This window comes from Brachyistius frenatus, unplaced genomic scaffold (genome assembly GCF_029030835.1).
Source record: "Brachyistius frenatus isolate BFR_SWC_R1_liver_20210118 unplaced genomic scaffold, ASM2903083v1 Contig_73, whole genome shotgun sequence".
NCBI lineage: Eukaryota > Metazoa > Chordata > Actinopteri > Embiotocidae > Brachyistius > Brachyistius frenatus.
The window spans coordinates 21,990-165,269 of record NW_027210672.1 but is presented as its reverse complement, the minus strand read 5'-3'; the positions used below and the strand labels follow the sequence as shown (position 1 = coordinate 165,269).

The 143,280-nt window shown below is 42.2% G+C and overlaps 6 protein-coding genes across 10 annotated transcripts in view; 4 read left to right on the top strand and 2 right to left on the bottom strand.

Moving 5' to 3' along the window:
* Positions 1 to 31,279: 31,279 nt before the first annotated feature.
* Positions 31,280 to 78,704, bottom strand: LOC138626370 (polycomb group RING finger protein 3). The gene is made up of 10 exons (XM_069707965.1): positions 78,598 to 78,704; positions 55,875 to 55,985; positions 53,691 to 53,808; positions 50,067 to 50,163; positions 46,816 to 46,871; positions 46,470 to 46,577; positions 39,947 to 40,035; positions 36,413 to 36,550; positions 34,115 to 34,195; positions 31,280 to 33,853 (listed from the first exon to the last, which is right to left on the bottom strand). The coding sequence occupies exons 2-10, from the start codon at positions 55,887 to 55,889 to the stop codon at positions 33,806 to 33,808; spliced, it is 750 nt and encodes a 249-aa protein (XP_069564066.1). The 5' UTR covers positions 55,890 to 55,985; positions 78,598 to 78,704; the 3' UTR covers positions 31,280 to 33,805.
* A 4,162-nt stretch (positions 78,705 to 82,866) lies between these two features.
* Positions 82,867 to 91,104, top strand: slc49a3 (solute carrier family 49 member 3). The gene is made up of 10 exons (XM_069707952.1): positions 82,867 to 83,227; positions 85,691 to 85,849; positions 85,959 to 86,175; positions 87,116 to 87,192; positions 87,568 to 87,705; positions 88,578 to 88,694; positions 88,803 to 88,955; positions 89,381 to 89,538; positions 89,990 to 90,093; positions 90,220 to 91,104. The coding sequence occupies exons 1-10, from the start codon at positions 83,078 to 83,080 to the stop codon at positions 90,375 to 90,377; spliced, it is 1,431 nt and encodes a 476-aa protein (XP_069564053.1). The 5' UTR covers positions 82,867 to 83,077; the 3' UTR covers positions 90,378 to 91,104.
* A 1,166-nt stretch (positions 91,105 to 92,270) lies between these two features.
* Positions 92,271 to 100,062, bottom strand: LOC138626361 (nuclear cap-binding protein subunit 1). 2 transcript variants are annotated; one of them, XM_069707945.1, is made up of 23 exons: positions 99,876 to 100,062; positions 98,986 to 99,074; positions 98,752 to 98,852; positions 98,467 to 98,623; positions 98,255 to 98,362; positions 97,744 to 97,865; positions 97,548 to 97,617; positions 97,231 to 97,446; positions 97,006 to 97,103; positions 96,857 to 96,920; positions 96,648 to 96,758; positions 96,381 to 96,445; positions 96,208 to 96,270; positions 96,041 to 96,115; positions 95,727 to 95,830; positions 95,487 to 95,609; positions 95,202 to 95,304; positions 94,771 to 94,864; positions 94,519 to 94,622; positions 94,310 to 94,427; positions 94,050 to 94,196; positions 93,848 to 93,961; positions 92,271 to 92,842 (listed from the first exon to the last, which is right to left on the bottom strand). In XM_069707945.1, exons 1-23 carry the CDS (start codon positions 99,907 to 99,909, stop codon positions 92,729 to 92,731), a joined length of 2,394 nt encoding a protein of 797 aa, XP_069564046.1. In that variant the 5' UTR covers positions 99,910 to 100,062; the 3' UTR covers positions 92,271 to 92,728. The 2 variants fall into 2 exon arrangements, with proteins under 2 accessions (XP_069564046.1, XP_069564047.1); XM_069707946.1 differs by having other exon boundaries at positions 94,050 to 94,193.
* Positions 100,063 to 100,530: 468 nt separating this feature from the next.
* LOC138626348 (thiosulfate sulfurtransferase/rhodanese-like domain-containing protein 2) lies at positions 100,531 to 104,364 on the top strand. 4 transcript variants are annotated; one of them, XM_069707925.1, is made up of 10 exons: positions 100,531 to 100,547; positions 100,795 to 100,916; positions 101,425 to 101,714; positions 101,810 to 101,918; positions 102,047 to 102,166; positions 102,381 to 102,486; positions 102,825 to 102,940; positions 103,239 to 103,397; positions 103,637 to 103,775; positions 103,857 to 104,364. In XM_069707925.1, exons 2-10 carry the CDS (start codon positions 100,806 to 100,808, stop codon positions 104,075 to 104,077), a joined length of 1,371 nt encoding a protein of 456 aa, XP_069564026.1. In that variant the 5' UTR covers positions 100,531 to 100,547; positions 100,795 to 100,805; the 3' UTR covers positions 104,078 to 104,364. The 4 variants fall into 4 exon arrangements, with proteins under 4 accessions (XP_069564026.1, XP_069564024.1, XP_069564023.1 ...); XM_069707923.1 differs by having other exon boundaries at positions 100,535 to 100,685; XM_069707922.1 differs by lacking the exon at positions 100,531 to 100,547 and adding an exon at positions 100,552 to 100,592.
* A 2,498-nt stretch (positions 104,365 to 106,862) lies between these two features.
* Positions 106,863 to 129,044, top strand: sec24b (SEC24 homolog B, COPII coat complex component). The gene is made up of 24 exons (XM_069707973.1): positions 106,863 to 107,183; positions 107,829 to 108,641; positions 110,004 to 110,138; positions 111,457 to 111,591; positions 115,044 to 115,127; positions 115,668 to 115,834; positions 116,373 to 116,557; positions 116,707 to 116,809; positions 118,480 to 118,606; positions 118,764 to 118,873; positions 119,071 to 119,183; positions 119,319 to 119,437; positions 119,657 to 119,712; positions 119,984 to 120,190; positions 120,863 to 120,986; positions 121,792 to 121,950; positions 122,063 to 122,236; positions 122,947 to 123,057; positions 123,479 to 123,654; positions 124,562 to 124,699; positions 125,072 to 125,176; positions 125,575 to 125,667; positions 126,340 to 126,443; positions 127,993 to 129,044. The coding sequence occupies exons 1-24, from the start codon at positions 107,102 to 107,104 to the stop codon at positions 128,105 to 128,107; spliced, it is 3,735 nt and encodes a 1,244-aa protein (XP_069564074.1). The 5' UTR covers positions 106,863 to 107,101; the 3' UTR covers positions 128,108 to 129,044.
* A 10,820-nt stretch (positions 129,045 to 139,864) lies between these two features.
* The window catches only part of hopx (HOP homeobox), a 5,565-nt gene continuing 2,149 nt past the window's right edge, over positions 139,865 to 143,280 (top strand). Inside the window, exon 1 of the mRNA XM_069707921.1 lies at positions 139,865 to 140,225. Coding sequence (XP_069564022.1) covers positions 140,076 to 140,225 — 150 coding nt within the window. The 5' untranslated portion in view covers positions 139,865 to 140,075. The remainder of the gene's footprint in view (positions 140,226 to 143,280) is intronic.

The following is a 143,280-nucleotide window of genomic DNA, read 5'->3' as shown; positions in this document are numbered from 1 at the left end:
CGCTTGAAGATGTTTCCTTTTATTTATTTTTTTCAGACCGCACAGCTTGTAAATCAAAACTCTTTGCACAGTTGTGCCGGAGACGGCTTCTGAGAGAAGGCAGGGAACAAAAGAGGGGGGGGGTATACTCTAAAAGATAATAGTTGAATAAATAACTGCCATCCTGCCACCTATAAATTATGTTTATTTACTGCTAATATAGTTTCCTTTCGAGTGTAGTGTGGTTTCCTCAATAATTATCGATTGGATGGACACAAAAGTGTTCATGTTCCCCTGTAAATGAAGTGAAAACATTCCCATCATCCTCAGCTGCACTTTTGTGTTCAACAAATGTTGCCGTCGAACACTAAACTTAGATGATGAACTTGTAAAACACTGCTTGAAGCTGGGGTAGACACTTTTCTTTTTTAATTGGGCAATGATATTGTATTTCAAGCGGCCTGACTACACTTCTGCACCTCCTTTTGGCCTTTAATTCAGACTTCAGAAAATCTAGTCTACTAGAGACTTGAGGCCAATCGTGAGTCATTCCAGAGAGAGCGTTCCTATTGGCTGTTCTGTAGATTAATAAACCTGATTATTAAACCTGATTCAATGTCAGAAAATCCTGGAGAAAAAGGTAACAATCAAATACAATTCAAACTAACTCTAAAAAAAAAAAAAAGGAAAACCTGATGATGAAAAGAAAGCAATCAGAGGTGTACTCAAAGAAATTCAGTCCTGGGATTATTCGCTGGGACCGGACCCCCTGCAGCTCGCTCTTATGTGAGAAGCCAGTAAAGAAATGTGCAGAACCGGTAAAAATGTAATGGATTTTAAGACAGTCTAACAACCCATTGGGATTTGTCCCGGTTATCCTGATGACCAGTATACCACTTAACTCAAGCATACGCCTACGATCGTTTTTATGCAAAAATAAACCCAGGTTTAAAGCAACGCTGCCAGACGTCTCCGCTCGAATGAAAAAACACTGAACTTCAGTAAGCCTTGGAACTACAGGTGAACCCTTTCTTAACTCGGAGCACTCCCCAGATGCGTGTGGGAATTTTTGGCCACGGGTACGATCGCTTTCATTTGAAGCGCAATACTCTTCCAACAGAAAAATATTCTAACCTTGTACTCTCTGGAATTTAAAAATCTCAGCGCAGCAACGAACGCAGCCGTTTGTGTTGTGGGGATTTCCTCAGTTGGAAAAAACAAAGACTATTTACAAAGCCTTGAAAAGGTAAATATAGCTGTTGCTTATTAGTGCACACATAAACTGTCGAGACGTATCTTATCGTCGCCGTTTCATTTGAGCGTTTGATAGTCGGTCTTTCAAGCACCAACTCCAAAACTGGCTCCCAAAATATCACGTATGTGTCTCCATTGGACAGATAGAGTCCCTGGAGGACGCCGAGGTTCAAAGCCATCTGGACCTTTTGGAAAAGGTCCTCTACAACAAGTACACAGATCTTTCATATACAGCAAAAAAACAACAACAACAAAAAAATCATCTTTCAGTTTCTATAGAGACATTTTGATCCCCGCTTGCTCTTACTATATATTTGGTACCTGTTTATTGGTTTCCTGTGAAAATTTACAGCTCTCATGAAGACCCGGGAGTGAAACGTAGGAGTGTAAACGCGCCAACGCAGCAGCTCCAAATAGCCCACATCGGATTCCCATGGGCTCCCCTGCCATCTGCAACTCAACACCCACCAGCAGCCAATACACTTGCTAATGGGGGTGGGGGGTTAATTAATGGAGCCCTCGCTCAGAAACAGCGAGCATACGAATTCATCATCTCATCTATGCTTAATATTCCGTTGTTTTGCTCATCCCTGATGCGGCTCGATGAAATTGGGTTTCGTCGCTACCCAAGAACTTCGACTATTCTGGAGGAGTAAAACCCTGATTGCTGTTGATCATCCTCCTCCTTCCCTTTCCAGTGATGCAGTAACAGCGACCACATGGATACACAGATGTGTCTCTCTGCTGTGGTTAGCCAAGTTGGCAGCCGGTAAAGGCCCCTCATTTCCTGTCAGCTCATCCTCCATCTTTCCCTCTGATTTTTTTTGGATGACCTGATCCAGAGACAGATGGATCAGACCGGGCGCCCTCGTTCCCTCCCCGGAGTTCGGACGACCAGCCAAATCCGCCACGAAGTCACTCTGAACTTGATCGCGGCCCTTTATTGCAGGGGTCGCTGTCAGCGCACAATCTGCTGACTCACTCATCGAGCCATATTGTCTGCTGCTACTCTTTAAAACAAAAGTGTTTGCTCAGTTAAGATCCTCACTGAGAAACTGCTGCTTGATGAGTTCTATCGTAGTTTGCGGTGATGCTCAGTAGTTTGGGATTTCGCTGTCTCGTTGCTCGTTTTCCTTCTGAGGGATTACTTTTCAATCAGACAGCTTTGGCGGCACACAGGCTACACAGCCGCACAAACTTTTGAAAAAAAGATTTAATCCTTAGACGATGGGTGAGATAAAAAATCTTTTGTGACAAAAATAGATCCTATTTCACAATCCTTTTACTTAAAAAACTAATATTAGATTTCCCCTGTTGATTTTTTTGTTTTACTTCTCTGTCCTTTAACCAACACTCATGTTAATCCAAATAATTTACAGCACACACCGACCCCGGTGAGGAAAGCAAAAGTTTGTTATTTTTTTGTTGTTTCCTGGTAAAGTTTCACGGATATGAGTTTTAAAGAAATCTCCCACCTCTGAACCGAGATGCCTTCACACTCTTTTGTTGTTTATCATCTCCTCGCACAAAGCTGACGACTTGTTAATTATAGATTCGGCTCATACAGGTGCGTTACATTTCATAGCTAAAAGGTCACAGCTGCTTCACACAAGCCTGTCTTTTTCTTGTCACATTATCGTCTCAGTGCTTCTCATGGCAACGTAACCGCCGTCGTTCCACCTCAGCGGCTGTGAATGTGAAAGGCTGCGTGATGTGCGACTGCTAAACTTGGCGACCTCACAGATCAGTGCAGGTTGTGCGAAGTCGCAAAAATATAATTGCACATGCACCTCATATCATTGTGCTCTTTATTGAGATGTAATTGCTGCCTGAGCATAAAGATTGGCTGCCGGAGCACAATAATTGTTCTCGGTAACATTGCAGGGCGAACCAGGGAAGCAGATATACCATTTTAAGATGCGAACATTAAAAAATGACATCCTTGATTTAATTTAGATGCAGCACAAACTTTAAGAGAAGGAATAAGAAATGAACCCAGTCTCACACCGTACGTTTCTACAAAACTTATGAGAAAGGGGGATTTATGAGCGGTTTTGCATCCTGGTATTTCCTCTGGCTCGCTAATCCAACATATTTAATTGAAATGTAGTGCCAGTGCTCGTTAAAAAGTTGAGCAAGACTATTAAGACAGAAGTAACACAAGAAGGAATCAGGAATGAAAAGTTACGGCCATGCCAGTGCATGTAATTAGGCTGGTTGGTGCTTTGAGTTAACGGTAGCATGCTTACATCTAAGTTAACACGTTAACTGAAGACAATTGGCCAATAGAGGGCGCTAAGCCACTTCCCAGGTCAAAAGTAGTGCTTATCTTAACAATAATTTACTTTTTGTTGCAACATACTCAATATCATAAGTAGTGTATGAAATATATATGATTATTCAGCTTTCCATAAATAGGCTGCATGTATTTAATACCTTCTGTTATGTAATTTTGGGATATTTACTGAGCGTAGGTGGATGTGACTCCAGCTACCACTGATGCTGCTGTTATGTTATACTCTGCCAATTATTGTTTATCAAAATGGGATTTTTTTTTTCAGGCATATTTTTGTTGTCAATAATAATGTAGCCTGGAAAAAGATTCCATAATTTATGATAAGCATAGATATTAAAAAATAACTGGCAACAAGATCCCAGGGGTCTTACAGTTTCACAAGCAGGACCTAATGGGTTTAAATGTTTTCTTTGCAGGGAAACACTCCCAGTAAAGGACTTCTTGTTATGTTTCCTGTCAAAGAGAAAACAGCAAGAGGATTTAGAGATTATTTCCAGTACATGTGGTGACACTAGTCCTTTACGTTGGGGGAAATGCATCACATTTTGTCATAATTGCCAGGAAATTCAATGCACCACATGCGAGACCCCATATTAGGAAAACACCATTAATTTACTGTGCTCGCTCCCGAGGATTTCCTGGTGGTGAGCAGAGTGCAGACAAATGAGACAAGAGGGCGAGCTGATCACAACTTGATGATTCACTGCTGCTCTGTTACACATTCTTGGGTTTGTACATGGTGCCTTTATGCTTTAAGAGTGGGGCGCTTAGGTTTTATACTATTTTAAATGTGCAGTTGGTGTCTCCTTAGTTTAATAGGCAGTTATAGTTCGATTTTCATTATTTTACATTTTGTTCACAACAAGATGTGACGGATGAGGTTTTATCATCCCCTTCATTTCAATCAAATAGCCCTGACTGTGATTGGGAACCCGAGGACATTGGGCCACGCCCACCGGTAGCGGAAATCTGACTGCACCACAGGCCTGTCAATCAAACAGACATACCCCTTGACGTACCTATTTAATTAACGACGGGATTATTTTCAGATGGACCACCAGAAAACGAATAAGAAAGCGAGACTTTAGAAATTGACACCATATTGACCCGTGGAAAAAATTTGACTTTGTATTTCATAAGAGGAAGTTGAATGGGAGTCTATGGAGTCAGAGGCTTTTTGGAGGCGACCTCTGGTGGTCCTCAGTGGTATTGCACTTTTTGCCACTTCCTCATCGGCCTCGCTGTTGAAGCTACGTCCGCTTTTATACACAGTCTATGATTTTAATGCTAAAAAAAATGCAATAACATCCAAGTATTGCCTTTTTTTTATTGTAATTTTATTATTGTGTTCTGGTCTATTATGTTAACATGTGCTGCACTAAAAATGTTAAGCTGATGGTTATACAAATACCATAAAATCATAACATAAAATATCTAAGAGCCTGAGGAACCCATGTGTATAAGTATGTAATGATACAAAATCATTGCCTGGAAGAAACGTCTGTCCTTTCATACTAACACATAAATGTCAGAACTGTACAATGGAGCAATTGAATAATATGATGTCATGGTGGTACTTAAACATCATTTCTAGCAGATAGACGCTGTGTCTGCATATACATATAAATATATTACGACAAAGACGAGTAAATCTTTGTCCCCGTATGGACATTATTCCTCCGTTCACTTCTGAAACTACCCTCATATATTATATTGCAACCCTTGAACAGTAATGTGCTCACAGACAGAAGTCATAAAAGGCCCATAATGTTTTCTACACAAACCCACGCACACGATGAGGTTGGTGATTCGGATATGTAGCGTCATTCATCAGCCTGCTCTCTGCGCTCCGTCCAAGTATTACTCATTAAAGTCAAACGAACCACATGCATTTCCTGCCTTAACAAACACTCTGCAGAGGAGAAAAGGCACTTTGGTTTAATATGCCTTTGCTCCTGCTAGTTAGTGGGCAGAAGTGAAAGAAAGAAATAAGGTGTAACCAGGAGTGTGGTTCGGTCCGCTGTGGTCCAACTGATGCCATATATAGAGATGTAACCAGGAAATACAGTACAGAATAGCAGCTGTTGCTGCGTCCCATTAGGTATCAGACTCCTTAAACAACAAATTAAAACTGCTATAAAATTGTAGCTTTTCATTAAAACGTCCAGGTTTTAAAATGTCACGTTTAAGTTCCCATGTGGCCCATCAACCTGTAACTTCATTAAAATATCATTAGGGTGTCGCCGGCTGAGACGATGTGTCCCCAGTGCTTCTGTCCAAAATGTCTCGCTGCAGTACAGAAATACTTACGCAATTAAGAGGTTCTCGGCGGTGAACACGGCCAAGAGGGGCGAGGAAGTGTGTCTTATCCACTTCAGAGAACCACTTTTGGTTTTGACAGGAGTACACCTGTGGAACAGACATGGAAACGGCAGTGAGCATGTCGCTCCGGTCTGGCATTCGTGAATTTCCCCAGGAGATGGTCGCAATGTGCTCAGCTCATTCGCAGCTATATATATATATATATATATATATATATAAGATATTTCTCTCTGGTGGATTATCAGATCAGAAATTCAACCAAATGGAGATTCAAGTAAAAAAATATGAGAATGGAATCCGTGAAGAGCCTTTCATCCAAAATACCAATGCAGCTGCAGTAAAGTGTTGCCTGGTTGCCTGGAGTTGTGGTATTTCTATAATTTAGTCCTTCATAGGATTAAAAAAAAAAAAACACGCATGTAGTTTCAGGTATATTTTCATATTAATTAAACAGTGTGGACCTAATAAAATACCTCTTCGTTTGTCAACTTTAGTTTTGTACAGCTTTGGTGTCAGTTTCATTGTTTCATTGTTTTATTTTGAATACAAAAATGTCTGACTGACGGACCGAGTTACAGTCGGCGAGCGTGTGGGTGTGTGAAAGCAGAAGCAGTGAAGTGTATCCCTGCGTTGTTTCACGGCGAAGAGGTGAGATGACCTTCTGAGAGCTAATTAGGGTTTACAAGAGAGGAGACAATGAGAGGGAAGCGCAGCACATGTGGTAAACTACATGACTCTCCCATTTACGGACAAATTAGCAGCCGAGATGGTGTGTAACTCCAAACAACAACCGATAAAGGTCGAAAAGGGACCACAGCTACACTGATATCCTCAGGTTTTCCACCACTGCCTGCTTTCTCCTAACATACCTGATAATTCCTTTACCTGTGGGGCCTAATTAGTCATCAGTCAGGAGGAAAGGAAAGGGTCGGGGGGGGGGGACACAGACCTAGATGTTTTTACTCCTCTGCAACCTCCCCCGGAGCTGGATGATAACATCGTCACCAGTAGCCGGCACTCATTACAGGCCCGGGCTGTGCTCCAGGACAAGAGCGGCGCCAGGACTCGCACCCTCCAGAGGTGAGGAAGAAGAAAGAGCTCACAGTCATTTATTTATATCACAAAAGTCATTATCGTCGGCCTGTGCAGCCTTCCTCGGTTCCAGTCTGAAGTCGGAGAGACCGCGGAGGACGTGTTCTTGATGGAAAGCGGGGAGCTGAAATAAAAGAACATTCACTGAAGGTGTGAAGAGTTCATTCCCGAACAAGACATCTTCCCTTTTGAAATTGTATTTCTGAGTGCAAAAGGGATTTAATAACTCATGGAGGACCTCCTTTTAAATTGATTAAAAAGTTAATGATCTCTCATGGTGAAGCAATTGGAGCTGACATCAATGATACATCAAATTAAAAAATGTTTATAAACTGCAGGCAAACTTTCTTGCTTGCCACAAAATTTTAGGTGAAATCTTCTGTCTGTTTTCACTGTACAGTAATCTGCTATCATTCCTGTAGTGTATTAAAAATATGTTCAGATCATCGACTATCTAAAAGTGGACGTAGCTTCCGGGCCTGAAAAATGGAGGCCAATGCGGAAGTGCCTTAAACTGCAATACCACCGATGACCACAAGGGGGCTGTCTCCAAAAAGCCTCCGACTCCGTAGACGACCATTCAACTTCTCTCAAGTCAATACACGTAGTGTCCTCGGGTTCCCAAACAGATCGAGTCGAATCCGTTTGACTCGCCACGTCACTACTCAGAGTCTTGAGGTGTTTTGCTTTAACAGCTGCTCTTCTTACTGCATTACGTATCTCTGTGCTGAGCTCTCTCAGAAGGGAAATTCTCTCTTTTGTCATAAGATTATACTCCGTTCCAGTGATTACTCAGAGTTCAACAGTAAACCTACAGGTGAGAATTACGCCTCTGCATATCTTTGCATATTTAAGCCTGAATATTTAAATGTGGGGACGTTCTAATCACTGAATATTTCCATGTCCTTGATGTTGATACTGTGCCATAATGTTCGTGGTGCTGCCTCGCTCGTGGTTTTGTGAGAACGTAACAGAGGAAAATGTTGTTCCTGGGAACGCATCAAGTGGCTTAACATGTGCACACACACACACACACACACACACACACACAAACACGTTTGCCTATCTATGTGAGGACACTTAACGCTTAAACTAATTCTATCCTGAAGACTAAAACTTTAACCCCCAAACTGCCCTTCAAATTGGTAAGGATGAGTCTAAATGCCCTCACTACAATAACTTCGAAGCAAAACTTTAAAATAAATTTCTTTAAAAGAATTTGTTAAAACGGCTAAGTACTGTACTTTTTCCACCGATTAATAAATAATTCAATCGCTAAAGGAAGAGCAAGTTTATTTATAAATCACCATTCAGGATCAATGAAATTCAAAGTGCTTTACAGAGGCATAAAAAAAAAAAAAAAAACATTCAAACAAGACATTAAAGTTGCATTTAAAAAACAATATCAACATCATATCTGTAAATTAATCATAATGGTATTAATAAATAAAAAAATTCTCTTTGATAAGAAGGAGGGCTTGAGCAATCAGCGTTTTCTTTTATAACATGACGAGCCTCTCAGAAGTCTGTTTTGACAGTCATCCTCACGAACTCTTTTGCATACTGAATATCAACGACCTGAGAAGAGCAACGGGGGCTTCTTATATATCATATGCCACCAAGGAGTTGAATAACCTATTTAAAATGCAGAGGGGCTGTTTGAAAAACCTCACCGCTAACGGCTCTCACCACAGGCCCCGATGCAAAGTGACGATTCGCAAGCTGCTAATCAGCCATGCCAGAGCAAAGTCAGTGACTAAGCCAAGATCGGGGCTCCGCACATCCGTCCACTTCCACTCTGAACGTTAACCGAGCAGCGCCGAGTCAGCCTCCGCCCCCCCCCTGCTGCGGAAACAAGAAGTCCAGAAGTAGCACAACCCCCCTCCCCATCCCACCGATTCTTTTCAAAGCCGGGCCGACCCAGGAGCACCTGGTGAATATTCTCTTTGATCTGGCCGGCCTGGCACAGGTTGACTAAGATCCAAGCAGGCATTAGACGACAAAGGGATCTGAGTGAGGACAAGCCACATCAAGCCACATTCATGCCGAGCTCCGAGGAGGGCCAGCTGATCGCACCATCTGGCCCTCCGAGACGAAAACGACACTCGACTGTTCTGCAAAGGAGAAGTGAGACTTTGACACGTGTCGATACCTGCTGCTCAGGTGTGGACGTGGGACAGAAACCTGCGACTTTGTGTGGGCGTTGTACACCGTTTGGCTTGCTGTCGGCATCTGATACTGTGATCTACCTACGAGGGATTGTGCCGAAGTCCTATAAGGTCGGTCCAGGATGGAGATCCCTAATGCAATAAGCAAATTGGCCACTCTAGATGGGCAATCTTTGTGTTTACTTTTGTTCAGACTAGAAAACAAATATTTAAACGGGTTTTTTTTTTTGCAAAGCTGCAGAAAACTTTGTTTTGTGCGACTCCTCATTTCCCTGAATCTCTACATCCAATGTAGATATCCTAAAGAAAGACAGATATCGGATGTGGCCAGATATAAAGGGTATAAAAATGTCTGACAAAATCGAGCTCTGATATGAAGTAATAACCCTAAAATCTCCCACCTTCCATGTCATCGCTTACTTCTTAAGGACGTACAGCCCCAGCATCAGCACTGTTTGATGTATTGGAGGGTTGTTTTTCTTCTATTTTCTTTATACTGCAAGTGAGCTTTCCAAGCGTGGGCGTCTGCTAGAGGCGGAGTAATCCTTCTTGGTCTCGCAATCCAAACAGACCCTACATGAAAGGAAAGTGCAATTACCCAGCCTTATTTCAGATCAATTGGATGCCACCACCAATAAATGAAAAGTTTTTCCTCCACGCTCTGACTCTGTTGTCTCTTCTGTGTGTTTCTGGGACGCTGTGAGAGATCCAGGTGTGCACACCAGGGAGGCGTTGATACGTCTTGCCTGATTTTAATGCACGGTGCATCTCTGTTACTGCTGAACTGGTGAATGGACTCTAATTCATAAATGAAATTCATAGCCCGAGACATTGAGCTACATTGATTCCAGCATAAAAAAAACAGTGCTTCTTGTCCGGACGAGGGTGGGTACAAAACGTCATACTCTAATTGCACCAACCAAATTGCTTCAATATCAGAAATATGCCTTGCCATTCAGCACCAAATTTCTGCGCTACCATTGCTAACACGTTTCATTTAACACCAACTTTTTACAGTGTATAGTATGCCATATCGAATTGATATGTTTCAGTGTTGCAATTACAGCTTGTTTCTTCGGCCTCAAATGGTCAAAACAATCAGTTGCTGGAGGTTTTAAGTGTACGTGAACACTGATATATATGATGATATATATAACCATGGTTCTCTGACTAAAGATACTCTCACAGCTCCATTTACAAAAAGTCCCGTTGAAAATAAAAATGTCTTTCGCAAGACCACCCTAACCAGACAGGCGGCAGCACCGTTAACAGGTTTCCAGACGGGGTTATAGACATTCATAGAAAATTTTTTTACAATGAATTACAGAATCACCACTTAGGGTTAAATTTGAGACCTCATCTCACATTGCTGGGCGTTAAATTACCATTTTAAATTTAAAACCTATCAGGCCGGCATGACAGGGACAGCTCATTCATTCGGGGCTGTCACCTTTTTGCTAAATATAGTACAGATCTGTGCCCCGAGGTAGCAGTCTGACAGGTGATGAAGGCATAGTCTCTGCCACTCAATCAAAGAGACATCCAGTGGGAGAACATCCTTTCATACCGCACAATAGCTGCTTTCCACGAGATATGTATTTTTATTCTTTTTAGCTCCAGAGAGAGATGAGCTGTTCTATATGCACATTGAAATTAAACCACCTCAAGGTTAACCACACATTTCCATAAACATGCAACAAGAAAAACTCAAGGTTTCTGCAGAATTATTATTTCCCTTTTACAACAAGTGGAATCTCAAGTTTTTTTCCCCAGTCTAGAACAAACCCACTAGATATTCTCCTCTCACGTCTCCTGCATGCAGATCCTCAAAGACATAATCCGCCTACACTGCGCTCAGTTTATGACCAATCATCCCGATGCATGGCAAATTCTACCATCCTGAGAGGCCCCCAGAGGGCTGTGGGCTATGTCCTCTACCTCTAAAAATGTCCTACTTTAGCTCTCACGACACGGTGAATTCACCGTTTCATTATGGATGGTGCTGGATCGGATCTGCCGGGGGGGACCACGAACTGTATGCTGCTGTGATTGTTTGCTCAGTCTATAACCTTAAAAACTAAGACGGTGGTTTCCTCTCAAGAAGTCAGGATTCATGAACGATGTAAAAATGTATGTGCGCTAGTCACAAGTGCAACTTCTTTATCGAACTTCATTGAAACCGTTCTCAGTGAGGGAGTGGAGATATTAGGCACTTTTTTTTGTGCCTTAAAAACAATTGAAACTTTTCAGATTTGGGACTTTGGGCCTGTATTTTAGCTTGAACAGGAAATCTGGACCCGATACTGGTCCTCTACGGTAAAATACATGAAGGATGTCCTAACCTGTGACCTGAAGCTGCAAGTAACACGGGGAGCACTTTTCTAAAGGGCCCCTTTCCCAGAGCCATAATACCCTGTTGTCTGCCCGGACAGGATTAATGGTGCAACGAGGCTTTAGCCTCTCTGTTGTTTGTTATCTGGCTTATTTTGGTGGATTGGACACACATCAAACAGCCCCTTTGTGAAGATGACGGTAGAACTGATGGAAAAGCAGAGCAAGATATTTCGTTTTCGAATTTCTCGACCGATATATTATCTGACATATTAAAGTTTGTCATAGAAAATGATGTTGCAGTTAATGCGATTGTTTTTCAGTGCTTTCTAGATGATCACGACAGTATTTGCAACAATCAGTCTGACTACTCCGGAGGCTAAATTATTCATTATTGTTCACTGCAGACAATAATTTGATCTATTCTCAGCCTGTGTAAATGTTATTCTAAAATAGTCAACAACATCTGTGCTGAAAAAAAATGTTCTTTTTTTTTTTAAGCAATCCTGCAACATAACATGTGAGCACATATAATTATCATGCAAGCAGAGATTTACTGTGGGAGGGGACAGCTGCAACATCAAAGGCTTAAAGCATGCAAGCAACCGTTTCGATCCTCTATCTTATGCAAATCATCACGCAGGGTTTTCACATTTCCAACGAGACACACAGAGAAAAATCACAAGAACACACGGGAGAAGATGTGAGGCCACAATCGTGGAGCGGTTTTGGAAAGGCACGGCCGTGTTTTTCTGGCTGGTTCTCTCGAACGTGCAGAACAGTGTTTCCTAAGGTCAACAAAGCGAACGTTTCAGATATCGAGAGGAGCGACCTGGTTTATTTAAAAATCGAGGTAGCTGCTTTGATCAAAGATTGACACTCGAAGAGACAGTTTTCAGGCCACGCTGGCACTTGAGGGAAGTGATGCAATGATAATGACTTATTGAAGCCGCGCCTCATGTGCTATCGACTTCTGAAGAACCTACCATGAAATCATCGCTCCCTCGGGCTTTTGTCATTTGCTCATCATGGTGAAATATTTTCAGGATGGATTTTGAAAGTGTTTTATGTGATATGCTCTATTCTGCCTGGCAATTCAGATGTGCCATGCAACTCATAAAGGGATGTTATTATCTTTTGAACGCTGCAGAATCACATTTCCCGCTTGTATTTTTCTGTTATTTATTTTTCTCACTAGTAATGTTTTGCCGTCAGGAAAACACTCAGTGAATATCCTTTGTCTGCCCGTTTTATGAAAAACAAAAATCCCTCTGTGATAAAAGTACAATTTGCAAGACAGAATGACAAACGATCGGCTAACATGAGGTGGAAGCATGACTGAAGAGCTGAATACTCTCCGGGAGAATTCGTTTCAAAATTGGTCGCCAATTACCTTTTCTGGCCTCCGGTGTTCAGATTCTACTCAACATGCATTGTGTTGGTTCATTGGAATTGGGAGAATCTCAAGAAGTGATTTAATAGAAGTGCTTCTGCCTAATGAGCAGGTAATAATGTTGCTCTGCTTTGTGTGCACTGTCATCTACTGATGATAGTTCACTGTTGCTGAATGGAGTGTAATTTCAGGTGGATCTCGAATTTATTTCCAATTGGACGTTTCATGGTTTTGCGTTCGAAAGCTCATTTTTGCAGCCTTTGAGTTTACTTTATTTTCATCTATTGGTACATCTTTCATTTTCGACAGTGGGTGTCACGGGGTCACAAAAGGAGGATCCAAAACACATGAAACTGGAGGCCGGTTGAAGAAGCAAAAAATAATAATAATAAAGTTTTGATAGCAGAAAGGTTTTAAAAACAGTCGGGCAAACCAGACACATGAAGCAGGTTCAGGCGTAGAAAAGTGGACATAACTTCCAGGTATGAAAACTGAGATTGATGCTGAAGTGCCATAAAGTGCAATCCTACCAAGTGCTACTAGACGTTGGCTCCATAGACTCCCATTGAACTTGTCTCATCAAATACAAAGCCAAAAATGTTTTTCCTCAAGTTGTCACCCCACCCACCCCCATCCCCCCCACAACTCAAATTATGGTTTTCCATTAACTGAGCTTGTCTCTGTAAGATAGGCTGGTTATATTGGGGTATGAAAACTTCATTAGGTTGGGAATGACTGGCCACTTAAGTGTCCGCTGGAGGGGATATTATAGAGCGGCACAAGTATTTTATAACATGCAAAAGACATTCTTTCACTCTTTAATATTAAATATTCCTTAATGGGGAAAATAGTTGTTGTTTTGTTGTGTTGTCTCATGGAAAATGTACTACCAATAAAACGCCACCTGTGATAATACATGTTCATAATATAACTCGGGTGGTATAGCTTCTTTTTTTGTTGTTGTTGTTGTTGTTTTTTTAAACCCAGTGGTGCCTTTTCAATACCGACTCCAAAAGCAGACGTATCATTCAGAACATGGGAGCGTGAAAACTAAAAAGGTCTCGTGGTACAGAAGTTGCACCCAGAAGTCCCTCTTCCGTCTTGCCAACGGTTTAAACGTCTGTTATGTTTGTGTTACGGGATATAAGGGAGTGCGCCAGCTCTACGTGTCGCTTTAGATGAAACCGAGCAGTGACCCGTTCGGAGAGGAGAAGGGGACGAGATAATTACAGTAATACGTTACATGAAACCAGTCAAATGGAAAATCCTGGGTGTGTTTTTAGCTACCTCTCCGCCTCGGCAGGTCAAACTCATTCAGCTCGAATAAAAGAGGTTTGACGGTGATATGCAGGAACAGACCTCCGCCTAGAGCTTCACATTAACATGTCTGCCGCGCATATTAGTGTAATACACTTCCTGTCATCCTGCTATTATTGAGGGCAAAATTCAAGAGGATTTTTTAATTGCATCTTCATGGCTGCGCTCACTTCGCTCTATCCCCTTTCTTTGCTGCTTTCAATTGTTGCTGTCATTACTGAGACAGCCTTCTTTTTGGCCATAACTTTGCAGCCAGTATATTGTGGAGAAATGTTTTAACCTCAAGACCAGGTACTTCAAAGTGTAGATGGTTAGGTTTAATACTTACTTTAGAGAGCTGAAGAAGAAACAAGATCCCATAGGTGGAAATAGTGTCGTCCTTGCACATTTTTGCATCAAATATTGAAAGTGATATCGAAATGTTTTTTGATTTCTGTAATAATTCTTGATGGAGAATTTATTTTTTTTTTTTTTAAAAAGCACAAAATTATGATTTTTCAATTCAAATGCTTAACTTCAAAACTCACCAGCGCCTTTCTCTCAACTTGTGTTACCGCTCATCTGTTTTTTTTTAACACTCACTTCTTACTGTTTATCATTTATTTCCCCCTCTTTTCCACACTTCTCTGATTACCTGACATGCAGCATCCCAGCAAACGGCTTCCGATGTTCTTTTTTTTTTTTTCCAAACTCGTCACAGAAACCAGCGGAATTGTGGGAGTCGGCGCTGGCTGGTTGGAGGCGCGCGCTGCACAGGTCAACTTATTTTCTATTTGATTTCAAGCGGTTGCTACGCAACTACACGATCGGGCGCCTGGAGACCCAAAAGTAAACAGGCTTTATTCTGTCTTTGCGATTATAAGTCTGAAATGACACGCGGAGTCAAAAGCAGCCGAAAAGCCTCATTCAGTCCCGGAGCTTCAAATGCTGTGTCACCTCCTGCTCATTTGCTGGAGGGTCTACGGTGAACATGTCTGGCTAAAAGCTCCAAGTCTGTCAGAATTCAACGATGCTTTCAGAGTGAAATTTAAAAAAAAAAAAAAAAAAAAAAACACCTTTACAGAACTTATTCCTGTAAAAACTTGTGAACATAAAACCACCGTAGGCCAAATTTCAAGCAGCTCAAGCGTGAGAGGGAAATTCATACGATGACAGATGACATTCACATCAGCACTCCACGAAAGAATCTGGAAACTTATCTGCATATAATTACATTAAGGCTCGTGGAGGAGGCGGCTTTCCAGCCTTCAAATAAATCAAATTGGACGTTTTAATGGAATTTCCCCTTAACTCCCATCCGTCTCTCAACGTTTCTTTTAATCGTTGTTTCCACAAGCCACCACCCGCCTGCCTTTCGGCAACATAAAAACACAAAACTGCAATCGATCATCAAATCAAAATCTGCAAAACTCTTCCTGCGGTATGTGTGTGGGTGTGACAATAGAAATGTCTGTGGTGCACCGAAGGGTTTATGACATACAGCAGCCGGTGCTAATAAAAGCACTCCATCGATAACAACAACAATTATTTCCTTTGACGTATCCGGCGCGTCTCCGTTCACAACCTATTTCCTGTCTTTGTTGTTTTCATGTAAAGGCACAGGGTGTTGAATAATTCACTGTGTGCTTTAAAAGGGTTCTTTACATTATTGTAAAAAAAAAACAACCACACAAATGGAGCATATTTATGAATTTGGAGTGATAAAGCCTGAAGATGAGAAAAGCTTTCGTAGAGATGAAAGTATTGGAAATCAAATTATAAAAATGAACTGCATTTCTGCTTTAGATAAGTTGCAGTTTGCTGACATCGAGCACCATATATGCAATATATGGTGCTCGATGCTGATTGGTTAAAGCTGCTCCAATAGTTTCAAGACCAAACAGTCAATGGTAGCTATACTGAAAGACCTGCAGGTGTATATACACATCATCTATCCAACGGCATATCATGATCAGGTGTGTGTGTATAAACTCAGTGTACATTCCCCAGAATGAAGATATTTGAATTTCCCACTGTAGAAGCTCTGAATGCCCACAGGTGCAGATCAATGGCTCTCGGTTGCCGACAGCAGGGCTGACATTTCTTGTAATTAGTTAAAGGTCAGTCTTCTTTAAAATACCGCTGTCACTTAATCAGTATCGTAAAAACCAACTAAGTTATTGAACACCTTAAGCTCTTTGAACAAAGTGCCGGCTGCAGATGTGGACAACAAGAAACTGCAGAGACGTTGACAGAGGATCAGATAACGGTCCCGGCACAGAAACCCAACATTTGTTAGTCCGATAAAGGTGTTTAGGCTCTTTAAGCCTGAGTGGGTTAAAGGAGGAGTTGGACTTGACGCCATGTTTTTAGTCACGTTTGCTTCCAGGAATGTGTTCTGGAAAATTTTGAAAGTTTGGGTGAATGATCGTCAGTGTGCAGATGGATTTTGAATTTGTCTGAGATTATTGTTGAATAATAGAAATAATACCCTGCGGAGAGTCTGCTTAGAATAACGAGGCAGAAAGAGCACACAAGGTTTTTTCAAATTAATATAGGAAAATATGTAAATGCAGAAGAGGATTTTCAGAAGAATATTGCTGAAATATTTTATGTTGGGTGATAAACATATTTCTTATTAATGATTTTCTTATCATTTAGAATAAATGATTCAGTATGACAGTAAAGGAAACAGTTATTGCCTCATCTCCCTCTGCCTCATGAAGGTGATGTATCAAAAATATTGGGTGATAAAAGTGTGGTGGGAGTTTCAAAACAAACCATAAATTGATCTTTGACATCAAATTACATAAATTAACATTTCAATTCAACTAAAACTAAGAGTTATCCTCCATTAAAGGCCGTGCACATCCGTTGCACACCAGCGTTATTTCACCAACGTCGTCTTATTTCTGAAGCCATGTGTTTTTTGCAACCAAACCTCAGGAACAGCACTCAGCTGTGAGATGAATTTGACACTTAATAAATTTCTCTGGGCGTCACACACTGAAATGGCTCTTTGTATTTTCTCACTTTGATCCATTAGTTGCAATAAAACGTTGAGAACTCTTTCAGTTTATGCCGTTCATGTGTGCGGAGGGTCAGCTGGAAGCCAGTCAGGACTCCAGGGCCTGAAAAAGCCGTAATTCTCTCCACCTGCTGCTCCTAGCTGAGCTGAGCTCTAATCAACCACAGCTGAAAACAATTGTATTGGTACGACTAACACCTGAAGTCCCCTCCAAAAATATGAACGTATTGACTATTTTCTTTCCCATTTTGCATGTCATTTTTTTTTTCTTTAATTTTCAGGTAGAAGATCGAAGAAATATTCTCCTGAAAAACTAAAAACATTATATTAAACAGGGGTTTGTTAACATTGTAAAACCTTGACGTGGCTCCAGTGTGGCAGGTAGATAAATCTTTGTTCTCTCAACAAAATGGAAACACTTGTTTTGCTCCCTTTTTTTTTTTTTTTTTTTTTTTTAGTTGATCCAAAAGATGTGAAATGTATTTATTGTAAATGTATTTATTTCTCTTTTGGGTTCACAACTTTGTTCAAATCCACCTGACAGGTGTGGAGCGTCAAGAGGCTGATTAAACAGCATGATGATGTCACAGATTAGAGTTAAGATTAGGGGTTAGGGGTTAGGGTTACGCTAACCCTTGAAAGAGAGCTGGTCTTCAATATTAAACTGCACCATTTTAGAGCGGTGTTTTTGAGAGAAAGAAACCTTTGTGTGCATAAAAGAAGATCTTTTACTTAAATTTATGAAAGGTGGACAGAAAAGAAAGTGTTTATATTTTGTTTGAGTGTAAAAGGATTTGTGGAACTAAATTTTGTGGGTTCAGAGTCTTAGAAACTTTTTTTTTTTCTAATTTATTTTTGCGGAAACCAAACTGGTTGCCTTTATGCCTCCAAAAAGCAGAACCAAAGAGCTTGAGGCTTTGTAGCCTCCTAGCTCAATGAATATCTATTTATTTCAAGCACAGCGAGACTTGCATCAAATTATATTTAAGTAAAATAGCTGCATAGTTTCCAGTTTCCTGCTGAAGGCATTCTGTAACAAAAAAAACAAACAAAAATGTTCATGCCATTCAGCTGCATTAAACAACACAAAATAGACTTTAGAAGAATTTAATGTAGCGTCAATGAAAAGATATGAATAAAGGCAGGAGGGCAAAATTATGAAAGCTTTTAACTGGAGCGAAACATTGTGGTTATGTGCGCGTTGTGTTTTATGAGGTTCTTATTCCATAAATAGAGTGTAAAGTAAAAATGAGAAAGTCTAGAGGAAAATACAAGAAACTACTCAAATCTGTCAAAACTTTTCCTAACAAAAAGTATGTTTTGTGTTTTATCTGAACACAGTTATACTGAGTTAGATAGAAAAAGATGAAGCCGTTTTCTCGGTCTGACTGTGCATTAATCAGCAGGAGTGACTCCACCTGTGTTGATTGGGCTCATTGGCTGCAGCTGTGCTCTGCCTTTAAAATCAATCTGTCTCACACTGTTGGACCATTTCTACACTCAGAGGTGCAGCAGGAAGTTGTTACTTTCTGAATTAGTTAACACAAGAATAGTCAGAAGCTTTGATATTTCTACAGAGCAAGGAGGGGTTTTTCTTCTGGTTTTTACACCTGGGGCCTCATTTATAAAAAGCTCTAATCAAGTTGATTTACTTCTACCCAGATATTTCTTAAAACTTGGTTTGAACTTAACTCAACTTTATCCTACTTATCCCTCACCCCCATTCCCCCACAACTCAAATTATGGCATTAACTGAGCTTGTCTCTGTAAGATAGGCTGGTTATGTTGGGATATGAAAAATTCATTAGGTTGGGAATGACTGGCTACTGAAGTGTCCGCTGGAGGGGATATTATAGAGCGGCACAAGTATTTTATCATATGCTGAATTCTTGCATCGGGCTGCATATCTTTTGCCATGACATAAACACCCCCAGTGCTTTAGTTGGGGAAGTGCCTTAAATTTCCGTATCACTGAGGGCCACTAGAGGTCGGCTCCAAAAAGCTTCCGTCTCCATAGACTCCCATTCGACTACTTTCATAATGATTCTCAGTCAATAAAATTTCTCCATGAGTTATCTCTGTTTTGCTCGCTAAAATCACTCCTTGTTAGTTTTCTGGCGGTCCATCTGAAAATAATCACGTCATTTATTTAAAAAAAATAAGCCTCAAAAAGTGTGTTTTGGGGGCGTGTCTGTTTTGATTGACAGGCCTGTGGTGTGCCATCAGGTTACGGCTATCGGTGGGCGGGACGTAGTATCGCCCGGTTTCCAATTGAAACGAGTCAGATCCCCCAGCTCGCCCTAATATGGTCACTCGAGGCTTCATTACGGCCGTTCGCAAACCCCAACGGGTGATGTCACTGCTGGCTGCCGCTTGGCCTGAACCAACAAGCCCATAAATCCTATGCGTTTGACCTACTTGTGAGGTCAATAAGATTAAAAACGGTGATATAGAAGAGCTCCACTAAGAGTTGAGAGTCCCCTGCTCCACACATTAAACTCCACGGGACCGAGCACTCAACTCTGAGGGGCTCTGACTTCTTTTTTTTTTTTTTGCTTCCGCTGGGAGTCCCAAAAGGCCACCGCTTCACTTCGCTCTGCACCTGGATGATTAAACAGCGGCCTTAATGCCGCCTCGGGTGACCTTTTTAAAGTCAGACTTTGGGAGGGAGCCGTTACAGACTCTTGCTCTGCAGCAGAAGAGAATATTTCTCCAGCTTTCTCTGCGCCAACTAGAAATCACAGCGAGAACGAGACTTCTTTGTTTCTCTTCTCTCCACTTCAGCCCCGATTTTTGTTTGTGCATCTCGCTCTCTCTCAAATTGTAGTGTGGAGAAAATTGCCTCAACTGCTTTCCGAGGAAACCATTTCATCAAAAAAAACTTGCCTCGATGTGCCACAAAGGCCACAGCGGAGAGAACAATAAGACGCGAGCGTGCGGCTGGATGCGTTAATCCACCAGCATTCGATGATTACTTTTCCCGTATTTGAATTTCTCAGCACTTAGCTTGCCGAGTTCATTCTTTACAGACACTCAACACAACCAGTCCTCCTCCTCCTGCTCATTATGGGAGGAAGAGGAGCATAAATACCCAACTGTAGATGTTTTCCAGGGATTTTTAAAACCGCATAAAAAAACCAATAGTTTTTTTTTTTTTTGTTTGTTTAAGTTTATGAACTGACTGGCCAAGAAAGCTGAATCAAGCATCGGAAAAATACATCCACCCTTGAGCCTTAAGCCTGTAGGGATCAGCATTTAGAGCAAAATCACTAGCAGCTACTTGATTAAAAATTCAACTTGTTTGTTTTCCCTGCATGTCCAACATGAAACTCACTTCATCTTTCCATTGATTATTGATGAGTGGATGGACCGTCTGCTCAGTGCCTCCCTCAGATGTTTGGCGCTTAGCTGTGGTAGACTCGTATGCCAGCTTTACCTGCAGTTTATTTCTTTTTTTTGATGGCTGTAAATCATCTTTGCATGTTTCTGCTCTTCGCCCACGTGACGTCTAATCTCCTTGCAACATAGTTTTACCTGGTAGTAACGTGCTCCTCTTCTCGTGTTTGTTAGCTGCTGGCAAACAGCTTTCAGGTGCATTACCGCCACCCTGTGACAAGAGTAACGCATTACAACCAAAGACTGGCAAATTTAATGATCAAATGTGTCTGCGGAATTACAAAGACGTGAATTTATCCATTCGATAACTTTCAGTCAGTCTGGAGGAAATAAATGTGTAAGATTGCAGCTGTTGGTGGTGAGTCACGTCATGAGTTGTAATCTCAGTTCAGACTTGTGGAGAGACAAAGAAATACCTTCTTTCTTTTTTCTTTTTTTATGTAAAAAGCCTTTATAAATGGAGCCTGAGCAGAAAACTTTGAGAAGGTGAAACCTGTGAGCTTAATTGGTTTAAGGCGGAGGTCAGTGAGAGGCAGATCGATGAGGAGCTGTTGAGCTCGCAGTCAATAAAGGAGGAAGAGGAGCTCGTTCTTTGCATTGATGTCGTTAACTTCGTGTGAACTACCTGAAGAAGAGGAGGAATGGGGGGAGGAGGTGGAGCTGAGAGGAAGATGGCTGTGTTCTTTGGTGGGAAACGGAGAATCTCTCTCCTCCCAAGAAACTGCAGAAAGGTTTTTGGTTTTAATGGACAATACAGATATTGTTTTCTTTTTTTTTTCTCCTTCAGATCTTTTTCGCTCCATTACAGACATCGCATTCAAAGCAACGTTGTACTTTTGTTAATCTACAGTAATTGAAAAGCAACTGGATTTTTTTTAATTTTTGGAGAATCTTGAAGACATTTCAGGTTCAGTTTACCTTATTTTAAACCCGGAGGTAGATTTTGTTTTGAAGGCATCCATCTTGACAAACATTCAAAAACAATACTGACAAACTGGCGTATTAACAGCGCGTGCAGAGGCTCTCTCACCTTTTTATTAATTTTATTTATTTATTTATTTATTTTTTAAATCGTGCTGCGATTGGTCGACAGCCACCTGTGGCTGCAGGTTTGAGTTGGAGGAACAAGCAGCTCTGCAGTCACAGTGAGCGCCGCGTGCGTCCGTCTCCGGGGAGGTCGGAGTGTTTACACGGATTCACGCCACAGCTCACGCCCCGACAACGACTCCGTGATGCCGCTAATTGGTCCGTGTGTGTGTGTGTGTGCACGTATGACTTTTATAAAAATGTATGTGCGTGTGTGAGAGTAGGGGGGTGGTTGTTGACAGCTGTTGCCATGGGGACAGTTAATGCCAGGGCTCTGGGAGATGCTCCTGTGAGTGTCATTACTGTGTTGACACCATCTGCAGCCTTAAATCCAGCTGACATGAATCACAGTAGTTCTTAAATCAACATTTTCTCACACACACAGCTGCTTCTTTTCTCAGAGACCAGAACAAGATGAGACGCATGTGGTGTCACTGATTACGGAAATTAGCTTTTCTCACGCAGGTATTTAAAGTTAGTCCTCAGCTAAAATTTACTTTTGTTAAATGCAAATTGCTTTTTGTTGTTGCTTCCACAATGGTGCAGCTTTCTGTTCACGATTTGACCCTTTTTTAATATCCTACCGAGGTGTCCTTACGGAAGCTAAGAACAGCCGTGTTTGATCTGATTTTATTTCTTTCTTTTTTTTAATGCTGTTATCTTCAGATCACAAGTTAATTATTTTTGATGTCCTGAGAAAGTTAAGCTCTTTTTTTTCTTATTTATGTCTATCAGAGAGAACAAAAGGCCAACTTCTCTAGATAACAAGATAATTTATGGCAAGAAAATAACTTAAAACCAAAAGTTACTTTTGTTTTTGAAGTTAAAAATAGGCTTTGCCTTCTTTTATTGCAAATACGGATGCTCTTGACCTCCGCGAAAAAATGTTAACAAGGTCACTGACTAAATGTTTAATTCAGATATAAACTACAGCAGATTAAAGCAGGTTGTTTCTAGGTGCTGACTGTCGACTTTGTCAGCTAAAATCAACTGTACAACTCGGATTTGACCCATTTTCTGTCCTTAATTAAGCAACTGTGTCCACAAATTACCATAAATTTGTCTTGAACTGAACATGAGATTTATACCAAAATATCATGACATTTATAAGAAATTTATGCGGTACTCAATATTCTAATTATCAGGAATTGTTCTGCAAAATTGCAGAATTGAAACCATCACCATTAATTTCTGAAACTTTCTTGGTACCACTGAATAATATATAAAACCTCTTTTTTTTTTTCCAATGATTTTTGGCCTCCAAACTTCCTCCTTCCTTCTGGAGCTGCAAGATTACTTTGTCTTGCCACCTTTTGTGTCTCTGTTGATGAATTATTGACCTTTTCCTTTCTCCGGTGGTTTTCTCTGCCCTGCGTCACACCGCAGTAATAACCTGAAGCAACAATATTGCCAAACCCATAAAGGGCCAGAATTGGAAATAAATGAAACTAAATAAATAAGAATTTGTAAAAGACAGAAAGCTAAAACTCCTGTAAGCCCAGGAGGGTTTCTTTTTCTTTTTTGTTTTATCTCTGAGGGACAATCCTCACTGCAATGTTCAAACTTATTGTAATTTAATGACATAACTTTGAGATCCTGTCTTTCTGAGCGCTGACAAGGTTAAACACCGAAACGGCTTCCCGGTAGCCGTGCAAACTGCAGATAGCAGGCTTTGATTTCTCAGTCGAGGCGAGAGGAGGACGAGGAGGAGACGGACGGGGAAGGCGGCTGTCAAACGTAGCGGTGCTGAGGAGGATATCACGCAGCACGGGGCCTCGCCCGCTGTCATTCCACCCACGGCTGTCTGGCCACGTCAAGAGAATTGGGCGGCAGGCGCTCTGAAATCCTCCCCGATCCCTCCCGCCAGCGCCGAACCACATGGGCCGGGTCGGCGGGTACAGGGGAAATCGTGTTCATCCGACTACGACTGAACTGTAAACGTTATTTAAACACAGAAATTCGCACTATTCAAGTGAAAATGTGTGTAAAAGCTTCAGGTTTTGGGGGTTGTTCTACCTCTGGGAACACCTCGTGGGGAATTTCAGTACATTTGGCACAAATGTTCACTTGGACTTTGGAGGTCAAAAGGTCAACTGAAGAATTAATGCGCTAGTTTTGACAAAATTTCACACGTTTCATTAGAATGGGATCAAATGATGTGATGACGTTTTTATATCCGAAAGGTTCAAAGGTCAACTTTACTTTGAAATCATATTGAGCCGCAAAAACACTTTTCTGGCCATTAATTTAACGCCATAGCTCGACAACAGAAGGGGAGATTGTCATATTTCACCTTTGGTCAGATACTGAACTGGTGTCCACCTTGAAACTGACTGTTAAGATCTTCTGTGCTGTCAAGTTGATGACGAGTGAAGCATCCACGTTTTTTCATTTTTGTATTATTTGTAGCGGCTTCAAATATGGATGTTGCTGCAAATTGTCTTGTCGCAGCTAAAAGTTGTTCAATCGATCATGTTAATCAGATTTATTTGCTGAACATATGAACACATGCGAGGAATCTGTTTTTCTTGTTCTGTACTGTATTAGTGTGTAAATCTGTTGGGGAAAAAAAACAAAAAAGGGTGCATAAAGTCCATAAAAATCCCATTTTATCCAATTACTGGGGGTTGTGTCTCAAAGTGAGGAAATTTTTTTTAAATTTAAAAGCAATAATGAAGACACTCGGGCTTAAAAAGCCTTGAAATTTTCACTTAATAATAATCATGTATCTTCAGTGAAGTGCGAATACAGAATGAGATACTACAAAAATGATTAGTAGTTTCACCTCCTCAGACTCGTTATGAGTAACCTGCTGTTACTGTCAGGGGTCACAAGTGGATCTTTTTTTTTTAAATTTTTTTATTAAAGTTACAACCTGAAAAGGTTTGAAACTCCCTGCATTACATCATCCAGGAGTTCATCATCCTCCTGCTGCTGTAACAACAGCGCCATGTGGTAAAGACACCAGAATATTAAAAAGGCAGATTCCTCAGCCTCCGTGCCGCGGACGTGGTTAATGAGTCAATAATGTGGTTTTCCTCTCATCATTTCACACATCTGAGCTCTCCGCCCACAGACACGGACTGAAATAGCTGCCATCTAATGGTCCTGAGAAAACAAACAACTCGCTGCATCCTGTTGTCTTCTGAGAGTCATTTTCTCCTCACACTGACAACGGCGAACAACATCTCCACTCTCTATCTGCACCAAAGTCCGATTTATCATTTTCAAATGAAGAATCAATCGGTGGCTCTGTACAGAGGAATAAAAGCTGCGCATTCATGTTTTATGTCCGTCCATATAACCAAAAGGAAGTCTGCTCATACCGCTGCTAGTAAAACTGTAGTGCTTTCCAACCACATTCTGCACATAAAGATATTTAATGTAATTTTTAATAAATCCTACTGACTTTGGTGATCCTCTTTTTTATCTTTCGAGTCAAATCCCTCCAAATGTACTGCGTGAAATTTGGTGCAGACATTTGTTTTCATCTAGCACCATTCATTTTGGTGTAAGACTTACAACATTTCCATCACCAGTCCTGTCATTGTGGGTTGTTTTTTTTTTAGCAAACTGATGTTTTTGCCTTCAGCTGTGTTTTAATTACAATCTCAGAGCTCTGGAGGTTTTTTTTTCTATTCTGTAAACATTTTATTTGTTTCAGCGAGTAATGAAGCCGAGAAGCAACTTCCAGGAGCAACACTCTGCGGTGATAAGACTGCCAGTCAAAGCCAAATGAAAACACATTTGAATATTAATGAAGGTTTCGTGCGATAACCACAAAAAAAACACCATAAAGACTGGTTTATTTTTTTTGCTTGGTATAAATACAGCTCCTTCCTAAATCTAATTTGTATAAAAAAAAAAATTCACTTCGCTCTCATTTAGATGAAAACCAGCATATAGTCCCTGCACCGGCCAACAGCTGAATGCATGTGCAGCTGCAGTGGGAGCAGATGGGAACCTGAGGCCCTGCCACCGACCGCCTGACATTTAACATCTGCCACCGGGCTGTAAGGCAGCTGCTGGTGACAAATGGTCGTGTGATTGGTACGGGGTTGTTGTTTTTTTTTGTATTGTCTTGCATGGGAATAAACTCCAAATAACTTCCAACAAACCACTTGAATCCCGTCATTGAGATAGTGGCAATGATGATAGAAAGATGAAATCAAAGGACAAAAAAACAAAACTTTAAGAGGTTTTATGTAAAAGGAAAAGCAGAGGTTGGATAATAAGGGTTCTTTGGATCAGATAGAGGTTTTACCTCATTCTGGACCCCCCCCACCCCACCCCTTTCCCCAAGACCTCACGTCATACTGGAGCAGTTCTGTGACATCACAGCCTCAATTAAACACTGCAGGTGAAATATGGTGAATAAAAGCAATTTATATAAAATGCAGGATCAAAAAGCAACACGGTCCCAATACACTTTCCAATTACATGGACGGCACACATGGAAAGCCAATGAAATGATCTCATCCTAGTACACCAGCAGGGACTCTGCCACCTGGCCACTTAATCACTGTTGCATCAGCCGCTGGTGGATTACATACAAAGACCAAAATCCAGTTCAAGTGTCGAAGTAAAGGAGTTTTTTGATTCTCCCGTGTCTTCGGGATCCAACTTGATCTGCCAGTAACGCCGCCAAGGTCAAGGACGGAGAAAGCACGTTGCTCGAGTCGGGCTGGTGAGAGTCTCTTCAATCCCGGGCCACAAGAAAAGCATCTTTACTGCATTCAATATTCTGTAATCCATGAAGTATCTGCGGCTACCGTCCTTCTTGTTAGCTGAAGTCGCTCCTTCTTATTAGTTTTCTGGCCGTCCATTTAAAAATAATCCCGTCATTAATTAGAAAACAGGCCTCAAAAAGCTGTGTTTTGGCGGCGTGTCTGTTTGATTGACAGGCCTGTGGTGTAGTAAGGTTTCTGCTATCAGTGGGCGGAGCCTAGTGTCCTCCAAATATGGTCACTTAGTTCAGAAACTAATTGGTGACATCACTGTTGGTTTCCTCTTGGTCAGAGGGAAAAGAGATAGGTTGTATTATATATTTTTTCTATCTATTTAAATGTGGCTGTATTAAAAAAAAAAACAGCAACTTTAAAAAGACTACAATAGCTTATAGATTTTACTAAACTTAATGTCAATTCAATGTATACAAAAAAAATGTACAGTTAATAGATAAACAAGCACAGAACCAGCAGCACTTTTAAAGGCATTTATTGATGAAATACACACTTAGGTTTTTGACAAAAGCTTCTGTAGTTTTTGTACGTAAGAAATTCCAGCCCCATTCTAGACCCAAAACTCCTTAAATTAAATGTGGCAATGGAAACCATTTCATTACATGTGCAATAAATAACAATAATACAAAAAGGAGGCAAGGAAAAGGACACCTGAACAAGTGCCCTGTATTAACCTGAAAATAAAAAGTTGCAAAAATTTGTCACCCAAAAAAAAACCCAAAACAAAGAGGGGGGGAGGAGGAGGGTTGTGAAGGCAAAGAGACGAGATAAATAAAATCCAGTCGTTTGTATTTTGGGTGCATTAGTGTGTGTTCTGAGATTTCCTGGTCACCCTCAGGACCAGAAGGCATTTAGTGACCTGAGGAACTGACTGGAAACAAAAAACCCAAAAAAACACTTTAAAAAGAAAATGGAGCTTTATACTGAAACCTGGAACCATCTGAGAACCGTATATTGCACATTTTCCTTGCAAATACAATAACCACATTGCCAGATTCACACTTATTCACTTTTTTTTTTCTTTTTTTTTAACTTTTTTTTTTTTGCACTTAAAAAAAAACTGCAACCTATGTGTTTGTATACATAGACAGAGCATTGTGTACACAAACACATTTGGATTAATACAAAAAACAAAAACAAAGGAATTCAATTGCAAAGTCATAATTTAAGCCATTTCCTGCGAGTCCGTTAGATTTCACAAATAAAAGAGAATAAAAGAAAAAATTTTGATCCAAAAAAAAAAAAAAAAATAGGAGAGCAAATCTCTTGAATAGGTATCAACAAAGAAACTACTGCAGAAGTCACTTTCAGCGTGAATAAATAATATAAAACCGGATAGGTTGAGTCGGTGACGTTTGCTATGGCTCGTGGGGGCACGGCAATGTGAGATTTGGTGGCTGTTGACCAGTTGGGGAGTTTTGTTTACTGCGACCGCGTCTTTTGAAAATGATCCCGAAATGGGAGGGAAGAAGAAACGATCCATAATTCAACCAGCCGTTCGGTCTCCAGACTGCAGCGCCCACGGCGACGTGATTCAGTGTTCAGAGCGGGCGAGCTGCAGCTCCGGCCAAACGATCTTTATTTTGTTTTGTTTTTCCTTTTTCTGTTTAGGCCACGTTGCCATCTGAGCGACCCTCGAGGTCTCCCTCACGAAGCCCGGCTGTGAGATTACTGAGCTTTACAGAGAAGTCGGAAATGAGGGAGAAAAAGAGATGGAGGAAGAGAGAGAGAGAGCGAGGCCGGGAGCGGACGCTTCGTACGGCGGAGTCAACACGGAGGAGCCGGGGCGATTCTGCTGCCAACAAAGCCTGAAATGAAAACTTGAAATGAATATTTGCCTCCGAGAGCGAGCTTTCTGAGACTCCGCAACGCGGCCCAAATAAATCGTTGACTGGTTTTCGCGTCGCGGCGGAAGAGTGAACTCCGGAACCGACAGTCCACGAGAACCGATTCCAAATTTCAACGACGAGCTTCACTTGGATCGCGGCCGGAGATGACACACGGGCTGACGGGAGATCAAGGTCAAAGCGGAGAGAGGATGAAGCTCTGCCGGAGACCTTTTTCGGAGACACCCCCCACCCCCCCTTCCGCCCGCCCCTCCCTCCCTATCTGCAGCCAGGCAGAGTCGGGCCTCCCCGTAAGCCTCTTAACTGTCGGGTGGAGCGGCACTGATGTCTCAATGCCGGCCGCGGTAAAAAAAAGATGACCATCGATCCGTTCTAAAGAGGCGGAGGTGGAGAGAAGGTCGAATCTCCCACCAGCAAAACTTTGGGGAAACTAAAATCAGCTCGACTTTTAGATTCATGGACGTTCGAGTCGGAGCCAATTATCTGTCAGAGATTGAGGCAGACCTCAATCTGACTCCAACATCTCGCCAGAGGAGCCCCGTAATAAGTGTGAGTTTCTCTTTGAGGCGCGAAATTGCAGCTCGTACGCCCGATTTCGCACCACTTTTCTTGTATTTCTCCCAGCATCAAGCCCCCCCCCCCCGCCCCCACCCCCCTCCCCGTCACAGTCTACGACTTATTTAGAAAATTCCCTCTTCAGACCGGTAGGTAAACCGAAAACCCAACAAACCAATGGAAAAAAACAACCACAAAACCCTTTTTCTACACAGCGAGACAGCTGACAGAGACGACACGCGAGGACTCGAGCGGATACGGATGCAGCGCGAAGACGTGTGAAAGGAGGAAAACAAAAAACAAAAAGGCGACAGGAGGAGTCGGCGACGCCTCTCCGTCCGAATCCCTCCTGAAGAAGTCCGAAGTGTTGAAACGAGTCGTTAGCACCGTAGAAAGCACCGGCAGCAGAGACGACGTCCGAGCGTCGCCGTGGCGACGGCCCCGATCACAAGCTGCTTTGATCAATACTCCACAAAACGCACAAAGAAAGTTGTTGTTGTTGTTGTTGTTCAAACTGCGGCCGTTTGTCTTCAAATTCAAGCATTTTTGTAGATTTCCAACGCTGTCGACTTGTCTTGTGATTGAATTCTGATGGCGACACAAAAAGCTGCAAATCATCAAATCAATCAAAGCTGTGTGCTTGTTTTTGTCAAATTTGTACGGCGACGTATTAATGCCACGTCAACAAAAAAAAGAAAAGCGGATCAGCATCAGGTTATAAATGTGAGAAGTTTGTCACATTTTTCTTTGTTGTTACGACATACAAACATCACATAACGAGAAACTGCTCGTTAGAACTAAAAACGATTCAGGATGTTTACAACGGCAAACATGTCGTGCTGCAACGTGATAAATGATACGTTTCTCTTTAAAGTTTGATAACCGACATTGTCAGATGAAACGTTTAATAAGATTGGTATATTGTGAAAGCCGTGATTTGAAAATTAAATATGCACGATGAACAGAAACTGTCGTGATTTTATACAAAGAGGATTTAAAAAAAAGTGCATTTGTCGTTGATAAGTTGGAGACATAAATCACCTCCACTGGAGACAAACTTGTCACATTATAACATTAAAAGTTTCACGTAATGACGCGATAAGTTTATTGTAATAACGTGATACACTTGTATGTCATAACAGCTAGAAAATATCTTGCTGTAGCTTTAAAAAAAAAAAACTTTGAACAAAATGAAAAACACGTTGAAACCTGACACTGATCGTTCTTTCTTTTTGCTGACGTGGCATAAATTTGATTCGGTGAAATAGTTGTTGTTGTTGTTGTTGTTGTTGTCAGATTTGTTTTGTTTTTTTCGGAAATTCTTCCTGAACCTAAAATGTACCGACGGGCTTTTCCGACCTTCTTTCATGAATGTCGTCTTTTGTGTCAAAAGGAAACGGAAATGTGGGACTTTTAAAAACGGCACCGACGAAACCTTTCGCTTCAACGGCCGTCCTTCAACGGCACGGAGCAGGAACACGCCGACGTCCTGCTTCACAGAAACACGTGTTTGTGGTCGTAATTAGCACCTTGTTGGGATGTTTTACAGTAAAAGAGAAGTCGTCATAGACGGACTGAAGAGTTGCAGGAGAACCAGGAGGTGATTTGAGAAAAAAAAAAAAAAAAGGAGGAGGGAGGAGGGGGAGGGAGGAGGGAAGTGAAAATAACACGCCGGACGTCAAACAGCACCTTCACAACTTCGAACCAGCTCAACGCAACGTGGACCTCGTGTCTTTCAAAACTGGAGGAAGTGAACCCGACACCGGTCTGATTTCTACGGAGTTGAACGTACTGATGAAAACACCAAGTCTGCACTCACAAAGACAAACAATCGCACAAACACAATACTCTTCCATGAGCTGACAAGATGGTGAGGCTCATTGTTTTGTTTTGTTGTTGTTTTTTTTAAAGATTTTTAAGAGCAAATGTTTTAACCAATTACAAGTTCTGCACATTAAAAGTTTTGAGTTTCGAGGGTCCAATCAGAGCGGAAATAACAAAGGATTCAGAAAATAGGAAGAAAACCAAGAATAGGAGATTTTTGCTGCACATTTTTTTCCAGAATTTGATTTTCCACTAAACCTGCAAGCAGATACCCCACCTGTTGCCACTGAAGATTTAACAGATCATTCGTATCTTCACTTGTTTTTTTTTTTATAAATCTGTACTTTACGTGCCAAAAACGGCACCGAAAAACCCCCCCAAAAAACAAAACAATGAGCGCTTTACAAACGTCGCTGGATTTTTAAGGGCCTTTAAAAACATAGAAGAAGTGAACTGAAACATGCAGGAGTTTTGGTTGCGCTGGTTTTGTACAGACCTGTGGGCCATAATTAATTGAGTACACACGTCATAGGTCCTTATCAGGCAGAGTTCCTACACACCGGTGTTCAGGCTGAAACGATATTTGTCCAGAGGACCTGTAAGGATGCATAGGAACCCTGCACGTGAACATACAGACAAAAAAAAAGCTTGTTGTGGGCTGACACAATGCAAAAGGTAAATTGCCATTTAATTACTGATGAGACAAGTCAGTGAGGTAATTACTACTTGAGGTCTGACATGGCGTTCAGGGATCCAGTTGTGGTAACAATAAAGACAGTTCGGTTCAGGATTATTTCACGTCGACAGTTAAGACATTTTTGTTTTTTTTTGACAGAACATTGGGTTCGCTGTGTCACACAGTTAAAGAACAGCATGTTCCCGAGGAACAATCCTCCTCGAGGTTTAGAAACACACATTTAGAAGCACCAAAATGACTAAAACACTAGTCATTTATTTATTTTTTTATTCAGAATTTAATTATCAAAATGTTCAAAAAATCTCAGTCCCTGTGCGAAACCTGAATTTGCGAGTTATTTTTCAAAAAAGACTCGTAAAGTTTGTGTCTTGTGAAGTCGAACAGTATTGAACACTGGCTATTCTGCAAACCCCCCCCCCCCAAAAAAAAAAAAAACAAGTTTTATACTGACTTTTGTGACAAAACACAATATCCACTCAACTTTCAGAAATATCCTTTAAATGTTCAGCTTTTTGCATCTCCAGCTGGCAGTGAGAAGAAACTGAAAGACACCCCGGAAACACAACAATGTGACATCAGAAACCTGTTCATCAAACCGACCCACGTTTCAGCTATAAAGAGACAAACTTGGAGCTTAAATTTTGTTCCTAAATGATAAATGTCCACTCACTTCCTGTGTCCATGCTTAACTGAATTTGGGCGAGTAAGATAAGACCGTCATTGAGGCTGTTAAGACGAGTGAGACTGGCGTGTGTTTTTATACATCTACAAAACTCTCTTGCAATTCCAGCTTTGGTAGTTTTGCAGTAAAAAAAATTCAACAAATGAAGCCGAAGAGTGAAAAAAAAAAAAAAAAAAAAAACACGCCTGGAAAACATCTGCCGCTAGCAGCTCAAACCGAAAGCTGTAAACATGTGGGTGTATCAGCGTTCGCCTGCTGAGAGACTGCACGAACACAAGGACGGATATTAAGGACTGCATGGTGTGGAAAAAATTAAGGTTTTTAAAAAAAAAAAATCTATAAAAAAAAACCCAAAACAATGAACATTTTCTCTGCCCAAACATGACATTGTTATGTTTTTGCAGGCATTTACGGACATGAGTGGGTTTTTTTTAAATTTTGTGTAGCATTATTGTTAAGTTAAAATTAGTTTATTATATTGTTGTTTTAAAAAAAAAAAAAAAAAAAAAAAAAAGCACTAGCTGGACTCCGTAGAAGGCAGGTGAGATGAGGAGCATGAGGCCGGGGGACAGTTTCTGAAGCTTTTCTCTTTATCTGCCCTAAAGTCGATCAGAGCAATGTAACATATCTGGACCCCACATATACATAAATGGAAGAGGATTTGATATAGCTGTTTTATGTCTTTCTCAGACAACATAAAGATGCTTTTATATATTTTGATACTGATAGCGAGTCTGTCTTTAAAAAAAAAAAATCCTAATTTATCACCCTGGGACTCTTATCGCCCGACATATAGATAGCACTTCTGGGATCCACTCTTCTTCTTCTTCTTTTTCTTTTTTCTTTTTTTTTTTTTTAACAGTCTAAAGTCTCTCTTCAATCTCTCTCTCTTTCTCTGTAATGACATTTTATGTACAATATTGGTATATAGAACATAAATTACTACACAAAAAAAACAAAAAAATTAGCCTATTCACAATTGACAATCATCAAGAATCCAATAGCAAATTAGACAAAGCCAACGAAATGAAATTCAAAAACAAAAACAAATTCAGAGACAATTTACTTGATAAACAGCTTGATGCCTGTTATATAACTTTTTCCATATACTTTCTGTGCTCCCAAGATGTGTCGAGTGTGTAATGAAACGGGGGGAAAGAAAGAAAGGAGAAAAAAAAAAAAGCTTTTTTTTTTTTTTTCTATAAAAAAATCCCACTTCTCCTCTCAGTCATTGTCTCCAGAGGATGAAGTCTGCATGAAGCTCAAAAAAGACGGTCACATGATTCCCGACATCTTGTTCGCGTGTAAACAGAGCACCAGTAGTGTCTTGGTTCCATGTGTCTCTTCTGTACAAAAGTATAAATATATGCTTTCTCTCCATTTGATTTTTTTTTTTTGATTTTTTTTGTTGTTGTTGTTGTTGTTTTTCTTTTTGTTCACATATGTAGGATGTAGCAGACCAAAAAAAAAAAGGTTGTTTTTAGTTTTTTTTTTCTTTTTTTTTTGTTAAAAACACACCAGTGTTGCAGTTTCTGTGCTGGAGGCTGCCAGTTTGTGTGGTATTTGTAACCCCTCCCCTTCCTCCCCCTCTTTTTTTTGTTTTTAGTTGTTTTTTTTTCTGTCAGATCCCGATTTGCTGGCTTGTGTTGACTTTTTAACCGTAGTCGGGTGTTTTGCTTGGTGTTGGTTGATCGTCTTTGCATAAATTAAAAAAGGTTTTCGGCACAGTCCGCGGCCACTGGGCCAACACAAGAAACTAAGAAAAAAAAAAAAAAAAAAAAAAAAGAAAGGAAAAACAACCGTTGTGTCCGTTGTAGCTACAGCAGGTCCATCTTGGGTCTGTAATGGAGCAGGAGGGGCGATTTCTAGAAGGAACAACAACAACAAAAATCAATAAACAAATCAGCACAAGGAGGATTTTTTTTTTGCAATAAGCTTATTAACTGTGAAACTATCAACTCTGAAAGTTTGGCCTCCTAATACGAGGGATAAAATGGTACGGCAGTGATTTAACAGAACATCTAATAAAACCAATGAAGCTGAGATGGCTTCACACTGCGACATAACAATTATTTTACACACACACACACACACAATAAAAAGGAATATTCGTCTCGTCGATCCACCTTAAATCTCCATCTTGTCACGACAACAAATTTCAACGTGTGGTCCTTCCCCAAGATTTCCTCGTTGCATAAAATGTCCAGCTGTGGGAGAGAAACAGGAAAAATGACATCACTTTAAAAAATTAATAAATAAATAAAAATGTCCGAGCAGGAATTGAAACGCAGCGTCGTGGCTGCAGCTCTCTCTCTCTCTTCTTTGCTGCTTGCGATGAGGGAGCAGAACTTGCGCCGCCCACACTCGGGCCCTCTGCTCTCATGTTTTCACTCTGTTGTAACACCACTGCTGCCGGGGGACGTTTTTGATCGTGACACCGAGCGGCCGCCGGCTCCCGAAGCACCGAATACTGAAGTGCAGTCGTGAACACGAGGCCGGCGCCCCGAATCTGCTCAAGTCAACATTTATATTCTGCTGAGCGCATCTGCCAATCAATACTGAGAGACAGAGGGAGGGAGGGAGAGAAGGCTGGGGAGGAACACGGCCACAGCGCCACCTGCTGGCCGTCAGTGGAAGGACGCGCTGAGACTTTTAACAGCAGAGGAAAACTGTCCACGTCTGAGATCAGGAAGATATCAAAAGTTATTCAGTGGAAACGTGTGTTGAAAAGGGATTTTGAGTCCAAATAAAAATAAATAAGACGCCTTAGATGTCCTTGAAGTTGACAAGAAAGTCACGCAGCTTTCAGAAAATTCAAGTTTTCTTTTAAAAAAACCAACAACCTGTTTTGATAATCAAATAATGATGCTAGTAGAGATTTCCTTTGTTTTTCTTTGTCGTCTGAAATCGTTACAAGAAGATTTTTTTTTTTTTTGCCTTCTGGTCGCACAAAACAAACCATTCAGAGAAACTGAAAAGGACTGTTTTCCAGTATCTTCCTGCAACCAAGCAATTAGTTGAGAACAATCTTCAGACCAACCTACAGTGAAAATGATCAGCAGCTGCAGCCCCCGACCTCGGCAGCATATTTTAATTAGAATATGGTATAAAGGTATTATTTTCCTCCCACCATGTAACTGAGGCTTAAGAGGATTTTTTTTTTTTTTTACAAGAGGAAAAAAAACTTTCTGCTGCACAACATTGTGGATATTTTTCTTACTTTTCTCTAAAAGGACTTCGTAAAATTAAATCAACCCAAGAAGGAAAAATCAATTTAGGATCCTTCAGTTTGTAGATAAATTCAAACTCGGTTTTTTTTTTCCATATATTGGAGATAAGCAACACATGAAGAGTCATAAGAAACCAACAGGTTGGAAACTGCTGCTCTAAACTGTGTCAAACTTCTAGATCTTGAAATAGTCTTATTTATATATTTAATTGCATCTTCTACACTTGACATTTTCCTTTAAGAATATTAATGTTAAAAGAGTTTGTTCTCCTCTCTTTTGGGCATTTCTTTTACCTTTTGATTTATTAATGGAAAACACTTCCCGCTCAGACGTTTTAGCTGCGTGACACAAACGCGAGCGGCGAGTAAACGCCGCTCTGTTCTGTGACAAAGCGCCGCGTCGTGAAAGTCTCTTCGGCTTGAAAGCGCCATCGTTTCAAACAACATCTTTTGATCGTTGGCTAGATGGGACAACAATGGCTGGCGGGGAGAGCGTCCGCCTCGCCAAAAGTTGTGTTACGGAGGCCGACGATATGATGGAGCCTTCCCACTCATCTCCATGACAGCCAGTTTAAAAAAAAAAAAAAAAAAAAAAACGACGAGAAAAGCGAATGTGCTGATTATTCACCGCAATTACAAAAAAAATCCATCTGTCAGATTACCACCCACTCCCCCCCCCGGCTGCTCCGAGCGGGGCGGGAAACACAATAAATAGAAAAATTAGATATCATAAGGGCTCGCTTCCTGCTAAATATAACGAACACAATGTGTGAGCAGCGCAGGAACGGATAATAAACTGACCTTTTTTTTTTATGTAATTTAAAAAAAAAAAACTTCCTAAAACACGAAGGCCCACGCTGCCCAGCTGGTCCTCCAACAAGTTATTCAAAACAAAACAAAAAAAACCGCCAAGACTTAAAAGATTTGTTCCAAATTTGCTACAAATCCAGTTTTGGACATAAACGGTTGTTTTATTTTAAGCTCGGGAATTAATATGACAAAACGATAATCCACAAATCTTACTTGTTTAATCACAAACTGGATTTAAATTAACCGTTGACTTGGAAGCAAAACTATTTCAGCCCATCAAGTCACTGTTCAGGTCACTTTTAACGGTTTCTGAGGTCCGGACCGGCTCTCGGGGCTGAAACGGGACTTTCTCGGCGGCGGCTCTGAAAACGTTTGTCGCCTGTACCTCATTAAACGATGTCAGGTTCAACTTCTTTGCGATGAACTTCTTGAGGTGCAGGACTGTGGCTTGTGCTGAGCAGCGGATCCACTTGCGCTTCAGACCCCGAAGCTTGCTGCTGTTACACTCCAAGCAGATGCTGACCTGTTGAAGGGACACAAACAGAAGAAGGTGGTGGTGATGATGATGATGATGATGATGATTAAAATGTCCGAAAATGGGTTTCCCAAAGCGGCGGGATGAAAAAGACCACGCTGAACTCAGTTTGAGTCTTTGAAGTCATCATTTTGTTGAAGCCTTTCAGGTACAAGAAAAGGGCAAATTTGATCTTACCACTTGTTGATGAACAGAAATGGGATAAAAACCACTCGGGGCAATTTGGAAAACACCTGAAATAACACGATAAAACAAAAGACTACGTGGGATATTTACATAAACGGCAACTAAAACTTAAAACATGCGAACAAAATCCCAAGAAATCTAATGACTCTTCCCAAAAAGTGCCCAAATGTCTTGAATTTACCTGCTTGGAAAAATGTTTTTCAAAATCCGCTGATATTCCTCGACCACTGGGATCTCCGGCTGTCTTAGTTTCATGCAACATTATCGATGAAATGACTTCATATCTTCCCCCTCTGAGCGCTTTAAGCCTGTCGAAACTTACAGGTGGGAAAAACAGCTGGAGCCGTTTGGAAATCAGTTCCTGAGCCCAAACCCGAAACGCAAATGTTTTTAGCCATAAAACCGCTCGAACTTGTTTCACCTAATTTATCATGGGGGGAAAAAAACAAAACGGTTTAATTGAGCCTGACGCCGGTGCTGCTGTCCACCTGCATATCTCTCCGAACCAGCGGCCGTTTGCTTGTTGGCTCCTTCCGAGTGGGCGAGCGTCTCCGGCGTCGGATCGTGCACTTGTTTTTATTTTCCCCCCCTGCGGTGACACGGTCGGTGGTTTTTGGCAGTCGGGCGGTTGCAGAAGTCAGAATGCGTTACTGCCACCGGGCCTCTACTTCTGCATTTCAAAAGCCAGGAGAGGAGGAGGCGGGACGGGCGCTTTGTGTTTCCTTCATTTGCGGGTGTCCTCCCGTCTCTTTTCATCTCTCTCCTCCTGAGACGGGAAGAGCTAACATTACCCCGCTTTCTGTTTAAACTTGGAAATCATCTCGAATAAACACGTGGCGGCGCCGCGGCGCGCAGCCGGCTGCCTTCAAATAAAGGCGAAGACCAAACAAACCGCAATATGTCTGCTTTCCTGGCGAGGGAGGGCTCGTAATGTGAAATCAAAACAAAAAAATAAATAAATAAATAAAAGCCCCGTTAGTGTGCCTGGACTCCAGCCCGCGAGGCGCTTTCATTACATGAAAGCTGCATTAGTGACGTGTCGGCGCGAGCCGAAGGAGTCCTCGCTCAGATAAACACAAGACGAGGTGACGCAACGGGGAGGCACATCAAGAAGACATCAGACGTGCCGTCGTGCGGAGAAAGCTTTCCTCCGTGTTGCAGCTCCATTACGGAGTCCTGAACGCTGACGCAACGTCGAGTTTGAACTCTTTTGTGGGAGTTTGGAGTTTTTGAAAAGTCAAAACTTGGAGAATTTAATTATTAATTCAGAGCAAGAGCTGCGGCTAAAAGAAAAAAAATACAAATATACTCACAAAAGTGGAGCTACGTCCAGTAGCTACTATTTATTTACTTAGTTCCTGTACACCCGTAACGCATATCCATCTTTTGCACATTTGACTTCTTTCCCAGAAGTTGCATCATCTCGTTTTGCATTTTCAACTCATCACGAGCGTTTCTTGAGAATATCAGATACAACTTTGGCAAGAAAACATTAAAATGTGGATAAATCATGAAATCATTGGCTTTAAAAACGTCAAAGTCTCCCTGAAGACGACTGATGTACGAGGTCGTGTGAACTGACATCACCTCCGCCAATCTCATTTTTACGCACAATTACAGTTTAACTCGATTTCACAACTGTGATTTTTGCCAAATTTGTTTGTTTAGTTACAGTTTACGCTCTCGTCGTAAAGTACTTTTTTATTTGCTGTAGTTTCTCTATTTTTATAACAAATATTTGCTTGTTTTTAAAACCGTTTCATTCTTTGCGAAGCACTTTGTGACATTTGCTCTGTTTAAGCTGCAACACTGAACAAAACTTCGCCGACTTCCTCCCGTCTCCCTTTCTGATCTAAACGCTCCGTCTCATCACGCCTCATCTCGTCCCATCTTCTCTCCATCACCGTCACATTTTCCTTTCAGCCCGTCTTTCTGATGAGCCCTCACCTCTTCAATCACCTCACACGACGCTTCCCTCCAACATTGTAAAAAAAAAAATAATAAAAACCCCCAGAGAATCACATTCTGCAATTTTATGATTACCTCAAAACACCCTGCAGGGCGGCTTCTTATCACCAGCAGCCATTTTATCCATCATCTTGTATTCCTGCGTTCTCCCTCCTCCTCCTCCTCCTCCTCCTCTTCCTCCTCCACCTCTCTCTCTGTGACATTTGACATCGCTGCATTCATCACACACACTGCACCGTATTAGCTATTCCGCGTGCATTCAGCAAAGCCTCTGAATATCCAAAGGTCGAGATCTTCACCCTCGACGGAGGCAGCCTGAGTATTTTTTATTTTTATTTATTTATTTTTTAAATCTGGATTTCTTTTTCTGGAAGAAAAAAAAAACCCCAGTAAAAATGGCTTTTTATTTTCCATCAAGATGCAGAAAAAGGTGCTTTCTGCTCCTGATAGTCCAGCGACAGTAATCCGCCCTCCCCCTGCATTATTGATATGATTTTCCATGGCTTACAGAACGAGCCAGAATACAAATAACACGAAAGAAAAGTCCATTTCCATTTTAAACGCCTTCGTCGTGGATAGCGGTGGTGTGGCTGCTGCGCTTGTCTCGACAAATCAAAAAGGCCCGAAGACAAAAGAGCCCCCGTAATTGTAAAACAGCCCGGTAAACCACAAGGGAGGGGGGGGGGCACTTTTGTAAAGGCAATAATTGATGTTTGGGCCTTTTTAAAGGCAATTGCAGCAACAATTATCACAAACGGTATTTTTTTTGTTTTTAATTCCTTTGTGCTTCTGTTCCTGACAGAACGCTTTGTAACCCGTAATTATTTTACTCCGGTTCGCCTTTAATCTCTGCTAACAGACAAACCCATTATCACGGCCTCCTGAATTTCCTTTGTAAGTTTAAAAAAAAAAAAAAAACTGAATTACATTACAAAAAAAAACCACATACTGTATTCCCACTGTCCAACCATGTCGACAAGTTCTTAGATATCCGACCTGTCGCCGTACCAATAAAATGAAGGTGCATCTAAAAAAAGGTTCCTGCTGGTCTGAATCATCCACAAAAAATGAGGTTTGAGTTAAATCACAGTCGACAGCGAAGTCTGAGGATTAAGGTTGTGCTGCAAAGCAGGCAGATATCTCAAATTTGACTCAGTAAAAGTGATGATATCCCCTGTAAGAGGCCCCGAGAGGAAAGAGGAAGCTGTCCATCAGCGGGTGAAGGCTTACCTGCTCGTCGCTACGGTGATAGTCGTTGTCCTCCTCCGGTTTCTCCTCTCCCGCCTCCTTATTGGCCGTGTCCTCTGATTTGGCGTCGCCTGTTTTCGGGAAACCAAAAGAGAGAGAAACGGTTATAATCAACAAATGTAAAGCCAATAAAAAAAAAAAAATTTTTAAAAAGTGTGCAGTTCGTGGCCGTTGATGGAATCTGTTCTCGCTGCAGTCAAACCAGCTTCTCTCATCGCGCTCGCTAATTTAGGTCGAGAGGTTTTGAGCGTAATTGACGTCCACGGTGGTCCAGTTGACATCGGAGTTGTCGGGAAACGTGTTTTTTTTTTTTCTCTCTGCAGTATTTAAACAGCTCTGTGCCCACCGGAGCATCGAAACACCTCCCGCAGAGGTCCATTCACGAGGCAATTACATGTCTCGGGGTGGCATCCTTCACGTGGCTTATTAACGCAGGTAAACTTCTCATGTGATATGTAAATGAATATACGAGAGTTGCTCCACTAAACTTGGCTTTAGAATCTAAACTTATCCACTGAAGTGAAGCCACATATCTTTCCACTGTCCGCCTCAGCCCCTCGTCTGGACTGCATCCAGTTCTTCTTCTACTATTTCTTCCAGCTCTGGACAAGTCTTAAGTTTGACATGTCGTGATGTCTTTGTTGACTTTGTAGATCTGTGCACATAAACACACCCCAAAAACTTTTACAAAAAAAAAGTGAAACAGGAGCTCCGAAGTTGCCCCGGACGGCCGCACTTATATATTTCTCTGTGGATTTTCTTGTTGGCTGCGATATTGTAGCAGTATTGAATTTTTTTGGGGGGATATGAAACTCGGTTATCAAAGTCCAAATTGTGTTGCTGTGACACAAATTGCCGCTCAGATGGGTATTGCTTTTCTGTATCCTTTAAAAACAAAGAACAGGTTTAGTGTGCTGTAATAACTCGGTGTGTGTGTGTGTGTGTGTGTGTGTGTGTGTGTGTGTGTGTGTGTGTGTGTGTGTGTGTGTGTGTGGACAGTTTACTCAGACTGTAGATGCGATTGCGTTCACCCCTCCGAGACCGTTTCCCGTCAGGGCTAACTATCGCCAATCCCACCAGAGCAGCGCCGAGTGTCTCGGCGGTGATTGTCTCCGGAGTCGACCTCCCTGATTGCTCGTCGAGAGCGGCTCGCTCGTGTTGTTGTGTCTCACCTTCACACAACCCGCGAGCTTCACGCCGACCATCAACAGGCACGAAGTCCTGGCTCGCGTTAGGAGGGATTCACAGACCCAGCGGTGTGTCTCTTACGAAGGTTTCTTTTTGACTCAATCAGGCATGGATAGAAAAATCATCCGAGAAGTTTATGAATTATGGGATCTTTCGCAGGCAATCGACTGCCAAAGGCGTGAACGATGACATTTTACAGCGAGGATACTGTACCCGGTGTTGGTGTGTGGGAGTTTATACAGACTCCTCGTGGCCTCGTGTTCCTACATTTTCTTGTGCGCTCAGGAAAGCAGGTCATTTAGAGAAATGAGTCTGTTGTGTGCTGCTGGAAGACGAGTTGCTGTTTAGCTGGTGTCAAGTAGCGCTTGGAAGAAAAGCTCGTAGTGCGTGCACTTAGAAAAGCAAAGTGTCGGTCAGAGTGAAGGTACTTCCAGATCAAAAATGGTTTAATGACGTTCAAAAGAGAATCAAAAGTCACGAGACGCATCGTCAACCTACAGCGCAACATATTTCATTTTGTCCCCAGTACAAATATTTGTCCTCGTCCTTTCCTCTCACCCCAAATTCACTACCATTTCCCATCATGCTTTAGTTATTCCTCTGTAACGTTTTGAGGATAAAGCAGCCGAATGAAATGGGTTGAAATTATATTTACTTCAGTTAAAAAGTGCCATTTTGGAACATTTCAATAAAGACATAATGATGCATAAGATGGGCTCTGACTCAAAACCAGAAGTGCACAAGATGGGAACTTGATGTGTTTACTCATCACAGTCAAATGTTTGGCTACAACTCCTGCAAATACCTCACCTAGTTGTAAATGGACAAGCCCAACACACGTCCTGACAGTGGAGGCACAAAGAGTCCTGCAGACTTTCAGGGTTGCACACGTGACTTTTCAAAAAGCAAACTGGAATCTCTTAAACTCGCATCGAAATGTCTGTAGAAACTACAATCAATTAATACAACATGGGTTATTCTACTTCCTGCTACTTCCTTCACAGCTACGATGGAGGAACGGAGAGACGTGGAAGTACTCGATTAAGTTATCTCGTTCAGTTTTGGTTTTTTTTGCAAAATATTTCAGAGCCAGACGCTCAAGGATGAAATTACAAAGTAGGCAAAACGTGCGACTGCCCTCGGTTTCCCCGGAAACCTCGTAACGAGCCGGTGTGATCTGGTTAATTGTTAATTTCTCAGGGAGTCGAAGCCTTCCGGGAGCTTATGGATTAAGGCGACGACCATGAACCAGCAAAGCCTCCTGGTTCAGGTTCCAGCGGGGAACTCGCTCGCATGTTCCCCTCCTCGTTTTTTTTTTCCTCACGTCACTACGGTTTACAAAAAAAACAAAAAAAGACACAATGCTGGAAAATATCGTTTTATAAATCAATCGTTTCGAGCATCGGCAGATGTATTTTTACTGGTTCGAGAGAAAGTTTGAGGTTTTCTGGGAAAATGAACCTTTTTTAATTGAGTGTGAAGCAGCTGAGGTCTGGCGGGGGGGAAACATTAACCGAGCGCCGTCTTATCACCTGGAAAACCGCCTGAACTGAAAACAACAAGAACAGCTGGTTCTGACTGACTTAAACTACAAGGTCACGTTTATTATCATGTCAAAGAAGAAAAATATGTAGTGAAGGGTTCAACAGTCTTAGCCAGTAATTTTAGGGACTTTTTTTTTTCATTTTTAAAGTAAAGAACCCGAGAGATTTCAATCTAAATCCTTTCATAAGATTCGGTTCAAATTATTCAGTTTGGGAAGAGCAGAGTCACGACATAAAACTCGGGAATCTTTCAAGACCTCTTCATAAATTCTGCAGGGTTTCATCAGTGCAGTGATCAAAGAGGTTATCTGTCATTGTTTAAATGCCGCTACTTTGATCCATGTGACAAAAAAAACAACCAAAGAAATGCAGGGATGTCTGAGGCCAGTTTTGAGGCTGACCAACAACAGACTAACTGTCAACTTCTGCAGCGTTTCAAAGCAGCTTTCTTAAAAAAAAAAAAAACACACAGAACTTATCAGCGCAGTCAAAATCTATCCAAAGAGATAGGCAGAAAAAAAAAAGCTTCAAATGTTCAAAAAAATCTAAAACAAAAACATCCTCAGAGATTTATCTGCAGTGAAATCGTCTGCAACCGCATTTGATTTTCTACAGCTTTTTTTTTTCCTCTTATGTGTGAAAAGTCGGAAGCCATTTCGATCACTTCTCCAGTCTACAGACATCATATTGTTTTGTGTTTTAACACGTTGAGTGGAAATGATGGCGAAGTGCAAGCCAGGAGTTCCTTTGTCTGTCCGAACGCTCCTTAAAATGTGTTTTGTGAGCTTCGGCTGAAACACGACTCGGAGCAGGCGAGGCTCAGGAAGCCGGAGAGCGGTTTCACTTTCATTTGAGCCTTAATTACCAAAATCAGAGCAGGAGGGGGTGGGGGGGGGGGTTAAGCGAGCGATTAGGCCTGCCAGCACGACAGCCCTCTGGGCACTCATTCACACCAAACCTCGGAAGAACAGAGCTGGTTTGGAGAAAATAAAAAACGGGGACCAGAGACTCATTGTGATTGGCTAAATGGCCTTCATCTGAACTGGTTAACGGCTTTTACTCATGGTCGTGTTTCTAATGTCACTCATTAGGGATCAGGCGCTTCATTCTTTATATAGTACGGTCAGAAGACACTCACACTGCTGAGGTGGAGGGCACGTTTTAACTGTTTGTGTTCACACCTGAATATTAAATCGTTTCAGTTGAACGAGGTCTGAACGTGTTTCACAGCCTGAAGCCTCAACGTCCTCTACCGCGGCGCTGCTTGGGTGCAGAGCTAACAGGATCCGACCGCTCATTGTCTCCTCCATTAAACAGATTAGCTGAGTTCGTGTGTGGTCGGGCTGCTAACTCGAGAGAAAACTCCAAAGGTTTCCCTCTCCCTCGGTGCTTTTGGAGCTCCTAACTGAATCTCAGTGTTTGTAGTTTAGTTCAACTTCTCCACTCCTGTTTGTACTTTTAAACTCAAGCGGCAACCAGCAGCGACGTCACCCGTCGGTTTTGTGAACGGCCGTTATGAAGCCTCGAGTTCGGATTTTGGACGTCGCCATCTTTGCTAGTTCGGAGCGGTTTGGAGCAGGAAGTGACCATATTTGGGTGAGCTGGGGGGAGGAGCCAGCTGGTGGATCTGACTCTATCTGATTGGAAACCCGAGGATACTACGTCCCGCCCACCGATTACTGCAACCTGACTGCACCTCAGGCCTGTCAATCAAACAGACACGCCCCCAAAAACAGGTCTTCTTGAATCTTCTTTTCTAATGAATGAGGGATTATTTTCAGATGGACCTCCAGAAAACTAATAAGAAGGAGTGACTTTAGCTAACAACACCGAGATAACTGATGGACACATTTTATTCACTTTGGATTTGATGAGAGAAGTTGAATGGGAGTCTATGGAGCCGGAGGCTTTTTGGAGCCGACCTCTAGTGGCACTCGCTGGTATTGCAGCTTGAAGGCACCTCGGCATCGCCCTAATTTTTTCCGCCCACTTTTATATACAGTGTATGTTTTAAACATCAACTACAGCTGCTTATGACTCAGCTCGAAGACCCCATATTAAAAAATGCTATTCTTGTTTGTATAACTTTGTGTGACAATTATCACACATTTCCTTGTTCTTTCATTCATTCATGCATTCATTCATTCATTAGGTGGTTACAGCTCTGACATATGACACAGCTACCACACAGCAACCGCGAGAAGATTCAGCTTTCACTTTTCTCCCCCGTGTTTCTGACGCAGATGGAGGCTGTCGAAAGCCGAAGACAATTACAATTCGATTTCATTCATACGGCGGGGTCGAGACCTTTACGGTATTTTAGAGAGAAACCCAAACAATTCACACATGAGCGAGCATTCGACTCAACGGTGGGATGGAGAAAGACTCTTGACAGAACCCGACTCAAAGGTCGGCGGCCATCTGACTCCACCGGTCGGGGTGAGGAGAGAGAGAGGAAAAAAAACAATAACAACAACAGCAGCAGGTTGAGTGACTCGGTGAACATCCAAACTGCACAACACCTCCTGCTCGCCGCCATCACTGCTTTCTATCCCGGTGAGTAAACGGGACGGAGACGCAGCGTCGGCAATAATTCGAGCGCAATATGGCCTCGTCCATTATGATACATCTGTCTGACATCGTGGTGATATCCAACCGGATAATAAATCAAAACATACGCTGCGGATATCGACCCCTTTAACACTGGCATCAATTATATATCAAGCGATTTTTTTTTTTTTATTTTTTTTGAAGAGGCCGCAGTAAATTCAATACAAACTGGAAAAAAAAAAACATCAATCAGTGATGAAACTGAGCTTTGAACTGTGTGTTTTTTACTTTTCTCTTCAGTCCTCCATTCATTACTGTACAAATGTGTTGTTGTTTTTTCTGCTGTTTGAAGGACCTTCAGCATATTTTATCCCATAACAAAGCTACGCCAACAGCTCCTATGATGCCGTATCACCATGTTATGCCAAACAATGGAAAACGACGGCGGGGTCATTAAGCGGTTTCACACAAAAAGCGACCGCGTCGCTGTCCTGCCAATTGATGACGTCAAAGCACACTTCAGTGTGATACTGCGAATATACACCAAGTTACCAACTAAATAAGATGTGAAGTCAAAATGTGTTCATATTGTGGCGCAATTCGCTCTCAAAATATACAACTCTTTGTGAGTGCGATTCTCCGTTTCCGTGGCGACACACGGGGCATGACTAACAACCGGTAAACAATCACGTCACGTCAGTAGACTCTGATGCGGAGATGCCCAAATTCCTTCCAAACCCAACAGGCGAACAGTCCTCCAGAAGTAAAATCCAAAAGTCAACATTTATTGAATACAAAAAAAAAAAATAAAATGATGTAATCATTTCCTAAATGTTTTTATCTAAAGAAATATTCTGCTTCGGTGACGGTGAACGACGTTTTCTGGTGATGAGCACGGTGTGGCGTCATGCTGATTTTGACCGCGTTCCTAATTGTGCAGTTGACCAATCGGATTTCTTGGTCGGAACTACTTCGACCAATCAGAGGGGACGAGATCAGAGATCGGAGATATCCAACCACAAACCAGAATTCATCCTCCACTGGTGACGTGAGGAGCGAACCGAAGAGGAAAATCCTTTCTGTGTTTATGGAAGCAGCAGCGGGGTGTGTGTGTGTGTGTGTGTGTGTGTGTGTGTGTGTGTGTGTGTGTGTGTGTGTGTGTGTGTGTGTGTGTGTGTGTGTGTGTGTGTGTGTGTGTGTGGGAGGAGGGTTGTTGATCGTACCATTGCGCTGATCTAGATGAGTCTTCATGTTGCAAAGCTCTCCTTTAATGTCTCCGGGAACCTCCATCCCCAACTTCTGATAGAACTCCCTCTGCTTCTTTATCTCCGCTGCACAACACGGAAAGAAACAACAACAATAATAACAACGTGATTATGTGTGTGTTTCATTGAGGCCTCAGAAGAAAATATTTCTAAAATATATGCATTTTTCAGTAATGCCAAGTCAATCTGTCAACACATGCAGATAAATGATAAAAAAATTTTTTTTTAAAAAGCCTTCAAGTAACTACAGATTAAAGCTTGTTGAAAGGTTGCATCACAATGAAATACAATAGATGACACTCACCCTCTTGAAGTCCCGGTACCAACTTGTAGACAATGTCTTGCATTGTTCTGTCATGGCTACAAAAGACAAACAAGACAAATGATTAGTTACATTATTATAATAGAGATATTTAACAATGAGTCAACAGCGTCGAAATTTTACACCCACAGATGGAAAAACAATGTTCGAGATGCACGTGGCATCGTTTCATATCGAATTGTTTTTCATAAAAGACTGCAGCGGTTTCCAACCTGAGGGTCTAGACCCCAGAAAGGGGTCACAACGTTAGTCTGACGGGTTTCCGAGATGATTAACATCGTTATAAGAGAGGAAAAACACATTGCTGCTTTTTTGTGTGTGTGTGTGTTTATTTTTTCTGAGTTTCCTCTAATCTTTTGCTTTTCTTCTCGTAAATGATTGTTCCTATTCACCCTCAACACGCAGCCGAAAATGTCAATTCTGGCCAAATCAGTCTGTGAGAAGCTTGTTTTAAAAAATAAAAAAAAAAAGAAGCTGAAAATCTCAAGATGACATTCATGAAGAAATTTCGATTACAAGAAGGAAAAATGAACATCCAGTTGATCTGTGAGAGACTGGTGTGCAGCATACGCTCTGTCAGCCCGTGTTAAACAGCCTCTCCTTGTGCCGGTGACACGGAGGGCGCTCAGGTCTGCCATCACCGCGACACTGCGTTTTGACACGCCGCCCCGACGGCCGGCTGACGGACGCGACATGTTGAAGTGTTATGAAGGACAACTTTTTATTTATCTTTTTTAAACGTGGCACATTTTTTTTCCTGCTGTCCTCCGAGGAGTCGTTTTTTTGTACCTCGGGGCGGGGGGGGGCTAAAATGAGCCTCCTGCTACCGAGGCTCGCTCTGTAAAGCAGCAAAACACTGACCCCTACTGGACAGAGATGGGAGTACACCCTTACAACTAATTGTTGAAACACAAGTGTCAAATAATGTCACACAAGTTTCCTTTCTGCTCTGTATAGCAGTATTATCTATTTTGTCTTTACAGTGTTTTCCTGATTCAAGTCTCTATTGAAGTTATTTTGAAAAAAACTTGAAACTTGATTAAAGAAATGAAAAAAATGCAACATCAAACGCACTCGGATCTGAAAAATCAAGAAGATATTTTTGCGTATTCATTTAGCAGCACTGCACAAATTAGCACAAATATTTTCACAGATAAAGATGTAAAGGATTATTTCATAAAATATTCACAATTTACTTTGTCTCAAGACGATTTCCATCTGCAGTCTCGGATGGTTCCGAGATTAATTTTGAAATAAATGTATAATTTCAATGTGAAATATTTTATATCCTTTCACCTCTATGTGACCCTAAAGACCCAAAAAAAGCACAACAACCAAAGAGGGGAAGATCACAATTTGATTCTTACTCCTGTCCTGTACACTATAACAAGAACACAAAACTTTTTCAATTGTAAAGACTCGCAAGCTCAGGAATGTTTGAAATAATGATGTTTGATTATTTAGAGTTTAGTAAAGACAGACATTCACTGGCTTCATAAAGTTGGAAAACAAAACAGGAAAAACCACCAAATCAAAATCAACAAAATCAAAACAACACAAAACTACGAGCGGATTTAAATTTCCAGTAACCCTCCTTATGTGGGTCATTGATGCATTTTGAGTCATAATAAGTATAATTGTTTGACAGTTTAACTGTTTTAACCAGAATAATTTCACTTATTAATGTTAATACGAAGGATTAGGACCCTTGAGAAAAGCCACACTTGGCAGAACGAGCGGCAGGATTTGTTGTGGCTCAGCTAATTCTCCCTGAGGAGACATCCGAGTGTGATTTTTAACTTCAATCTCAAACATCAACTTTGATCAATCTTCCCGCCGAGCAGACGGCGTCCGTCTCTCATCTGTGGGGCGTTTTTGCCTTCAAATCGCTCGGGATGTTTCCCGTCAATTCCAATTTCCTGCAAACAATGAGGCAAAAAAACACGGAGAAAAAAACAACCAGCTGCACGAAGAGCTAATGTGTTTGAAATGGAGCATTTCCTGTAAAACAACAAGTCTGCAGAGGGCGCAGTTTAGACGCTAATGACTAAATTGCGGCTTCACATTAAGTTTGTGTGTCACATTAATCACAGATTAATGCACGAGCGCTCGGAGGGGCAACGACGACAACGCGATCCCTCACCGAGGAACACTTTAACCGGGCAGGAAGAAGACGTCAACAAATGTGACTTCTTCACTTCAACGTGAAGAAAACGTTCTTCAGTATGTTCATGTCTGTCTACTGGAAACTTTTATTTTTCATTAATCACGTGAGTCAGACGATGTTTCAGGAGATCGATGCTAAATCAGAGGAGAGACATGAATCTCAGATATACATTATTGTTCATTTACACCCACAACAACAACCCGCCGATAGCTGTAACCTGACTGCACCATAGGCCTGTCAATCAAACAGACACGCCCCCCCCCTAAAAATACGTGTTTGTGAGGCTTATTTTCTAATGAATGAGGGATTATTTTCAGATGGACCTCCAGAAAACTAATAAGAAGGAGTGACTTTAGCTAAAAACACCGAAATAACTTGTGCAAAAAATGTATGGACATTGTATTTGATCAGAGAAGTTGAATGGGAGCCTATGGAGCCGTAGCCTTTTTGGACACGCCCTCTAGTGGCACTCGGTGGTATTGCAACTTAAGTGCCTTAAGCTTTTCAGACCCAAAAACTACGTCCACTTTCATAGACATTCAATGGTTAATGCAGGCTGGAAACGGACTCCAGTTATTATTCCAGCCACAGATTACAGAGAAAACTCATCAGCAGAATAACAATAATTCATGTTTAGTTATAAAAAAAAAAAATCTGCCCTCTCTGCCCTCCGTGAGACAAACCATTTAAAGCTCTAATCGCACTTTGGATTGTATTGGAAAAACACCACATGTAATTTATTGCACTGCCTGTCTGGATGTATTCCCTCATCCAGGAAACGGCGCTGTGAATGAGCTCGTGTTACAAGTGCTGTTGTGTGAAGCACTTTATCCATTAAAAAGAACACAGGCCACCGTCAGCAGGTCAGGGCCTCTCGTTTCCTGCAGAGGAGTTGACATCAGATGGAAGAAGACCAGCCTTGGAAGTTTATTGTTTAGTGTGTGTGTGTGTGTGTGTGTGTGTGTGTGTGTGTGTGTGTGTGTGTGTGTGTGTGTGTGTGTGTGTGTGTGTGTGTGTGTGTGTGTGTGTGTGTGTGTGTGTGGCTCTGCGGCGGTTCCTCACTCACCCGATATACTGCAGTGGATGGCTCTGATGAATAACAATCCTACACGTGGGACACGTGTTGTTTTCCTCCAGATACTTCACTAGGCAGCTTCTGCAGACTGGAGACACACACGCAATAATAATAATTATTATTATTATTATTCAATAATAATAATAATAACTTTATCACTACAGCAGCTTTCATGCAAGAAATGCAGCTCAAAGTGCTTTATAGCAAGAAAATAACACGCAGTGATTCACATGAAAACAGATATGAAGGAACATAAAATTTTAAAAGATATATGTATATAAACAGATCAATATTAAACACAATATCGACATCTCCTCTCATTTTCAGTTGCAAACTCATCTAATTGCAAGAAAGTGACCTAAAGTTTCCCAGGTCAGATTATCAAAGTGATGTTTGGGCAAACAGCTGATAAGGAACAGGGGAGTTGAAGCTCAGAAATGCTGGAACATTTGAGATAATTAAGAAAATGTCTTCGATACCAACTCTGTCCACCAGAGGGCACTAAGAGGTATATTTTTTAACATTGTAAAATGGCTTCATTTATCTTGGTGACAGTTTTTTAACACCCAAACTTAAAGGAAGCCTCGTTAAAAATGTTCACATGATGTGTCTGTGCCTGAATTTTTAAATTGCAATAAAGTCCAACACTGGTTCATGTTGTAGGAGTTGAATCTTCTTCTACAGCTGCACTCACTGATAAATAATCAAAGCATCAGCTAAATTTCAAACTGCAAAATGTTTCTTTTAGCATTTCTTCAGTCAGAAACATTTCCAGTTATTCCTCGATGTTGCTTATTCATGCCAAGATTTAATCTATTTGTTGTAAATAGGAGCAACACACCACGATGAATGCTCTTATTAAAAATGTTTATCTGTTGATTAATCAAAAGTCAAGGCTTTAAATTGTCAGAAAAAAAAATAGTAAAAACATTCTTTAAATTGTCAGGGTTTTTTTCTGATCAGAAAAAAAACAAAACAGAAAAAAGCATCAGATGCCCACATTTGAGAAGTTCAAACAAGCAAATGTCAGAAATGTTCATCCAAGTTGTTGCTGATTGTTTCAGTAATACACACAACACGGTGAAAGAAGCAGGCTGGTAAAAAAAAAAAAAAAAGAAGAAGATTCATACTGACTTCTGATGAGTATACTGATCCCTTAAATGATGCTCATAATTTAATTCATTGATCTTGCACTGATCTGCTGCACAATATTTGCTGCGCCTGATTCTCCACCTGACGTGTTTCTCTAGTTGAAGCTCAGACTGTCAGAACAGCTGCAATGGTGACGTGATGTGAATCTGTCTTTGTCCCGCCTCTCTCTGCCGGCGGAGGCCCGAGTCTCACCGTGAGAGGCCGAATCAAAGCGTCACGTCTGGACCTCCTGATGTCTGAACTGGGCAGAAAAAAAAAAAAAAAAAAAAAGCTCCCGTCTGTGGTGGAAGAGCTCCCTCTGGTGGGCAGACGGGGTACTGAGATACGTATGGCTTCATTAAGTTTTCTCAGCTCGGGCTCTAATCTTTGAGGTATTTAGTTCAAAGATTTGGACCACTTCATGCTGCACACATTATCAGGGAGAAGAGGTAGCTGTTTGACTTCCAGCGTCTAAAAAGAAGAAGTCATGTTGTCGACTTCAGGTGCTCCGAATCAGGCGTTTCTGGCTTTAAATGAACAGAACGTTTTAAAACCAGAGAGCCTCCGACTGCTCTACGCACCAGTTGGATGAAATTATTCTCACCAGGCTAAATGCTAAATGTTCTGTACCAAGAATAAACATGTGGAGTTTGATTGAGAGCCACCCTCCGGCTCCAAAAGACCCCTTTTGGTTAATCTGCAGAAAATTACAATTCCACAATAGCAACCTTAAAAATACCGACACGGTGTCGCCGGGTTGTGCCCTCTCACGACTCGCACGGGTTAAAGGACACTTCAGGTTGCCAGGTGGAGGCCTCGTCAACTCAGTGACCCCCCCCCCACCCACCCACCCACCCCTTGCAGGGATTTACAAAAGAGTCCGATTCAAGGTCGAGCTGTTTTCTTTTCACCACAACAGGCAGAAAAAATGCAAACAAAGAAACTAAAACAACTCTTCCTTCAACCTAAAGATTTAGAAAAAAAAAAAAGTCTGTACAGTTTTAAAACGATGCAGCCAAACAGCTCCGTTCACCTTAAATAACCTGCATGCGTGAGGTGTTGCTGCCCTCCTCTGATCGGCCGGTTCGTTCCTGGGTTCAAGACTCCTGTCTTTATGTGTATGCTGCGTTGTGTGTGTGTATGAATGTTAATAAAGTGAGACGCTGTGCAGGATTCTTTTTTTTTTTTTTACCATTTCTAACATTTATAAAAAGCAATACAAAATAAAAAACACCTTGTTTACTTTTGAGCTTGATATTGTGGGGTTTTGAACGCCACGTGTTGATGTTGTGTTGTTTGTCTTTGTAGCTGAAGTGTAACTTCTGACGGAGCAGCTCTGGACCGACTTCAGTTACTTCGTTCATTAATCAAAATCCACAATCAAACTGGCTCCTGATTGAACTCTTCGATCCAATTAAAAGAAAAACACTTTTAATTGTTTATTTTGTTCGCATTCCAAAAGTTTCTTCATCTTAAAAGAACAGGAAAATAAAAAAAAACCTGCGGTGTTTGTACGTTTTCATTTCCCAACTGCTGAATAACAGAGAGCGTTTCATCTTTTTACTTCTTTCTGTCCGTGTTGCGTCGCTGCATTAGTTTGTGTTTCAGCAGCTGATAAACTCTGTTCGCTCGCATGCATTTGTTTCCGATGTGTCGTGAACACATGCATGTAATAATAATAACATGCGGCAGGTGAAAGAACAAAAAAACAGAAGGTAGTTTTTATCTGCACTAAAAAAAAAAAAAAAAAAAAAAGCTTTAAACTTGATCGAATTAAGTTAAAATATTTGTAGCTTTTTAAGGATGAAGCCTGAAGGAGGCAATTAGAAATAAATATGTCCGATTACACTGCGTCTACTAAAGGAAAGAGATATTAACTCTGGATGCTTCACGGAAGCAGATTTTAGTCTGGAGGAGTCTCGACGACTACAGGAGGAGACGGACGGTATTATCCTGCTTTATTAGAGATCCTCAGTTAATGATGCACCACTAATAACCTCCAAACTAATAAATGTGCAAGATGACCTGGTCTGTGAGTCTGTAAGCTTCAAGGCAGCAACTTCTGATTTCTTTTAAATGGCAACTTTATTCAATTTTACAACCCGGAAAAAAGATATTTTTGAGATTATGTTACGTCCAAAAATAGGAAAGGAAGACGCAACAAGCTCTAGGTTTAAAAAAAAAAAAAAACCAGAATCTACACGTGCAACAGCTCCCCGACCGACAGACGGATCAGGTGGTAAAAAAAAAAAAAAAACCAGACTGAAAGCAGCAGCAAACGGAGCCGCACAGAATCTCAGAAAATATCACTCTGCCTTCAGGATTATTTTTCCTTGCCGGCGTTTGATGAAAGAGAAACCGAGAAGCAGGCTGACGACAGGAAGGAGAAACAGGAACACAACAGGCAGATGAAAGTGAAGAGCACTGGTGTGTGTGTGTGTGTGTGGGGGGGGGGGGGGGGGGGGGGGGGGGGGGAGGACTTACAGGTGTGTAAGCACTCGGTGACGGTGGTGGCGTCGATCAGGTAGCCCTCACACAGACGACATGTGATGTGGGCGTTGATGTGACACAGCTTTATCTTCCTCGTCAGCATGTCGGGGTTCTGGGGAAGAAGGAGAGGAGACCAAAAGTAGAGATTAAAAAAAAAAAAAACAGGAAATAAAAAAAGGAGTGCGAGGCGTTCGTGATTTCGGACCACGACGGCGTTGTTTTCCTCGCTGCTCTCACTGCGACTACTCGGGCCGTCACAGTTTTCGCCTTCTGGCCTCTTTGAAGAAAAAACTTTCAGGATTTTTGTTGCTGTTTGTCAGCCCCTTTAATCAAACTCCTACCTGCAGACGACGTCGCTAAGACGGCAGGTGAGTCATTAACTGCTGTCGGTAAACGGCTCACTACTGCATTTTAAAGCTCGAGAGTCATCAGATAGACGCGTGCTCAGCTGGTGATTCACGCTTTACAAGATTCGTCAGTAAGAACCAATGTTGAAAACAGGGATTTGCAACACAGAAGCCAGGTTGGTGTTGAGCAATGACTAACAGGCGGTTACACCAACGAGTTACTGGGAGTCCGCTCGGTTCCCACGGAAATGCTGTTTTTGTTTTGTTTTGTAAAAGCAGAAATGTTTTTTGTACTTCTTCATTTTGATTATTATCAACGAAACACACATTCATTTTCGGACCGGCCGTTTTCGGATAAGTGGGTACATTTTGACTGACGATGACTTCCAGGACACAATTTATCGGATTTGCACCAAAGTTAGTGGTTAAAGTTTAAAAAAAAAAAAAAGAAAAGAAAAGGACAATTAAATTGTTTATCGCAGTCAAAATGCATACAAATAACAGTCGTATCAGGGATTATCCAACTGATAATTTGACTTAACACCTTTGAGGGGAAAATCACTAATTGTATTAAAATAACCAATAACAGCTGATTTAAATATGAGAATACAGCCTCATCTCACACTGACGTGTTTTGTCAACGCTGTGTAACCTGCAATCACTAAAATCGTGTTGGAAATCCAGCGCCTGCTTGTCGCCATGACTTCATGATCCGTAGTCATGACACTGCCGGTTGTCACGGCGTCGATGCGATCTAAAACAGGCCGTGGTTTCTCCTCCATGCACGTACGATGTACTCCATGACTTTTGTCAAAGCTCTTAAAGGTCCAAACTAAATCGCTGCTGAAGGGAAAACTGGAAGAAGGTCTCGGTTCATTACTGGTACGGATACCTTTCAAAATAAAATGAAGAAAACGATCTTGAGTTTTCAAAAGAAGGTTTTCTTTTTATGCAGCCTGATACTTTTAAACAAGAGACAAACGATTTTTAGTTCTACTGTTTATCCACTTTAGTTCATTTACCGCCAGGATAAAATGCAGTTATTGTACCGATGCTAGAACATTTTCTTTCCCCTTTAAATCGAACACATAAACCAGGTTTCTTGAAAACCAGACAGCTGAGTGACCAGTTCAGCGTCCTGAGACTGTGACAGGCTGATTAACGGCAGACAGTTGCAGTGAAATAAAGGATCACTGGGATGATGACAGGCTGCGCCCGCTGGCGGAGACAAGCCGACATCCATTATTTAGAGGCTCAAACCCGTTCAGAAATCCTCTCTTGACTTCTAAAACTGCGGTGAGACTCCGGACACCGAGACGGACGGAGAACAGACGGAGACAAACCAAATCCAGCTTTTAGCTTTGCGGATGTTTTTGTTTTTGACATCGAATTACTTCATGAGGTCATGATAATAGAGTTAGAGATAAGATGATCAGTCAGTAACTCCATTAGCTGATCGAATCAATCCCTTTCATTAGTAAAAATCCTTTTTATTAACTTGTGTAACATGGAACCAAATATCTTGTCAGCCGGAACGAACTTGAGGAAATTTCACTATTTTTATAACTTTTTCCACCGTTTTCTGACATTTTATTTCTCACATCATACTAATTATATTTTTTGAGTAACATCTTAATATGCAACTATAAAAATTGTGGAAAAATACAGTAAAAACAAGTTACAAATGTCAAACTCTTGATAGTTAAATGAGTCATTTTTGGAGAAGTTATGACACTTTTACCCGTTTTAGTTTGTAGTTTATTTTTAATTCTCAGACTTCTTCCAGTGCCGATAAAGAAACAAGTTAAAACCCGAACGGTGCGGTTCTTACCCCTAATACCGCCATGCGTCGACTGTGGGTGGTGCAGCAGCCACGTCTCTTCCTGTGGTTGTGCGGCCCGGCAGTGTTAGCTGCTCATCATGGAGAGCCTCTCATCGAAGCCTGCGAACACAGAGAGCAGCGGAAATAATTAGATCCTTGATGAAATCTCAGGAGGTGTTAAACAAAAAGAATAAACTGGCAGCGTTGGAGGTATACATTTTTTTTTTTTTTTTTTTAAAAAGGACAAAATGAGAAGCAACGATGACTCAAACTGAGAAAACACGGTAACTCAAACCTGAAGCCACTAAACCCATCTGTTGAAAAAGTCTTTAATTCACACACATACCGAGATATATAAAAGAACAATTCACCAAGTCTTTAATTCTGGGCGCATGGATGCATCCGTTGTAATAAAAAAGATTTAAAAGATGCTCTCATTAATTACAAAAACACAAATGAACACTTAAATTCTCATCTTTTTTTTCTTTGATTTCTGTGTTTTCAGACATCGAAAAAAAAAAAATTTAGCTAATGAGCAACTACTTTCTCGTGTAAAGCAATTGTAAGGACATACGGCATCCACACAGCAGGAGAGAGAGGAGGAGGCTCTGGAAAAGAGATCCATTAACAGCTTTACATTTAGTTTTTTTGGTTTAACTGAACAACCAAAGAAAAGAAAAGAAAAGAAAAGAAAAGAAAAGAAAAGAAAAGAAAAGAAAAGAAAAGAAAAGAAAAGAAAAGAAAAGAAAAGAAAAAGCCACCCACAGAGAAGTCGAACTGCGCTGGAAAACTACAAGGAAGTCCACCTCACAGAACCACCCACACGGCTTGATTGAGGAAGCCAAACACCACGGCGATGGATCGCTTTGGCGACGGGGAGCAAAATAAAAAGCGGGTGAAAGGATCTCACAGAGGACCACTTTGAAGCACGAGTTCGACGTTCCTGAAGTCGTCCTCTCGACAGACGGGTGATGGATGTTTTTATTTATTTTATTTTTTTCTTTCGGGGGCCTCCCAGCCCGGTCGTGCCGTCACTTTGCGTGATTCACTGCTTAATTGTAGGAGTCCGACCACTCGAATCACGACGGGAGAGGGAACGCCAGGCGAACACCCACCGCTCTTTCCTCTCACACACACACACACACACACACACACACACACACACACACACACACACACACACACACACACACACGATAAAAACAAACTGCCTTCAAAGTGTGTGGTGACAAAGGTGAGTCTGCCAGCCTGCCTCCGTCTGCCCGTCAGACCGTGAAATTAGCCGGCGGAGATGAAATGTGGCGAGGACACACACACACACACACACACACACACACACACACACACACACACACACACACACACACACACACACACACACACACACACACACACACACACACACACACACATGTAACTGCTGCCTGTTGGAGAGCCGCCGCCGCCGCCGCCGCCGCCACCGCTGCGCTCACTTGACACAGATGTTATCATCACATGACACCCGGCGACTCCTCTGTGATGTAACGCTCCATATCGTGAGCGTCGGTGGGGTTAAGTCGAGGTCACATTCACACCAAACTATGCTCGATAAATGTTTCAAACTTTGTGTGTGTGTGTGTGTGTGTGTGTGTGTGTGTGTGTGTGTGTGTGTGTGTGTGTGTGTGTGTGTGTGTGTGTGTGTGTGTGTGTGTGTGTGTGATATCAGTGTGCACGCCTTAAAAAAACCAGTTGGGAGGGTTTTTGGATATCAGAGGACAGATGTTGACATCAAGGCACATTATTTAGGCCTGAAGAACCCTCGACATGTCAACACAAATCAGGAGGCAAATGTGGAATAAAAAACGTGGTAGAAAGCATCACGAAAAACGAAGAGGAGAGTTTAAATTCACGACGCGATCGGCGAGACGGAGAGCTCGAACTCTCCTAACGAGCAGCTGTTTGTGAAAAAGTTCGATCACAGGTACGACTCTACACTAAAAAGTGAGCCGTCCACTCGGGGAGGAATAAAAAAGAAAGTAAACTTCACCCCCAAATTCTTCCGCCTGATTTCAGGCTCTGTTCTCATTATTAATAAATAATTTGGATAGCTTCAAAAAAAATACGCTCCGGCTTTGAAATTAGTTCAGCCTCTGTCCTCTGCACTGATAGTGCTCTTCAACCACTGCTGCATGACTGGAGGGGGATTTTTTATTATATATATATATATACATATATATATATATATATAAAGTATGAGACACAACAAACCACAGCTGAGTTTATTTCAGTCCACTGCTGCTGAATTGAGGGCTGCTGCATTCAGGGTCGTCTGAGGATACCGGCTGCAGCCTCCATCCAGAGAGCAGCGCTTTCAGCATCGCGCTGCAGACGCCGCTATCGATGTTTACAGTCGGTTGTTCGTGGCGTCCTGGAGGCCAAGTGGGTGAGATGCATAAAATGTAATTGCAGCTATTAGGTTCGTTTCCAGAAAGAGGCTTTAACAAAAGAAAACCAACACAAAAAAAGCATGCGTCAGTCTCTCTGCTTGTTCCAACTGCTTTGTCTCAGCTGTCAGCTGGCCAATGAAGGAAAAAAAAAAAACATTCAGGAATTTATCCAAAAATACCAAAAGTCGAGTTCAGAGCAGAAAAGCAGGCGGATAACGGCCGCGTCATTATTTAGTCAGGGGGGGACGTTTGTCGTCTCTCGAATCATCAAGGTTCATGCGATTATTTTTCACACTCACGTCGTCGAAGACTAAACAAAACACCGGCTGAGGCAAAGAGGGTTAGGGCATTTCAAGCAAAAATGTTAGTTGAAATTCTCTCTGAACTACTTGATTATGGATTAATTAATTCCTCTGATGTCGTGCTCAGCTGTGGCAGACTGATGATTTGCTGGATTTAACTGGAGTTTGACTGCACCTCAACATAAAAACAGGGCAAGTCAGAAAAGAACCAGTCACATTTACTGATCGATTTTTATATATATATATTTTAACGACTATTTGAAAATCATGACCCATTCCGTTTATCGATTCATTTTATTGATTATTGTCTTGACTGTTTGATTAATTATTTAGTCAGAAAACTGTGGAAAGTGTCTCCTCCTGCGACTGTCCATCAATCAGCCCAAAATCTGAAGAATATTCAATTTGAAAACGAATGAAACCAGCAAATATGCATATTTGAGAAGCTGCTTCCTAAAAAAAAAAAAAAAGAATAAAGTTATCTGTCAGTCTGACGAAACAAAAAAGATGTGTCAGTTATTGTAACGCCACAATAAGCAGGACAATTCAAACATCACTCTTCATTAATCCCACTCAGCGCTTCGAGAAAGTGACGCTGAGCAGGAACGTGAGTTGAAAGTAAAACTACGAGGATGCGCTCCCACTCCGACGACCTCGGTGTCACGATGTAGTGATTCACGGTCAGACTGCGAGCTCTTCATCATCGTCATCATCATCGTCGCCAAGCGTCCTCCCACTGAAACCCGTTTGCCACAACGACCTCACGTTCACACCGGCATTCACAAACCGAAACCAGTCGCTCTGGTTTCTAATCGACCGCAGGAGGTTGATCACAGCTGACCTACTTCTTCCTGTTTCTGGGTCACAGTTTGGGCAATTAAAAACAACACGGCCGATGACGACCAACTGTAGAGACGTAGAGCCTAAATACACAGACTGTAGATAAACGCTGGTAGTATCCTATGATGTAGGTCCTCTAATGGCTTTAAAAAAAGAAAAAAAACAAAAAAACGAAAGAACAAGTTTTAATGCGTGTCTCATCGCCAGCGGCTGCACGAGTTGCCGCTTGCAGCTTTTCTCTTGTGAAATCTTGGGTTACTTTGACCGACCAATTTTAAAGTGTTCGCAACTCGTCTTGTCGCATGCAGACATGACGGGAAACTCTACTTTATAGAGTTTTCAAACTGCACGATGAACGGCCGGATAGATAAAACACCTTTTCCCGACTTCAGAGAGATGGTGGTGGGGGGAGGGGGAGAGGGAGGGGAGGGGGAGAGGGAGGGGCGGGGCATGTTCATAAATCTGCTTCGAAATTATAGACAACTTCAGAGATTGGCTGAGTGTCATCACATTTTTTAAATTCTCTTCAGTAGCCAATAAGTACTCTCCAAATAGGAGCCACTAAAAGCTAATTTAACGTACTTTAAATGGTGCCAATGTGAGAGAATGTAAAATAAATTAAAAATTTAAAAAAAAAGGTCCAGGCTAAAAATGGTAACCCACAGCCTAACAAACTGACAACATAATACTTCCTGTTTACTTCCTCAAAAACCTTCATATTGTGGCAACTGTAGGTTAAAAACTTTTTCACCTACAGTCTTTGGTATTTAAATACTTGTGGCCGATATTCACCAGACTTTATTCAATCATCAATCATCAGAGAAGAAATACTGGCGAAAGTTACAACATGAAGTCTCAGTAAATCAAAGTTTCTCCACTTAGAAAAGCTGCCAAAACGTTGCGAGTGACTCACAATAATCAGTTTGACCTGACGAAATTGATGCCAAAGTATTTCTTTTAAATACACTTGAAAGGAAATTTCTTTCGAGTCGTCTCTTCCACACAATTACTCACGAGGTCGCATCAAAAAACGGGCTGTGGTTCAAATCCACTCCGTCGTAACGGTTACTTGTAAATGAATGAAATGGAAACGAAGGTAAAAGAAAAGGAAAAAGTCACCCTCGATAAGAGGATCAGCTAAAATGCCTGAAATGAAAAACATTTTTCGAGGGCTGATTTCAGTTTTGCCGCTGTTGGGTAACACTTTGAAAGCGGAGCCGAGTCCGGCCGCCTCTCCGAAGGGCAGAAAACAGCAGCGCAGGTGAAATCTGATGGTTTCAGAGATCTGACTTTCCGTGAGGGTGAAAGGTTCGTCGACCTCCTCGACCCCCTGAGAGGAGCGATCGAATGACGTTTCACCGTAGTTCAGGTCCTGGTTGCGGGCTGAAAGGCGGCGCCCTCCGAGAAAATAATGCCGCCAAATCTATTTGATCTGGCGCTGCATGAATAATTTGGGGAACAAACGCAGAGGAGAGCTACGATGCTCATAAATATTTACTGCTACATGATGAAGAAGCTGCTCTGTTCAATGACAACTTTAGAAAGCCGACGGTACACAAAGTCAGACTGACTCCGGAGCACTGATTGCTGTGAGGTCTTTGTGACCACAAAACCTAAACACAGCGGTTTACCTGCAGGAACAGCTGTTCGGCAATCGAGAAGCAGCAGCATTGGATTTGGGTTGTTATCAATGCTTGCTTTTCCTAATTGGCTGCAGGAAATCAATGTACAGTGAAAAGTGAATCGCTATAAGTGCAAGAAAAAGTTGTTCCTGTGACAGGAAACACATGTTGGACTTTCTTTTTTTTTTTTTAAACTCTGTTACAACGAGTTCATCTTTCATTCTTAACTCAATAAATAAATTTTAAAAAAAATAAAAGCTTAATCAAGCAGCAATTTCACCTTTTCATTTGTGAACTGCAGTTCTGCTTTTTCTTATTTTGGAGCCACTACGTCCCGCCCACCGATACCGGAAACCTGACTGCACCGCAGGCCTGTCAATCAAACAGAAACGCCCCCAAACAATATCTAATTAATGAGGAGATTATTTTCAGATAGACTTTATCGAGTGACACCATAATGACTCGCGGAAAAAGAAGTTATTGACTTTTTATTTCATGAGAGAGGTTGACTTGGAGTCTATGGAGCCGGGGTGGGGGGGGGTTGGATCTAACGACCTAGTGGCCCTGAGTGGTATTGCAGTTCAAGGACTTCCTTTTTTTTTTTTTTTTTTTGACTCGGAAGCTACGTCCACTTTTACATACAGTTTATGTTTTGGACATTTACGACTTAATCTTTCATTCCTACTCTACAAAAATTAACAAATGGGAGCTGAATGTAATCAGTTGGAAACTCGACGGTCCGAAGCCCCCGGAGGGGTCGCAGTCGGCGATATTTTCTCTACTACTTTTCTATTCCCTCTGATCCGCAGAGACAGACCAGGCTTGTGCCGTACAGCGTACGAGACCCCGCTGGCTGTGGCCACAGTGTGAGTGGGCGGTCCTCAGCTGCTGCTCGATACTACATCACGTCCAGATCTTTCTGTACGATCTTGCGTGGGACACGACCGACAACAACCAACTGTCCATGTGCTTTAAGGGGAACGCAAAAGATATTGAGAAGCAAAAGCAGATCAGGAAACCCTCCCAAGTCCTACGACATACAAGCAATCTGCAAAACGTGTGAAAAAAACAAACAAACATATGATTTACAAGTAAAGATTATGCGAGAACAGTCCACAGGAGAATCTAAAGGATAATTCTGGTTTATTTCAGCTTCGGTATGTCCGAGTAGTATCCTCGGATGGAGATCCCTACGGCTAGCAAATTTTTCTTTTTTTAGCTCATTAAAACATTTAACATTACTCATGTAAAAGTCCTATTTTTTCTAAAGATGCAGCGAGCTCACGCCAGTCGCCTCCTTTTATGCAGTTTAGTGTGACGCCTTGTTTCCCACGAATCTCAACAGCGAGGAGGTTATGATAATGTCCAGTGTTTAAATCCTGATGGCCCGTATTTGATTTTTAATGACCTTTTTCTTCACATCTAACCTCGACCTGCAACTTCTAAATGAGCTATTTCTCCTTCACGACTGCGATCGTGTTCACCGAAATACCAAAACCAGTTGGACACCTTCTCGGCCCCATCTTTGTTATCTTCGAACCAATAATCGCTCGTCTCTGCCGTCGGACCTCGACCGCACCTGTAGCTGCCGGTGGTTCCTCACGGGATGATAAGCGCGCAGCTTCAAGCCACATCGTGTTTGTCTCTCTCCGCGTTGTTTACGCGTCGAAGCGCTCGTATCGTATCGGAAGCGTTTCATTTATTGCTGCGACGAGACGCACGGCGGCTTCGGAGGCTTTCGTCCACTCTGAGCGGCGGGCGTGACGTAAATCACGCCTTTAAGCAACGCAACTGAGTCTTAAGATTAACAACGTTCGCAGTCAATCGTGAGCTTTCGAACAACTGCCGGAGTAGCTGATAAGTACACACCGAGACACACACACACACACACACACACACACACACACACACACACACACACACACACACACACACACTCTGGCATCACAAAGAGCCCCTGTTGGTCTGCCGGTGGGTATTGGAGTGTTTGGCCTCGGTATAAATTGGCAGCCAGCTGGAGCGACGGACACTGAAGGCCTGCATCAGTTGGACGGAGCCAGGAGGAGAGGCCTCTGCTTGTTGTGGAGGCTTTGGCTTCACTTCAAAACACACACACACACACACACACACACACACACACACACACACACACACACACTCCTAGGCCACACACACCGACTTTGACAGAATCCACACCACAAAAAAAAAAGAAAAAGAAAAAGAAAACCTGCAAAAATGGAAATGCAGTCCTGCCTGAGTATTCACACGCGTCCACCGTCACACACACAGTTATTGTCTCCTCTTAATTCTGTTTGATGGCCCTCAATCCTGCAGCCAGGACTCGGGGTGCCTGGGGAAATCAGTCAGACAATAGACGCGATCCAAAGAGAAGCAGACTGCAGCAGGCCAGGAGGGCCGGGCGCGCCTGCCAAGAAGCAGCAACACTTGAATAATTGAGCTTTGAGTTGAGGTTGTGAGGGCCGGGCGGTGGAGTCAGTGGAGCTAATGTGTAATTTGCCTCACAGGTCAGACAAAAAAAACGCAGGGAGAGAAATAAGACTCGGAAAAAGAGAAACTGCTGGAGCGTCATTTTTTTGGTATTTGATTTAATCCTAAAGCGACTTAAAGAAGGATCTGCATCCGAAGAGGTCGAAGGTCAGACGGCGGGCGACGCGTTATGCCCGAACGTTTGCTCTGACGCAGATCTGCGAGGGTGAAATACTTCCTCCTCTTTTTATTTCTGACTTCTTGAGTCAGAGCGAGCGCTGAGATTCGGCCGATGAGTCTTTCCCAGAGGCGTCGCAGCGAGAGGTTGGTATTCACAAGTCTGATCACACCGACGAGTCCGGCAGTTAAAGCACCGGAACGACAACTCGCGTTCTTTAAAAGGTTGATGTGCCTTTTCTTCAGGAAATGTGGAATTTTTGTAGATACGGTTGGAGGATTTTCCGGATAAAGACGAGGTGTGAAGCAGAACCAATCCTAAAGGGCTGCTTTTAATAATTATCGATCACTTTGGTGATCGTTTTATCAGTAAAACAATTCCTCGCTTGGATTATAAAGGACAGAATTATAAAGGCACCACTTAGTAGTTCCACAGTGGACTCTTAAATTTATTTTTAGAAAATTTCACAAGTACTGGTCATACTGTGGTCATATGGTCGTAATTATGGTCCAAAATGATGCGAAATTGCATATTTTTAATTGAAAAATTGAGCATTTTCATTGCCTGAGGACCTGAGCACCAAATACACGCACCCAAGTATCCCACAAATTTAGAGGAAAATGCTATACAGTCAAGTAAATGTCATTTTCTGATCTGACCAGACTGTTGTAGCTGTTCTATCGGTTGCTCACTTAGTCATTATATCCACATTACTGATGATTATTTATCAAAACTCTCAGTGAGTAAATATTTTGTGAAAGCACCACAATATTCTCACAATATCGATATCCGGGTATTTGTTTGCGATTTCTGACTTCGTCCATCCGAACCATCAAAATTCTCACAACTAAGACACGGAGACCCTTTGAGATGCTTCAGAAAACCCAACAGGTGGTTATTTTCTTTGACGTCAGCGAGGTCGCGCACAAATTTGGACGCCTGCTCGATGCTCCGTTTTCCTCAGCGAAGAAGTTTGAAAGACTTCCTCGCAAAGGTTTTGGCTTTTCTCTCCTGCTCCCTGCGCTCCGAGAAGGTCGGAGCGATCCCGCTATCGATCGCAGGAGCCGATGTCCCTCCGATGAGAGCCAGCGGAAACAACCGCTACGTTGAGCTGCTTGTTTGTTTACTGGAAGGAAGCTTACACGCTTCCTACGGAGATTAAAACAGCCACAGAGCAAAGCCAATTTTGTGACACTTTTATCTCTTGTGACAAAAACACGCCGGGAACGGGTCGAAAAACACGTCGCGAAAGACTCGCGAGGAGGAAAAACATACGACTGACTGTGTGCGGACCGGTGGTGGGTTTAATCACATAGATCAGCTGTAGTCATGTGTGGCTCAAACTGGGATGAGCTAAATCGATCCTGAAGGGGGAGGAGGAGGGAGGGGGAGGAGGATTGGGTAGATTACAGCTGAAACACTGACCGGGTTCGTACAAAAAAACGACACACACACACACACACACACACACACACACACACACACACACACACACACACACACACACACACTCATGACACTATAAGGAGCTTTGGACAAACGTTTCCACTAAATGGCATGCGCCATTAGCATCGCCGAACGGGGCCTCGTTATCCAGCTCCTCGGAGACGTCGGAAAAAAAAACCCAAAGGCGCCGTGGTGGAGCGCGCACGGGTCCATGTGGAGAAGATATCAGAGAGTAAACAGTCTTAATATCCAGAGGCTGAGGGACACGCTGGCAGGAAGACAAAGAGATGAGGCTCTGAAGAAATCTGCTGAAACATGATGTTCACGCCTGAGTTTTCTCCACACAAAAAAATACGCTGAGTCGTGAAAGTTACAGTGTGGGATGTCACCTTACACGACTGGATTACCTGTCCAGTTGTTTGGAAGTTTGTTTCTGTTTTTTTTTTTATATATAATTAAAGCTGCGCTAAAGCAACACTTTTACATAACAAAACCAGTGGGTCAAAATTGCAATAATGTCGTAATAAATCCACAAATAATCATCACAGGACTTCTCAATCCCAAAAAGCGTCTTTCGGCTCATTGTTTTGATTGTTGTTGTTTTTTGGCCAATGCAACAAGTGTGATCTTGCGTTTGTGTTATTTAAGTCACCGCAGATTGAATCAGTTGAGTTAGTTTCTATTGGCGATGACAGTGCAGTCACTGGACGAATGAACGGTACGACAACGATAAATAAATTAAAAAAGCTAACAATGTAGCTCGCATGCCGTCGCTTGTAGAAAAGAGATAACGAGGATGCAAAACTACAGTTGTCCATGTTTAAGCTCCCGAAATGCGTTAATATAGAAAACCTGTACGATGTTATAACTACGACCGAAGTACAGGTTGAACTGGGAAGAGCGGTAGGAGCATCTTTCCCTTAAGGCAGCTGCTAATGTGTTTAAAGGGACAGGACACGATGTTTACACCAACAACGTTACGCTTTATTCTACCTGTCTGGCAACAAAGTGAACGACTGTCTGAACTCAGTTGGTGCAGGCCAGGAAAACTGATCAAAGCAGGGGTTGAATATCACACTTATCTCCATCAGCTGGACATAAACACGACTGTAAATGAATCCTAATGTTGCTGCTTGTAAATTGGCAGAAATTCAAACTTCATAAAAGTGATTGATTGTCTGTCTGATGTGTTTTTGCAGCTTTTTTTCTGCTGCCAAAAAAACGTGTACTCGAGTTTCAGGCAGTATTCGTCTTGTTCTTATAGACAGAGAAGGTTTCCAATAATAACTTTTTCCAGTTTACTTCTTTCTTAGTATGTTAAAAAAAAAACAAGATAAAAAGTGTTAAATTTAGCCGTGATGCTCCTGCGACACCCTCCAACAATATCACCTGTCAGTTTAACTGTTTTATTGGTTGAATTTTCCATTGTTTTCTGTGACTCCTCCAATTTTTTTTCCAAACAAACAGGGGCTGTCAGTGGAAACATAAAAATGCATCACATCCTAAGAGACAGCCTTGTTTTTTTTGTTTTGTTTTTTGGAAAGCTGAAACACATCTCGAGTGTTTCCACAGCACAAGATGCAGCTCTTATAAAGCTGCTACCGGCCGAGAAAACACAGATTTCTCACAGTTTTCACATGTAAATATGAGATTATTAAGGCTTAATTTCTACCAGTTCAAAAGGTCAACGTGTTGATCGTTTCGCTTCACTGCTCCGCTGGGCTCTTGATAACAGCATGGACCACACCTTCCAGCTGCAGCCCCTCCTAACTGCAAACGCTGAAAACCTCGGCTGAACTTAACTGCCCTGTTTGTCCGACTTGAGATGCAGACACCGTTCTGTCTGTGAGGAAAAACGTCCCAATCGTTTACCCCCCCCCCCCCCACCCGAGAAATCTGACAGATCAACATCCCTGTTGGACCTTCACAATCGTTTTTTACTCGGCGGCCAAATTGGCTGATAAACTGCGCCGATACCAATAAAGAGTCGGCTTTAATTAAGTCGTGAAATACGAGTAATGAGCGGAGCTGACTGCGAAATGAAGGAAAACACGGAGATAACAAGCGAAGCAGCTGGAAAAAATGATTCCACTCGCGGGAAGAACCGATTGAAACTCAGGTTTTGCTCAAAGTACAAGGGCATAACAAGCTGTACGAGCTGAGATGTCAAGATAACAATGTACTGCGAGTGTATTTCCATGCAGCGCGGCAAAATGATCATTAAAAGCCTTTATGTGGCAAAGCAGCAACTAAAGAAAGAAAGCAGCTGGAAAAATATAAATGAACCTGAAGTAAGCTACGTCGTCGACCTCTGGACGGCCACTTGTGATGAGTGGATTAAGTAAAAGGCTATCGGAGGACTCGCAGATATAACAAATACAAATACTCATTGTCTCCTTTCATGTTGCAGCAGTGTTCTCTTCACTGCATGTTGTCCAACCCAGATAATCATCTCCGGGACCAGAAGCAGCCAAATGGAGCTTTATTTCGGCGGTGGCCGGTGCAGTTCTCCACTCACACGGGAGGGTAACCACACGACCTCTTCTACGACACGTTTAGCCAAGATTTGAGTGTGCGAGACAACTTTTTGAGAGATTTTTTTTTTTTTTGAAGATCTGAGACAAAACTCCTTTTGGAGTTGAATTCTCGGACGCTGTGAAAGATTTTGAAACATTTCTGATTTTACTGGATCAAACACAGGAAGCAACTCAGACAGAAGACTGAGGTAAGGAGATGGTCGGTACCCAACGAGAGCACGCCGTCGAATGGAGGTAAAAGTGGACGTAGCTCCTGGAAGTGCCTTAAAACTGCACTACCACAGAGGAACACTAGGGGTTGGCTCCAAAAAACAAAACAAAAAATAAAAGCCTCCATAGACTCCCGTTAGACCAGCGTCATAAAATTCAAAATACAATCAAATTTCCATCCGGTCCATGTGAAAATAATCCCGTCGTTAATTATAAAGATGATAATAATAAGCGTTTCTGGGGGGCGTGTCTGTTTGATTGACAGGCCCGTGGTGCAGTCAGGTTACGGTTAGTGCGTGTGCCCCCCCTCCCCCCCTCCCCCCGCCCCACCTCCACAACCTCGATGTTAACTTACCACTGTGATGCTGCAGATTTTTTTTTACCCTCTTGGTCTAGATTTAACATGACTTGGCCGTGTATTTCAAAAAGTGACTCGGTTGTTATTTCATCAACTGGTTAAAAAAAATAATAATAATAATAAAAAAAAGACACATCAGGATCTGTCTGGCTCAGCACAGCAGGTGATTGATGGATTAATCACTTCCGCTTTGCAGGGCGGCGTGTCCCCACTGCAAAGATTTAAACGAGCGAGGAAAAGTAGAAACGAACGAGCCTCATCAGGGCGAAGTCTGGGGAGACGTTGTGCAGCTGCATCACAGAAACAAACACGGCGTCACATCAAATACAGATTTCATTCATGACGAGCAGAGACGTCGATGTTACGACGCTGGTCGCGGCTGAGCCGGTAACCCAGACGGTATTAGCCGGCTGCCTCCGAACCGTCGGGTAAATCTTGACTCACTTCAATTGGCTGTCTGCCACAAGTTAAGATTTTCGTTCTCTTTCTGTCGCGGTGTCCTGAGGCTAAACCCCCTCCTCCCCCCCCCACCCTCCCTCCCATCCGCCCAACCCTCTGTTAAGCTAAAAATAATCTTTATAAAAGCATGATTAGAGCTGAAACAAGCGTTTGTCTGATGGACAAGATGAAAGCTTTTATCGTATTAAAAAAAAAAAAAAAAAAAAGAACAAAAAAAAAAAGCGTGTCGGTATAGTTTGAATAAAAAGGAAAAGCCACAACTTTGTGACTTAATGCTGGATACGCGTATGAAATGTCAAAAGTTAAGCTGCCGTACGGTAGCGGCAGTTTAGCTTAACTATCACCACAGAGGGAAGAGGAGGTAATCTGTCGCTAGAAGTTCAAGCTGTGACTGCATCACCGGATACACTGAAAAACTCTCCAACAGCATTAACTCCCACACTCGGTTAACGACCGTGGTTGGGCTGCACGATAAATGGTATTCAAATCACAACCTGGATTCTGGCGCATTTTATCAATCGTTCCTACTTTCTCCGCACAACAACTGACTTTTATTCACGAACATTTAGAGTCATCACCGTTTTATTTGCCTCAGTAACTTTAGGTGTTTTTAGGCATAGCTGTTAGATAGTTGTGCTGAAAAAAATAAATAAAATGAATGCCATAAAATGAATGTGGGGTGTAAAAAAAAAAAAGTGTCAAAGTCGAATATAATATGTGCTGATAACACCATTTGATTTCCTGAGGCCCATCTTGCAATATTTTTTTTTTTTGAGTTTCACTCTGTATCTGGTAGATGAGTGCGATTACTATTTATCCTACATTTAAAAGAAAAAACACAAGTGAAAGAAAATCAATTCTAATCAAAGAAAATTGCGATTGTCATTTCTTTCCAGAATCGTGCAGCTCGGTAATTTACAGGATGCAAGAGACGTCTTCTCTATACCAACACATTAAAAAAAACAACTTTATTGTGATAGACATTTTTCCCCGAATTAAATGTTCAACTGGTTGGAATGAAATAAGATTCAGTGCTGAAATCTTAAAAGTGTTTGAATTCACTCACCAGCTGTCCTCTCCTGTGTCTGTCTGTCTACAGGCCCTCGTCAGAGCTGCCACTTCTTTAACACACTCGGTGCAGACGGAGTGCAGGAGTCTCCTAACTGACACTTATCCTGACAAAAAAAAACAACAACTCTGCGATATATTTTAAACCTTTATTTACCCAAGGAGTGTCAGTATTTTCTCTCCTCAATCGCCCCGCTTCGTATTCACAGCTCCACCCGGTGAAACCACACTCACCTGCAAATTTCTGCAGCTTTAGCAGCTCCACCGGTGTCTGCTTAGGTTAAAGCCACACGAACGGTAGCGCGTCATGAAGTTCGACGGCGCTCGCTCTGTTTCCTGCTTTCATTGCTGAACCGGGAATCGATAACCTCGAGCGCTTTGAGCCATATCGTCCGCACGCAGCGGTTTATGCTCTTCAAATTACGTTCACATTTCCCTCAAGGCCTCTATTTCCGGCCGTAAAGAGGATGTTGCCCTTAATTTCCCTTTTTTGTTTTTTTTACAGTAGCAGGGGTTGGATGTAACGGCAGCCCACGGTTATGTAAAACTGCATCCATTCAATAAGAATAGTGTACGGGGAATACAGTGCAATAAAGCGACAACCGTAGGGGTCATTGTCATCATCAATTAACCTCCTGATCATCTTCTCAGTTCATCTTTTTATCTATAAAATGCAGAAAGATAAAAAGAAAAAAAGCCCGCAGATAATTCATTTACTAACATCATAAATAAAAAAAGCAGCAAATCCTCGCAAGTTGCTGCAAACGGCAAAATCTGAGTTTCAGCTACAAGAATGACTGAAGAATTTTCTGCTAATCGATTGATCTCGTCTGCTCTAAAGTAAATCGATTCCCGTTTTGTGCCAGAAATTAATCCAATTCAAACTCCCTCCAAGTCCGACCCAGTGGAGCCAAATTATAGCAGACAAAAGTGCTAAACTGTCGATATTAGTAGCTTCAAAAAAATTGAATAAATCCATTTATTATAACTGAAATTGAGGTATAAAAACCAGAAACAACCAACGATTATTTTTATTATCACTGAATCTGATGTTTATTTTCTCGACTAATGGTTTAGTTGACAACATTCTTAAAAACATTGTGAAAAAAATCTCCACCGAAATTCCTGTGAGCCCAAGATGACGACTTTTGAATGTCTTCTTTTACCACTGACAGTCAAAAACAAAAATATATTCCGTTTACGATCATTAAAATGGAGGAAAAACAGCCAATTATTCGATTTTATAAACCAAAACGAGAATGTTTTTTGCTTGAAAATGATTTCGGGCTCATTGTTTCAGCTTCAACGACAACATCGTCTCGAATTTCTGGGGATAAAGTTTACTTTTCATTTTTAAGTGAGCAGCTTGGTGGGCCATTTCTTTATGTATTCAAATAAATACACACAAAAAAAACCACCTTTTTCCATTTGAAGTGTTCAGCATGGTGGCCCTCTTCATTAACACCTCACTTCCTCTGCACCAGTTGATATTTTGTTTTTCCTCAAGACAAAAACTCACCAGGTATTCAAACGGTAAAACTTTCATTGACTGAAAATTTCCGACATACTATTCCTGATACAAAAATACATCACACAGCGTCTGACCTTTTTTAATCCCCCGTTTCTGAGATGCAAAAAGTGACTGTCAGTCCGGTTTTACACCTGTCACATGATAAAAACCACACACCGCTGAGAGAAAGCTCCTCGGGTCAGAGAGGCACCTCTTTCTGAAGGTCTCGGTCCCGCTGACGGCCGGGATAACGACACCGGAGACCCCGCGGCTGACAGGATCTGAGAGGAAGGAAAAGGTCCTGCACACAACTAACCTTTACTGAGAGGCCGTCGCAGGTCACTTCACTTTAAACGGTCACAGTGGCAGCAGGCAGACAAAAGACACGATTCAAACCCATCTAGGCTTGCAAGCAAATCACTATTTTCACGTGTTAATCGCTTTTACGACTGACTGACTCTCTGGTGTGGAGGAAAAAAAAAAAAAAAAAAAAAAGACCAATCGCTATTTCCCAAAGCACAAATGGATGCCTTCAAACTCTCCAAATTTAAAATCGAAATGTACAAACATGTAGTAGAGAAAGGCAGCAAAATGTTTTGCGAAGCTGGAACCGACACGTTCTGATCGATTAATCAACTTCTGGTTTTCCATACGAAACCAAATCCACTGAAAAACCCTGAATCCTCATCTGTTATCCGCGTTAGAGGGATGGATGTTTTTGTAAGGAACGCTGCAATTCCTCAGGAAGAAAATAAGACTCACAAATCACCAATCTATCAACCAAACTATTTCTTCTTTTTTTTTGTAGACAAAACTAACAGTAAAAATTCCAGTTTGAGTTTTGATTCAAAATAAAAACACTCCAGTGCATCATTCAGTCTGCTGTGCAGAGGAGGCTTGCTGCAACAAGGAGGATGCAATGAGCCATGACGTGGGTTTGTTGGTTAACAGGCTCGCAGCGCTGTAGTCTTGTCGTTGCTTTTTTTCCACTTTTAACCACAAACTTGTGGGCTGCAGGCCGCAGGCAGCGACGTGCACAGATCCAGAGATGACAGTTATTACCCTTTTACTGTACGAGCCGGGGCCAAAGTACGAGCCAAGCAAGTAATTAATTCCTCATTTGGGCCCACCGACGTTCATTTGCGAAAAGGCTTTCTGGGGTCGTTACAGTGACGGAGACGCTAAACAGCGCTGTCACTCGTGCATCGCTCCTTGACGGACGTCGGGGAGAAGTCAGACCTTCGCCGACCCTTGACCCCGTTTTTATCAAACAGCTGACAGACCACCAAATAAAAGCTGAGCTGTTAAGATTGTGTGTTTGCAGTTTGGCTTAAGAGGAGAAAAATCTATCTGTGGGTGGCAGAAAACGACAGACATGTGGAAGAAGCTTTTCCAAACTCACATTGTTTCTTTCTCACTTTCTAAACTCTTATTTTTTTTTTTGGTTTGGTTCCCTGTGAAATCAACTGAAAAAGCAGGACAGCAGCGCTTTGATGTTTACGTCAAAATAAACGCACTACATTTCACTCGTTTGGTCTTCAGAACGTAAAAACTCTTTTAATTTTAAGTTTGCGTGACCTATAAGAACTTTTGAGGTCCAACTAATCAAGCTGACAACTCACATGTTCAGAACTAGATTAGCTGCCTTTTTTTTTTTTCCCTTTCAAGGCATCAAGAACAAGTCGAGAACATAAAAGGCCGCAATAATACTGACGGCTGATTTTGCTGATTTCTTACTTGGCAGCTTGGCAGTTAAATCGTAAAGTTGCCGGCACTGACAGCTGGAGAGCAAGCTGCGGGTTAATGTCCAACTACCGGCCAATAAAACATAAAATAACAGAAGTGCTAAGCGTGGTTTGATCTGTTCAGCAGCAGTAGGCTGGTTTGGTTGATGGCATTAAAGACAGTATGTTGACTTTGCCTTCTAACTACTGAAGCGTCACCGATATATCCAATAATATATCAGCTGTTGGAGTCACAGAGATTCATACCAAACTGTGAATTTGTGTTGTTGTTGAACTCCACAGTTTCAACTCATTAAAGAAACAAAACCTTTTCGAAATCATTTTCCACTTGTAAAATGTCCCACGTGGACCGTGGTCACAAAACATGGATCAAGATTGATTGTTCGTTATTTGTTTACTCGAAACTTACTTGAAACTCTCAAATATTGATTCCGATCACATACCGACTACAAAACTGGCGAGCGAACAAAACTTTGTAAAGACTTTACTGGCAATAATCACGTTAGTATGTACGACAGCGTCTGAATCTCAAAACAAAATCCGTCATGTCGCACAGCGAAAATATCACTCACCGACGAGTCGACGCAAATTTAGAAAAAAAACAAAACAAAACTAAATCAGCGGCAACTGAGAACCGTCCAGCGTGGCTACGAGAGGGAAGCTCACGTCACCTGAGAGCCAAAAGAGGAAACCTTTCCAGGAGACGCTTTCGGGATCCATACAGCTAATGTGCACCGTCTTCCTGTCTTCATTTAATTGGATGAACTAACAAGTCGAGCCTGGAAGCCGCCCAGCTCTCGTTTACCAGCCTGCCACAGCGCTACATCCCGAAACACAAGAGAATGACTTCTTTACAAATGAAGTTCAACAACCGAACAAACGCGGTCGTGTCATCCGCATTTAAGGCATCTCGCACTCAAACCCGTCCGGAGAATAAAAGCGGACCAAGAAGAAGATCCGTTCACCGGATGTGAAAAACCTCCCGAATCGAGTACGAGTGTTTTTAATGTCGACGCAAACCGTTTTAAATTCACGCCAACCTGTTGAAAATCCAGTTGTTTGAGATGTTGACATAAAACAGATACGATCAGCGGGGGGGGGGGGGGGGGGGGGCACGAGCGAGGCCATAAATCTTATCTGGAGAGCCGGAGTAAACCGATCTGACTCCCAAAAATAAAAAAGATAAACATTCACAGCGAGTCTCTATCGACATGATCCAAAATAACAACAAATAAATCATCGCTACCGGACCGGGATGGAAACTTCACTGTCCATCTTCTGAATTATGTTCTGGAGAATTTCATTACACTTCAGTCCTCAGGTGAACTTATCACTTTTGGATTTTAACACTCTTCTTTGGAGAATTTTGCTTCTACTTGGTTAATTTTTTTCTTTTTAAGGAAACCACCAGGTGAATGTAAAGATGCTCTTCTCTCAAGCGGTTGTTCTCAACCGGTAGTTCTTAAAAAAGGGCAACAAACCCAAAACGTTTGAAAGCACTCAACAGATTTCTCTTTACACGCGAAGCGTTTCATTTTTTTAAGTTTCGTTATTTCCGTTTCTCCATCGCTAACAGTTCTCGAATGAGAGCCAATTACTGATGCGACAACGTTGGTTTAGGACGTTATTGTCACGGCAACGCTGGCAGCAAACGGCTACTCCGCGCACGCTGTGTCATTAGAAATGTACGTCCTTCAAAATAAAAGCGCCGTAACAAAAACCGTTAAGACTTTAAAAATAAAAGTTGGACTTTTTTCTCCCCCTTAACTTTTTGTTTTCCACTCAAGACATCTCCTAACTACTCAAAAATGGCCCCCGCCAGCTTGTTTCACTCTATTTTAACACTCTTAGTTTATTTTAACGCAGTCACAGCAGAAAGTGGAAATTCCTCTTTGCTAAATATCAGCTGTTCTGGACACGCTGTGACGTTTTGTCTCGTCGGCTAACTCTCTCAAAGCTTCTTCTTTTTTTTTTTTCTGCCATTTATTTCCACAGACATTTTGTTCTCTCTATTGTACGTCCTGTCACTAAAGAGCGAGCTTGCCAACTGGCAGACTCTCCATTCACAAAAAAAACCCCACAAAAAACCAGCACAATCAAGACGGGCCCTCATTCATGTCAATGGGACCACCGCGTCGACACACCGCGAAGCAGAAAAAGCTCAGGTAGAAAGTAGAAACAAAAACAAAACCTACAAAAAATAAAAAGGCTGAGTCGTCCGGTACAAAATTCAAAGCCGCCTTCAACTTCTGCTGCAACAAATGCAGCGTCGGCTCCCGTCGCATCGTACCGACCGGCTACGGAGGCGTCACGTGCAAGTTCTTTTGTTGCATTAGCAATTCAAGTAAAACGTCGAGACGGTGGATAAAATAAATAAATCGTACGGCACCCGACGCCTTCCAAATACTCGCACGTCACTCACGGAAACGCATCTCCTCATCCGTTAATGTCGAAAAATCGATGCAACAATGGATTTTTAGCCTTTACAAAGTGTATTATAAGCTATAATACACTTTGGCTTTTATTATTAGATGGATTAGGAGGACTAAGCCAAAAGGGTAATAATCAAACTTTTATCTGAATGTGGATTAAAAAAAAAAAAACGTTTGATACTTCAGCTGCAGCTTCGCTGCTACTTCCTACGGCTTGATTTGCGAGCGATGGATTGTCGGCGGCTCATTTAGGGAGCTGCCCCGACATCATTTCCCGTCCAAGAAAGAAAGACAAATGCATCTTCTGGCGCTTTGAGCTGCTATTGAGTTTTCTCATTATCAAGCCGCCTTTAAGAGGCCGCATCCTGCTCGCCCGTCCTGCAGGGGCCGACAGTTTTATCAGCCTGCCCGCGGGGACCATTAACATTGTTTTTAGCGGAGCGAGTGGAGATGCATGTTGGTGGGAGGATGGAGGGGGGAGGCGGAGGGGGAGGGGGAGGGTAAAAGAGGTCAAGAGCGATATTCCTTTAAGATCTCGCTTTAAAGGTGAGAAAAGCTTTTTTTTAATTCAGCTTCAGGAGAGAGAGAGAGAGAGAGAGAGAGAGAGAGAGAGAGAGAGAGAGAGAGAGAGAGAGAGAGAGAGAGAGAGAGAGAGAGAGAGAGAGAGAGTCAGAGGTCGACTGCACAGAAACGCTGCAGGTAATTTGAGTGTGGTGGAGGGTTTGGGGGGGGTGGTGGTGGGGGGGGGGTGTCCCCTGCAAGGCATGCAGAAAGCTTGACATGAAAGTTGATGCGAAGTGTTACGCAACAGACGTATCATGCCGGACCTTCAAAGTGCAGGTCGAGTGACGTTCAGCTGTCCGGGAGCCGTCAGTCAGGTGGTCATTCAAATAAATAAATAAATAAATAAAAAAGGTGACGCTGTGAGAGGACGAAGGGGATCGTCTCACTTTCAGATTTACACTCCGGTGCGTCGGAGGCCGATTCTCCAGAAAGAAAAAGCGCAGAAGACGAAGACCTGACCGTCGCCGGCGTCACGTCCTCTTTCCGACGCCGTGAAGGGAGCGCGTGCTCGCCGGGCGCCGTTCGCCGGTTCGAGGCTGAAGCTCGGAAGAAGCGGAGAAAAGAAAACGACGGTTCGTGTACTTAAAGAAAAATGTAAATAAAGCACTGATTAATTCATCAGCAGGCAACAGGCTCGCGTTTTATTCCGTTTACGTCCACTGCTGCCGGCGTGCAGCTTTAAATGTCGGCGTAACTGCACTGACTTGAATCCAGCGCGAAGATGATGATCAATATTAAAGTCTGTGATTTATTTATTTTTTAGCACATATATGCATTGATTTGAATGACGCGCAGATCAAAAATATGTGCAGAAATCTGTGTTACAGCTGTTAAAACAGAAATATAAAGACAATATTTGACTGAAGCTGCAACTAAGCTCTTCGTCATCTTCAGTTCATTTCTAGTTTGAGTCGTAAAAACCCTCGTTTTTCTTCAAATATAAGGAGATGTGACAGAATTTGGTATTTTTTTGAGGAAATTCAACTTTAAAAACATCCCCAGTAAGTTGTTGTTTTTTTTTTCCTTTTTGTAACTTGGTTCTTCCGTTGAAGACGATGAAATCGCATCTTTAAAGTGCTTAAAATGACCTCTAATCTTTCTCCTTTCTCCCACCAAAAAAATAACCTAACCACAATCTCTAGATATGCAAATATTATTTTCATTTCAAAAGTTTTGAACTACGAGATGTATCCGGTTCCATCTAAAAGTCGACTCTCGGTTCTCAGGCTCTCGCTTGTCTGAGTTGGACCGAGACGGCCTTCGAAAACTGACAGAAATCCTGCTGTAAAACCTCAAGATGTCCAAAAAAAAAAACAAGAAATAAATAAAACAAGAAAGAAAGAGAGAAACCTTCCCGCTGCGGCGGACGAAGATGAAACACGAGCAGCTACTTCTTGCCTGCTCAAAAACATCCGAGTGCAGAGATCATATTCCAGCTGAGGACAATAACAGCTTCGTTAAGACAACAGACGTGTCCTATAATTGTAATTAAGACCACGCTTGATAAATAAATAACAAGACATCAACATCTTTTTGACCTACAAGTCACCCCGCAGAGCAGCTGAGAGGCTGCAGGGTCCCTGAAGTGGAAAAGTTAAGGGGGAATCTGAAGCCTGATTTTTGTCCTGCTGTGTTTATGTGAAGGTGATTTTATTTCTTTTTATTATTATTATTATTATTATTATTATTTAGCTGTATCTCCCCCACGAATAATAAAAATAAAATTAAAAAAAAAAAAAAACACAGACTTGTTGGCTGCTTTTCTGCATGCTTCACCCCCCCCCCCTCCCACACCACCACCACCACCACCACCATACAATGTCACACAGGGTTTGCTGCTGCAGCAGCAGCAGTCTGTCGAAGGGGCGACATCCACCCAGAAGGGGAAAAAAAAAAAAATGCACCAACTTTGTGTCTTGATTTAATCCAAACCTCATGCAGATCCTCCACACACACACACACACACACACACACACACACACACACACACACACACACACACACACACTGAACTTTGGACGGCAGGAGGAAGGAGGTTAGCCTAATGGTGGACCATGAGCTCTTTTCTTCAAGAACATTCCAGCTCAATGGGAAACAGGGAACCTGGTGTTTGGTTCAGAGGAGCAACAGCATTTAAAACATGACGAGACAGGCGGAGAGGCGGCGGGCAGAGCCTCCTCTCCGGTACTGCCGGGACCGTGTGCATCCACGGCGGGCGTTAAAGCCGCCTTTTACAGCCCCACTTTTCCCCTTCAGAAACACCCCCCGCACGCACGCACACATCCCCGGGTGCGCGACTGCAGGGCCCGGCGCCGCCATACACCGCCGCACGGACACATACAACAACACGCATAGCATGCCCCGTAGCACCAGGCGGAAAGAGACATGCGAAAAAATGAGGAGGAGGAGGAGGAGGAGGAGGACGGAGGGGTAGGGAGAGGTGGGGGGGGGGGGGGTGTAGAGAGAGCGAACCGGGACCGTAAACCGGCCGCCGAGCCGCCGAGGACGGGGACGTGCGGGTGGGCGAGTGGAGTTGGGCGAAACTAACCTGTATCGGGAGCAGCACGGTCCGCTGGATGTTGGGCTGAATCCGAGTTAAATCCACTATCAGTAAAACAAAGAGGCGAAAATGACCGAGCGGCCGCGGAACAGGCCGAAACAGCGCTCCTGGAGCAGCGGGGCGCATGCGCAGAGCGAGCGAAGCCGGAGGTGGTGGTGGTGGTGGAGGGGAAGCGGGAGGAGGAGGGGTGGTGGGGGTGGGGGGAGGGAGGGGGGGGGGGTGAACGAGGGCAACTAATTTATATAGAATTGATCCGCCGAGTGTCGTTATGTATTAATTTTCCACCACTTTCGGATAAGACGCCGTTTATAAGAGTTTAATAAGATGTCAATCACATCACGTGCTGATGTTTTATAGATCAATTACCAGGTTGGATTATTGATCAGGCAAAGTGGCTCCAAGACCGTCAGCCCCCCCCCCAAAAAAAAAACAACAACAACAGATTACTCTTTTTAATTGTTTCACCCCACCCCCCCAAAAAAACAACAACAACAACAGATTACTCTTTTTTTAATTGTTTTTGTTTGTTTGTTTGTTTTTTTTAGTTTGTTTGCTTGTGCAACATTTCATAATTGATTTTAAAAATATATATACATTTCACTGTATAGGTCAAGGTGTATTTATTTATTTTGTTTAGCCTGCATAGCTTTGCTTGTGTTTGTATTTTACATTGTTGTTGTTTTTTTAATTTCTTTTACATTTTTTTCTAAAAGAAAATCTTTTTATTCTATTATTTTTTATTGTATGCACGTTTGTCTTTTTTTTTTTTTGTATCTGTCTGCGTACTTATCTTTACTACCTGTATTCTTAAACTGTTGTGACGACTACATTTCCCCACAGCGGGATTAATAAAGTCTGATCTTTTCAATTTGAGCTACTCAAGTCGCATCGACGGCGTCTCCGTCCTTCCTGTCCGTCTTCAAACTGTGTTCATCCTGAAACAAGCGTCTGTGCAGAAGATCCTTGGTATGGATTTATCCGTCCGTTATCTACACCGACTGCAGGACCAAAAGTCCTTTTTATTTGGCTCCAAAACAGTCACTGTGTTTATTTGACCCAACGTTGTTGAGTGTAGGTCAATACTCATTCACTCACGCTGTGGAAAGGTAACCTCAGGTGAATTCACAGAGCACCAAACACAAAGTTCTCCACAGAGGTACAACTGAAGAAATTTGAAGAAAGAAAGAGCACAAAGAGCCACGACCGGAGGATCAAAGCCATAAAAGCACTGAAAAGCAAATAATGAAGACAATTAGATCAAAGCAACTGTTAAAAGTGATGTCGTTAGTTTCGGGGGGGGGGGGGGTTAATGCTTAGATGAAGGCTGAAAAATGAAACAAAAAGAAGTGAAAATTTACACTATTGACAAAGGATGTGACCGTTTAACTGTATTTCTGATATAAACAGTGACTTCAAGGGAGGAAAAGGTCAAAGTTCAAACCTCTAAAAAGGTGAAATGCGTCATTAAAAATCATAAATCTGAAGTGATCGCGACTTAGTTTTACAACTAATATAGCTGTCATTCTTTTCAAACACATTTTTAAACTCTCCGTTGAAGGATATTTGTGGTCAGAAGTGCTTTAAGTCGCCTGAAAACTGTGTGTGTGTGTGTGTGTGTGTGTGTGTGTGTGTGTGTGTGTGTGTGTGTGTGTGTGTGTGTGTGTGTGTGTGTGTGTGTGCGTGTGTGCAAATTGCAAGAAATAGTCTAAAAATTCTGCTTTGCTTTTCCAAAACTCAGAATTCAAGGATCAATAAAAAAAATGTAAAAAAAAAATGAAGCATTTTCATCGAAGGTTTAGATCAAGTTTATATATTTAGAGTTAGAATAATTATATAAAATCCTGTGTTGTGATGTTGCTCCTTCAAACTAAACAGAATTCTTGTACGTTGTTGGACTGAGAAACGTAAAAAAAAAAAAAAATGATGATGCAATTTTTCATTACTGAAGACGACTGAGGCCACGCCCACCTCACCTGCTCCCACTTCCCCAATCGGCCCACCTGTTTCCACCCAGCTCATCAACCCCCTCAGTGTATAAATACCCATAATTCACAGCTGCTCAGTTTCCTGGTTGTTGTGTTGCAACTTATTCTGCATGTCCTTCAAACTTTCAGTTTCTTTACCGGCCTGTTTGTTCCCGGTTTGTTTGTTTGTTTTTTCCTCATTATTTTCTTATGAATCAGTATTTTGGGTTGTGAAGTTTTGCTTTGACTTCCTGACTCGGTGTCGAGCAATTATTATTTTTTTTTTTTTTGGTCCTTCCTTTTTGTGAACATTTAACACAATCCATCATGTTATAGATGTAAAAGACAACTTTAAAAAAAAAAGAAAAATCCACTTTCACTTACAAAATACGTTTTCTTTGCTGGGTCCTGACTGGGTTGGGAGATCTCTGAAGCTCTTTGGGTTTGTTTTTTAACTAATCTGAGCGTTTATACCAACACCTGTAAGAAGGTTTCTGCATGACACTCACCAATTGGTGTAAACCCCCCCACCCCCCACCCCCCCAAAAGGCAAAATTATATCCATTATATGGATTTTGATGCCATTAAGGAGCAACACTTTAAAAAAAAATAAAAAAAAATACCTGCACAGAAAAGAGAACCAGAATACGTAACAAATATATAAATATGATATACATAAAGGAAATCAGTGGAAGAAAGATATAAATATTGATTATTTTCATAAGTAAAAGAGAGTCATGATGAGTCAGCTGTAAATTTTTCACTGTTCCTTTCTTTTCAAATGTTTTAGGGAATCCCAACTAACAACATGATGCCCAGTAAAGAGTTAAAAAATAAAAAAAAGAGGGAGGAGTGTTTTGTCAAGTGCAGCCAGAGAGGCTAAAAAAAAGTTAAGAGGTCTCACTCTGTCCCTGCTGATAGCGACGTTAAAGATATTACCAGTACTGGGCATGATTCACTAACCTGGTGCAAACCAGAACCCAATTTTCACATATGGGTCTGGTCATCCTCCATATGGGTCTGGTCATCCTCCATATGGGTCTGGTCATCCTCCATATGGGTCTGGTCATCCTTCATATGGGTCTGGTCATCCTTCATATGGGTCTGGTCATCCTTCATATGGGTCTGGTCATCCTCCATATGGGTCTGGTCGTCCTCCATATGGGTCTGGTCATCCTCCATATGTGGGGAATCGTTTGCATTTGTTCCATCCTATACTAGACCTCGGGTTCATTTTAACCAATCAGCTGAACATATTTATTTATTTATTTTTATATATTTTTTTATTGTTTTAATGAATACCAGCAGTTCGGCAATTATTTTTCCGGTGAACAAGAGTTGAAAAATATTAGCCCTACACGCCGTTTCGTCGCTGTCACTGGCCGTCCAATCGCAGTGAAAGAAGGGGCGGGATAAACGTGGTTAACCACAGACGCTGGTCACCGATTGGTCCACCCTTCAGAGTGGCTGCGCAAACAGTAGACCGTACATAAAAGTGGATGTAGCTTCCGTCTCAGAAAAATTAGGCCTTACGTTGCAATACCACCGAGTGACACTAGAGGCTGGCTGCCCAAAAAGCGCCGGTTTCCATTGACCCCCATTCAACTTTTCGTGAAATTCTCTGTCAATAAAATGTTTTCCACTAGTTTCCCGTATATCGTTCGCTAAATTCACTCTTCCAGATTAGTGTCCTGGCAGTCCAATATGAAAATAATCCCCTCATAGATTATAAAATGTAAATGTATTGGTTTACCTTTCATCTGAATCGGCAGCATTTTGAAAAAATGTTGTCTAGTAAAATTAAATACAAATACATCTCAAATTTACAGGCTGTTTTTCTGAGTTAAAGAAAATGAACACCCAAAAGTTTGTTAAAACGAAATCTCTTATTACATCGTTTTATTGAATGTTTTGCTTGTTTTTGCCTTCAATCGTGAGGTTTTTTTTTTGGACTTTGGTCGGACAAAACAAACAAAAAGAGCCTTCTTTCTTTTCTACTCAACACGACTAATCATTTAACTGATGTGATCAACTGCCCTGCGGATCAATGCTTTCTGTGTGTTACTTTAACCTGTAGGTAGGTTAGGTTAGGTAGTTACTTTATTAATCCCCGAGGGGACATTTTTTATATATTTTTTTTATATTTAATATGTTTTGAAAACTTTGTATTTTCACTGACACGGAAACAACACCACCAAGGGCGTGTTGGGCCACTTTTGGACCGAGGGGGAGGAGTGGGCCATCTCTCTCAATAGAAGATCTTTGTTACGGTACCGCGACCGGTTCACCTGATCGTTGAAACGATGTCTGCTGACTGGTTTTCTTTTTTTTTTTTTTCCAGCCTCTTAAAGGACATAAAATGACATTGCGGTCCCTCAGAAGAAAACACAATGGCCACGCCGTTTGTTTTTAACGGATATACACCGTTTGTTGGGGGAGGTTTGTCCTTAGTTTTTCTACAGTTTACCGTCTAACCCGAACCGGTCAACTTTGACAACGCAACGATGGATAGTTGCAGCGAAGACTCCACCGAAATATTGACCGTTTCGATGCATCCGAGCGCGGAGCTGAAGAAGCTGCTGTCTTTTAAAGTGTACAAGAGGAGGTGGTTTGTGCTGCTGCTGCTGTGTTTGTTGAACTGCTCCAACGCCATGGTGAGGTTGTTGTTGTTTTTGTTTTTGTTTTTTTGTGGCAAAGTTTTAAGATCATTTTTCGCTCGTTTTTTCCCCCCCCCCAGATTTAATCATGTTTTTACGTGGAAAAATTAAAAAAATATATATATATTTTTTAAAACGTTATTACATTTAAAGGGTGAGCGCTTTCGAAGTGGGCGGGGCTACTAGTTCCGGAAGTAATTTGAATTGTCATTGTTTTATAAGGGGCAATGACTACCCTACATCCCAGGATAAACTCTCATAAATTATTTTTTTTAACACAGTGCTCATCTCTTATCTTGTTAATATAAAAATTTTACATTTAAGTTTTGAGCCGGCATCCTTATTTCATTCACAATATCTTTTAAAGATAGATAGATAAAACATAACTTTTTGGGGCTTATTTTCTAATTAACAGCGTGATTATTTTCAGACGGACCGCCAGGGAAACTAATAAGAAAGACTGACTTTAGCTTAAAAACACCATAAGAACTCGTGTAAAATTTTTATTGGCTTTGTATTTCATGAGAGAAGTTGAATGGGAGTCTATGGAGCCGCAGGGTTTTTTACAGCCAACCCCCTACTGGCCCCTCGGTGCTATTGCAGTTTATGGCGTCATTCACCCCAAAAGCTACGTCCACTTCTACATGGAGTCAGTGATGAGGACGTAGTTGGTACGACTTCATACTTCCTTAAATTTACAACCTTGCGTACACTTTTTTTTTTTTTTTTTTTTGAGTTTGCGAACAGTGCCGGTAGACAACATGTGGTGCCCCCTAATGTTTGTGTAATGTGGTACGGCTCCCCCGGGGGATGCTGTCTTTGTAAAGCAGGGTGCCCCCCCCCCTTCTCCACCACCACCACCACCCTCCTCCTCCATCACCTGCTTCCTGCTCCCGTGGGACTCCTCGTCTCTATGGGAGTTATTGTTTCCAGGGAGCTGGTGTTCCTCAACAGAAGAAGCTCAGCTGGCACGGAGTCATTCATGATGTGGCAAATAACAGCTGATGAGCCAATTAAACATCAATCTGTGACATTAATAGGCTTACTAATGAATAACTTCTGAAACTACTCAATGAGCAGGAAAGACCTGATTTTTTTTATTTTTTTTATTGGAGAGAGATATTAAAATGAATTCCTGAGTTGGGGAGACACCAGTTAATTTATTAACTTCCTTTTATGGGCGTTTATGGGAATTTTACGTTTTAATTTTGTTAAATTGAAAAGAAACGTTTATGCAGAGGAAGATGTTTCGTTCTCCCGCGAAAAAAGTTTGCCGGCACTGAAACTGGCATCAGATATTTTAAAACCATAACCAGCTCTACTTTTCAATGGTACCGGCTTTGTTGTTAGTTTACATATAACCTTAAAAAGAAGGTTTTTTTTTTTTTTTTTTCAAACTAAGAAACAAGAAGACTGTTCTGTAAATTGCCAATTAATTTAAATATCATAATATGAGTAAATAGTGACAAATATGCTGAGTCACAATTTCCTAAAACCCAAAATGACGTCTAAAAACCCCCAAAATATTCAAGTTAGTGGGAAAATAAAACAAAGGATATTTCTTTTGTGACACGTATGCTTGAAAATGGACCAAAATATTGTTATCAAAGTTGTTGTAGGAAACATTTTCTGCATATCATTAAATTTAAAGCAGAGTTGAGCACAACAAGGAGCCGGTTTCTACAGTTTCATACACAAACAAAGTTTCACCTAAAAAAAAAAAAAAAAACATCTGAAGACGTTGCATCTTTTACACGTTTTAATTCGTACCGATTTGTTTTGAATGTTTGGCCTCAGCGTTGCCGTGGACGCCCTGAATTGTTTTTCGGCGTCTGAAGTTTGCACGAGTCATCGTAGTTTCGGTACAATACGAAACCAGTGACACGCGGTGGGATTGTTGTTAAGTCTTACGACGCCAGACACGACCACGTGAAGAAGTGAGGAGAAAAAAAAAAGAAAAGAAAAGAAAATGGCCTGAGAAGCGTCGGTTCCTGCGGGGGACAACACCGACATTGTGTCTCCGAGTCAGCTGACCCGCCGGGGTCGACGGGTGCATTAATGAGGGTTTTCTTCATTGTCCCGACAACAGAGAGAAGTGCCGGCGCTGCCTTTTTATGGTCTCAGTGTTGAGTTAACGGGTCGGATTCATTAGTAAATATATTGTTTTCTTGAGTGGAAAAAGTAACTTCTTGAAGAACATTTCCACCAGTTTCTGAAATCGGTTTGATGAAACTTTTTGAAACTAAATCGACACCATTGAATTCATTCATTCAACCTTTATTTGTCGTGTCACGTCTCTGTTGACGAGAATAAAGAGCAAACTGAAATTTCCTATATGTACTGCTTGCTAAAATAATGCTGAGTTGGCATTTAAAATTTCCAGCTGAGGTTAATTTCTAGTTTTTCCAAAGTAGTCCGACCTCATTTTTCTTTTTCTTCTTCTTCGTGTGTCTCCTCCAGATATGGATCACCTTTGCGCCCGTGGCCGACCAGTCGGCCGAGTACCTGCGGGTGACTCTGGCGGACATCAACTGGCTGTCGGTGGTCTACATGGTGGTGGCCATACCGCTCAGCTTCGGCACCAGCTGGATGCTGGACACCGTCGGGTTACGGACCACGGTACAAGCTGCACTCTGAAAATCTGCCGACGGGACGTTTTTGCCGCTCGATACCCGATTTCTTTTTATTATGATTTTTTTTAACCTCTCGCCCTCGAACCGTTTTCCAGCTGATCTTGGGCTCCTGGCTGAACATGCTCGGAGCCGTGATGCGCTTCGTGGGCACGCTGCCGGGCGAAGGTTTCCGAGGCCAGTTCGCGGTGGTGATGGCGGGTCAGGCCGTCTGCGCCCTGGCTCAGACGCTCATCATCTTCACCCCCACCAAGATGGCGGCGCTGTGGTTCCCGGACAGTCAGCGGGCCACGGCGAACACCATCGCCTCCATGTGTGAGTGACCTCGACCGTTAGCAAGTAGCTACCGATGCGCCTCTTTAAACCCCCCCACCCCCCGAGCTGTTGGACAAAATATGAACCTGTTATGCCCCTAAAAATGTCCCAAAAACAATCTATTAAGGAAACTTTTTATTTGTATTACTTTCACCAACACTGGCTGTATGAAATTTTATGAAGAGCAACTTATTTCTTATCCATCCATCCATTATCTGTACCCGCTTTATCCTGAACGGGGTCACGGGGAAGGATTTCTTACATTATTTATAAAACCTTTTGAATTTGTTGACCAACTATCGACCATATCTGGTAAATGTGTCTCATGAGAAGTTGATGAATTGTCCCTTTAAGGTTCAGAGTTTGAAAAGTGGTCCAAATTTTCAGGTAACTTTGGTATTTTTTCTAATTCTTTCAAATTATCGTTGACAAATTCCATGAAAAGAGTGGAACAAACAAAGAATTGATCCCACTAACAATTCGTTTGTGCACCAAAAGCCTGATTTATTTATTACTTTATGCAACAGAGCTCCTTTGTTTTTAAAAAAAAAACGATTAGGAAACACATAATTAAAACAGTGTTGAAAACTCTTGAATATTTACTGTGGTGGAATTTAACTGAGCGCATTTACAAAAAGTCTTAAAATATCTGATGTGTATTGTAATTAAATATCAAAAGTAAAAGCAAGCGGTCAGGAATTTTGAAAACGATGAAGTTTTATTTTTTAACACTTGTTTCTCTGAATTCAAGCCGCTGTGGGTTCAAACTTTATAAAACAGGACGGGAAGCGAATCGACGAGCGACAGAATCGTTTCGGACGTGTCGTCGTCCTTGTATTTTGTGTTGGGAACAGATAAAAGGTGATATAAGGACTTCTTGATGTCGAACAGAAACTCTTTTAAATGACCCCCCCCCTCTCTCTCTCCCTCCCCCCTCCAGCGAATCCTCTGGGCATCCTCCTCGCGAACATCATCTCTCCTGCGATGGCGACAACATCTGCCCGCATCCCGGCGCTGGTGAGTCGGACTGAGACGTCTTTCAGTCCCTCAGAAAGTGGTCAGATTATTGGTTTTAAAATTTCATGGCAAGAAAAAAACTTTAAAAAATAACCTGTTTGGGCAGAAGAAAAGAAAATCCCCTTTTGTTTGCGGAGAATTAGAGGATTCCCAGAAGGGAATTGTGGGATTGCAGCTGCTAATACATAAAAATTGCAGCAGCTGAACTGGTTCTGGTCACCTGAACCTGCTAATGATGATAAATTGTGTTTGATTTCAGGTGCTACCATCCATTTATCACCACATTATACATGCGCCCTCCCCCCTCCCTCCCTCCCTCCCTCCCATCCCCTCCTCACCACCCCTCCTCTCCTCTCTCCTCCTCTCTCCTCCTAGCTGCTTGCCTACGCAGCCCCGACATGCATCATCTGTTTCCTAGCAACGGTGGGGATGCGGAGCAGCGCCCCCCCCACGCCGCCGTCAGCCAGCGCCGAGTCCTCCGGCTCGGAGCCGTTCATCCACGGGCTCAAACTGGTGAGGAAAAAAACCCGCAAGCTCGGGGTCGAAGGTCGAGCTGCATCGGGAAGATTTAAATGTAAAATGACGGCGTTTACGTTTTAATTCTAGTGCAAATCGAATTAAATCTTTTATCGAGCTCAATTCAATACCAACATTCAGCCAGACATGTTTGATGGATCAGAGGATTTTCACCACCTTATAGCTAATGAAGGTGAAGCAGAACAGGAAAACGTGTATGTTAAGACGTGCTCAAATAAGAAGTGTCAACACGGCAAAAAAAACCTGTCGTCTCAAAACAGTTTCACCACCACGCAGATGTTAACCCTGCCGTCTGGTGATACGTCGAAACAACAACAAAATACCCAAAAATAACAACGTGAAACCAAAACAATATTAAACATGAAGCTCCATCGAATTCTCTCACATTAACATGAAAATATAAGATAAAAAAAAGAACGAGACCTGAGTGAAAGTAATCGTCAGCTGCAGCTCCAGCTGACATTTCTCACCGGCAGCGGTGACATTTCGGATCGACTCCACCCGCCGTGATTGACATTTCCTATCTGCAGCGGAGCTTTCTAGCAGATGAGGACCGCGGACGTCCGTCTGCACCGGAACGTGAAGCCGGTACTTCCCCCGTGTTCCCGAGCTTCAACTTATCTGAAGACGTATAAAAGCGTCAGCTGGCGTTTACCTACAAAAAGCGGGAAAAAAAACAACAACAACCCAGAACATGTTCCCGTCCCGCGCTCGTGTTTCTGAGTCTTATTGTTATTTTCCACTCGGATTCTTTGATTCTTTGATTCTTTGATTCTTTGATTCTTTGATTCGTCGTTTCCGCTTCCCTTCGCTGATTTTGCTCGCTTTCTCTTCCGTCCGCTGCTCAGCTGCTGAGGAACAAAGCCTACCTCGTCCTGCTGCTGTGCTTCGGGTCGGGCATGGCCGTGTTCACCTGCTTCTCCACGCTGCTGGAGCAGATCCTGTGCGTTCAAGGCTACACCGACGTGAGTCGTCGTCCCCCCCCCCACCCCTCCCCTCCACACTCCCAAACAAGAAATGCTTTTAACTCTGGAGTTTCCTGAATGAACCTGTAAAAATCCGAACCGCCGCAGGACTTCGCCGGCCAGTGCGGCGCCCTCTTCATCGTGTTCGGCATCGTCGGCGCCGGCCTCCTGGGTCTCTACGTCGACAAGTCCAAGAAGTTCATCGAGGTCACGAAGATCAACTTCTGCTTGTCCACTCTGTCGACCGTCGCCTTCTCGGTGGTGAGAAAAACGAGCCTCCGTTTTAGGAGCAGCTTATTAGGATCACCACGGTAACACCGTGCAAATTAAGATGGTGTGTTTCCCCCGTAACATTATGTACAAATCGGCACCTCCCTCTTTATCGTGAATGTCGCTTTAACTCCCACGACACCTGAGGACGTCCAACGAATATTATTCCCACGAGATTTCAATTTAAATATAAAGTTTTGGGGGAAAAGAACAAATTGAAAGATGTGATATGAAGTGTGTCTTGCGATCAACCTGTAATGTAGGTTTTCGTTGATGTTAGTTTGAACTCTGGTTTGAAAAAAAAAGTAAAAACAAATTGACGATATTAATGTGGAAATAAAGTAAAAGAAAAAAAAGTGTTGAATCACGTTCAGGTTGACCCGTCGTCCTCTTCCTCTTCTTCACCTTCCTCTCAGGTGTCTCTGATGCCGCGGCAGAAAGTCGCCGTGGCCGCCGTCTGCTCGCTCTTCGGCTTCTTCGGCTTCTCCATCTACCCGGTGGTCATGGAGCTGTCGGTTGAGTGCTCGTATCCGGTCGGCGAGGCCACGTCGGCCGGACTCATCTTCATATCCGGGTACTTGTGTCTCAAAAGTTTCCCCCTTTTTTATTTTTTTGACGGCCGAGATGCCGCCGCCGCTGTTTCAGGCTCAAACTCAAATTAAATCCCGGTGCCAGAAAAGTCCTGAACATTAAAAGGATTCTTTTTTTTTTAGTCACTGTTGTGGGTGTTTCAGTAATCAAAAGTGTTTCTTTGGAAAAAAAAAAAATCTTGAATTTAACATCTTTTAAACCTGCAGCTGCCCCGAAGGAACAACATCAGATTTTCAGATTAAAACTAAAAGGATTCTGTTGAAAGAAAACACAGTTTGCAGCTGATAATGAGTCTCAGGCAGCGGAAAGTAAACAGAAAAACACTCCCGACAAATCCTTCAAAATAAGGAAATGCGATTTCTTTTTTGAACAGTCTTCAGCCGGACTCGATCTGTTTCACGTAGAAGTGACGCGGCTGTGTTTCCTTCTTCCAGCCAGGTCCAGTCGGCCCTCTACATCCTGCTCCTCCAGGCTCTGACCACCCGGCTGGCCGACTCTCCTCTGTCCACCTGCGGGGACACGGTGTTGAGCTGGAGGGGTACGTTCGCCGGCCAAATTTCAAAACCTCCTTTTTTGCAGCTTTTGTCTCCGGTGACTTTAAATAAGACCCGAGACGTGACCGTCGAGACGTTAAGATTCTCGTCTCTCTCTCCCCGTCCTCTAGTGCCCCTGCTGGTGATGGCGGGACTCTGCACTCTGTCCACCTGCGTCTTCGTCATCTTCTTCAACACCCGCTACAAACGCGTGGAGGCCGAAGAACAGGTGACGTACGGCATCAAGGAGAACAACTACTGCGGCAACGGCGAGGCCGAGGAGACGTGAAGCGGCCGAGAAGACGCACGAAGGGAAGAATCCTCGGTGACGACTTCAAAGTCGTTTCAAATCGAGACTCTTTGATTTTGTTTTAAGGAATTTGGGCCAAACCACTTTTTTTTCCCCGTACGTCGTTACTAACACGTAAATGTAATCATATATATATTTTAAGTACGAAAAAAAAACATCTCTAGGAAATAAAAAATTTTCTTCTAATAACCACAAATGAGGACAAAGCAAGAACACGGCTGCAGACTCTCTGCATTCATGCAAGTCGAATACCCGGCGGGGTGATGAAAACATTTCTGAATGGAAATCAGGTCTCATAAAAAGAGTTTTCTCGAAAGCAGCATGAAGGTACTTGATATTTGTTTAAAAAAAAACACACAAAGGTACGAACGCTCGCTGCCAAATCTGCACGGGAAAAAAAACCTCATTTTTTTAATATTAAGTAACAAGTTTATATGTTACAGCGCGTTCATGCCTCCACGTTACCTCAACGAACCGCCTTCGAGTTTTCTTCTCTGATTTCACCAAATATCGGATTCTTTTTGATTCTCAAGACTGACAGCAAAAATCTTCTTGATGTTTTTTTTTTTTAAGTTTCTGTCGTCAGTGTCTGCAACTGCTCGAAATAACTCCACCTCGTATCGTCTGAACGTCGTCCTCTTCTATTAAATAAAACACGATAAAAGTTGCCACTTGCTGGCAAACTTAGAAACTTTAAATATATTCATTTTAGTTTTTTTCTGCGGGTTTCTGAAAACGGTTTCAGACGCGACGACGAGGAACTGAAACTAGACGGTTTCCTGTTTGTTTAAATGAGCGGATTAACTCCAAAAAACACATAAAACTGATTAACACCATAAGTTCATACACTGTAAAAAAAAAAAAAAAAAGACTCATAACAACTTCTTTATCTACATAACAGTGCCTTATATTTTTAAACTTCCACCTGAAGGACTGCAGATGTTCTGAGACATGTTTGAAGGATGTCGAAGCCTCACACACTTTGTGGGTTTTGTGCAATAAAATCACTGATTCTGTAAAAATAACCTGAATGTCTGATGCTAAATAATCTGTAAACGGCAGATGAGGACACATAAAAGCATTTTTATTGAATCTTGTTACACTTTTAAAGTCCTTAAATCTGTCGAGTTTGTGTTCATAATATTGGATGAACGCTATATGAATAATTATTGTATGTATTGTAACTGTAAAGTGTTATTGGGACCATGTTGCATGATGATTCTACATTTTAAATAAAACTGAATTATAATAATTAAATGCAAGTTTTTTTTAACTAGAAGTAGATCGAAAATACTGTTGCGGTGTTATTTTCCAAAGAGAGAGAAAAAAAAAAGATTTAAATATACATGTGGGATTTTGTCAAAGTATTTTATTTCTGCTGAAATAAAAACTTTCTTCTCATGTTTTCGTGTCTCAGAAGATGTTTAGTATTTGAAGGTTAGTTATTTTTTATCGTTATTGTGATCTGAATTCAACACGCAGGAAACTAATCAGACAAACTGTAGGAAGTCGGTATGTTTAAGTTGATAAAATATTAATCAAAATGTCAATGTGCTCTTTAAATGAGCTCCCTCATGCTGCTCTTACAGAACAACATCCCTCTGATCAGTAACGGCGGCTAATCGCAGATATTTACCGATAAAGACTGACAGAGGAAAAAAAGAAATCCTAAATTTTTTAATTTAGGATTTATTTTTGAAGGCTACTATAAGGACATCTTATAAAAAAAACAAAAACATTATTAATGTTCCCTCCTTGTTTTTCTGCTGTTAATATAAATAGTTCTGGTTCTTCTAACACCTCCTCCTCCTCCAGGAGTTTAACGGGACTCGCCGTCGAGTGATGCAACAATGACAAAGCCGAGCGGGCGCGTAAAGACTCTGGAGAGTTGTTGTTTTTAATTACTTCCCAATTCCACATAAAACAAATATTAAAAAAAAGTAATGGGATCTCTCGAGATTCAGAATCACTCGGAGTCGACCTGAAACCTCTCCAGCTTTTTAAAAAGACCCATTCATAAGAAGACGAGCAGGAGGTCGAAACGAACTGATCTAAAAGACAAAGGAAATTAAAAAGAAAAGAAAAAAACAACAACAAACGCCAAAAAAAAATATTTTAAAAAGAATAAGGGGACCACTACAGCAAATTCATGACAGACGTCTTCAGTGGCGGCTGCACAATTAAATGACCATGAATGGCACCAAAACGGGAAAGAAAAAAAAAACAAAAACAAAAAACACACAACTGTAATAGAGGAGATTCTTGATGCAAGAGCTGGTAGTTTTTTTTTTTTTTCCTCTAATGTCTCGGTGTGTCACGTCAGACGAGTCTCAGAGCTGCAGGGCGCAGAACTGCTGGTAGACGGCCAGGATGTGGTGGTCGAGCTCGGCGGTGAACAGCAGGTTCTCCAGGGTTCCCATGTACTGCTGGATGGTCACATGGTGCTGCGGGGATGTTAGGAAAAAATAGTAACTCATTGTCAGTGTGTAAATTAAGTTACTGTTATGTGTGAAAAGTTTCCGTTAGTCTATGTAGATAACTGTAGTTGAAAGGTCACTACTACATACACAAACCACGAGTTCCTCTCTTGCAACAAAGGAACTGGCTTATCTAGTTTAGCACACACTTTGATTAAAAGCAAACATACTCATATAGGGTGCAAAGAGCGTTGAACCCCTACGCACTCACGGTACACAACATGTGACCTTATCTATAGGAATGTAATCACGTGACGTTTTGTAACCACATACATACAATAAAAGACGAGAGATTTCAGAGCCTCTGTGTGTGTGTGTGTGTGTGTGTGTGTGTGTGTGTGTGTGTGTGTGTGTGTGTGTGTGTGTGTGTGTGTGTGTGTGTGTGTGTGTGTGGTCACATTCGACTAATAGTCCAATCAGAGCCCAGAGTTTCTGATCCAGGAGATAGTTGAGGCCTGTTTTCACGCTCTCCTTATTTACATTATGGAAAACTAAATATGCCGAATTAACTATCAGCAGTTTCTGTTTACTGTGGAACATTTAATGCGCGAGAAAATATCAACGAATACGCTTGACACTTAAAAAAAAAAAAAAAAAAAATCTAAAAACGTGACTATTCTCAAGCAAGTTCTGTACATGTGGGCAACATTTAGTTTTGAAGGATTTCTACGAAGGTTTTACTGTACGGACATTTATTTGTGAGACACATTGGAGGTAAAATATCCTCAGAAACTCACTGAATGTAAAATAATGTGTTTTTGTCAACATTTGGAGTCATAACTCGAGCAACTTTAGTGTTGATGAGAAGCCAAACTACTAAAGCTACCTTGCCAACTAGCCATTAATTCACCTCCCTATAAATTAAAAAAAAAAATGGACCGTGGCCAAAAACCTTTTGTAGGTTTAATCGGCCTTAATGGTGCAAACGGGCGTCCGATATTAATGAGAAACGTTCAACGGTGGTGTTTTTACCATGAGGAAGATCTCCTGCAGCCGCTCGATGCAGTTCTTGTACCACGGCGTGCTGATGTCGACGCTGCCCGTCTCGCAGCGAACCAGATGCTCCGTCAACAACATGATGAAGCGCTGAGGGAGGACAAACGGACACGTTTAAAAAGACGCGCGCGCACCGAGCAGCTGCTGATCGGCGATCAGCGGAAACGCCTCGCGCTACCTGGAAGATGACGAGGAAGAGGTTCTTCTGCTCGCTCTGAGCCGACTCCACCTTCTCCTGCAGCCTCTCGATCTGCTCCTCCAGCTGCCCGTCCTCGTCCTCGCCCTCGCTGTTCTTGTCCATTTCCTCGTCGTCGCCGCTGTCCTTCTGTCAAAACACCGATGTAAACGATACAACTGAAGAAATGCCTTTTTTTTGTTGTTGTTGTTGTTTTGGTGGGGGGTTGGGGGTTTCAAACGTGACGGCGGCGGCCATTTTACCCTCTTGTGCTGCTGCTTCTCCAGCTTGTCCTTGGCCTCCTCCAGCTCCTTCTGGATCTTCTGGACGTGTTTGTTCATCTTGCGGATGGTCGAGTGGAGGATCTCCCAGATGAAGAGTCTAGACGGTGGTTTCAGAGAGTCTTTTTTTTTTAAAGGGGCGGAGAGGAACTGCACTGTGCTCATTTTCTTTTTTCTTTCCGACATTTTACCTGGTGAACTCGTGAGCCATGTCCTGAGAGAAGAGCCAGTTGGCGACGGCGGCGCAGTCCACGATCTGCGTCCGCACCATCTTGTCCACCAACACGGCGATCATCTGGTGACGAAAACAAACTTAACACCGAACGCTCCGACGGGGAAGGAACGGCATTTAAAACCGCACACGTTCACACCTAAATATCCGTACTGTAACACTTGTTTGCTTGTTTGTTTGTTTGTTTGCTTGTTTGTTTGTTTGTTGGTACCTGCGGGTGGTTCCTCCACACTTCGTACACCACTTTGAGGATGTGCAGTTTCCCCTCGTCGCTTTCCGTCAGCGTCTTCAGGATCTCGTGGAACCTGGTCGATTGGACAGAAGCAGGTGAGGCCGGCGGATATTAAAACTTCACGCACATACGGAAGTGGGTTTTTAACTCGGGACGTTATGACAGCCTGTCAATCACTGAACCGGCCCACCGTCACGGTGTAGAAATCATCACTTCCTCTTCCTTCATTTCCTTGAAACGCTGCTCACTGAACATATCTGATGCAAATCAAAGCATTTTTGTTGTTGTTGTTGTTATTCTAAACAGTATTTATGATTTAAATGGACTTTATGTCAGATGATACTGCATTTAATTCTGGTGAAAAACACGACGACCTTGCGTTTCTTTTCCGCCCCGGTGGGTGAACTTACTTGCCGAGGGCGCTGAAGGAGTGGCTGAAGGATTTGGCTGCCAGATGCAGCAGAGTCTGCAGGAACACGTCGATCTTCAGGGGGTTGAAGCTTTCGCCCTCGTCTGGGGGAGAGAGAAAGGAAATTTAAAATAAATAAAAAGGGACGGAGAGAGGGGGAGGGAGGCAGACAACGATGGGAGAGAGTTAGAGAGAAAAAACCGACATGATGAAATAGATCTCGATTCAAACACAGTAAACTGGAACTTTTCAGGGTAAAATAAAAACTAAAAAACGGGAACCGAACCGTCGTCGTCCTCCTGGTTGGGGTTCGGGACTTCTTTGAGGATGGTGAGGATCTCCTCGTTGGACGCTCGGTTCTTGATGGCGTTGCCGACGGTGATGGAGACGGGGTAACCCGGCAACGAGGCTGTGAAGGCAGCAGAAGAGTGGTCATTTTCGTATTTTATCTCCTTCTTTGTACAAAAGGCTCCGTGTGAACTCTCTGATGCTGATCAGGACGGTCTGAAAGCGTCTGAAAACTTACAAGCGCTCTCGTCTGCGTATTTGTAAGTGAAGATGGGTTCGGCGGGGATGAGGGCCGAGAAGGTCGGCGGGACGATGTCCACGATCCTCTGATGGTACGAGAGTCTGCGAGCAGAGGAGAGAGACGAGACGAGTCGAGAAAATATTCAGCTTCTGACACACAACAGCTTCTCGTGTTAGAAGTCAAATTTGGGGAAAAAAAATAAGCGACCAGATGTTTAGAATAAAAAAAAAAAACAAAGCTGTTCTGAAATTCCTCGTCGCCGAGTTTCTGTTTTCCTCCTTCTACCATATTTAGACTTTCTGCTTCCATACCTCATGCTCTTCTCCAGAACCTCTTTGACGAACTTGGGCTTCGGCTTCTCCAGATCCACAGTCAGGCAGTCGGACCTTTTTACAGAACAGATCGTATCATGAATTGTTTGGGTTTTTTTTGGAGGTTTTCGGCTCATTTAAAAATTAAAAATTTTGGGATCCCTCACCAGTCGTCCCAGCTCCATCGAAACTGGAAGTTGCTCAAATGGTGAGCGAACCAGTTGATTAGTCTGTAAAAAAAAAAAAAAAAGAAAAGAAAAACAGGAGGGATTTCAGTCGTGACATCAGACAGGAAACACTTCAGTAAAAAAAACCAGTCAAAGTGTTGATGTGATGTTACCTGTCGATGCAGGTGGTGTTCATGGTGTCCAGTCTCATGTAAAGCATCTCTGTGGCTTGAGCCAACTGACAGGCAGCGAGTTAAAGCAAAAACATTGGGTTTCATGAATGTTTAATAAAGTTGTTAAATAGATGTTTCTACACGAGGGTTAAAAATGTGATGATTACGTGATTAAAAAAAAGATTTGTTTGCGATATTAAAAAGGAGTTGCGGGAAATGTTCGGCGCAAAAAGTTTGTCCTCGACACGAACGGTCAAAGAAGGATACGACTTGGGGCAGCGATCCGGGCTGCAGCTTGCAGAGCTCGATGAGCAGCGTGGTGTACATGACGTCCATGTGCGGCGGCATCGGCAGCTGGAAGAGTTCTCCGAAGATCACCTGACAGTCAAAACACAGACTCCTTTATTAGAAAAACTTTTTCTGTTTTTTTTTTTTTTCTTTTTTAACCGTCGTCGAGCCGAAACAAAAAGTTATACCTCCACGATGTGATAGTTGAGTGGGATCTTATTCTTCCCGGGGTAGCTGAGTAGCTGAGCAGCGCTGAGAAGGAAGAAGAATGGAAGAAGTTGAGTGACGGCTCGAGGTGGAAGTGAAAAACCGCCACCGAGGGTTCTCGGCCACTCACCATGTTTTCCTCTCTTTCCAGTGAGTTCTGATGATATAGTGCAGGTTCTCCTCGATGACAAATCTCTCCACAGAATGGCTGCCGGGCATGACGGGTCCCTGAGGAGAGGGAAGAGGAGGAGATGAACTTACCACGCATTCGGTTCTCTTCTCTCTCTCTCTTTTTTTTTTTTTTTTAAGAAGATAAATTGGCGACGTATGGACTCGTGTTTTATCTCCAGCGAACCTCGGGGGCGTCGGTGTAGTCGAACATGCGGAAGATGACGCGGGGCATCGGGTACTGGGCGTCGGGCATGTGGCCCGGCGGGGTGAAGGGCGGCAGGTTGTGCTGCAGGGCCTCGCACAGCACGCTGTCGAAGGCGATGTACGGCCGGAGGATGTGGCGCTCCTGCCAGCGGTCCTTCTTCAGCTTCTGGATCTGAGCCCAGAGGCAGTCCAGGTACTGGAGGGAGGAGACGGACAAGCTGTTCGTGGAACCAAAAAAAACAGAAGACGCGGCGGTGTGAAACGGTCGATCTGAAACCCGACTCGCGGGACTCTCACCTCCTCTTGTGGGTGGGGCTTCTCCGCCGTCCACACCTGCAGCATGGGGACGTGAGTCTTCACTCTCCTCCTGGAAAACGTGGACGAGTTGAATGAAATTAATTTATAGGACTTTTACAATTATTATTATTTTTTTTTTTTTGTAATGGGTTTGATAAGAAGAAGTCAGGCAGAAAAGAGCAGGCGGACATCTCACTTCAGGTAGCCTTCGATCTGGCTCAGGAGTCGGTCCATCTCCACGTCCTTCTTCTCGTAAAGCTCCTTACCGACCCACGGCAGACAGGCCAGAACCACGTACACGAACCAGTCCGACCGGACCTGGGGGCGCAACATCAGACCGATTACAACAGTGAGTCATTCATTTCACACACACACACACACACACACACACACACACACACACACACACACACACACACACACACACACAAAATGACCAAAATCTAAAAGTCAGCTGGTGTTGAAAAGTCTTCAATGATGACGTTTATTAACAGGAATTTTTTTGGGGGGGGGACTGAAACAGAAAAGAAGCAACCAACTGAAAAAAATGAAACTTACATTTTTATCATGGAGCAAAAACTAAAATGAACTAAATACTTGCTTAATGCGAAGTTTTAATTCAAGTCACCTAAATTACTTTCATGTAGCGTACAAATATTATTATTGTTATTATTATTATTATTATTCCACAGCAAACGTGTGCGTACCTGTGGCACATCTTCCTCCTGAGTAACGCTGACAAAGTTTTCGAACATGGCCACCATGGAGGGAGCAGCGATCACGTGGCAGTTCACCAAATCAGACAGGAAACGCACCTAATATCAAAATAATAATTAAAAAAAGCAAGAGATCATGTTAAAAAAAAACAAATCTGCAAATGTTGACATGTCAGATGATAAAAAAATAAATAAAAACACACCAAGTAAACGGCTTCGTTGTACAAGTTGTTCTTCAGCGTCTCTTTGAGCTGCCGGATCATCGCCTCCACGAACTCGCCCCCGAAGTTGTAGTTCCTGGCGTTGAGGAGGCCGACCAGAGTCGTGTACACCGTCAGCTTCTCCGGGAGGATGCGGGCGCTGTCGACGAGAGAAGAAAGCTCAGTGAGATCTGCCGATCCCGAAAAAGACCGTTTCCACTCTTCTTCTTCTTCTTCTTCTCCTTTTTTTTTTTTAGATGAATCAAAAGATTTTGAGTGTGAACTTACACGGCACATAAGATTCGCAGGATTTTGTTCTTGTAGTTCGGGAGGTCGGCTTCCAGGACGCCCGCGAGGCCCTCCAGGTTGCTCTCGAGGGACGATGTGCTCTGAATGAAGGAATTTAGCATTTGTAACAAATTTAAAATAATAATAATAATAATTCAGCTGCACGAGAGAAACCGGGCGTCATTGAGAATTTGAGATTTATCTTTAGAAGTAAAATAAAAAATATCTTCTCACCTTTTCTCCCACGCGACATATCAGCGACTCCAGGCGGTCTTCGATCTCAATGGGCTCTGATGTTCTCCTCCTTTTATGGGCCTGACCTCCTGGAAGGTTAAAAACAACAACAACAACAACAACATCAGCTGAAAGAGCAAGTCAGGACTTCATGGGGGGAAAAAAAAATCCAACGTACAAAAGAACATACAAGTTCACTCTACCTGTGAATGAAAACCAATCCAAATAACCCTCTGCGACGTCATCTGAAGTTGCCTATTTTATATTTATATTTTAACTCCATTTGTGTTTTAAATTTTACGCATTTTATCCGTTTCTTTAGCATCTCATTTCTTCTTCTGTAGTTTTAAATGTTCCTTTTATATCTGTTTTTTTTAAAGCGAAACGCCGCAAAGCATGAAAGGTGCTGTACAAATAAAGATTATTATTATTATTATTATTATTATTAGATTGGGTATAAGACACCACGGATGTTCTGTTTTATGGACTTATGATCCCAATTAGATATTTATCCCTAAAATTAAAAAAAAAAAAGAGAAGCTGCGCGCGCATGTTCGTAGATGAATTATGATGATTAATTGTTGTTGTTTATTTAAAATCAGACCCGTGTTACAGGTTAATAAAAAAACAAACACGCGTGTTTCACAGGACTTGACCCCCCCTCCCCCCCCTCCCCCCCACCACATTAACAGCAACCCCTGCTGTTAAAACACTTTTTTTTGTTCTCGCCTTTAAAACCTCCCACAGAGTAAATAAACATCAACAGATATGAACAGTTTTGTACACAAAGCCTCGTAAATTAACTTAAGAACCATCAAAAAATAAATATTAAAATAAAAAAGCTAACGTGCTGCTAATTGTTTTAGCCCAACGTCTGACTCCAGACTTACCGTCGTTCTCGTCGCTGTGACGTCTCCGAGACATTTTCTTTTCTTTCTTTTTTAAACTCTCCGCCTCGTTATTAAATGCAAAACAATCTGACAATTAAAACAAAAAGAAGAAGCGACACGCCGCTTGGACGAGCTTTCTGAATTATTCCGCCGATTCAACTGCAGCAAAAATAATAGCGGTCCGAGTCCAAATGAGGCACATCCGGGTTAGGCGGGGTTCAGCCGGAAGGTGCGCCGTCGTTTCTTCGTCCGATGCTGTTTAAATTTATTATTATTATTATTATTATTATTTTAAATACTACGTGGGTACTGCAAAAATACTAGAATCTGTAGATCGTATAATTTGTCATCGCCAGAAATTCACACTTAAAGCGAGACAGGTTTAAAAAAGAGGACGCTGGGAGTTGAGGAACTTAATCTAAAAATATATATTAAACCTTTAAGGGGTAGGGAGTCTAGTGAAATACTGGAAAGAAACAGGATTGAGTAAAATAATTGAATTGGTACAACTTTTTTTAAATTATTATTATTAATTTATTGTTCGTTGGTAACTCTGGCCCATACTCCTATCCAGCAGGTGGCGGTAATACACCTTTCAATTGATGCATCCGCCATAAAAGGCAAAAGAAGAAGGAGGAGGAAGAAGTGCACCGTCTTTTTTCGTCCGATGCCGTTTGTTTGTTTTTTCTGCTGCACGTTTTGATGATAGTTGGATGTGTAACATGTTTTTATTTCTATTTTTTAATTTTATAATGTTTAAGACTTTATATTTAATATTAGGTGACGATTGGGACAGGATTTGATCATCTGGTGATTCCAAAATAATCAGCAGAGTTGTATCCTGTAAATAAAACTGTTTACCAGTTGAAGTTGATCATATATATATATATTTGTTTTTTTTTTTTTTTTTTTTTTAAAGTGTTTACCAGGATGGCAGAGTTCATGAACTGGGAGGTTGACAGTTCAACGTGTGGTGGATTAAAACGGGAGAAACAACTTTGTGCCTCGCAGCGAAGATATTACAGTTTATGTAGGAGGAAGGTGAGTTGGCGACAGAAACACGGTTTCATTTTAATATGGATTTAATTGTTCATCATTATGTATCATACAATTAAATTCAGCAACAAAAAACACATGCACTTGGTTCATGTAAAATAAAATGGATGGATTTTTGTTTTTGGTATCAACCACCAAAATGCATTATAGATTTTTACTTTACGTTTATATTTGAGTCATTGGTTCCTAACCTGCAGGTTGGGACACACTAGAGGTCCGATAATACTCAATGGAGAGTCCTTTTTCTGCGACTTTCTGGAGTCCAAGTTGGAGGACGAGTCCATCGGCATCTACAGGAAAACAACATTTCGCATCATCTCACCAGAGAAATAAAAAAATGATCCACATGAAGCAATCTGAGAATTAAACATCAAGGGGATCACAACTGTGATTTACTGTTTTTTTTTTTCATTTAAAAACGATCGACTTTGCCACATTATAAAAGCACTTCATTCTTCATCTTTCTTTTTTTTTTTTTTTTGCATCTTCACAGTCGTTTGCTGCCTTCGTGGCGTCCAGGAGGGACGGCGGTCCAAAGGAGGAGAGCGCATCCTGGAGCTGCTGCGGCCAGACCTTCGACGAACACTCGGCCGTCCACAAACACGTGGCCGGAGCTCACGACGCCGAAATACAGCAGCTCGCTCAGGCCACGTACGAGCGTTTGTTAAGTCAACTGGAAGGAGAAGCTGAAACACAGCAGCCGAACAAGCACGAGGCGGAGACGGCGGACATCTCTGCGTGGATACCTGATATCAGCCGCATCTCTGAGGAGCAACTCAAAAAGTACACGTGATGTTAAATTCAGTCTAAAATCTGATTAACGTGTCTGAGCAGTTTAATATTGACGGGCTCAGTTGTTCTCTCCTGCTTTCTGTCAGCGGTCCAGGGAAGGTTCTTCTTTACTATCGCTACTGTGCAGTGGAGGACCCGCACGTCATCTGTGCTTGGCAGAAAGCTTTGTGTGAGAAGCTCCACTTAACCGGAAAGGTGATTTTTGAATTCTCCTCTCGAATGAGAGAAACAATTCCCACAGTTGAGCTTCAAATATTAAATTCAGGTGTAACTGTCCCCTTTTTCCCAAAAAAAAAAAACCGCACCCCGATCCTCGTCCTCAGGTCAGGGTGGCGACGGAAGGCGTCAACGGAACAATCGGCGGCACCGACGCGGCCACCGACGTTTACATTGAAGCGATGCGTTCGCAGCCGCTGCTCCGAATGGACCGAGAGGACTTTAAGGTCAGATGAAGAAAGAATCAGATCAGTACCACGTCTGGTTTTCGTCCCATCAGGCACAACTTGGCCGTTATTTTTGAAACAATAGTCAGTTATTGTCTTTTTATTAGATTGTGTGTGTGTGTGTGTGTGTGTGTGTGTGTGTGTGTGTGTGTGTGTGTGTGTGTGTGTGTGTGTGTGTGTGTGTGTGTGTGTGTGTGTGTGTGTGTGTGTCCAGACCAGCGACGGTGGTGCAGAGTGTTTTACGGACCTGAAGGTCGGAGTCTACAAGGAAATCGTCCCAATGGGAGTTGATCCTGATGTTATTTCCTACCAGCTGGCAGGTAGGACAGACAGCAGCATGGAAGATAGAAATTACAGAATAAAAATAGAGGTAGTGAAAGTATAAATATAAAAAAATAAAAAAATGCATGGTATATACAACTAAAATAGAATAAGAACAAATTACATTAACAAACAGCGCGATGGTGTTAATGATGCTGTCGGATGGATTTGTCCACAGGTGAGTTATCGTTCCGTCTTCAACCAATTTATCACATTAAAGATGTAAATAATACCTCCAGCTGTTTTACACATTTCTTACTGACCGAGTGTGATTTTTATTTTTAATTTGTATAAAGGTTACCACGTTAGTCACATCTACGTCTGTTTTGCCTCTCAGGAGTTCATCTGGAGCCCGAAGAGTTTCACAAAGAAGTGGAGGCTCTCGTGGCTGAAGGGGATTCGTGCGACGACACCGTCCTCCTGGACTGCCGCAATTTTTACGAGAGTAAAATTGTAAGTAAAAAAAAAAAAAAAAAAAACTTTCTTTAAATAACTACTGACGTTCACAGAGACTGTAAATTAATTCACAATCTGATCCGTTGTTTGTTGCCACGAACAAGCGGCCGGAAGAGGAAGACATTATAAAAATGACAGCGTTTTTAGCCGAGTAAGCAGTAACATTAAAGTGGCTGTTAAGTCGGTTCTGCAGTATTTTATGGTGAACTGTTCCTTTTTTAAAATAACTTGAAGAAAGGATTAAATACTGAATAACTGTGATTTTTTTTTTTTTTTTTCTCCCCTTTCCATCCAGGGGCAGTTTACTCAATGTCTGGCCCCAAACATCCGGAAGTTCAGCTACTTCCCGGACTACATCGACCAGAACCTCGAACTGTTCAGAGACAAGAAGGTGCTGATGTACTGCACGGGAGGCATCCGCTGCGAGCGCGGCTCCGCCTACCTCCGCTCCAAAGTAAGCGTCTGGAAATAACTTTTTGGGGTTTTGTTTTAAGCTTCTAAACTTGCACATGTTGCAGGCTGCTGGTTTTGTCCACAAGGGGGAGCTGTTTTGCCACAATTTATTTTTTTATTTCTTTAAAATTGTAGTTGAGAGATTCAACACGTTTGCAGCATTTGCAGCCTTCATTGTGAATTCTTCTCAACATTTGACTCCTGAATCTCTTTTTTTTTTAATTATTTCTTTCCTGGCAGGATGTTTGTAAAGAGGTTTACCAGCTGAAAGGAGGAATTCATAAATACGTGGAGCGTTTCCCGGAGGGTTTCTACCGAGGGAAACTTTTCGTGTTTGACGAACGTTATGCCATCTCCTCGAACGATGACGTCATCTCCGGTTAGTGGGCGAACAGAGTCGGCATGTTGGATAATGTAAAGAAATGGTTAAATGTGTGATTAATTCAGCGTCCGTGCTCAGACTGCAGGTACTGCGGCTCTCCGTGGGACCGGTACCAGCTTTGTTCCACGCAGTTCTGCTGCCAGCTGGTTCTGTCGTGTCCCGGTTGCAGACGGGACGGACGCACCGCCTGCTGCCCCATCTGCCAGACCAAAGGACGGGCTCAGTGTGAGGCGACCCCGCACCACAAGGAGGAGTGCGAGTGCACCGACGGACGTCCCAGAATCCCGCAGGACGTGTAACGACTGGACAAATGTGGCTCGGATAATAATCAAAGGAAGTTACGTGGCAAATTTTAAAGTCCTTGATCTTTTAATATGAATGTTGGGAATTAAGTCCGATATATTTGAAGACAGACTCATCTTTCATATTGAGGTTTAATGAAACCTTTTATTCGTCTTTTATTGTGAAAATGTGAGGAACCTATCTGTCAGTTCCTGCAATTTTATCATGTAAATTTTGTGAACATGTCATCAGTAATGAAAGCTGAGTTAAAGCATATTTGTGTATAAATGTGAATTTCTTTTCACATCAGCGCTCTGAGTTGTGATTCATGTTGTTCATTTCACAAACAGATTCACAGATATTTCATTATAATAAGTCATTTATAGTTTTTGTTTTTTTCCATAGCTACAAATTTGCAGAACATGTATCGTGCACTACTTTTACTGTGTGCTTTCCAAACCGTGCCAACTTCTAGTCAAAGCGGGTTTCCTGAGGTGTTGCAGGTGTTGCTCCAAACAAACCACAAGCAGCGATGCATGTGTGCCTCAGTTGGGCTCATTTGTTGCAGAACCTCCCTTTTTGTATATTTAAAAATAAATGTGTGTCGGTATGAAAGCTCACAGAAAACAGCCCAGAGGTGTAACAGCTAAGTATTCAGTTCAGGAGGTCTCAGGATGAAGGATTAAGATAATAATAAGAATAAGAATAAGAAGAAACTTTATTTGTATTGCACTTTTCTAAACTGCAGTTACAAAGTGCCTGAATTCTAACAAGCCTCAACAACACAACATCCAACAACACAATGATCGTATAAAACAACCATAAAAAAAACCGAATTAAAACGGTATAAAAGAAATAAGAGTTCTTCACTAAAATCAGCAAAGGCTCTCCAATAAAAGTATGTTTTAGAAGAGATTTAAAAGATCTCATTGACTCTGCAGACCTTTATTTCCTCGGGCAGCTCGTTCCATCAGGTCAGCTAAATTTAGAGAGAGGCTATGAAGTGTCTTAAAAGTCAACAGTAAAATCTTAAAACCAATTCTAAAACATACAGGGAGCCGATGCGAGGAGGATAAAACGGGCGTGATGTGGTTCCCTTTTTCTTGGTTTTAGTTAAAAGTCTGGCAGCTGAGTTCTGCACAGTTTGAAGTCGACTGATGGATTTTTTTATTTTTCTTATCTAGCTCTATGATTCTCCCGCAGAAATATATTCAGATAATAGATGTAAATTAAAACTGCAGGCAGTGATATGCGGGCCCTCGCAGCTTCACGTCGGGGATCCAGCGGGTCGGGGCCGCCGGCTCCCCGACGTGCAGCACGCGAGGGTCGGCATATTATATATTTTTTTTGGCGACTTTAACATCTTCAAAAACTCATGAAAGTTGGTGCCTGATGCCAGTTTCATGAGTTTTGGAGCATCGTTTGACCTTAAACATCAACTTCCTGTGTCACGGCGAAACATCAAACTTAGCTGCATTGCCATGGCTACACTATATACTATATACTATATACTATATTCTATATACTCTATACTAGATACTAGATACAATATACTATATACTCTATACTATATACTAGATACAATATACTCTATACTATGTACTAGATACAATATACTATATACTCTATACTATGTACTAGATACAATATACTATATGCTATATACTCTATACTATATACTAGATACAATATACTCTATACTATATACTCTATACTATGTACTAGATACAATATACTATATACTCTATACTATATACAATATACTATATACTCTATACTATATACTAGATACAATATACTCTATACTATATACTAGATACAATATACTATATACTCTATACTATATACAATATACTAAATAATATATACTATATACAATATATACTATATACAATACACTATATACTATATACTATATACAATATACAATATACTCTATACTCTATACTATATATATACAAAAATGAATTTTGGGTCACTTTTTGGACGACATGCATGTATGTACAAGTATGACTTTTCTTTGAATATTTTGGATGACTTTTCATGACTTTTTGGAGTATGACCTTTTTCTGAACTTACTTTTTCTGAAGTTACTTCTCACTGTGAGATATCTCCTCTAACACCACTGTGTCATACTATACCATGTCCGAAAAAAAAGAAGTCACTTTTGGACTTTTATTTTGTTTGTTGTTTTGTATTAGTATGACTGCACGTACAAACTTGTGTGGCTTACCCTTAGAGGGATTCGCCTTAGGAGGTCTCGCCCTCTGTGAACCACGTGGCTTAGTAAGGGGACTCGCCCTCAGTAAACCATGAACCTCATGTGTTACCTCGGCGGGTAAACCATGAACCATGTGTGTTTCCTTGGCTGGGCTCAAACCCGTGTCTTCATGAGGTCGTTTCCAGCTCGGAGTCGGCGTCGTAGACCGAATAACCGCTTGAATTGGCAGTGCATTGTAGAAATAAAGATTATTTGTAATATAAATGGATTATGCATATAACAATATAATGACACAGATAATTGTAGAACAAAATACACTTCCTTTCATCCCAAACTGTATTTTTTTTTTTTTGTGTATATAGTGTGTGTATTTATTCATTGGTCTGACTTTTTCTAAAAAAAAAAAGAAAAAAAAAAGAAGCTCTATCTCATTTTATTGTATACGTATTTGTGAACTGTGTTTCTATGCTGCTGTGGGATTAAACAAGTTTCATCCGTCCGTCCGTCCATCTATTATCGCGCCCTTGCGCAGACCGTCCACCAGGGGGAGCGCTCGGACCGCAGGCCGGTGGAGCAGCGCCGCTCTCAGCTCCTCGAACATCCCGACCGGAGCCTTCAGCTCTCGGCCAAGGCTGCCCGGGTCTCCGCCGACCAGCAGCAGCCACCTTTCATCGCCCCCCCCCTTTTTTTTTTTGCAGGTGGAGGGAGGTGGGTGGAGGGAAGGAAGGAAGGAAGGAAGGAGGGAGAAGAAGAAGCTCATGTGTATTTACCGACCGGTGCATCTGCGGGCGTAAAAACCGGGAACCGGGAGGACCGAGCGATGTCCGCGCCCGGTCCCACCGACCGGAGCTGCAGCCGGAGCGCGACGCCGAACGGAGGAGCTGCGCCCCGCTACCAGAACGGTAAGGCGAAGGCCGGAGGGAGCGCGGCTGCTTGTCACTCTCGCGTCAGTCCTGTCGTCTCGCCCTGCTGTCAATCAATCAAAGTCACGTTGAACATCTGTATTTGAACGACGTGATGAACTCGGAGGGTTCGTCGAGCTGCAGCTAGCCGGTTGCTAACGCATGCTAACGCATGCTAACGTCCAGAAGCGTTGTAAAACCCGGTGGAGTTGGCGGGCTAACACGCTAGCTTTCTATGCTAAGCTAAGTGTTAGCTGTGTAACAGATTTGCGCGTCATTGTTTCATAAATGTCTTTTTTTTAATTATTTATTATTTATTTTTATTTTTTTTGGAAGCACTAGATAAACAAAACACTTTAATTTAACGCGCACTGAACGAGTTGTGCTTGTTATTGATGAGCTGTGGATGCTAACAGCTGATGGAGCTCTCTGATAACTGGTCACTGGATTATCTCTCAGCTTTTAGATCCACAGGCTTCATTTAAAACCACTTTAAAAAGGCGGCAGTGGAAGGAGAAATTATTGTCACTAAGTCTTTCCTCCTCCTCCACCTCCTCCTCCACCTCCTCCTCCACCTCTTCCTCCACCTCTTCCTCCACCTCTTCCTCCACCTCTTCCTCCACCTCTTCCTCCACCTCCTTCCAGGTCCGGTGCAGACCTACCCATCCATGTACCCACCCAGCGGCTACTATGGAGCCCCACCTCAACAACAGAGCTACCCCACCATCCCCGGCCACAAAGCCCCCGTCACGAACACCGCCCGCAGTCCAAACTACTACCAGAACAACCAGCAGCACCACCACCACCACCCTCCTCAGCAGCACCACCCTCCTCAGCACCACCACCCTCCTCAGCAGCACCACCCTCCTCAGCAGCACCACCCTCCTCAGCACCATGTAGCACCCTTGCCATACAGTGCTCCTCCATCTCAGCCGTACCTCCCCTCTTCAGCACCTCCACCATCGACTGCCCGGTACAACCAACAGCCGTTGCAGCAGCATCCACCCTACGCCACCCCGGGGTCCTACTACGGACAGCAGTCGTACCACGCTTCCCCTGCGCAGCCCGCTCAACATCAACAACAACAACAACAACAACAACAACAACAACAACAACAACAACAGCAGCAGCAGCACCAGCAGCCCAGTTTGGTTCCCGCGCCACCGAGCGGACCCGGCGCTCCCCTCTACCCGATTGTTTCGTACCCGTCTGCGCCGGGAAGCAGCCAGTATGGCACCCTCAGCTCCTCCCAGAGCACCCCGACGCCCGGAGTCATGGCCACCCAGAGGGGCGCGCCTCTGCATCAGTACGGCGCCGCGCCTCCACCTTCCTCCTCCTCCACCTCCTCCTCGGCGGCGGCGGCGGCGGCAGTGCAGCCCGGGTATGGCGCGGCTCCTCCCGGTCAGATGGCGCCGACGGTCAACGGTCAAGGAAGCACAGGTGTGTGTGTGTGTGTGTGTGTGTGTGTGTGTGTGTGTGTGTGTGTGTGTGTGTGTGTGTGTGTGTGTGTGTGTGTGTGTGTGTGAAACCATCAGCTGCATACACACACACAAACATACCGGTGATCAGATTTAAAAAGTTTGTTTTATTGTCAGTACAAAACTGCCAGTGTGCCGTTGTAAAATACTTTTTTTTTTTTTTCCACGTCCTTCACTGATTTCTACCTGTACTGTTGCTGATACTTGCACTTTTATTTAATTTAAAATTTAAATAAATTCACACATTTTTGTTTTAAAAAGAAAATAAATTGTGACATCAGTTGTATTTCCGAGAAAAGAAATCTGCCGAGCTCGGACATTTAATAGTGACTTTGTTTTACTGTTTTCCAGTCCGTGCTCTAAATTCAGCTCTTTTTTTTCCCCCCCAGAGCATCAGACCTCAACACAGAAGTTAGATTAATAAACAGATAAGCCATGACATTAAAACCACTGACAGGTGAAGCAGAAAGTACAATAAAATAGCCCAGAAATAAATCCTCCCTCCACGAGGATTAAAATGTTCAGTTGTTATTCATTCTACGACTTATTTAAACGGTCCTCGTTGGAGACTGTAATTTGCGTTGTTGTTGAACTGTACCGGATTATTACTAAAGGGGTGTCCTGAATATTTTGTCCCCAGATGCAACTTTGTCCATCAATAAGTGCGGCTTTTTAGCAGAAAAAAAAAAATGCTGCTGCTAATGTTATAACAAAAAAAAAACATGTTTGAGGAGCAGCAGGCCGTGTGTGTTCAACCGCCACCTGTTTGTTTTGTTATGCAAATTATTGTCCTTTACATGCTTCAAGGTCAGATTTTGCATGAAACCTAGAGACAGTAGATTTGTGAAGAAATTATGGAAAAGTTCTGATGCAAATCCTACAAAAAGAAAACTTAAATTTTCCATTTGTGTGGAAGGGCTAGATTTGTCCCACCACTGGATTTAGTGATTAATTTTTTTTTTTTTTTTAGAAATAAACTCTCCCTGAATAAGCAAAAATAAATAAATAAATAACATTTACGGAAAATGTGCAAAGAAAATTGCATAAAAAACCCACTTTGCTATTCCATTATTTTAATGTCAATATGTAACACTTAATATGCAGATCTTGCGCTGTTTTAAACTTACATTAAAGTTAAATTGAAATAATACACTTAAAATCAAGCAACTAAAATGAGTGTGAATTCTGTGTGAATTAGAACAACTTCTTTTCTTTTAGCATTTAAGATATCTGGAGGACTTCAACAGTCCCACGTAGCGCTCAGGTCTTCTGCTTGAGGATATTATATTATATTATATTATATTTTCAGTTCTTTATTTTTTATTTTTTTTACCCCCTGCAGCCCACCAACACTACGACCAGAGCCACCCGGCTCCTCTGAGCTACGACTCCTACAGCGGCGGCGCCGACGGAGACCGACCGCCCTCCAGAACACCTTCCACTTCAGTCCATTCCTCGCCGGGCCGCCACCACCAAGGTAGTTTCAACAATTCCCACAGAAGCCAGGAGGGAAAGATCCCTCTTAAACCCGACAGACGGGTTCATATTGAACCGAGACCCAAAACACTTTTTTTTTTTTGTAGTTGAAAAGTCAACAAGAACACTTTTTCCTGGTGAAGTGAAACATGCATTAGTTTGAGACGGTGTCATTTTATATGTGTCTTGAATTTTGGTTAAAAAAAGGGTCCGAACTTGTCTTGAAGACTTTTTCTTTTTTTAACTTTGTGTTTTAAAGTATTGTGATGGTTAAACATTAGGTCTCTGTTTTCTGTCTTTTCTGGTGCAACTTGTTCAGTGAGTCCAGTCCTGCATACTGTGTGTGTGTGTGTGTGTGTGTGTGTGTGTGTGTGTGTGTGTGTGTGTGTGTGTGTGTGTGTGTGTGTGTGTGTGTCACATGCCCACAGCTGCACTGGAAATGTAGCACATGTTATCTGTTGCAAACACACACACATTAATTGCGACCTGCGGATTTTGACCACTGTTACCTTTTACTGGCAGGTCAGGTCAATCGGACTCTTTCACCAGCAGCATTTGCATTTAAAAGTTATTTGGGTTGAAAAAAACAAACAAACAACAACCAAAACAGTTTGCGTCCAGAAATGAGACATTTCTTCAGTTTTGTGTCATTACATTTCTGCAGTAAAATGTGTCCAAATCAGTTTCACTTCTCGGTAATGTTGGTCTGAGGCGAACCGAAAACATGTTGCGCAACATCAGGAGAAGACGACAAAACAAAAGGACACGCAGAAAATTCACAGCAAATTCACGTTAAATCGAGCGCCGCGATTTTATTGATCTGGGATTGTAACACTGATCGTCATGACCGATTTTAATATGACGTCAGCAATGATGATTTTTACAAAATACTACGTTAATGTTAAAACCTGCCTTAGCAACATGCCTTGTTGTGACTTTCGCTCTCAGAAAATGTTCTCGGTCTATTTCTGTTTTGCTGGAGGTGTTTACGAGCAACGAAAACAAAGATCAACGAGCACTTTTCTCCGCGTGACCTCAAATGTGTCGACGGAAACCGGCGGCTCATCGTCTCTTTTGATCAATTAAACACACACACACACACACACACACACACACACACACACACACACACACACACACACACACACACACACACACACACACACACACACACACACACACACGGTATCTTCTTCCTGATTGCTGCGACCCCCCCGCCCCTCCTCCACCCACCCACAACCCTCCACCCGTTTCCTGACAGTCACTCAAGTTCTTCTTATGTACCCCTCCCCTCCCCTCCCCCCTCCCCCCTCCAACAGGCATGCAGTACGGATATGTTGCTAATAGTGGAGCTAGCTCTGCCTCTGCCGCCACCTCGGGCCCCGCCGCGGCCCCCTCGTCATCCAGCTCTGATGATGATGATGAGGAGGAGGAGGATGAGGATGAGGAAGCAGGTCTGCTTTATAGCTTTTTACCTCCCTAATCCCTTTTGTTTTGTTTTTTGTTGCCACTGTCTCTCATCTCCCCCCATGAACACAACGTAGTTCTCCATAAACTGTGCCATGCCCACGTTACTTTCTGCATTTCTTCAGACTCCTTCTCCCCCCCACCCCACCCCTCACCCCACCCCCTCCATCTGTCACTTCTGCTGCTCCATCTGCAAAAACACCCTCTCCGAATCAGTCCCACCCACTCATCATCTGTGTCGTCTCCTTTTCTAATAGGCTAATCAGATTTCTTTCGTCCGGCCGTCCTCGCAAAGTTCACCCGTTGTGTGCCATACCCCCCCCCCCCCCCCCCCCCCACCCCCTCTCACACTCATTCAGTGTTAATGTTGTAAAGTCTGCGTGCATAAAATATTTTTCCTTCTCTCAGAAAAGGTGACCGGTAAGTAGATCAGAGGTTTTTTTTTTTTTTTTAAGGCTTCTGTTGAGTTTATTTCTGTTATTTCATTTCTTTCATGTCAGGATTGTATTTTAATGCAGATGCAACTTTGTCCATCAATAAGTGAGGCTTCTGGCAGGTTATTCATTATTGGTTGACGAGGAAAAACACGTTTGAGAAGCAGCAGCAGGCCGTATGTTTTCAACCGCTACCGATTTGTGTTTGTCAGGCAAATTATTGGCCTTTACATGCTTCAAGTTCAGATTTACATGAACTTTGAATATACAAGGTTACACAGATTTGTGAGGAAAGTATGGACAATTTCTGATGCAAATTCTAAAAAGCAAACCAGATTGGGGCAGATTTGTCCCACCACTGGATTTAGTGATTAATCATTTTGATTAAAAAGTAGAAATAAACTCCGCCTGAATGAGTAAAAAAAAAAAAAAAATATTTACGGAAAATTTGCCAAAAAATGTATAAAAAACAACAACTTTGATATGCCACTATTTTAATGTCAATATGTAACACTAATATGCAGATCTTGCGCTGTTTTAAAATGAAAGTTCAATTTAAATAATACGAATAGACTTCAAATCAAACAACTAAAATGAGTCTATGAATTCTGTGTGAATTAGAACAACTTCTTTTACGTTTCTTTTAACATTTAAGATATCTTGAGGACTTTTAACGGTCCCACGTAGCGCTTAGGTGCTCTGCTCGATGACGATCCCGGAGGAGCCGTGTCATCAGCCAGAGGTTAACGTGTGTTTAAATATAGCCGTTCCCCGCCGACAGGCGTGTTCGCTGACTTTCCCGTGAGGGAGCATCGTCAGCGCTGCAAGCGGTCATTAGCACATCTGATAATAACACGAGAAGCAGGTTTTAGCTTCATCCCTCGTGATGTCTCCACCTCCCACCCGCCCCCCGGTAATATTAGTTGTTGATTTTCTAGAAGCCGTACCAATCCGTAACGTAATAATTAAAATGATTATTTTATTAGTAATTAATTAAATGATCTTTTGGTCTTAAAAATATTAAAAATTATCCTCACAATCTATTAAATCCAAAACAAAATCCCAAACCCAAAACATATTTCATTTTACCGTCCACAAATAGTCACTTTAAAATAAACACCAACCGGTGCATTAGTTGCGGATTAATCTTCCTCATCAGCTAATTGATTAAAAGTCTTATCTGCAGTTCAATCGACTCACTGGAGTCGACCTACGCTCGTTTCCTTTTCCCTTCGCTGTGTCTTGTTGTGTCTTCTGCTGAGTCAGCATTACCACCGGTGGCAAAAAAACAAAACCGAACGCCATAAGATGTACTCGGTTGTCATGGCGAGGCTGAGTTGTTTACTCAAATACATGTTGCATCACGTACATGCGGACTCCACTCCCCCCCCCCCCATCCACCCGTCCCCATTGTCACACTTACTGTACATAAATCAGAAAGGAGGAACCTGTCAGCTTTAATTATTAGTAATCTGAGGAGGGCTTCAGCTTCGAGGGAAAACAAAGTGAATTTATGGAGGTGTCAGGAGAATCTTGGAGGAGGAAGAGGAGGAGGAGGAAGGCTTAGCTGTCCTGGCGTCCTCCTCTTCCCGAGCTCATAATCCAGGAGTCTGCTGGTCCGATTTAGTCGGAGATAATTGGATCCCGTTCTGACCAATGAGCTCTCCGCCTGTCACGCCTCACTTGGCTTGTTGTTGATCTTTTTTTAGGTTGTTTTTTAGTTGTTTTTTTTATGGCCCACTTGGATTAATGGGTTCATTTAAATATTCTGCCCATGTAATCCTTTTGGAAAGCCTATTCATTATTTGACATGCAAGGACACAAAAAAACCAACCCAAAAAGCATGTCATTTCCAAGACTTATGGCTTGTTTTTGTGTCTTGTTGAGATTTATTTTTGGACATTTGTTACTTTCATTTCATTTGATACTGAGGCAAAGAAAAAGTGAACTAGTCGGCAAAACATGCAACAAAAGGTTGCAGCTGAACTGCTGTTACATTAAATATATCAATGTATCATAGGACTCGTTGAATATTTGATAAAACTGTACTAATTAAAAAAACAAAACAAGTACCACTTGATCCAAGGTGTTGTTTGTTGTCTTCAAGAAACTCGTGCAAATCCAGTTACCTTATTTAAACTGAACATGACCAGGAAGACTGAGTTTTTTTTACAACAAACTAGGCCTCATGTCCGTCTCACTGGACCGAGCTGCCTTCCCGTTCATGAAACGGTTAAAAACCAGCTGTACCTTGACCTTGAGCAAATTATGTATAAATGGAGTCAAATATTAACCACGGGGGGACTTGAAATACCTTCTGAGGATGATTCTTCTATTCGTTAACTCTGCTGAATCTTGAATATTTCCTCCACTATATGTTGTAAATAAAACCGTTAAGTTTCCTTCTAAAGTCGACAAATTATTCAGAAAAAACTTGAATGAAAGTAAATTAGAGACTGAAGAACGGAGGAGCCGTGATCTTAAACCTCCACAGGTAAGAGTTCGAGATGATTATAATGACTTCCTGTCACATCGTCTTTGCTTTTCTCATATTTCCATCCTCCATATTTCCTGTCCTCGGGGCCCTGAATCTCCCCCACAAAGCAAAGTATGTGCGTTCGCTCGTCCTTTTCTTGGTTTTCTTTGCAGCATTCATGGCTCCGCCTCCTCCCCTGCTCCCTCTGAGGCCCGAGGGAGTCCCGGCACGGCACACTTTTCACGGCCAAACAAAAAGAGCTACTTTTGGTTCTCTTTCATGTTGTTGTTGTTGTTGTTGTTTTTTACCTTAACCCTCCTTCCTTCCTTATTAACTTCATCTACAGCTGCTGTCCTTCATCCTCTTTTATTCTCTTATTTTACTGTTCTACATTTCTTGAACTGTTTTTGTCCTCTTTCTTCTTCTCTTCCCATTGGTCATCTCTTTGCCTCTCAAGCAATCTTCAGCTTTTAACTTCAGATATTTGAATCCTGTTTGTTTTTTATTTCCTTTTTTTTTTTTCTCTCAGGCGGTGACACGTCCTCTTCCACCACCGGCAGTGCTTCTCCGGTGCCCAACAGCTATGATTCCCTCGAAGGAGGCAGCTATCCAGGTATAATCTTCATCACTGACAAAAAAACACCAACTAAATCTGCACTATAACACCTTAATAAACTGTTATAATGTTCTTTGTGGTAACAGTTAAAAAAGAAGAAGAAGAAAAAAAAAATGCATCGTAGACTTTATAAAATAGTCATGCAGCTTTCACAAAAAAAAACAACAACATGAATGTCCAGTTCAGACTGCAATGAAAGATATTGTGCAGTCTGAAACCGGCATGACGGAAATAAAAGCTGGAAAATCAAAACTTTAAAAAACATCACCGACTTATTTCTACTTTAAAAAGAAACATTCGAAGCAGTTTTAAGAATAAAAAATACGTGCATTTTGCTACTTTTAATTATACACATGATCAGCAAGTATCAAATATATATTTTATGCATTGATGGGGTGATGTGAAATTGTAAATTGCCGGAACGCACTGTGATCTTTTCATTTTTCATAATCATATTAAAACCTGTGAAAACCTTTTCCCCCGAGTCTTAACCTCCATCACATGACTCTCTAATGCTGAACAATGTGTTGTGCCCAGATTCCATGCCACCTTCCAACGATATGACCAACCAGGCTCCGCCCTACGGTAGCTACGGTTACCCCCCCAGCATGCAGCCGGCCTACCGGCAGGGGCCGCCCGCCCTCGCCGACGCCTCCCCCTCCCACGACCCGTACGGCCAGGCGAGCTACCAGCAGTACTCACAGGTGAGGAACGTCATGTTTTTAAATTCTAGTGGTGGATTTTATTGTGAAAAACCAACCTGGATTCAACATTTAATCACTGCTACCGATAGAAAATGAATTTTTAATTATTTTTTTAAGATGACGAGACCAAACTTTGAGAATATTTATAATATCTTTTACATGTTTTTCTACTTTCTCATATTTTGTAGACATACTGATTAATCGACAGAATAATCAGCAGATAACTGATTTGGTCGACTCTAATAGATTTATACTTTCCATGTGTAAAATCTCACTCTTACACACCAGGTGTTTTTGTTTTCCTGGAGTTTGTTGGTGTGTTTTTTATTTGTTTCAGTGATTTTTTTTTTTTATTATTATTATTTTTTTTTTATAAAGCTGATACACAAACGTAAAAAAACAAAAACAAGCCTTAACTGTTTTGTTTTAATCGTGAATTTGAGCTGCTGTTTAAATCTTCCGTCCTCATCCAGACGTTTTTCTCTCCTCTCCTCGAACTCACTTGTTTTCTTTTTCCGACCCCTCCCTTCTCCTTCAGCCGTTCCCCAACCTCTCCCAGCTGTCCGCGGCCCTCGGGGGTCTCAGCGGGGTGCCGGAGCTGGAGGTGGAGGCCCTGATGCCGATCAACCTGCTGCACGAGAGGAACCTGCTGCCCCCCAGACCTCTGGAGGCCCCCGAACCCAACCTCAGCCCCGACCTGAAGAAGGTCAACTGCAGCCCACAGTAAGTCAAGCGGTTATAACGCAGAATCTTATGAACTTTAAATTAGGAAATGAACGTATACAAATATAGAAACGTACAGTTATAAACGGGACGTAAAAGCCTTCGCGTGTCGTCTCATCGTCTCTCCGTCCTCGTGTTCTTCCCGTCAGGACGTTCAGGTGCACCCTGAGCAGCATCCCCCAGACGCAGGCTTTACTCAACAAGGCCCGACTCCCTCTGGGCCTCCTCCTCCACCCTTTCAGAGATCTACAGGTACGAAACTCACCTCAGTAAAACACGCAGACACAGAACTTTGTTTTTTCTAAGATGGATGTTTTCGTCTTGGAGATAAATTAGCTACAAATATTCAGATTTCTTTTTTTTTTTTTTTTTTTTTTGGACTAAACCGAAGCCGTTACTACTTTGTGACTAAATGAAGACTCTTTAACTTTGACCGTTACTTTGCCCTTAAAATGAACGGTTTTGTTAAGAAATCTTTGTATTTATCACTTCGAAAAAACATTTCTTACACTATAGTTTGTTATAAAAACTCAGGATACTAAATACTAGTTACATAAATCATGTGCATTGTAGATTTGCTGTCAAAGAAGTTTCTTCATCCTTAGTCTTTTTTTTTTTTTAATTTAATATTTTCATTTTATTTTTTTTAACCTTGTTGCACTTTGATTTATTATTTAAAATTCAAAATATGCAGTGAAGAACAGGGGTTGCTTTTTTTTTCTGCAAAAGAGGAACCAGTTTACAGATCTTTAGAGTATTTTACAGCAGACAGTTTTGCGATATAATTCGTCTTTATGAAAAGAAATTGGTGATTTTGACGCCATTTCCCAAACTGAACCCCGAGAGAAAGGAAACGATATTATTTAAAATGTCCCGGTGTTAACACCACTGAGGCAGTTACAGGTCTTTTGTGGACAGTTGGCAGCTGTTGTTACGGCAGCAGGAGGATGATGAGGTGAAAGATAAATACGCGTATTTATAGAAGTGTCAGGTGACGCGGTGTCGGTAGGGACGACCTGACGGACAGCAGGGATGCACTGATACCTCGTGGATGGCAGAGCAGGAAGTGAACACCAATACTTTGAATGCAGCTCAATGGCTCGGAAAAAAATGATGAAATGCTCCGGTGCGTTGCAAGGGGACGGGAAAAAAAAAAAAAAGACATAGAGAAACACATCGGTTCATATTAATGTAGTAAAACAGCTGCGCAATCACGTGTTCAGACTCTTCAGCAGCTGTCGGGCTGCACTGCTTTCATACGAGATAACTGTTAACGCAGCTTTCACAGTCCACCATGTGCCGGTTTTCACACCACACAGCTCCTGCAGTTGTGATCATTTCTGTTTTGTAGTGTGAAACGAGACGTTCGTTCTCCTCCGTGGTTCGAGCGGTGAGTGCGGTACTTTCTGGGTGCTTCCTAAAAGTCTGAACATTTTTTTATTTTTCTTGGATCAGCCTGGTATCACGTGTCAGATTATCCTCAGTAAATGGGACTTATGACGAACAAAAACAAACCAGGAGGAACATTTATTTATTTGGTAGAACTGTACAATAACGGAGACAGAATATCCCGGGAACGAACGAGTCGGTGCCGTCGTGACTGATTGGTGGAAGACGTGGGGGGAAAAAAGTCAAAACATGTCTCAGGTGACTCTGCAGAAGTTCTCAGTTATACAAAAGAGGACAAAGGAAGGCAAAGATTCCTTCAATCCTCCGGGAAAGAGAAAACAAAGCCCTCTTCAGTCGTCTGCTGAGTCACAAGTAGAGGAATGTTTCCACGCAAACAAAAAAAGTCACGGGATGAAAAGTTGAAAAGAAACTTGAAATGTAAAATGTTATGCTCACAAGATGCATTTTGTATTTTGTAGTTTTCTTTACTCTATCATTTTCGAACCTTTCTTTTCCCCTCCTCCTCCCTGCAGCAGTTACCGGTGATCACATCCAACACCATCGTGCGCTGCCGCTCCTGTCGCACCTACATCAACCCGTTCGTCACTTTCCTGGAACAGCGCCGGTGGAAGTGCAACCTCTGCTACCGGGTCAACGACGGTAAGAGTCCAGTCACATGCTCTTTTTGTGCCCTTTTTGAGTGTCGGTTGCTGTTTTGTGTTTGTAATTACTTGAATTCTTCCATCATCTTTTTGTTCCACGTAGTCTTGCAAGATGTCAAACCTTATTTCATTTTTTTTCTCCTGCCTTGTTTCAGTACCAGATGAGTTCATGTATAATCCAGTCACGAGGTCGTACGGTGAACCACACAAGAGGCCAGAGGTCCAAAACGCCACCGTGGAGTTCATCGCCTCCTCCGACTACATGGTAAAAATGTCCACGTGCAGTGTGGTTGTTTGTCCACCAGAGGGCAAGCTTGCATTGTAGGAAAAAAAAAATCACCCTATTAACCTTAAATTTGAAGAGGCTGCATGCATGAGAGTTGCCACTTAATGTAAATAATTCTGACATTCAGTCAGCTGATTTTTATCCTCTTCATCACGTCTCGTGCTCGCGTCCTTCAGTTGCGACCTCCTCAGCCGGCGGCCTACCTGTTTGTGCTCGACGTGTCTCACAACGCCGTGGAAGGAGGATACCTGAAGTACTTCTGTGAATCTCTTCTCGACAACCTGGAGAAGTAAGACGTCGATTATCGTAAAAGCCTTTAAAAGTAGCTGCTCCGTGAGGGAGAGCAGATGGTTTGCGAACACAATCCCAGCTCTTCGGTTGCTGACGGGATTGCGTTTTTTTGTTTGTTTTGTTGCTTGTTCAGGTTGCCGGGGGATACGCGCACCAGGGTGGGCTTCGTCACCTTCGACAGCACCATCCACTTTTACAACCTCCAGGAGGGACTGTCCCAGCCGCAGATGCTGGTGGTGTCGGACATCGACGGTAAGTTCGCTCCGTCAGCAAATCGGTGGAAGACGTATTGATCTGATAAGACCTTCAATTCACATTTAAAACTTTCAGAAATATAAAATGTCTTGAGACGTTATTTAGATTTCCCTTAGAAAACTGAATGCACTTTCTATGCGGTTTTATTTATGGATTAATAAACTGTGTTAATATTATGTTTTTGTTTTGTTATAATGTCTCTTTCTTTTTTTGCAGATGTCTTCATACCATCCCACGACAGTCTGATAGTGAATCTAAAGGAGAGCGCCGAGGTAGACTTCTCTTTTCTGTGTCCTCTCTCCTCTTCTTCATCTTCACGCCCCTCGTCTCCTCTGCCTCTCTTTCTGTCTCGTTCTTTACTCGTTTCGTACGACGTGCGATTAAAATGCTTGGTTACCGTTCAGAGTAGATTTAACTCGCTAAAAAGGAAGCAAATATGAAAAAAAAAAAAAAAAAAAGTTCATCCAAAATGTCTGGTAACAACAAGTCCTTGATGGTTTTTGTTTGTTTGTTTCCCGTCATTACTCCCTCCCTCCCTCCCAGCTGGTGAAGGACCTGCTGACGTCGCTGCCGGCCATGTTCAGCCAGACCAGGGAGACCCACAGCGCCCTCGGTCCCACCTTACAGGCCGCCTTCAAGCTGATGTCTCCCACCGGCGGGCGCGTCACCGTGTTCCAGACTCAGCTGCCGACGCTCGGCGCCGGCAAGCTGCAGTCCAGAGAGGACCCCAACCAGCGCTCGAGCCCCAAGGTTGAGGATGTTTCTGTTAATCTCTTTGTTTTTTGCACATTTTGTCTTTTACCATTTTACTAAAATAGAAAATGGACTTCTGCTGTAAGAGTGATTTATTAAGCATAACCCCCCCCCCCCCCCAAAAAAAAAAAAAAAAGCATGACAAATGAAATAAGACCACAGAGCTATGACTATGTGGATTTATTCCTTACTGTCCTCGGTAGTGTCATATTTATATTCCCACTACGGACCTCTTTTATTACCAGCTGCAACATCACAACCGTATCTCTACAACCGTTTCAACTGAAGTTTCCCTTTTTTTTGTGTGTGTCTTCCCGTTCCTGGAGATTTTTTATCGACGCTCATCATCTCATTTTCCTCTTTGAAATAAACTGTCATGAAGTCACAGAAAAAGGGATTTCCAGAAGTCACAAATTCATCCCAACGAAGAACAGATGTGCTTCGTGCTCAGAGAATGTCACTTTCTGCTGGTTTTATATGCTTTTTGAGGAAGATTTAGAGGCTGAACAAAAACAAAAAACGTTGCACTCTTGTCAGCCAAACAATTTGCAGTCTGTTCATGTCATACTTTAATCCCCCCCCCCCAAAAAAAACCCCCAACCCCAGTAATTTCTTCAATATTGTGACCATCATATGGATCTATTGGTAATAACTCTGTATGTTTTCCAGGGAGTTCAGCACCTCGGCCCCGCCACAGACTTCTATAAGAAGCTGGCTCTGGACTGCTCGGGGCAGCAGATCGGAGTGGATCTTTTCCTGCTCAGCTCCCAGTACGCCGACCTCGCCTCGCTGGGTGAGATACACCGACATTTCCACCTCACGGACTCTTTCATGACGAGCTACGTCAAAAACGAGGAAGAAACGATCGCTGTGGGGTTTGAATAGGTGGCCGTGTAACGTTTGTAGCTTCCACCTGTCCACAGATTGATTACTTTAGATCCTAAAATGCAAACCAGAAGTGCAGAATTATACTGAAAAAAAAAAAAAGATTTTTATGGGCAAATCGGAGGTCTTTGCTCCACAACTATACTCAGATTCTTCATCTTCTGGTTCCTGATCGTTGTTGTGGCAGCGTAACATTTAGTCCTGAAAGATTTGATCAAGACTCAGGTCTATTTTCAGGACTTATTTTTACACCTGTTTGCCTCTAGGAAATGTTCACCAACAGCTCACAGCTGTTTAAAAACAGATTTGGTCTCTCCTCCACCTGAATCTGATCTGAATCATAAACTACATCAATTCTGGAGACTTAAGAAACCTTCACAGTCTTTTTCTACACAGATTTTAAATTCGTCATCTGTATCTTGTTTGACTCCTTTAAGCTCTGTTTTGATCTCTACCAGCCTCTGACGTTAATATCTAGCCGTTTAGCTAATCAACTCTTATTTCCTCTTATATCCCTGTTCAGATTATATATATATTTTAATTCATGTACGTTGCAGTGTTTGATGGTTAGTATGTTTTTTCTTTGATCTCATACGTTCAGTCGTCCCAACATTAACACACTTTAAAGACGACAGCGTTTAATACTCTTTAATCATTTGATTGAGTTGTAAATAAATGACCGTCCCTCTCCTCTTCCTCCGGCTCTTCATCAGCGTGCATGTCCAAGTATTCGGCGGGCAGCATCTTCTACTACCCCTCCTTCCATTACATCCACAACCCGACCCAGCTGGAGAAGTTCCAGAGGGATCTGGAGCGCTACCTCAGCAGAAAGATCGGCTTCGAGGCGGTCATGAGAATACGATGCACTAAAGGTGACCGGGTCGGCCGTCGCTCCCGCCACATGTCGAGATATTTAATGCGTCGTGTGCTCTTTTGGAGCTTCTCTTACTTTGACTCCGCCTCCTCCACTTGCTCGCCCCTCAGGTTTATCCATCCACACGTTCCACGGTAACTTCTTCGTGCGCTCCACCGACCTGCTGTCTCTGGCCAACGTGAACCCCGACTCTGCCTTCGCCGTTCAGATGTCCATCGATGACTCCCTGGCCGACTCGTCTCTGGCCTGTTTCCAGGCCGCTCTGCTCTACACGTCGAGTAAAGGTAGACACACACACACACACACACACACACACACACACACACACACACACACACACACACACACACACACAAAAGATCCTCATCAGTCCTTTGTGGATGACGATTCTGTATTTTAACATTCACAATAATATTGGTATGATTTTTTTGTGATAATGGGGCAGTATTCGGTCTTGTCGATGTGATGTGGTGTTTTGCGGCGCAGCGGTGTGTCTTATGTTTCGTGCACAACTTGCACACAGCAGCAGCAGGATGTCGGCGTTAGTTCGTTAGAGGAGCAATGATTTCAATTGTGATCAGATATCCAACAAACCACAGTAACGTGTACATTTTTTACAGAATATTTGAAGGTAAACTTTATGACATCCATATAAGTCTATAACACTTATTATAAATGATCGAATATTTATTCCATATTTTAACTGTCTTTTATTTTATTTGATGTGTTGTTTGTGTTTAATTTGATCTGTTGTTTTGCATTTTATTTCATTTTTAAATGACATTTTAACACGTTTTTTTTATGATCTTTAATATCTGTTGTTGTGTGTGCGTGCAGCACAGCAATAGTATTGCTTGAATTATAAGCTGCTAAACGTATAAAGTTTATTATTATATTTTGTCACATCATCAAGCATATTATTGCCAAAATACGAAAGCATAGTGAGAAGAAATGTTCTTTTTTTAATTACTGTTCACGCGTCTCTCCCTTGTAGGGAAGCGGCGTATCCGGGTCCACACGATGTGTCTACCGGTGGTCAACCAGCTGAGCGACGTGTACGCCGGAGCTGACGTCCAAGCCATCACCTGTCTGTTAGCCAACATGGGTGAGTCCTTAACTATTTTGTAGCTTGTAAAACAAAGTGAATCACAATTTAGAAGCAGCGCTTGTTTTTTTTTTTGTTTGTGTGTTTTTTTTCAATGTGTCATAGTTATTTCAAGTATTGGATTGAATTTATCGGATTGTGCCAATAAAAACTTGGTCTGACATCCCTAATAAACAATTATATTTGAAATATGATTCTGGGCACTGAAATAAAATAAGCTTTTATTTTATGAAAACACTCCTTCAGTGTTTCGCTTGTTTTTACACAAATCGTACACAACTTAGACTTCCTGTTGACTATTTTTGCAAACTTGTCTTTTACTGTTTTTACTATTTTATTATAATCAACTCAACCTCAAATTTCTGTTCAGAGGAACGGAAGGAAGCAAAAATCCTCTTTAATTCATGTCTGTATCTTCCAGCCATCGACCGGTCGGTAACCTCCAGCCTGTCGGATGCCCGGGACGCCCTGGTGAACGCGGTGGTGGACTTGGCGAGCGCCTACAAGAGCAACGTGTCGAACCTGCAGCAGTCCGGGCTCGTCGTCCCGGCCGCCATGCGCCTCTTCCCGCTCTACATCCTCGCTCTGCTCAAACAGGTGCGGCGCAGAAAAAGACACACAAACACGCACACACACACACACACACACACACACACACACACACACACACACGCTTAAAACTCCCAAAAGAAAAAAAACAAAACACAATGAAACAGTCTGAATATCTGCAAAGGTGTGAGTTTGTGTACAAACACGTAATAAATCACTTTTAACAGGCTTCCTTAGGGATTTTTTTTTTCCGATGCAGTTTGAGAGTCTAGAACATTTTACACATCTTGAAAACAACCTTTACCTGAACTACGAAATGTCTTCTACACACACACACACACACACACACTTACCCACTGTTAAATCCAGAGTTCACAGTCACAGACTCTGAATGACTGTATTCATCCACCCAAGACGTGTGCATTCATACACGCAGGGTGTGATCGCATTCAAACACCCACACACCTATTTTTTTTTTATTTGATTTCTCTGAGTCAAACGGTCTGCAGCCGTTTACACCCTCGACCATTCATGAGTGTTAATGCGGCAAAGAACACAGAATAAAGAAGTACTTAGTAAATGACATCATCTGTGGCAGATTATTCCTGCTGATTTAAAAGGTTGAAATGTTTCTGAAACTTTATGTTCAGTTTATTAACACGTTTTTTTTTAAAGTGTGTACAGTGATTTTTTTTTTTTTTTTTTTGAGACTGTAAAGCAGCAAAAGACTTAAAGTTAAAGTCCTCTACGCTCTCTACACATTCTCCATTTCAGTTCTGGTAGTTATGAGTTTGCTTTATAATGAACCCTCCGGTTCTGTGACAGATCTCGAAAAAAAACTTCATTTCCCCATATTTTTTATTTTTTTAATCTCATTGGGACTTCCTGGTAAAATAAAGGTAAAAAAAATAAATGAATAAATGGCAGAAACAAAAGATTTGCCTTTCGTTCACAGAAAGCTCTGCGGACCGGCACCAGCACGCGGCTGGACGAGCGCGTCTTCGCCATGTGTGAGTTCAAGACGCAGCCGCTGCAGCAGCTGATGCGGATGGTTCATCCGGACCTGTACAGGCTGGACAACATGTCCGACCAGGTAGGACGCTGAACAAACACATTATGACACACTTACAAGTGAACAACTACACAGAATTTAATACCTTGAGAAGAAATCTGAGGCGCTCCAGAGGGTGATTAAAACCTGCCCTGACGCGTTGGCGTGAGTTTTAACTGTGACTGAATGGCAGTGAGTGATTAAAGGCTTTTTGATTCATTTAATTTGCTTGAGTAATTCAGATTTCAACTCAAAACCAGTTTGATCTCCAAACTGAAGAACAATTCACAACCCGAGCTGCACTCCACGCTGACGGAATTTAATACGTATTTGTTATTTATTTAATAAATGATGAAATATTTATTCATTTCAAATGTTAGTTTGTTAATCTGACCGGTCCCGTGTGACCTGCAGGGGGCGCTGCATCTGAACGACACGGTGGTTCCTCAGCCTCCTCTGCTCCACCTGTCCGCCGAGACGCTGATCAGGGACGGAGCGTACCTCATGGACTGCGGCACCGTAAGATTTCAAGATGCTCCTCAAAATATGATTTTATATTTCTTACTTCTTCTGCCGCTCCTTTCAAGTAAATTAAAGACAAGTTGTTTCGGTCCAAAAGAACAACAAGTGATAACTCCGGTATTGGTTCACCTTTTGTGTTTGGAAGATATGATTTCATTTAATTGGCATTTTTCCACCCCGACAAATAAAACACACAAAAAAACCTGAATAATTGCAGTTTTCTGAGAAGATGCTCGATATCTTTGCAAAGTATCTGTCAGAAATGGAAGATATTTGATGTTTTATGCTGTGATGCTGCTGAAGCTTAGTCATGACTCAGCAATTTTTTTTTTTTTTTATTTTTTTACTGAGCTGTTAACTTCAACGATCGTTGTGCTCTCCGCTCACCTTTCCAGGTGTTTTATCTGTGGATCGGTAAAAGCTGCAACGGCATGTTCATCCGGGACGTTCTGGGTTGCCCCGACTACGCGTCGATCCCCCCCAACATGGTGAGCACAACAAACAAACGAACACGAGGCGATTGTTCGTCTTTAGAAAAAAAAAAAGAAGCACATTCATATTCAGTCCACATCCATCATATCAGGAAAAATACAGAGAATAAGTGTGATTTAGGGGAAATGGATATCTGTACTGACAGTCCACGTTACCGCCCAGCTGCTGGGTGAATGATGCAACGCAACCTTGCACACGTTTCCCTGAAAAATGACTTGCAGTTGTTCTGCACAATGAAGGAAGGAACTCTGTATTTCTATTATTCTCTCTAAAAAAAACAAAACAAAACAAACATCTGATGCAGCAAAAACAGATTTGCTGGTTGAAGCGTTTGTGCAGCCACCTAGAACGTTCTGTCGTTACCGCACGCCGTGGGCGTCACGGCAACACCCAGAGCAAAAACAGCGAGTGTCAGCGCTCGTTTGTGCTGTTTATTTTTTATTTTTTTTCTAGCGACGAGGTCGCCGAGTCCCACAGTTACCTAGAAAACCCTCCCAGTCCCAAAAAAAAACCTCCCACAGGCATGTTTTTTTGTTTTTTCTGGCGGCCGCAGCGTGCAGCCGCGATGAATCTGCATTGTTCTGAAAACACGACAGTGAAAACAGCATGTGTGATGTTTTGGTTTCTCTCTCTCTTTCTCTTTCTCTTTCTCTTTCCACGAATCCCAGAGTCACATTCCTGAGCTGGAGACTCGGCTGTCCGAGAGGCTGCGAGCGCTCCTCGACTGGCTGCAGGACAACCGGGCGTTCTGCTCCTCCGTACACGTCGTCAAGTGAGCGCCGCCGCACATCTGGACTCGCGTCGGACTTTTAGCTCGTGTTGTTTTCGAACGTGGGCGTCATCGTCTCGCATTCGGATGTTGTTGTGCCACAAAGTCGGACGGGGAACGTATAAGAGCGCAGTTTTTCTGTGACCTCGGCGAGTTTCACTTCATTTATCGTCATGCGGCACTTCCTGGGAAAAATACAAAATAAGGAGTTCATCTCATTGAAGTACAATTAAGAGCCGGAGAAGATTTCAAAAAGTGTTTTTTTTAGAGCACTAGATATATTTATTAGACTCCTCTTGATGCCGTGATATCGTTATGGAATCAGTAAAGTTTTAATATCGTAATCTAAACGAGCACGAAACACTGATGAGACGAACTTTAGTTTTTGCGGGTGTTTTGGTCTTAAAGCAGAGTTTAAGTTTTGAACTGATGGTGGCGCTAGAGGGGGGAAAAAAAAGTTTTGTTTTTTTTTACAGGTCAACCGATGAAAGAACACAAGTTTCCATCTGATCATAAACTGCGGTGGACAAAACTATTTTGTCTGAGACACCTTTCCCGCCTAAAAAACTTTAAATTACCTCATAAAAATCCTTAAAAATAACATCCACGGCTTCTCCCTCATTGAAGATGTCAAGAATCTACGAATATTCAAATATATTTCATTCGTAAAGTTTTAACCTTTGGACACGCGATGAATTTCATTTCTTAGTATTTGGACGCTTCAAGTTTTCCCACATCATCGTTTTGCGCAAGTTGAAAACTGGACCAACATCGTTTGTGATTTTCTGAATCAAGCTCGTAGCCCCGCCCCTTTAAGTCCCTTTGGGGTTTTTTTTATGACCAGAGAAACTTTGCATTTTTAGCATATAAATGTAAAAAAAAAAAAAAACAGCCTTCAAGTGTCAACAAACTTTTTTTTCTTTTTTTTTTTGCACAATAAAGTTTAAAAGTTCAACCGTAGAAAGAAAAACCCGTTTTTGAAGTGGAAAACAGTAATTATCTGTTTCACCTGTGAAGCCTCTGGTTCAGAGTTTACATCCGTCCTGAAGGGGAAACGTGTTCTCATGTGACGTCTCTCCGGGAGAAAGAAAGAAAAAAAAACAACAACAACAAAAAAGCTGCTCTCGCCGGCTCTGAACACTGAACAGGGTGTGGACGGTTTCATGTTAAAGAAACCCGGCCCGAGGTTGACAGAAACTATTTCCAACGTAAACAGCCAATCAAGCAGTGAGGTCACTGATTGACAGCGGCGGTATGAACGCATTGTTTCCGTATCCTCTCTCTCGTGTTAGATTTGACATGTTCAAGTTGCTGTAATTTAAAAGAGGAGCTAAAAAACAAAACAAAGCAGCGGTCGGGTCTCCATTCGACCCCCAAACAGGTTTTTCCAGCTGTAATCATTCACTCCAATGAGCTTCCAGTCGAAGTGAAGTCGGTTATTGTGGCACAAAGACAGAAAATACAGGAAGGTTGTTGTGTATGTTTAAAAAAAAACAACTCTTTAACTCTCTTCTTTGTTGTTGTTTTTTTTGTTTGTTTGTTTCTCCTGCAGAGACGATCCTTCGGCGAACGCCACGTTGTTCCAGCACCTGGTGGAGGACCGGTCCGAGTCGGCGTCGTCCTACCACGAGTTCCTGCAGCACGTTCAACAGCAAATGTCCAAGTAGGCTCCCCATCACACAGAGAGAGAGAAAGAGAAAGAAAACCTCGGGCCGCTTAAGAATCCTGAAAACCAGAGCGAGAGAGGAAAAACAACAACAACAACAACAAAAAAGGACTTTGGCCTCGTAGAGTGAGAAACTAGCGGGTTAGCCCGTCGCTGCCGTCGGACCGGTTCCAGCGAGGTGGGTTCCCTCCCCTTCTTTAAAAAAACAAAACAAAAACAAAAAAACAAAAATCGGAGCTCGACGATTCAGTCGTGATCGGACCGAGGGGGAGGAGGGAAGTAGTTGTAGAAAAGAATAAAGATTTTACATAAATAAATAAGTGAATGAATGAAGGAACGGCGGCTTGATCGCCGCCTCTTAACCACTCGAATCCATCGCTCGAAGGGGGAAAGAAAGTCGAGCCAAGAAGACGCCACCTCAACACGTTTTAGTTCGGTTTTGTTTTCGTGAGCCTAACATGTAGCTAGTGCTGTTCATTATTATTATTATTATTATTTTTATTTTTTATTATTTTTTTTTTTTTACATCATAATTTATTCCCTTCGGTTTAATTTGAAGACTTATATTTTTGAATACACTGGAGAAAAGGAAAAACAAGAAATCGGCATGTGCTTTGAAGACGCCGCTCGTCCGTAACCGGGGAAACGCGACTCAACGTCGTTTTTTTGTTGGTTTTTTTTGGGGCGGGGGGGGGGGGGTTTGGAAAAAACCTCCGTCTTCTCTGCTCCGCCGTGTCAACTCCCGATATTTGTCGAGAATCAGACCCCCCCCCCCCCTCCTCCTCCCCCTCCCGTCGGCAAATCTTCTCATCGTTTTTATTTTTCCAGGCGCTAAACTGAAGTTGCTCTCCACTTTGTAACTACTGAAAAGAATCTTTTATGTGCGATAATTTATGAACCAGCTTATTAAATAAAAACAAAAACACAAAAAAATAAAACTTGCTGATGTGATGTTGATTAATATGTGATGTTATCGTTATGTATATAGGCTACCTCACCTCCTGTTAGGTCTAACCCCCCTGCCCCCCCCCCCCCCGGGCCTTTTACACCCCAATTTTTTTGGTGACTTTTATAGCAGAAAAATCTCATAAAACAAAACAAAAAAAATGGTTTGTCTAAACGTACAGCAGCATCAGAAAAGGAAATGATCAAACTCATCGTCCGGTTGTTTTCAGCCTCGTTCCGACCTTCAGACGACCCCCCCCCCCCCCCCCCCGGTGTGAGAGTTAAGTTTGTTTTCTGTTTAGGAAGGAGCTGCGAAAAAAATGCTCTGAAGGTAATCGACTGCAGTAAACACACAAACACGACTTGTTCTCCCAACGTATCTGGATCCCACATGTTCTCACTGCTGCTGTTCTCACGGGGAAAACAAATCTCAAATATTTCCTCTGTAGTCGGGCTTTCGGTTGCCAGCCGGCCGGGCGGGCGGCCGAAAACAACACGAAGCCATTCCAGTAGTTTGTATCAGTCACTTCAAAGCAGCAGCGGCCGTCGTTTACGGACTTTGTTGGCGAATGTAAAACTGTTCCGACGCCAGATGTTCATTGTTGTGCGGCATGAAAAAGTCAAACTCTTGAGGGTTTTTTTTTTCATGAGCCTCTGGCTTCTTTTTTTTTTTTTTCACCCAACGAGTGAAGCGAGTGCCGCTCTGGCTCGGCTATATTTAAAGCTCCAGTTTTGACTGGTCCGGCCCGTCACACACCCACCTCCAACTGTCAGCCCCCCTTACCCCCCCCCCCTCCTCCTCCTCCTCCTCCTCCTCCTCCTCCTCGCACCGCTCCGGTCCAGCTTCTTACTACAGAGCCTCTTTTGATATATTCGAGACCATGAAGTCACAATTTCCCCACACAGCTACAGGTCACATTCACGAGAGCAGCAACAGAATTGATGTTATTTTAATACATTCAGTGTAGATATTTTGTATGTTTAACGCTCATTAACTTAAAGTAGGATGGAAGTTTTTGACCTCACGTTGATGCCATTGGACATTTTTCAACGGTTGTGTGACGTCATAGTTGGTCGTGTCAGCGTTATTAAAGAACACCGTATCTGCTCATCGCCCTTAATATCACAGTTTAAGCCCCCAGGAAGCTTATATTATATAAATATTACATTTATGTTTATGACTGGCGTTCAGAGAGCTGTCTGTCGTTATTATTGTTGAGTTAGAGACTCCGATAATCTCAGCTGACCGGCTTGAGGTTTTGATCAGGTCCGAGTCATCGTTTTGCTGGCTCCTGATTGGTGGATGGAAGCACATGATGTCATCTTTTTCCACCTGCTTTACGAGACTGAAACGGTTCATTGGGATACCTCACACTCAAAGAGACGTTACCTGTTCATAACTCGAGAGTCTGCAGAGATTCCATGGCATCATTTTTTTTTAACTTTTTTTTGCACAGGTTTTTTTCTCTTGTGTTGATTTAGATTCTTTTTGTCTTTGATCTCTTTCTGATCTGCTGGATCAGCTCAACTTGTAAAAAAAAAAAAGAAAAAAGAAACTCTTTCGTGTTCCTTTTGTCCGACCAGTCGTCCAAAATCAAAAGTTAATCCATCTGCAGTGTTACGAAACGGAGAAAAGCAACGAATGTTTTGGCATTATTCCTTTCATTTCTCATGAAAACTGCTACGCTGCATTTCTCTGTTGACTGTTATTAAATTGAATAATTGGGTGTCGGCACTAAACGTCGGTGGTGGAATCACTGCAACTACTCGTAGTGGATTATTAAGTGAACATGACTGCAGCTCCTCAAATGTGACAATTTGGTAACTTTTTTTTTAAAGTAAATTCAATATTTTGGGGATGTTTGTGCAAAAACAAAGACATTTGATGTCATAAGTTTGGGCTCCTTTTTTTTTCCTAATATTGTATCAGTCATAATATAAATCAATAAGTAATTGTTATAGGCAGCCATATTAACAGTAGCGTCAGTAATTAGTCATTACATGTGAGAAGCAGCAGAAAGTGGATGAGTTCAGATCTAAATCTGGAACAATTTCCATCCAATTTCTTTTTTTTTTTTTTTTTTTTCTAAAAACATGTGGAACCATTTTATAAGATCAGATAAGTTGGTGCCTGCAGCAGGAAAAAAAAAAAAAAATACTGAAGAACTTAGGAGGACTGAGGAGGGAAGCACTGGAAGATAAATCTCTTTAAGGCTGCAGATGCTCTTTTAAAGTTGAACTGAAGTCTTGTAGAGACGTCCGACCAGTTGAAACGCACTTTATTCCTTCGCTTCGTCGGACGGATCCTCAACTCGAACCGCATGCGAAAATGCTCGTCATCATAAACTCCTTTATTTAATTTTTTTTTTTTTTTTTGTGCGGCGCGGCCGGCGTGTTGTCGCGTCAAGCTGCAGGAAAGCTGAACAAACAACACTGTTTGTCCGTCGCCGAGATCCCAAAACATTTAATGATGCTCTCGCGGACAGATGTTGATGAATCCGGGCTTCTTTTTTGTTCACGCGTGCTTGTGGAAAAAAAAAAAAAAAAAACGTCGACCATGAGTAAATGAACTCTTTAAAATACAGTCAGAGAGGAAAAAAAAAAAAAGGCCACAGAGACAAAACACGCATCGGAGTAAACAACTTCCCAGCAGGAGAACCGCAGGGATGAAAAACAGGGACCACGAGGTTCCCCCCAAATATTTCCCCCCTTCGACTGCAACAAAGAACTTCTCTCTTTATTTTGACTATCTGAAGTACATCCGCCGCGACAATACCCCATTGTTTGCTTACGGGGGAGGAGGGGGGGAAGGGGAGAGAGGGAGAGAGGGGAGGGAACGAACATAGAAACTGCTTTTGAGTGAAGCCACAGACGGGACCGTCCCACGTATCGCTGACAGATGACCGGCGTTGCGCCTGCGTCCGACCCGTCTCGCTTTAAAAATGTCCGAGGGGAGGGGGGGAGGGGAGGGGGGGGGGGGGGGGCGTTTATCGTCTAACAGCCAGCTCAAATCAAATGTGAACAAATGTTCTAACTGCTGTTTTTCTAGGTGATTTTTTTTTTTTTTTGTATTTTGTGTTATTGCTGATGCTCGGCTGCATCCTGCTGCACCGCAGCCGTTTAAAACAAATAACACATCGATGAATGTCACATTTTTCTGTCATCGCACAAAAGCAATGATTAATGTGATTCTCATTTGACCACTTTATGAAGTAATTCTTGTGCGTTTCAGACAAATTTGTTTGGCACGTCGACGCGGTGGCCAAGGTGCCTTTTTCCTGCCAACGGTTTGCCTCAAGTCGTTGGAAGAGAAAATAAGGCCATTCGGGTCTGTTTGGATTTTCTGTTTAATTCTGGCTTTGATTTGAAAAGTACGTCATGCAGCTGACACCGAACCCGAAACGACGTGTCCGGTGAATCATACTGAAAAGCAAGAACTGCATTGTTGTGACTCATAAAGATTATTTCTTTAAATTAACTTTTGCATTAACTTTTTCTCTTCCAATCGCAGACTGTATATCAAAAATTTGAATTAATAGTCATTTAAACGTATATTACCCTTCGCAGGGAAATTCACTGTTTGAGTGCAGTGATGTCATTTTGGACGCAAATGTTATTAAACTGTTAAATATCCACATACTGCATATCTTAGCCGAACTCCCGCCGATAGATCGATATTTCTTAACAATGGTATCGACCCGAAAATCCAGTAACGGTCAGGTTGTAATTTTCCTATATCTGTTTGATAAGGTCAGTATTTGGGCTAATCCGATCAAATCATTATTTAGCCTTTTTTTTTTTTTGGACACGATCAGCCTCGTGAGCGATAACAGAAGCGAGAAAGACGCAACAACTGTCAAATACATGCAGCGGAGTAAAAAAAGAAAAAAGTTTTCCCATGAAACGAAGAGTGAACTCGTACTCAAAACAGTATTTTGAGTAAATGTACTTCTCACCGCTGCTCGTTCTTGGGCTCCAGATTTTTTTTTTTTTTAGGATGGACTAAAATAACGAAACGATCACGTGACGGGTGTCGAATGTTTTCAGAGGATTTTCTCCTTTTTAAAGCTGCGTAAACGGACAAAAGGCCGATTTAGCTGCTCCGAGTTCAGTTGAGCTCTCTTAATACTCGTCTACGATAAAAGGGTGGCGTTTCTTCAGCGCCGCTCCTGTTGTACTTGGCCGGCAGCGTCAGCACCTTCCCCAGAGAAGTTACCCACTCAGGGGGTGGAGGTGGGGGGGTGGGGGTGGGGAGGGGTGGAGAGGTGTGTTTGACGTGGATGGTAAGAATCACCCCCTTTACATAAGAGATCCTGTCTTTCATGCACCTCCTCCACAGCTTTCTGCTGCCTCCCTATTGGTCGAATCTCCAGACCGACTCAGGAAGTCGTTTCCTGCCGTCGAGTCTCGGCTTCCCTTTCTAGGTGTTTGAAAACATTTTTAGCGCTTCCTCCTCGAGGGCCGGGCCGAGCGTCAAAGAGGAGACCGAACCGAAAATACCCAGATGGAAATCTCTCCGCGTTGCTCGTGTCGGCCTGGTTCAGCATCAAAGAGCTAAAATAAAAAAAAATTAAAATGGGAGTCCACGCACGGTGCTGTAAGAAGAGCCTGGATACGAAAACAAGGCGGGATTTGTTGAACATTTGAAAGCGGCGCTGGTCGAGAGAAATCGAGCCAAAAAGCAACATTTGTCTGGTTTTACTGAAGATTTAAAAGCACGATCCGTCATCAAAATGTGCACCGAAAGGTCAACCAACCAACAGCACGGTCACAGATCCCGACCGAGCCTTTTCACCGCATTTTGCCTCCCTACGACTTTTGTATTTTGTTGTTTTTGGGGGTGAATTCCTCGCGAGCTCTTTGGTTTCAGGTCCGCGGCGAAAATCGCTGTTGGTCACAAAAACAGGTGTAACGTCGGGCTCGTGTTGTCGGCCAACCCGGCGGCGCGGCTCTCGGTGAGCACGTGCTCAATTTAGCAAAACTCGAGTTTCGATTTAACTCTGCAGGTAAAATGAAGATTTTGTTTTTGCCTCGGAGAAAAGTTCGTACCCCTCCCCCCCCAAAAAAAACAAACAAACAAACCAAAACCAATCCCTCAAACTAGCGCTGCGTGTTGTTTCCACCTCTTTCAGGTCGGTGTGAAGCAGACCCTTTCGTTCCCAGATGTTTTTTGTTTGACGAGGGAGCGCCGGTCTCACATCAGGACCGTGTGCCGACCGTGAACCTCGGCCAAGAAGGAACGCTCTCTTCCAGGCGTCGGGTAAAACCTCGCAGCCTCTCTTTAATGAAAACAAGGCTCTGTGAATGACGAGGGGTTTCAACGGCGAGGACGGAGACCGCCACGGATCTGTTTTCCTCCACAAGGACCCGGAGATTTATTAATAGAAACCTACCGCGCGTATCTGATTCTCTGAGGATTTACCGTCTCGCGAGGAGGATGAGGCTCCTTTTCTCAACACAGACCCCCCCCCCCCCCCCCCCCCCGGTGTTTGTCTTGGATTTATTTCCCTTCGCAGCGGTCGGACGAACCTTCCTCGCGTGGAGACGCGTTGATGCTGAAACGGAGACAAACCTATTATAAAGCCCGACTTTAGTAACCTATGACACAGTTACTCTTCATTTAGAACAACAACAAAAAAAAACATTTCCAAAATGTCAAAAACACAGTTGCCAGTTAGAAATACCGAGTAGGTGGATGTTTTTACGATACAGAGTCAAACTCGAGGCTTCGTCTGCTGTCCGGTATCTCGTTGGCTTTTCTTTCTTTCAGCTGCAGGTTCTTGGTTTTTACAGTTTTTACCATTAGGTATTGGAAACTTAAGGACTTGAACACATTCAGACAACACTTACTTTGTGAATGTCCCAAAAACATACAGCTCGTACAGAAAATGTACAAGTGTGGCCTCTTGAGCACTTGTGTATATATATATATATATATATATATATACATATATAAATATATATATATATATTGACGAGCAGTCGACGGATAAATCGGATTCAAAAAAAAGTTCTGGTTCAAATGGTGTTTTGTCAAATAATTTTATTGAGGATTTTCAGCCTTTGAAAGATAAATTCTTGGTAAATGCCGTGCAGGAGCCGTTATGATGGTTTCCCAGTTTTGAAAGTCTTTTATTTATTATTTATTTTTTATTTTAATCAGCCAACTCGTATCACGACATCAGCCGCTGACTCGGCAGTTAAACAGCTGTGAATCCGCCCGACCATCTGTACACAAGCGACAAACAACAGCGGCTCCGGTGAGGGGCGTTCGTGGAGGGAGTTGGACGTCTGAGCCTGTAATTAAGTGTAAAAAACCCAAACACTATATTCTACTGTGTGTCGCAACAAGCCGTCTCACCTCCGGACCGATCCCGTGGCTCGCTGCAGGAGTGCCACACAGGATCACCATGATTCAGACTCTCGTCACGAGTACGATTACCTCAGGGTTGGGTTATTTGCTCTCGACTGTTCTCTTCAAACCAGATGACGCCCGAGACTAATGTTAGGTTTAGTTACGCTAAGCCGATGTTGCGCTACATTTTTCAACATCCCGTTATGTGCGATAAAACTAAACGTGGCGCTGTTGCATGTTACAGTGATGTAATTAATAATATCACTCATCAGAAAATTGTATTCAATTTAAAAAAAAAGGTAGTACGTCCTACGTAAGAGCCAAACAAACCGGTCAATCCAGAAAATGACTGCGTGGCCTTTGTAGCTCATTATTCAGGTTCATTTAATTGTGTGCAGTTTATAAACGTATAAGATCCGTCATATCCAGACAATATAATTTCATAATAGGTTTAGTTTCGAGCACTTAGCACCTAAATGAAACATTTCTATCTTTCAAATGATTGATTTTTTTTTTTTGTCCGCCTTTAATCGGTTGATCAATTTTCTTGAAGCAGTGCATTGTGGGAGAATAATACGAAATTTATCGGCTACAATGGCTTGAAATTAATATTTAGGTCACACATGAAAAATGAAGCAATAATGAATAATTGTAAATAAGTAGAATCCAGATTTGTTTTGTTTCTTGTGTTTAACAGCCGGGAAAAGATCTCGACGCACAACGAAGCAGAAAAAACCCGATATGAAGAAGTCCGTTTCTTTATCTGCGGTCAGCGGGCGAGGACTGGGCTGTCGTAAACAGCACACAGTGTTTCGGTCTTATCTGGACCGTTAGGCGAAGAGGACACGTGGACAATCCGGAGACGCTTTTATCTGTGGGACAGTTTGCTCGAGTGCAGCGGCAGTTTGAAAGCAGCTTCGTAACAAAACGCACTCGGACGGCAATTTGGACCGAGTGGAAAAAACATAAATAAAAATAAAATGGTTGGGGTGAGTCCCTTTATCCCAACACGCACCTTATTTTTATTCACGTTTGACGTTTGTTTATCGTCAAAATAAACTCCTCCACGGTTCAACAACAAAAACGCTGCTTTTCTGTCATGTTTAGTCCTCCGACTGTCAGGAAGCTCATCTGAGCTTCTTGATATAAAAAAAACAGTATTAATTATAGAATTAATCTACATGATTGTTGAATAGAGTCACTGGGATCTTTTTTTAAATAACTTTCTCCTTTTCATTTTGTATTGCACAATAAGAATAACTGTTTAAATGTTTTATCTTTATTGGTGGAGTTGTACAGTTTATTACCTTTGGATTGTCCATAATAAAAGCATGATATGAATAGATTAAATGACATGTACAATTTATTTTAATGAGAGTAATTAAACAATTAGGCGATAAAAAGCTGCACAGTGAAAGTGCAATAAATATTAAACATTATTTTGAAAGTTTTCAAAAGGAGAACAAAAAATAAAAATAAATCAATCTCCATTGAAACCGATCCCTCTAATTACTCTAATTTTTTTTTTAATATCTGGTCTTTTTTTTTTAATTGTACTGAACATTTTCATTCTTCACTAAAATCTTTTAATAAATCCACCATTTATCCTTTTTTTAAACATCCTTCTCAAGTCAAATTCTCTATTTAAAGCAACTTTTGGATGATTTCAGTATGTTGTTGTGTCGTGTTGCACCGCTGATCTCGTTTACAGGTGAACTTTGGATCTTTCCTTCTTATCACTGAATACGACCTTCAGCACTTCAGTGCTGCTTTGTTGAACGTTAGTTTTTCACAGTGGAAGATTTTTAGCTCCATGAATGGCAGTTTTGTTTATTTATTTTTTTAAAAGTATTTGTCTCCCGAAGCAAAGAAACGAAGAAAAACGGTAAAAGCTCAATAAGCTAAATAAGAAAAAAAAAAAAAATCAATAAATTCGCCAGTGAAATTGTAAGAAGATGCAGGAAAATGAAATACCTCGGTTGTCTTCGTCCAGTCTGCTAAAACATCAAACATCTACCAGACATTTGTTGTTTTTCTGTCATATTTCCAGGACCTGCTGCATCTATGGTACTTTTAGTACTTTAGAAAAACAAGAACTGACTCATTTTCTGAATTGTAACCAGTTTTCTTTCTTTCTCTACGTCTCGTCGACGACATGGAAACATATTTTGAAGGTTTCCGTACGTCCTCCTCCAGCCATTGACCACAACGACCAGACAGATACCAGTTTGCACCTATATTTAAAGTCGTGGTAACATCGTGCTACGAGCTGTTTTGTTGTAAAAAGTCCACCGTGTGCGCTAGCGCCACCTTCCTGCCGAAGAAACGGCGGATGATTTAAAGTCCACTCACGAGCGAACAAAGCTGAAGTCAGTCTACGGAAATCCACCGACCTTTGACCTCCTCGGTGTCCATATCGCAGACACGACTTCGGACCTAATTTTGTTCTTATCGACTTTTAAAAGATGTCAACATCACTTTCCACGTTAAACTTTGCCCTTTTGGCTTCGTGTCCTCTTCTTGGTTTCAGATGATTTCACGCAAAAAAAGAAAAAAAAACCCAACATTTTCGGCTTATGCATTTCATAGATGATTAATGCTCAAACTCGGCTCCATTAAAACGACTTGGTAAAATATGTGCTGTCTTGCACGGTTGGCTGGACTCGAGCAGAAAAATCAGCCGGCTGTGCGGTCACTTAAGTCGAGCTTTTCCGTGGGAGTACAACATAATTATGGGTCTAATCAAATTCCAAAGATAGCATCACAAAGAACTGTTCGTCTGTGTGTGTGTGTGTGTGTGTGTGTGTGTGTGTGTGTGTGTGTGTGTGTGTGTGTGTGTGTGTGTGTGTGTGTGTGTGTGTGTGTGTGTGTGTGTTTATCGGGCCTGTATTTACTGTTTCTGTCGTGTGAAATTGGGCTCGCTTGATCAGGACGTTTCCTTTGCAGCCTTTAGTCGGTATCCGTCTGATCAAAGCGAGTCCACCAAATCTGAAGTTTTCACCCGTTACAGTACAACAGAGGAGACAAAAACAAAAACAAACACGCCTAATAACGCTGAGTCAGCGGAAAAGCACGCCGCGTACTTGGGTGTGTGTTAAGGAAGTGGTTGGATTGATGATTTAAGGAAAGAAGCTTATTTTTGCAGTCGTGCTTGAACAGGTGTCCCGAACGCATTGTCTTCTCTTTCAGTCCGTCAACATGTTCAGTGCTGAGAGAGGGAAGGACTTGCGAAAACAAACAGGCAGATCAAGCTGAAAGGAAATTAGATCCTTTATCCTTTGTTTATTTTTTTTTTTTTAAGGCCGAGGCTCTTAGTTTAGCAACATAAAAGAAATCGACGTAATATGTATATTTTTTTTAAAAAGCTTCGTAAACAGCAGTGAGCTGAACTGACCAAGCAGCAACCGACCGTGACGACGACGATTGTTTTGAGAACTCACGACCTTTTCGGCATTTCGGCCGTCGCCATCTTGCTGAGTGACCATATTTGGAAGAGTTGTGCAGAAGCCAGGGTGGATCTGACTTGATGAAGTCCCGCCCACCGATAGCGGAAACCTTTCAATCAAACCAAAAATGCCGCATTTTGAGGCCTAATATCCAAAAAACGATGGGATTATTTTCAGATGGACCAACAGAAAACTAAAAAGTAGGAACGACTCAAGCAAATGACACCACTATTATTCGTGGACATTTTTTATTGAGAAGTTGAACGGGAGTCTACGGAGCCGGAGCCTCTTTTGGAGCCGACCTCTAGTGGCACTCGGTGGTATTGCAGTTTAAGGCACTTTCGGATTCCCTTCGGTTTTCTGAACCGGAAGCTACGTCCACTTTTATATCCAGTTGGTCTTGTCCAGGTTTCATCGGGGATTGTTTCCAGTCACTACATCCTAATAGGCGTTGAGCTCAGGTTCATTTTGAAACAAAATGCCGAGCTCCTCCTTTAAATTTTGACTTTGACCTTTTAAAGTCTTGTAGCCATCTTAAATGTTATTTTTGCATTATTATTTGGTCTAAATGAATTGTTTTTACTTTGCCGCCCCCCAGTGGCAGCGTGAAAAACGTATTCCCTCCCGGACAAAAGATTAACTGCTCCAATTGTTTACAAATCAAAATTAATTTATAATTACATAATATTTTCAGGACTAAGATGATGTAATTTGACTCTTTACTTTCTATGTAATGTACATGGATTGATGACATTTCTTGACATGACATCACAAACCATAACTGTCGACTTCCTCGTGATTATTTGTAGTAATTATCCGACCAAATTATTGCTGTGATTCACTCTATAAATTCTCTCATTGCGTTCCTCTGAGCGGAGCTGGAGTTGTGGCTTTGACGTTTGTTCCTCCTCCTCCTCCTCCAGTTGTGATCGGGAGGGGGGGGAGGGCGCAGCGCTGGTGGGACTGGCCTCATGACGTGCCTCTGTTGACAATAGTAAAGCCTCCGCACGCACACACACAACATACACCCGCAGTCAGTCACACAGCGCCTCCGCCGAGCTGTCAGTGAGCCGCCGCCGCCGCTCGCTGCTCCATCTCTGCGTCCTCCGCGCGTCCAGCTGCGCGCCAACATCTGGGCTCCAAACCAAGAGCTGCGAAGCGGAAACACTTCAGAAAGGGGGAAAAAAAAAAAAAAACTTGTTTTATTTACCACTGGGGAGAATATGGCTTCTAAAGCGATGGAGTGCCTGAAGCTGTCGGAGGAGCAGGTCAAAGTGCTGGAGGAAAATTTCAACAGAGTCAGCAAGCATCCGGACGGGACGACGCTCATGCTGATCGCCGCGGAGTGCGGGCTGTCGGAGGAGGAAACGCAAGTGAGTCGAGAAACCTCCTGCTTATAATCACTCTTTCTGTCTCTCCTTCCTCTGCTGTCTGTGTTTCAGCGGGAGTTTGGTCGAAAATGTGGCTTTAGGTTTTTAGTGTTGAACAAATGTGCCGAATTTCTAGAAATAAGAACGCGTTTGAAACACCAGTGTAATATATGTCGACTGATAGTGAAAATTAGTGATTTAAGGACTCAATATTTGGACTTTAGTTTTCATTACAGGCCAACAAGCCTTTATGTGCTTTGTTATATTAAAAAAATGATAATAATAAAAAAAAAAAATATATATATATATATAGCTTAGTGGCACTTTAAAAACCTGAAAGATGTTTTTAAGAAGTTAAAAGTACCGAATGCCTCAATGTAAAACCTTCCTCATACAGTAAGAGTAGTCTGTTCAATCTGAGGTGACACTTCATATTTTTATGTCTTTAATAATAATAATTTTAAAAAAAGTACTGTATAATTATAACTGCAGGTTAATTGATTCTTCTGTGCAGTTTTCAGATGTTTAACCTGAAAAAACATCCATATAGTCTGTAAAGGGACTTTATGGTGTCACAGCTTTACGAGAACACAAGTTCACGAGTCGTTGAGTGTTTAAAGAGGTTCAGTCAGGTGACCTCTCACCACAAAAGGGTTGAAGTCGACCCAGAGCAGGTTGGTTGGAGGGTGTCGGTGAGCAACACTTCTGTTTACATCACAGTGATGAAATAAAGTCCAGCGACCCGTCCATCGTCTCTGGAGCGGCTCCAGGTTGCTTTTCCTGATGAAGTCGCGTCAAAGAGTCGAGTTTCGCGCTGCCTTTTTATTTATTTTTTTCAGATCCGGGTGCAGCTATTGTTAAATTGTCTCACACGGTGATTCATCTGTGCAGGGTGACGTTAAGGAAAAGAGGAGCTGTCAATCACAGATGGGGCGGGACCGTTTCAGATGATCCTCCGTTGTTGAGGTTTCTGTAGTTTGTGCTGCATTCATACACGTTCAGATGTAGGAAATGCATATTTTCATGACGAGTGTAACGAGTCCACTGACAAGAAATGGATCGGATAGTCATTTCATAATCGGGTATTTTGTCATTTTCAAGCACAAATGTGAAACATTTGTTGGTTTGATCTTCTTAATTGTGAGAAATTATGATGATAATGTGATACTAAACTTGGATTTTTAGACAAAACAGGTCATTTAAGGCGTTTTTCACTCATTTCTGACACTTAATTGACAAAACAAGAAGCGATTTGTCATGTTAAATGTGAAGGAAAACATTTTTATGTAACAAAATGAATTCAAAACATACCAAAAGTATTTTTTTTTTTTAAAACGGGGCTTTTACCCACATCTTCATTAGAGGAGGGAGTTCGTTCATACCCCAAACTTTTAAAAAAAAGTGTTTTTTCTAAAGTATGCAACCACAAAGAACAGCGGCCGTGTTTATGTCACATCACGTCAGGGTTCGAGCTTAAACATCAGTTTTATTTAGTTTTTCCTCACAAAATGTGAATTCCCAAGTTAGAGCTTCAATCAAGCTGCGTCTAACACGTATTTTGACTAAAAAAATGTCCATCACACTTTCATAGAGTCCCTTGCAGTGTCACTAAATCTCTTACGTCATCTGACAAAAGTCCAAAACCCCGAAACACTTTATGTCCTGTGACGTTAAGCCAAGAAAAAGCGGTCAGTTTTTCCAACTGTGAAGGTTAGACGACAGAATATTTAAAGTCTTAGACAAACATTGGCTAATTAATTTATAGACTTATTATTGCAGCTCTTGAGGATATAAATTATGATCATTAAAATAAGACAAAAGAACAAATACACAATCAGTCAGCATTTTTTTTTTTTTAAGCACAAAAAAATGGATTAAAATTGAAGCCTGTCATGAAGTGAAGTAGAAAAACAGACATTTAATGACATAAAACTTGACTTTATTTCTTCGGAAATTCAGTTTCCATCACCGCTCTCCCTCCCTCATGTAAACACCCCCGCCGCGCCCTTTATCTGAGGAATGTCTTCGGCCTACTGTAAAGTCTGGCCGTCTGTCACATCAGCAGCCAGATGTGAAGCGTCAAGAGCGCCGATAACGTCACGAAGCGCGCCGAAGTTACGCAGAAACCTTCGGCGACAGACGGACGAACGGCGAGTAAACGGAGGACGTCTCCTCTCCGAAAAAGGTGAACTCGGACATGTAAATTCTGTCACTCGAGTCGACGCAGCGTCACGTGCGTTTCTTTAGGAAAATTTCCGTTGCTAGGTTACAAAACATTTCACCAACCCATACCTCGGGTGGTGTGCCTCTCATTGCTTTTTTTTTTTTTTTAGCTCCGACCAAACAAACCGGTTCCACCAGATCTCTTTGAGCCGATACTTCAGAGGCGCGAGCAAACTCCAAACACAATGAAGACCGAAGTGCAAACAGGTGCAACGTGTCGTTTCGTATGAAAAACAGAATCACAGGAAGAATTTTCACACTGGACCAGAGATCGTATGTAAAAGTGGACGTAGCTCGAAAAGTGAGGCCGATGCAGGAGCGCCTCAGGCTGCAATATGGCCGAGTGCCACTAGAGGTCGGCTCCAAAAAAATGCCTCCATAGACTCCCATTCAACTAGACTCATAAAATTCTCAGTGCATAAAATTTCTCTCCAACTTATCTCGGTGTTGTTAGCTAAAGTCGCTTCTTCGTATTAGTTTTCTGGAGGTCCGTCTGAAAATAATCCCATCGCTAATTAGGAAATGAGCTTTAAAAAGCTGTGTTTTTTGGGGAGGGGCGTGTCCGTTTGATTGACAGGCCTGCGGCGCAGTCATGGTTACGGCTATCGGTGGGCGGGACACTTGAATCCAAACAAAATCCGCCCAGAGTAAAGTGAGAGGAAGCAAACCGGGCCGACGAGGCCGTCGGCCGTCGGAGGAAAACCGGTGTCTTCGCTCAGGAAGTCGTTTGATTTACGACCTTTTACAAAAGGTCGTCATGCAAATATCTGAAAAGCTCCGGGGGGGGGGGGGGGGAGTTTATACAAGAAAAGATACGCACTTGATTTGCCTGCTT

Coding starts and splice junctions, on each gene's coding strand:
- LOC138626370 (XM_069707965.1), bottom strand. Junction 34,196..36,412: donor ACCTGACATCGTTTAATGAG/GTACAGGCGACA, acceptor TCTCTCCCACAG/CTGGACATTTTATGCAACGA. Junction 33,854..34,114: donor TGACAAGATGGAGATTTAAG/GTGGATCGACGA, acceptor TGTTCCTTCTAG/AAATCGCCCCTCCTGCTCCA.
- slc49a3 (XM_069707952.1), top strand. CDS start 83,078: ATGGATAGTTGCAGCGAAGACTCCACCGAAATATTGACCGTTTCGATG. Junction 88,956..89,380: donor CGACCGTCGCCTTCTCGGTG/GTGAGAAAAACG, acceptor CCTTCCTCTCAG/GTGTCTCTGATGCCGCGGCA. Junction 89,539..89,989: donor GGACTCATCTTCATATCCGG/GTACTTGTGTCT, acceptor TCCTTCTTCCAG/CCAGGTCCAGTCGGCCCTCT.
- LOC138626361 (XM_069707945.1), bottom strand. CDS start 99,909: ATGTCTCGGAGACGTCACAGCGACGAGAACGACG. Junction 94,865..95,201: donor TCCTTCAGCGCCCTCGGCAA/GTAAGTTCACCC, acceptor CCAATCGACCAG/GTTCCACGAGATCCTGAAGA. Junction 94,197..94,309: donor AGAAGCAGCAGCACAAGAGG/GTAAAATGGCCG, acceptor GTGTTTTGACAG/AAGGACAGCGGCGACGACGA.
- LOC138626348 (XM_069707922.1), top strand. Junction 102,167..102,380: donor TGGACCGAGAGGACTTTAAG/GTCAGATGAAGA, acceptor GTGTGTGTCCAG/ACCAGCGACGGTGGTGCAGA. Junction 102,941..103,238: donor ATTTTTACGAGAGTAAAATT/GTAAGTAAAAAA, acceptor CTTTCCATCCAG/GGGCAGTTTACTCAATGTCT.
- sec24b (XM_069707973.1), top strand. CDS start 107,102: ATGTCCGCGCCCGGTCCCACCGACCGGAGCTGCAGCCGGAGCGCGACG. Junction 120,191..120,862: donor ACCAGCGCTCGAGCCCCAAG/GTTGAGGATGTT, acceptor TATGTTTTCCAG/GGAGTTCAGCACCTCGGCCC. Junction 124,700..125,071: donor TGGACAACATGTCCGACCAG/GTAGGACGCTGA, acceptor TGTGACCTGCAG/GGGGCGCTGCATCTGAACGA.